We start from the raw sequence: 144179 nt of genomic DNA, 5'->3' as shown, positions 1-144179 counted from the left end.
CTGAAACTCTTTTTTGTTGGACTTTGTGAGCTTTTATTGCAAATTCTATACTAGGCAAATAAAAATTCCTCATTATATTGTTTTAAACCCTACCATTATGCCCAACAGTGAGCAAAACTTTGGTTCCTTTCAAATCATTTCATTTCAAAGACACTAGTAATTACAGTATCTAATCCTTAAAGCAGACTTTCTATCTACAAGGCAAAATTTATATATCTGATGTTGCAAAATAAGTTGCTCATTATTTTCGGGAGAAAAACCATGAAGCAGCAAAACAGAGAGTATCAGCTGCTAGATGCAAGGCATGCCATCTATGGCTCAGAGGATTGCTGGAACACAAGATTTACAAAGTTCCAAAGCTTCAGTCAGTCAACTAACTGCAATTTTATTTAATGAGGCAAAGTTCTAAAATCAGAATTTAAATGACCCGAGCTATGTTTGCTATGTGGAATTGGATTGTCTTTAAACAATAATGGCTGCTTTGAATAGGGGAAGATCTTCTGTTAAGAATGTGATAGCTACTCTATGAAGTCAACAACATCCTTCTGCACTAAATCACACTGGGAGGCTAGTATGACACCAAATAATGGATTTTCGGGACACAGCTTACCATTGGATCCCAATCTTTAGGATATAGAAGGTGGTAGGGAATATGGCCAGTATGTGAGAAGTAGTCATAGTCATAGAATTCTTAAAACTAGTGGCACTTTACTTAGCACAGAGAAGACAATGTGACATATCAATAACATACACCTGTCATGATACCGACAGCATTACTGATCATCTCTACCACTAGAATAGATTGTTCCCAGTCCTTTTATGAGTGCAGCAAAAGGCATTGCTAAGACTAGTTACTCAAGGTTTCTGCTCAGGTTTCAAGTCAAAACATCAGTATCCTGAGCTCATCCTGTAAAATGATTGGCAGCTTTGTTAGAATATAAAAGTAAATAGCTCATTGCACAACACTTAAATATCCTATGAAATTTATTGTAGGAATATTTTATGTAGCTACGAAACATCATGATCAACCATCACTTCCACCCGGGTACCCTAGCAAGATGCTTGGCCATTCCCTGAAATATGACTAGCTGGTTTGTAAACATTTGAAAGTGGATCTGGGAACCAAAGGACAGACAACAGACAGTAGCAACAGCAAAGATATTTTTCTTCTTCCTCCTCCTGTTACAATATGTCTAATGTCATCCACAATGTCATTCAGGACAATTTGCCAAAGGAACTCAACATTTAAATTTCATTGGAATGGAATATGTTAGGGTTCATGGAACTTTTTTAAAGCTATGCAAGAAAGGCATCTACCTCGTCTTTAAAGCACCAAGGAAAATATGACTATTCTTTTTCAAATATTATGTAAATGGCATGATCTATATTTGTTTATACGTCAAAAATGGGGAACTCATGGCCTCTGAGCCAGATGCTGTTCACAAGGTCTTTTCATCCAATCTATAGAGACCAAGTTTGACATTGCACCCCTGTGCAGAGAATGGAGTAAATTCTCTGAGGCTGGCTATGTCTTTCTTTCTACAGGAAGGCCTGGTGCAATGCAGAAAAGAGATTTCATCCTGACTGGTCGTGTTGTTAACACTGAACATTAAGGGGGTAGAGCTTTCATGTGGAGACAATATTGACAATAAGCAGCATCTACTTCCAGGATATAATCTAGTTTTCCTGCTGGAAATCATTATGTCTGATACTCCTAATCTTGCTTTAGGCTCCCTGGGTGCAAGCTGTTCAGCACATTTATTTCTGCCCAACACATAGATTCCTGGACAAACTAAACGACCAAATAGAAATCTCATTTGATAATCTGCTTCTGTATAAATTCTGGTTCTTGTTTTGGAGCTTCAATCCCATATGGTTCAGCTTGGATTTTCCCTAAGTCAAAGGGCTGTCTTTGGAAGCTTCTTGTTTTTTTTAATCACTTGGAAGCATTTGTTTCTTTGATGCCCTCAGACTGTTTTTTTTTTCTGAAGTTCCCATTGCAGCTAGTTGGTTGTTTTTTTTTAAAGGCTGGTCTGATACTGGTACTGGTAGATCAAAGAAAAAAAACGTAGTCTGAACATGATCCACACCTCTTGCATTGATAATTTAGAATTGACCCAGCCATAATCTTGACATTCATTATATCATTACAGATTAACTGTTGCTATTCACTTCACTTTTTCAACAACCATCACTATCATTACATAACCTTCCAGTTTAACTAAACAATATCATTCATGGAGCCAGTTCTCTACAAAGCAATGCCAGTGTATTCCCAGTCAGCTGAGATAAAACTCACACTGCAAACACTGATCCTTCAAGCAACTTGATACCACACTGTTCTGACCCCCTCCTCTTGTATACCAAGACACTCCGACACAAAGTCTCTTCAAAGATGTTTATTGACATACAGGTTCCACCTTGGCAGCAATCCAGACTGCCAAGGTCAAGATAGCACTCTGGGCAGCAATCCAGCTACAGCGACACCCCTTGGCAGCAATCCAGCTACCAAGCTCCAGATAATCACCTTAGCAGCCAAGGTCCAGGGAACAGATTGACAGTAATCCAGGTAAAATCTTTAGCAGCAATCCAGCCTGCCAAAGTACGACACAGATCTGAGCTTCTCCAACTCCAATGATCAGTTGATTCCTGCAAAGGGTGTGTCCACAAGCAGTCCCTTTATAGTCTGGAGAGGAGTCTAATGATCAGCAGCTGAGAGCCATTACCTCCGGTAATTGCTCAATTGCTCCTTACGCCGGGTAGCACGTCGGTAACGAGCATCTAATAGCTCACTGCTGTCTGACTCACTGTCCTGTGACTCCTCTCCACTGCTCCAAGGCATGACATCAGGAGCCCCCTTCCTTTGGCTTTCACCACTGCTCCATGCCTCAGGCGCCCCCTGGTGGCCAACCAGCCTCTCTACGCCCTGCTCAGCGTCGGAACCCTGTCCAGGGTCCCCCACCTCCTCTTGAGCCGACTCAGAGGACACCTCGCTGTCGGAGTCTGGTGGCAGCGGCACCGGCACCGGCTGGGCCACAACACTATCCCTCACCGCAGGGCCCTTCCCCCGGGCCTGACGCTCGGGATGCGGTCGGGAGGGAAAACGTCCATGATAGGCCCGCACCAAAGCTGGAGCATGCACAGCCGTCGCATCGGTCCAGGTCCCACCGTCCGAGTCCTCGTCCGCCCAGTCGACCAAATACTGGAACCGACCCTTGAGCCATCTCGAGTCACGGATCCGGGTCACTCTGTGCGATGGCCGTGCGTGCATGTCAGGCGACGACGGCAGGGGCGAAGAGGGACGTCGGAGAGGACAATCCGACCGCTCAGGGATCAGGAGCGAGCGATGGAACACCGGGTGTACTCGCATCGAGCGCGGGAGGGTCAGGCGATAGGCCACCGGATTGATAACGGCCTCCACAGGGAACGGCCCCAGATACCGGTGGTCCAACTTCCTCGTAGGCCGGTGGGACGGAAGATGCCGCGTGGACAACCACACGCGATCACCCACGGCCAATTCCGGCACAGCACGGCGAGACCTGTCCGCCACCCGCTTGTAATCCTCCTTCGCCTGATTCACGTAGCGGCGCACCATCTGGTGAACCGCCTGAAGCTCAGAGAGGAAATCCTGCGCTGCGGGGACCGGAGAGTCCACGGGGGTGAGAGGGAAAAAACGAGGGTGGTACCCGACGTTCGCCATGAAAGGCGTCGTCCGTGTGGAGGAGTGCTGCGAGTTGTTGAACGCAAACTCCGCCACGGCGAGGTACTCCGCCCAATTGTTCTGCTGCTGGTTCACGAAGCAGCGCAGATATTGTTCCAGAATCCCAATCACCTTCTCCGTCCCTCCATCGGTTTCGGGATGGTGCGCAGAGGACAGACAAACTTGAACGTCAAGAGCGGCCATCAGCCCTTTCCAGAACTGGGCCGTGAATTGTGTACCACGATCGGAGACGACCCGGTCAGGTAGGCCGTGCAGCCGGAACACGTGCTGGATGAACATGCGGGCGGTGGCGCGGGCTGTCGGCAATCTCCGGCAGGGGATGAAATGCGCCATCTTGGTGAGCATGTCCACCACCACTAGGACCGTAGTGAAACCGGACGACGGAGGCAGTTCCGTCAAGAAGTCCATGGACACGGCTCCCCAGGGTCTGTCCGGGGTCGGCAATGGCTGTAGCAAGCCTGGAGGAGCTCCCGTCGCTGATTTGGCCTGTCGACACTGCACACATGACGTGACGTACGTCTGCACGTCGTGTCGCAGGCGAGGCCACCAAAACGTACGGGAAACCAGGTGCAAAGTTTTGAACAGGCCAAAGTGTCCCGCTGCCGGAGTGTCATGACATTGGGAGAGAACCAATCCACGGAGCGGTCCTGCAGGCACGTAGAGCCGATCCCGATACCTCAAAAGGTCCTCGTCAAAGGTCCACGGGGATGTCGGCCCTACCTCTGCCCGCCGTTGTTCTACCCACTCGTCGTTTTGCTGCGCATTCCGTATCAACGACCGTAAATCCACGGGTTCCTGGATTGCAGCGAAGGACTCGACGGGTAGGACCGTCCGGGGGGGCAGGGAGTCAGCAGGGTCTGAGTACTCCGGCTTTCTAGATAGGGCATCCGCCCTCTGGTTGAAGGCACTGGGGATATACGTGACCTTGAAGTGGAACCGGGCAAAAAACAGAGACCACCGGATCTGGCGCTGATTGAGCTTCCGGGCTGTTGTCAAAAACTCCAGATTCCGATGGTCTGTCCGGACTTCGACCTGATGCCTGGCCCCCTCCAGGTGATGTCGCCAGGCTTCGAACGCCGCCTTGATAGCCAGCAACTCCTTCTCCCAGATGGTATAATTGCGCTCGGAAGGATTGAGTTTCCGAGAGTAATAGGCGCAAGGGAAAAGGGTGCCATCAGGGGCGTGAGCCTGCAATAACACCGCCCCCACCGCGATGTCAGACGCATCCGCCTCGACTACAAAGGGGCGATGGGGATCAGGGTGTTTCAAGATCGGCTCCTTTGTAAAAGCGTGCTTCAAGGCCACGAACGCTTGTTGTTCCGTGGACCCCCAGTGAAACGGCACTTTCTTTTGCAGGAGCCGAGTGAGGGGCGCGGTCAAGAAAGCAAAGCCGGGGATGAAGGACCGGTAGTAGTTGGCAAACCCGAGGAGTCTCTGAACGTCTTTCATCCGTCGAGGAGATTGCCAACTTCGTAATGCCTCCACCTTGCCTGGCTCCATCGCAATTCCTTCAGGGGATATACGGTGCCCCAGGAACTCGATGGTGGTCTGCCAGAACTGACACTTCTCCAGCTTGGCAAACAAGCGATGCTTTCGAAGGCGCTGCAAGACCTGACGCAAGTGCTGTTGGTGATCCTTCCGAGATGTAGAGTAGATCAAGATGTCGTCCAGGTAGATGACGACAAACTGATCCAAAAGGTCCCGAAAGATATCGTTCATAAAATGTTGGAAGACAGCTGGGGCATTGGTCAACCCGAACGGCATGACCGTATACTCAAAATGTCCATATCGGGTGCCAAAAGCTGTCTTCCATTCGTCCCCCGCCCTGACTCGAACCAGATTGTAAGCTCCACGTAAGTCCAGTTTTGTAAACACCACGGCCTCCCGGAGCCGCTCCAACAACTCGGGAATCAGAGGCAACGGGTAGCGATTACGGATCGTGATGGCGTTCAAGCGCCGGTAATCGCAACAAAGTCTTAGATCCCCGGTCTTCTTTTTGACGAACAAAACCGGGGCAGACAAGGGCGAAGACGAAGGCCGGATAAAACCCCGGGCCAGGTTCTTGTCAAGGAAGTCCCGCAATGCGGCCAACTCCGGTTCAGACATGGAGTATAGGCGGCCCGTCGGGAGTTTCGCATCAGGTACCAGGTCAATGGGACAGTCGTAAGGCCGGTGCGGTGGCAGTTGATCTGCCTCCTGCTCGCTAAACACGTCCGCGAACTCCGCTAAATCCGGCGGCACTGTCACCTCGGCCGAACTGGGCACCTGAGCCGCGCAAACATGACGGGTATGGTCCACGCATTGCAAGGACGGGAACGAGATGCGGTTCTGCGACCAGTAGATCTGGGGATCGTGCGCCCGCAGCCAAGCCAAGCCCAACACCACGGGGAAATGCAGACCCGAAGCCACGTAAAATTGAATGGCCTCCTCATGCTCCCCGAGGATCAGGCACAAAGGCTGCGTGGCATTCTTGATGGGTCCAGACAGAAGCACCCGGCCGTCAATGGTCTCCACTCGCATCGGAGGGTCTACCGGGCACAGAGGGACGTGATATTTCGTGACAAACGCTGCATCCATAAAATTCGTGGTAGCCCCGGAATCGACCAAGGCATGGGCTGGAATTCCCTGCAGACTACCCGATAAGAGAATGTGCGCTGCAAGAATCAGATGTCGTGGAGGCCCCTCCGCCTCTGTTCCGGCCTGTGCCCGACCCGAAGTCTCCCTCAGATTGGGCCCCGCCCGTTTCCCGACACGTTGCTGAGGGGAGGCCGCAGTCCGCACAGCCCCCCTACCCTTTTTGGGGCAAACCAAAGCCAAGTGTCCAAAATCCCCACAGTAGAAACACAACCCCCCTGCACGCCGTCTGTCCATCTCCGTGCGCAACAAGCGGGGTTTGGCGGCACCCAACTCCATGGGCTCCTCCCGTGCAACTGCAGTCTCGTGAGGGACCGGCACCCTACTGGTCTCCTGGGACACGCGGTGAGGCCTCCGCCTCTGCAGCCGGGCGTCTATCCGGAGGCACAAATGAACCAACGCGTCGAACGTTGGAGGCCTGTCCACCCTCACAAGCTCGTCCTGCAGGCCATCTGATAGGCCGTCCTGGAAAGTGTCCATAAGGGCTGGCTCATTCCAAGCAGAGTCCTGACTAAGCAGCCGGAATTCGCTGACATAATCCTGCAAAGAACCACGCCCCTGGTGCAACTCTTTCAGGAGTCTGGTGGCTGTTTCCCCCTTAATGGGATCTTCAAACATCAGCCGGAGATGGTTACAAAAACCCTGAAAATCATCCAGCAGGGGGCTCGGTTGGGAGAGCAATGGAGTGGCCCACCTCGCTGCTGTGCCTGAGAGCAAGCTGATGATAAATCCCACCTTCGTCCAGTCAGTGGGAAAGTCCTCCGCTCTCAAGCTGATAAACAGCTGGCATTGGCCCAGGAACGCTGCAAACATTGCTTGTTTGCCATCAAACTTGTCTGGTGTAGCCACTGGACATTTCCTCCTTGGCTGGAGGGGGTTTGCAAGCCCCTGGAGCTGAGAGACCTGACCAGCCAGCAAAGCAATCAGTTGAGCCAACTGGGCCATCTCAGCTTGTAGTTGCTCCATTGCAACTTAATGGAGTTTTGTTTGGGGCAGGAATCAATCTGTTCTGACCCCCTCCTCTTGTATACCAAGACACTCCGACACAAAGTCTCTTCAAAGATGTTTATTGACATACAGGTTCCACCTTGGCAGCAATCCAGACTGCCAAGGTCAAGATAGCACTCTGGGCAGCAATCCAGCTACAGCGACACCCCTTGGCAGCAATCCAGCTACCAAGCTCCAGATAATCACCTTAGCAGCCAAGGTCCAGGGAACAGATTGACAGTAATCCAGGTAAAATCTTTAGCAGCAATCCAGCCTGCCAAAGTACGACACAGATCTGAGCTTCTCCAACTCCAATGATCAGTTGATTCCTGCAAAGGGTGTGTCCACAAGCAGTCCCTTTATAGTCTGGAGAGGAGTCTAATGATCAGCAGCTGAGAGCCATTACCTCCGGTAATTGCTCAATTGCTCCTTACGCCGGGTAGCACGTCGGTAACGAGCATCTAATAGCTCACTGCTGTCTGACTCACTGTCCTGTGACTCCTCTCCACTGCTCCAAGGCATGACATCAGGAGCCCCCTTCCTTTGGCTTTCACCACTGCTCCATGCCTCAGGCGCCCCCTGGTGGCCAACCAGCCTCTCTACGCCCTGCTCAGCGTCGGAACCCTGTCCAGGGTCCCCCACCTCCTCTTGAGCCGACTCAGAGGACACCTCGCTGTCGGAGTCTGGTGGCAGCGGCACCGGCACCGGCTGGGCCACAACACCACACTATCCACTGCCTTATAGTCATTCTCTCTTCTCACACAAGGAGCTAGAAAGTGGCCATAGACTGAGTCACCCCATTAATCTACATTTGACTCAGGTAGCTCTTTCCCCCCCAGCATTCTGTCATAGATTTCTCCAGCCTTACTAGAGAGATCTGGGATCATTTCTATGCAAAGCATGTATTCTGTCACTGAGCGTATTGATTTGGAGAACAGTAAACCGTAACACCATGGGAGGAGAATTTGCAATTTGGAAACAATTTCTTCTCCTAATATTGTGGTTTATCTCTTGGGAACTTCTGTGTTTTCTCTATGTAACCTTGAAAATACATAAATGTATTAGGAGGGCAATGGTCAGTAGCCATAACACCCCAAAGCCATGTCCTTTGAGATGAGAAAAAAACCATTCCTGTTGAGGAATGTTCATTTGTTGTGTTTTATCCAGGGGGATAAATAAAAAAATAGGGAGCAGTTAAACATGCATTGCTAATTATGGGCGCTGGAACTAGAAATGAATTTGCACAAAGAAATTTCCTTCAGTTGGAGAATATATCGAGGACTGTCTCTTCCCTAGAAGTAAGGTATAAAAGGAACAGTTTGCCTTCCGAAGTTGTGGGAGCTTCATCACTGGAAGCTTTCAAGAAGAGATTGGACTGCCATTTGTCAGAAATGGGGTAGGGTTTCCTGCTTGGGTGGAAGGTTGGACTAGAAAACCTACAAGCTCCCTTCCAGAGTCCTTAACTCTGTTAATCTGTTAAGCACTTAATACAACTACAATAATACAATAGCAGAGTTGGAAGGGACCCTGGAGGTCTTCTAGTCCAACCCCCTGCCTAGGCAGGAAACCCTATACCATTTCAGACAAATGGCTATCCAATATCTTCTTAAAGACTTCCAGTGTTGGGGCATTCACAACTTCTGGAAAAAAGCTGTTCCACTGATTAATTGTTCTAACTGTCAGGAAATGTGTCCTCAATTCTAAGTTGCTTCTATCCTTCATTAGTTTCCCCCCATTGCATAAAGGGCACTTTTACCCAGAACTTTGACACCATTCAACACTCTATCCCACCATTGTGATTCCACCTGCCTTAAGTAGCTAAGTCAATTAATGTATGACTTGGCTATTGCTTAGAAGGAATGTTCAGAAACAGCAACAAGGCAGAAAGTCCAACTTTATCGAGTTCTTTGGTTGTCCTCCCATCTATCTCTTTTAAGCAATGGCATAAGCCATCCCATCAACACCCCAATACTATCCAACTTAAGATCTGCTAAGAAAGGGGGAGAGAGAGCCCGCACTAGGAATTTATTTATGTTGTTCATTTGACCTCCGAGCTTGGCAATTTGTTTGCAAACGATTTGTAGTGGTTGGTAGATTGGATAGATGTCAATGTGTCTGTTTATTGCTTTATTGGTGGAAAACCAGGCTTCCAGGAATTCCCTTTCTCTCCTTGACTTCACCTGGTTACAACTGTGGCCCAGTTAGATTGAATTTGTGTCATTTTGAGAATTCCTATGAATTTAGGAATTCATAGTTTGCTGATAGTTGCACATTACATTCATATACTAACAATGGAATCAGAGATTTGCTCTTGGGGAAAATATACACCATTCTAAATTAATGCACTCAGGATCGGGGTGATTATTTTTTTGGGTGCCATGAATGGATTAGTGGAATGAAGATTAGCTCATTTGGAGAAACAAGAATGAACGAGACTGGTGATTGGTGAATATTTGTTTAGCAAATGACTTTTATTTGGCATACTTGATTAAAGAATAAGTGTATTCATGAGTACACATGAAAAAGGAATATACTAAAAGATATGATTGATTTGATTATTTATGATGAAAGAAATGAGGAAAATGTGAGTACTGAGCAGTTCTAAATGTTGAACAGGTCATTATTTGGAAGTATTCTTGGTGAATCTTGGGAAAAATGAGATGGAAAAAAGGAAAGAATGAAAGAAAAGAAAGCAAAAATAGAATGCCCAAAAGATTACAAAGTAGGAATCTTGTATTAAAAGCATTAGAAGATAAATTAATCTCTACACAGAATGAATGGAAGTGGACATAAGGAAAGAGGTTGTGGAAGTTGCTTAGAACAGAATTAAATGAATTCTGTTACAATGTGGTAGAAGGGTGTGATGTTATTCTAATAAGGTGGATGAAAAAAGATGTTTGATCAAATTATTAAATGAAATAAAACTCTGGATAAGAAAAATACATGGCAGAGAATAATTGCTACAAAACAATGAATATGAGAGAAAAACATTGAATGATACATATGGTAAAAAAAAGTTGCAAAGAATATAATCAAAGATATTTAAAAAGGGTTAAAAGAGGTAAAGACAATACAGACTAATTTTTGGAGGAAATTAAACATTACTTTCAAATGGATCGAAAAGGCCAATTAAGGCACATCGAGCAGTGTGAATGGAGTTAAAAAATAAAAGTGATGAAATTATCACAAATGAAAATGAAATGAAGAAGGAGCTGTAAATGTTATTGTCCAAGGAAAAAAATGGCTGAAAGGTAAGTCCTAATTATTTCAGTATTGGAAGGTCCTGAAAAACAGTACGGCTGCAAATGTTGGTGCGTTAGCTGTGCTTCTTTGTGTTTGTGTTTGTGACAAATGATTCAACTGTAACTTTATCCCCCTGCAAGGAAAAGAGAACAAGTTTGAATGCCAAGCCCACCCGCGGATGATTTGGTGATGTGTGGCTGAGAAGGTGTTTGGCAGAAATCACACTGAAAGGCTACAAGAAGTGAAAATGAGCAAAGTCTGGGAAATGCGGTGTGGTGTTATGCCAGGCAGAGAATGTGCAAATTAGATATCTGTTCTTTAGCAGGTCATTCAGAAATTAGGAGAGTGAGAAAGAAAGTTTGTTATATGTTTGGCTGATAGAAGGGAAGTGGGTGGTATTTGGATAGTTGCTAGGGATGAATGTTTTAGCTAAAATGCTCACATGTGCTGTAAAATCATGATTCTGCCCATTTTGTTACATAAAAACGAGGGACTGATATCTCAGGAGAAATATAAAGGAGAGTTGAAGTTATGGAAATCGAATACTTAACAAAGGAGCCTCTGGTAAAGCTAGAAGAGATAAGGTCAGGAAAGAATGGGTCCTAGTAATACAGAAGCTGAAAGGTCTAATGGCAAAAATAATACTCAAAACATTCCCAATTGCACTGAAGAAAATATATTTAATAGCATTTTAATTTAATAAATAATAATAATGTAGAGTCAGTTTGGAAGAAGTGAAGGCAAGAACAAAAATGAGAGAGGAGAGAATGTTTGGGGAAAAAATTCCCAAAAGGGGAAAAAAAGGTTTAAGGTGAACTGTAGAGTGTTCCATAATAGCCTCTGAGTTCCCAGCTGGACAACTTGGGAAGAGGAGGGGAAAAGTCAAGAAAGGGGCCCAACCACATGCCTTTTCTAAATATCAGTCACCATCCTGACTTCTTCTTTTACCTCAGTGGATATCCTTGACCTATGAGGAGAAAGTGGAAGCAGTAAAAAGAAAGGGAGTGATCCTGCTACCATCATGACACTAACAGCTGTTTTACCCATCCTGACCCAAATGGCAGGGGAAAGGCCAAGTTTTAATCTCCTTTTGAAAAGCCTGAAAGATCAAGGCCAAGTATGTAGATAAGCCAACACAGTTCTAGGCTGCATCAACAGAGGGATAGAATCAAGATCATGTGAAGTGTTAATACCACTTTATAATGCCTTGGTAAGGCCACACTTGGAATAGTGCATTCAGTTTTGTCACCACGATGTAGAAAAGATGTGGAGAATCTAGAAAGGGTGCAGAGAAGAGCAACAAAGATGATTGGGGACTGGAGACTAAAACATATGAAGAACAGTTGCAGGAACTGGGTATATCTAGTTTAATTCAAAGAAGGACTAGGAGAAACATGATAGCAGTGTTCTAATATCTCAGGGGTTGCCACAAAGAAGAGGGAGTCAAACTATTATTCAAGGCACCTGAGGGTAGAACAAGAAGCAATGGGTGGAAACTAATGAAGGAGAGAAGCAACTTAGAACTAAGGAGAAATTTCATGACAGTTAGAACAATTAATCAGTGGGAAAGCTTGCCTCCAGAAGTTGTGAATGTCCCAACACTGGAAGTCTTTAAGAAGATGTTGGATAGCCATTTGTCTGAAACAGTATAGGGTTTCCTGCCTAGGCAGGGGGTTGGACTAGAAGACCTCCAAGGTTCCTTCCAACTCTGCTATTGTATTGCATTGCATTGCATTGCATTGTATTGCATTGTATAAATAGAGTTTATTCCCAAGGGTAGAGCTGCCCCCTACTAGCCACCTGGCATACCAGTGCGTGTTTTCAAAAATAATTTTGCCTGGAATTGTTATGCTCAAAGTTGTTATGATCACTTTGCTGTAGCTCAGTCAGAACTCTGCCCCTGTTGCTCCCATCAGACAGAAAACATGACATGTAGCTAATTGTGGAAGACTATTATCAGGTGGTAATCTTCTTTATAGGAATGCAGTGGCTCAGTGGCTAAGAAACTGAGCTTGTCGATCAGAAAGGTCAGCAGTTCAGTGGTTCAAATTCCTAGCACCATGTAACAGAGTGAGCTCCTGTTACTTGTCTGAGCTTCTGCCAACCTAGCAGCTGAAAGCATGTAAAATGCAAGAAGAAAAATAGAAACCATCTTTGGTGGGAAGGTAACAGCGTTCCGTGCGCCTTTGGCATTTAGTCATGCCGGCCACATGACCATGGATTGTCGTGGTCTGACAGTGCTGGCTCTTCGGCCTTGAAAGGGAGATGAGCACTGTCCCTAGAGTTGGGAACAACTAGCACATATGTATGAGGGGAACCTTTACCTTTAATCTTTGTTATATTACTTACCCTTCCCTCTTAAATAATGATCAACCACCTAGCTTTCTGGAACAGCACTTCAAAATGTTCCAGAAGTGCTATTTTAAAGTAAAGAATAACACCAATCAAATATCCCTTTCATTTGCAAACATTTTAATTGCAGTTTAGAAATAAAGGTGCTACAAACACAATGAAACTGAAAGTCACTTTATGCCAAGACTTGTTCCACTGTACATTCTTCTGAGAGTCAGGGTGGTGTAGTGGTTAAGACACCAGACTAGAAACGGGAAGATCTATGGTAGTATTACCTTAGCCCCAAAGTTAGCTGGGTGATCTTGGGCCAGTCACTTTCTCTCAGCCCTAGGAAAGAACAAAACCACTTCTAAAAAACCTTGCCAAGAAAACTGCAGAATTTGTCAAGAAGTTTCTGAGAACTGGACATGACTGAATGTAAGCAAAAAATAATAATCATATGAATATTGTCACATGTGTTAGAACAATGATGGCGAACCTATGGAGCCATTTGTCAGGGCAGGCGAGACGCTGCCCTGTCAGCTGGCCAGCGTGCATGCGCGCCCTGGCCAGGTTGAGTTCACCCTTTTTAAAAGCCATTTTTCACCCTCCCCAGGCTCCAGAGCCTTTATAGGAGCCTGGGGAGGGTGAAAACAGCCTCCCCCGCCCCCCCAGAAGCCCTCTGGAGGCGTCAGGGAAGCCTCCGGACAGTTCCTGAAGCCTTCGGAGTGCTCAAAACAATCCTCCGAGCAAACAGGAAGTGACTTCGGGTTTGCTTGGAGGGTCGTTTTGAGCGCTCCAAAGGCTTCAGGGACCATCCGGAGGCTTGCCTGAAGCCTTTGGAATGCTTAAAACGACCCTCCGAGCAAACCGGAAGTGACTTAGAAGCTTTCTTACACAAAGACCCATTTGGGGGCTCAGTTAAGGGTTATCTACAAGTTACAGATCACAGTGGCATCATCTCCTTCTGGAGTGATTGTACATTGGACATTGTACCTGGAAATGGAAAGACTCTATTTTAGAATTTTCTAGTATGCTGTAAATAAGGCTTTGCACCCGTAAATTTTGTTGAAAGCTAGTTACAAAAAAAGTGGCATTTGTTGAAAAGTTGTCACATTGCATCACCCATAATGTTCCTTTTTGCTTCACATTATCAGTTATATAACTGCCATTGTACTGTGACAGTAGTAACCCACTGTACTGATAATTGAGGAACAAACTCCGTATTCCAGTTGACACCCTTCCTAATTACATCTCACCTTCATTAGGCCATTAACGTGATAAATGCAAGCAATTACACTGAACCCCAGTGAAACACTTGGTCTGTGACAAGCACCGACTACAACATGAATTATATCCACAGGAGCCCTGCAGATCACTGGCGATGCAGGGACAAAAATTCACAAATGAAACAGACGCTCCATTGATGAGATAGTTGATGGCTTTACATTTCACTGCTACAGTAAAAACACAGTTATTTTTCTGGACTCATCATTCCCCCTAGTGCAAAGTCTTGGGGTCTTTTCCCTTTTTAATTAACTCTCCCTGAACAGAAAAATGCTTCTAAGTGTGTCTGGAAGGACTATCTGTCAAATAAAGTCTGCAGTTGAACGTCATTCAAAAAATATGGCAAATATATGCTCAATCTCTGAAATGAAAGGCTAACAAACAAGACAAGGGGAAGTAAGTATGCTACTGAGACCGGCGTGAGAGTAATGGTGTCATCAGAACAGGACTTTAAGCCAAACTCCTAAACCCCACTCAATAAAAAGGGTTTCTAACACAGCAAGAGAGTACTCAGTATTTTGAACCAAGAGTAACATGCAAATGTGTACATATCCCAATCAAAACAACTACTTGTAACATAAAAATTGTAAATTACCTAAGGACACAGATATTTTAGAATAAATATATCACTTGCTTCATTGTGCAAGCAGCATTGGCTCATTCTTAGCTAGCCATATGTATCTTAATTACTAGGAACACACATGACTACTAGGCTGTAAATGAATATGATTTGTCATTTCCATGCTCAGATGTCTTATTTGTGGGATTGTATTTAGTGTTCCCTATCGCCTGTTCCTCAGCAATTCATGTTTGTTTCTTCTGGATCTCCCACAGTATCTTTTTTTAGGTGCTGCTGCTGCATTTGAGAAGCACCCTAATTGATGCTGGAGTTCATGTGGATCTCTCTGAACTGACATTCCACGTTTATCTTTAGTTAGGCTAAGACGATGGAGGTCTGGAAACTATGGCTTGGTATTAGGAACAACATCAGATCCACATTAAAAAAAACAACATGCTGCAAAAGAACCTTGAAGCCAAGCAGAGGCACCTTGTTCCTGAAAAGACTATTTCATGTGGGATTACTTCATTAGGAGGGACTAGAGCACATGGTATCTCCTGTATTAACATAATAATGATGGAATGGAGCAGATGCTGAGAGATAGCTAATAGCTCAGCTGAGAATAAGTGGGTCCATAGTCTTCCAAACAAACACACTATTTCAGCTGCTTGTCTAATTCACAAACAACTGACAAATTGAGCTTAAAGGCCATAACTAAAGGCAATCAGCAGGAGCAAATCAGAAAAGAGCTTCTGCTTCAGTTTTCTCTTATTAAACAACATCAAGGCTTGGGTTCTGCAGAATTTTATTTATTTTTATTCCTGAGTTCAATCTTCTATTCCAGGGGTGTCAAACCTGCAGCCTGCAAGCTGGATGTGTCATGCACTGGCCACACCTAGTGAGAAGGGGGAGAAAGTCACGATATGTTAGGGGTGAAATTCAGCAGGTAGCGGAAATGTTGAGTAGTTCGGAAAACCGGCAAATACCACCTCTGGTTAGCCCCAGAGTGGGGTGGAAATGGAGATTTTGCAGTATCCTTCCCCTGCCACACCCACCAAGCCATGCCCATAGAACCAGTAGTAAAAAAAAAATTTCACCACTGTGATACGTCATGTGATGACAACATGGTGCCACAAGTTTGACACCCCTGTTCTATTTTATCACATTGAGATCAGGTGGTGGTGTAATGGATTGCTTCCAGTTAAACCAAGAAAAACAATAAACATGGAAGGAGTATTAGAGACCTGAGAAGGGTAAAATGAAATGGGGCACTGTAGTGTGTCTGGTTCAACCTGTTGTGGAATCCCAACCACGGTGCAGCATGATAAGGTTGATGGGCCATTCCAGGAGGCCATGATATATATTTTAATTTACACATCATAACATGCCATGTGAACAATTCTGGCAGGCAGCCAAGGTATAGAATTTAACATATTATGTAAAATCAATTACTCATAACTTACAAGGGGTTGCAGGGAAGCCAGACCAGCATCCATGCAATCAAAGCCCTTCCCCCCTTTTTTATCTGTGTTGTGATGCACATAGAAAGGGGCAGAGCTTTATAACTATGGTTACAGGAATCATCTTGACTTTTTTTTACTTCCTACTAAGATTTACATAGTTGAGCAAGAACAGCAAAACCACAGAAACCTGTTGTTGACCCCGAAGATGACATATGCGTAGCCATATTTTATTGTAGCCTTTGTATTCTTTTTTTTCTCTATTTTTCTCTTGGGGTTGTAGTAGCTGCTTTTAAAACTATCTCAGGGTCGCCAATTTCTAACTGCTGTAAAGGGGGTGAAAAGATAATGGGGTGGAATGTTGTTTCTAGGTGGCATTCCTTTACCGTGGGAAGAAAGAAGATGCCTGCAGCTGCCTGAATGTGGAGTTTGGAGTCACTGCAGTGTTGGACTGAGGATTGATTGGAGATTGTGACTCAGGGGGGAAGTTTCAAACGTTTGCTTTTTATTGGGTGCAATTCCGGATCCGGTTCAGAGTCGGAATTATACTGCATCCTTGCCAATTTAATGTGTGCCTAATAAAATGGATTTGAAAAGGAAGATGGATTTCTTGGACTTTATTTTTGGGGGATATGTTAGTTGGAGGCTTGATACCTGTATCAACAGTGCAGCAAGTGACCTCAAAGGACAGGTTAAGCTACCAGTTTACTGTATTTATTTATTCAATTTCTATACACACACACACACCCCGTTCACCTCAACCAAATAACTGTGAACAGGTTACAATTTTAAACCTATCAAACACTGAAAATAAATTTAAAGGAATTAAAAAATCAAAAGAACTCAAATTGCTTATCCACTGTTGCTTATCCATTCAAAATAAAAGGCTCAATTACGTATCTGAAAAAAGGATCAATTATATGACTGAACTTCTATTTCTTTTCTGAGAATATTGTGCTAAACCACTGTTTCTCAATCTTAGCAACGTTAAAACCAGTGGACCTCAACTCCCAGAATTTCTCAAACAATGTCACTGGCTAGGGAATTCTGGGAGATGAAGTCCACTTGTCTTAAAGTTGCCAAGGTTGAGAAAGATGATGCTAAATAAATAGAAAAATGAGTTTAATGGAACATGTCTCTTCCACACCAGAATATCCTCCCCTTCTTGTTTCGAATACTGAAGACTGCCTGCCAAGAAAGAGGGATGGGCCCATGGGAAAATTCATATACAGCAATAGTATCCATCGTCTTCATCAAAGAGATATGAAGGCCTAATAAGGTGGTTCAGTAATTACCATTGAAAAAGTTATAAATGGGTAAGATCAATGTTAACAGAGGTCAGCTTCCATCTTGTTTGCGTAATAATTCAAAAATCTGATGAACCTGATAATCCTGACTGTACTTGAGAAGAGGAGGGACAGTTTTAACCGCAAGATGTACAGGAGTGATTAAAAAAACGTTCCAGTTCCGGCGGCTGACAGCGATGGGCAGAGACTGCTTGCCCCGCGCATCCCCGGTGGGCTCCCCACCCCTTGGGGGGCACAGGACGCCCCGGAGAGGCGTTCTGCCAGAGGGGTGGCACAGCGGGAGGACCCCTGCATCGGCGGCGGCCGTCGGGGGGCTCTCGCTTCGCTCCAGGCACCGAGGAGCGCGAAGGCGAGACGCGCCAGCGTCTTCGCTGCGAGGCTGTCCGGAAGAAAAAAAGAAACTTGAAGGATGCGGCGGCGATGCGGTGAGGTGTAGGCTCCTTTCATACCTATCACCAAGTCTAAAATTCGTCAGTTGTGTCTAATCGGAACTTTTGGTTAATTCGGAGAGGTGCGGCTGGAGGGGAGGGGGATTTCCCCCCTCCCTCGGACAAGCGGCTAGAAACAAACGTGCTCGTAGCCCCAAGGGAAGGAGAAGTGGGAGAGCCAAACCAAAGAGGTCACACTCCAACTAAATGGATCTTCGGATTTAAACCTTTAGGTTTCAAGATAATGTGATCTGGAAGCCTTGGGAACTTTGAACTTTGAAAACTTTATTTGTTGCCTCAGTACCCGAAGTTGGCAGGGCAAGATGGCATACTTCCGTTGTCTTCATGAAAGGTGAACTTGACTCCACCTCTTAGCTTCAGGCTTCCGGTCTTTGTCTCCGTGTTATTTGGATAATTCTCTTGTGGATTGTTTGCTTTTGAACTTTCTGGAGTGAAAAACGTCTGTTCCTTGCCAGGGTGATTAGAGAGTTCCCTTGTGCCTGGTCTCTCTATCCCCCGAACTCCCTTGGCTGCTCTACCACTCTGATTGATTCTTCTCTATACTGACTGGACTCTTTATTACTAACAATGATATCTGAAAGACCACCTCCTGGAAAGTCCGGCTTTGCTGCCTCTGCCCCGACATCTGCAACCTCAAGTCTGAGCACGCAATCAACATTGACAGCTTTTAAACAAGTTAAAATTACGGACTTGGAGTTTCATCAAATGTTTCAGCAAATTCTACAGGGACAAGAGGAAATTAAGAAACAGCTGAAGGAGATGAAAGAAGAAATTAGAGGGAACCAGGAAAAAATTGATAAGAACTCACAGAGACTCTCTTGGAACAGGGGGCGGCTGAGATGGGGGGGGGTGGAGGGCGTGCAAAAGGGAAACAAAGAGCTTGACACCCAACAAATGAAAATAGAGTTTGAGAGAATGTCCTTTTATCTTAGGTTCCAGAATGTGATGGAGACAGATGATGAAAACATTAGGGACATCATGACAACTATCTTGGCTGAGTATACCCAGAAAGAAAAACAACAGATGGGGTGGGAAATAGACCTGGTCTATAGAGTGAACTCCGCATATGCTAGAACACACAATGTCCCCAGGGAGGTTCACATTAAATTACTTAGGAAAAGCACAAGAGATGAAATTCTGAATACACAAAGGGGACAAGCCCTGATATACAAAGATAAGGAGATAACCATACTGAAACAGATCCCCAAGAAAGTGAGGGAGAAAAGAAAATATTATTCACAATTGGCGAATAAATTATACCAGAAGGGGGTGTGGTTTCGTTGGTTGCTGCCTGAAGGTATGTTAATATTCTGGGAGGAGACAAGGGTCAGAATTAATACACCCATAGAGGCGCAGGCCTTTATGGAAAAAAATAAATTACTCCTAGAAAAACCAGAAGACATCCCAGTAGATGTACAAGACACGGGAGGGGCCGGAGCACTGCCAACAGGGGGAGATGGGGCGACATCAAGAAAGCTCAGATCACACAAATAAGTAAGAAAATCCACATGACACAAATTGATTGAAATTACTTATGAATTTACCACACTGACTATATGTTATTATGTAATATTTGAATGTTATGTAAATGTACACCATGAGTCTGGAGGGGGCGTATACCTACCGCAGCTTGCGACTGCCACAATTTGTAACCTTCCCCATACCTTTCCCTTTTGCAAAACACCAAAAAACCAATAAAACTTTGTTTAAAAAAAAGGAGTGATTAAAAAAACAAGTGCATTTTCCTTAGGCAAATATGATATATACTTCCTGCAAACCAGTCAAAGCATGCCAATCTTCCATCCACCTTCCAAGAGGTAACAATACAAAATAGAGAACAAGGAAATGAGATAAAAAATGCTGCCAGACCAGATAGTTTGTCAAATTGCTTCCTGCCAATGGGGATGGGGCTCTTGGCCTCATGCCAGCAAATGACAGCAGGACTGAAAGAAGTCAGAAACATGATTCCTGAAAAGGCAGCCCTTGTTCCAAATACCAAGACAGCAGGTTTCGAAGGTCACTGTTAAGGAAACTACAGCTAGGTTAACAATTTGAATGAGTTAAGTGAATAATGTCAATGCTGGTTAATGCAGGCAAGTGGGAATAACACAGAGACGGTTAAAAGTGAAGCTATGTTTATTGATCTCTATGCCACTAGATGAAATAACAATAGTGGTGTAACTGAACTGAAAGTAGATTGAGGAAATGACAGCATAGACAAGCGAAGGGATCTAGCCAATATCACATGGATCTTTGTGCTCTTCTCAGTGCCTGGGATGTTCACAATAACTTAGGTTGTTCAAACAGAGAGAGGGTAAGGGAAACTGACAGGGAATTGACTAGTCTGGTATTTTGCTGAGCAAGGGCATTCTTTGGTCCCTGCTGAAACACAGGGCACAGCATGGAGCAGACTGTTAATCAGGCAGTAGATTTGAACTTAAGCGCTTCTGTTTCTGCAAAGGCAAAGAAATCAACCATTGGTGTGAAAGCAATCTGGGCTGCCTGTCTCAAAGAAACATGCAATGGAATTTTAGGGGGCTGGGGGAAGTTACTTACAATTAAAGCCAATAATTCTGTGTTCAGGAAAGAATGTGATACATTCTAGGCTGCTGTATTTCCTTCTCAGTACTATTTTCTGCTGCTTTTATTAAACTACTGTAAGTGCGGTGGAAACACTTGGCAGCTTGATTTTCTGGTTAATGACTAGAAGAGTTTAGTTAATGGCTACGAATCAGTACAGAATGAGAAGCATAGAGATTGCATCCTGGGAGAGAAGCAAATAAAGATTTAAATACCTTTTTGACGGTGCCAAATAGCTACCTAAGACAACTGAGGGAATCTCTCCTTCACACTGTACTAAAGGATTCGACTCATAATTTGGTATAATAAAAAGCAGCGTTTCTCAATCTTGGCAACTTCAAGATGGACTTCAACTCTCAAAGTTCCCCAGCCAGCATGTTAGCTGGGAAACTCTGGGAGTTGAAGTCCGCCCGTCTTAAAATTGCCAAAGTTGAGAGACATTGATCTAGAGCAGTATATCCTGGTATTTTGATAAAGACATTTTTGCATGTTTGTTTTCTGTGGTTGTTTTTACTGTTTCAGTGCCTGACCTATGCAACATTATGATCTGTTAAGGTCCAGACATTCCTGGCCCTTCTGGCTGTTTCCAAGACCCTAAAACTTGTCCCTTTCCTTCAGCATTTGACCAGATTGCAGGATGTGACTGCATAGGAAGACAGTACCTAGGATGGAATATTTATTGCTTATCCCTGGTTACTTATTGTGGTTACGTTGTTATCTTGTTGTTGTTTTTAATGTTTATTTTACAATTATACATTGTATCTTCTATTCATTTTTAATTTCTTGTTGACATATTTCTTCAAATTGCAAATCGCCCAGGGTTGCTCTTGTGGACTGGGCAGCCATATAAGTCTAATAAACAAACTGTGCATATCACTTTGAGTTATTTTTGAATTGAAAAACCTTACAATTTCAAATTATCATTATCATCACCATGTCATACACAGCAAGAGATGATTGCATATGTTATTTCACAAGATTCTAGATAGAATAAGCCTAAGAGCATCATTGAGTGAACCAATGTTAATAATGCCTCAAAAAGTACAAAGTCCTGTATGTTCATTTAAGGCTTAAAACAACTGTTTAACCAACCAAAAAGTTAATCCAAAATTTTTCTGAAGGGATTAAGATCTTTAGATTTTGAGTAGATATCTCTCATGCCCACCAATCTAATGTCAAATTGAAATCTATGCAGTCAGGCACGACAAGAAATGTTTCTGTTTCTATAAACAATTGTTGGAAGAAATATCCATCTGGTTCAGTTCCAAGTGGGGAGAAAGACACTGGAAACATGGAGGCTGATTGGAAGGATGGCTTAATGAAACAGAACCATCAAGCACATGGTCCTGGTGCAGCTGACCACATGGAGTGGAGAGTGAAGGTTATTTATACTCTCTCTTCCACCTTGCCCTTGAGCTTCCTGTTCCTGTGCAAGAAATGTATTCTATTAGCTATAGTCATACTCCTATGGGGGCATGCAGGGGTCATAGCTGACCTTGTAGGTTTTCTGAGTCAAGCTTGGTCGAAGCTTGCTGGGTGATGCAATGAAGAGGCTTGTGTTGTGAAAGGGTGTTGGACAATTCTTGTTGTTTCTTAATGGCTTTGCCCTGGTTTGAATCTTGAGTGAGGGCTAATTCCATCACCCTGATGTTGAGTGCTTTTTGTCTTGTAGGTAGGTTGGCCCAGTTCTTCTCAGTGGGCACCAAATATCTGCTGGGGACAGGGAGCTGAGGCTCTGAGTTTCTGTCTCCCTTAAGATTTCCATTTCTCTTTTAGGGGAAATATAATATTCTGTCTTTTTAAATATTTCTCAAAATATTTCATTCTTCTAAAAGGGGTGGGTGCTAACTTTCTACATTATTATGTAGGGTATAAATGGTAAGATTTACAGTGCAGCAAATTCAGAAGAAGAAGCTTTTTGAACACAATGAATCTGTGCTCAGTGGCATTTTCTAAGCTAGGTAGCTACATTTAATTGATGGGAAATGGTAGCTATAAAGGAAAGACGCACTCAAACATTATATACAAACCTTTGTCCACTGAAAACCACTCCTGCTTCTTCTTTCACTATCAACAATGCTTTTTGTTGTTGCTACTCGTATTGTGCAGTTTTCAATGGGGATAAAAAATCTTTAGCCAAACAGAGAAGAGAAGAAGCAGACAAAGAGAACCCTAACCTCTCTAATTCTCTATAATACTTGGCTTATTTTCACCACCCTATTATTTTGTGCTCTTTTTTACTTCAGCCTCAAGCCTGTTTTCTCCTGGATTACATACATATTTGTCATTCCTCTTGAAACATAAGAAGAGCCTATGTACTTTATCCCAGATTACCTACAAAGCCAATCAGTTGAAAAAAGGCCCTGACTGACTTTTACTATTTTCTTAACTTGTTAAAACAATTTAACAAGGTCCTGCGTGACCCTGCATCTTTTAGTGAGCAGCATTTCCATATGCCAACAATTTCCTCCCTCCCCACACTGCATAAAGTGGCTTCTTCATTTTCTGACTGATGTGAAAAGTTTATTTGCAACCATAGGTTTGAGCAAAATTCATATAAATTGCAACAATCTATGTCAATGGAATACATCCCCTGTAATGTTAACAACATTATTTGTCGGCGTGTGCTTTCTCCTTTTCTCCTAAAGAATTTCCACAAGTCCCCATTGTCCTATGGTTTGTCAAAATTGATATACCTAAACTCAGTGACGTGCGGTGAGGTTTATGACTGGTGAGGCACTGACACAGTGCTGGGTTTCAAATATTTTTAGACTTGTGGACTTCAACTCCCAGAATTCCACAGCCAGGCATGCTCAGTTCCAATTTAAAGCGACAGCATTTGTTTTTCTCCTTTGCTCCTTCTTTCTTTTTCTTTTTCTTCTCCTTCCCCTCCTTCCTCCCTCTCTCCCTTCCTCCCCCCCTCTCTCTCTCTCTCACACACACACACACACACACACACACACACACAAGTTGGATTGGACTATCTCTCCTACCCCTTCCCTCTCTCACTCACTCTCAAACAAACCCCCACACACACAAAAGTTGGATTGGATATCTTTTCCAGTGGCTTGAAAGCAGCTCCTCTGCCACCACCACCACCCCCATTCCCCTGCTGCCTTTCCCAAACACCTCCACCATTGCAAATGCAGCCTGCTGTCTGGGTGGGAAATGCCTGGAACACAATAAAGTCCACCCACCACCTCCTGCTGGCAGGCTGGGGTGAGAGGAGAGGCAGAGAAGCCAGAGGGGAGCCGATCCGAGCCTTCCAAAAGAAAGAGGCTGGGGGGAAGTGTGTGTACTACAGCATGGCTCTTTGCCTGGCTTCCTGCCTCCTCCTGTGGTCTCCTCAGTGCTCACTTGTGCTCTCCCTCCCCAAGTGTAGTTTGATTGCAGGTGGAGCCACGTTGCCTTTTCAAACTTGTAATCAGTGAAGCTGGGCTAGATTTTTATATAGTTTTATCCAGCTGTGTGTGTGAGAGAGAGAAATGAATGGGGGCCTGGGGAGGAAGTCACTACACTTGGGGAGGGAGAGCACCAGTGAGGTTAAGCAGAGTCATCCACGGTGAGGCAGCAACTAGCTCAGCTTTTTCCTTTTACTTTTTTTTTCATGATGAGAATGGTGAGGCTGTGCCTCACTTGCCTCACCTGACTGCATGTCACTGCCTAAACTTCTATTTTGGATTGGCTTTCCTTACATTTCTTTCTTTGGCACATGCCTCAAGGCAGGCCACTTCTATGTGAATACTCTCTAAGGCAGTGTTTGTCAACCTCAGCAATTTTAAGATGTATGGATTTCAACTCCCAGAATTCCCCAGGCAGCATACTGACTGGGGGAGTTGAAGTCCACACAACGTAAACTTGTCAAGGCTGAAAAACAGTGCTGTGGGAATTCAAAGCAAGGAGCTTATGTCAACAAAATCTAGAACGGAATGGAAGATTTTATCCACACAAGGCACCATCATATATCCTGGAACGTTCTTCAAGAGCTAGAGCACTTCAATCCTTTAGCAAAAAGGCCTGCTTTTTGTGAAAACCTCTACCATGAATTTTGCTTCATGAATTTGTGTGTTCCATATCTCATGAACTTTGTAGCAGAATTTTAAAAAATGTTTTTTTTAAAAGAGAAAGTAACTAAAATTGGATATAAACACTGGTGGTTATAGTTCTGAGAGGTCCTGGGTGCTCTCTGAGCTTGCTTGTTTTCTTGCAGACATTTTATTACCCTAACTAAGTAACATCATCAGTGCTAGTGAGGAGTGCTGTTTGCTGTCAGTTTATATTCTGGTGACTTGCCTGTCTGTGTGGGTGAGGGTGGTCTTAGGTTGGATTGTTTACTGATGGCTCTTTGACAGTTTCTTGACTGGGGTATTGTTTACTGGATTGTTGGTCTGAAGTTAGTCTTGGAGTTAATCAATGTTGATCTGGGTGCCAATTATTGACAGAACAGAGGCAGAAGACTGGCAGAATGCATCCATGAACACCAACTGGCAGTCAGAAGACACAATGAAAGTTATTTAATTTCATAACATATAGTTTCAATTGGGAGAATGTTATAATCCTAGACCGGGCAAAGTCCAAAAATGCCAGGCAATTTCTAGAAGCCTGGCACTCTGACAAATCAGCATCAATAGACACATAGATATTAACAACATATATAGACTATGTAAAAGAGACAATCAACCAGCCCAAAAGAGAACAAAAAGACTCCAGCACCTCTCCACCAGTAATCAGCACCAAGGATCCCTCATTTCAATCCAGAGCTACAAACACTCTCCTTTATTAATTATAGTTCTTTTTAAAAGGAGCTTACATTGGGGAGTTTTGCACTTAAAAAGCCTGCACCATGAAGACTTCCATGTGAAAAAAATGAAAGCAGATTGATTTGCACTTATAAAAAGAATTCTTGGGCAATTTAACAGTTACATAAATTAAAGGAAGATGCAGCAAAAGTTACCATATGTTACATGACATTATGAATGTAAAGAGTTGTGGAATTTTCTACATTTTTAAGGCATAAAAGATAATGCCTAAGAATGCAGACAATGCAGGGGAAGAGGGGTCCGGGTGGGGGTTTTTTTTGCAGGTTTTTTTCTTGCACACATTCTTACTTGTACTTTGGATGCTGTTCCTCCCAACAGACCTCATCTGCATCTGGATCCAAACTACAGCTCAATATCTTTCAGCCTCTTCAAACAATCATAGACAAAGTGGGATGAATGAGGACCATATCGGTTCCCTGCTTCAGGTAAGTCATCCGGCTAGATTAGCCTCCACCATGAAGAAGGATGGTGCAATATTTGCATTGACAACAGTACAGAACACTGGACAGAATTCTAGATCAAACCAAGATGCAGTGGGCAGCATTCTCTGAAGCTTATGAGATCCTTTCATATAAAGCTTGTTGTGAACCCCTTCTCTTCATAAGACCTTCATGTTACAATAAGGACACTTTGCTGTTTAGCACTAGGTGCCCCTCCTTTAATTTTCCTATTATGACCATAGAGTGATGACATTCTGGCTCCTCTTAGATATGGTGGGTAGATCACAGCTTATTGCCACCAGTGCTAGTGGACACTGTTGGAAGATCACAGGGTCTGAGCTGCCAGATATTGAAGGCATTTTAAGAGCCATTGTTCGTTTCTCACAATGTCCTAGCAGTGGTTTGAGCATTCCGTTGCATACTGTTTGAGAAATGCTTTTATAGAAAGGCAGGCAATTAATGGATTAAAGCAGATGTTGTCCATATACTATTATAGGGCATAGAAAGTTACTGTCTCAGTGCTATCTTTTAATTTATGGCATGTATTCTGCATAATACTGTATGACACTTTTGAGACAGTTGAAACTATGCATTGAGTTATCTTAATGTTTGTTCATCAGTAGAATCTACCCACACAGTGGACCGTCTGAATAATAAAGTTTGAAATGTCATCTATTTATAAATTGAAAAAGAACAAATATTCTGTTAGAAACTGTTTGACCAAAAGTGAGCACACATTCAGATAGGCATATTTCAATATTCATAATCAAATGTCTAATGTGTTTGCAAAAAAAGAAAAAAAGTGGATAAGGTTGGAATTTGTATTTAAAATAACCTCCCAAAGCAGAACTGTGTACAGCATAAATTATCTACCACCAGTTAATCCAGCAATATCAGCATCAATGCCATCTGTTTTAGATTGGCTGCTCTGACTTAAGGTGCAGGTCTTTCTGTCAATGTGAATTGTTACTGAAAAATAAACAGTAACTTTTAATGGGTTTTTGATATTTTTTCACATAAATCCCTCCCCTTCCCCACACTCACAGATCTTTAATATGCAACAAAATGTATTTCTAGCTCTGAACGACACATGTGTGGTCCCATATATACATACACCGTTCAGTTGCTAAGAATCTTTTGATGAGGTTGAGACTCAAGGAAGGTCTGAAAGCAGATGATATGACAAATCCTCAAAGGATTCCACTTCACACACCAGATTGCTTGCAGAGATTCAAAGACATCCATTACTGGCTGCTCAAATGTGATGTGTGTCTTTCTGAGACACTATTAAACAGCTGTCACACTCTAACCCAGAGCTTGCTAAAGTTAATTGTGTGTGTAAATCATGTACGGTGTAGATCAGGTACCTGCAGCAAGTAGCTGTTCTAACTTGTTTATTTTTTTTCCAGTACATCTTGAACCTTCTACCACCATGCCAGTTTCTTCCAATTCACTGAGACCTGTTGTTTAAGGTAAGAAGCAGTGGCTTCTGTGTATGTCAAAAAAAGTCAAGCTGGCATCTGCACTGCACAGTGGGAACATGCAGTGTAGTAAGATATGGATACCATGTGAGAAGTGGTAGAATCTACACACGTAAAAAGAAATGGAGCTTTGATTGCAATTGCAGCTGCCATCTTGATTTCTTTTGACATTCATCTCCTGAAGATACCCCTGGAAAATACAAGAAAAAACAGAGAATGAAACAAAGTAGTTCATGACATCTACCTAATGTTGCAGCCAAAAACAGATAATTGCAGCATGGACTTCCCTGTCCAAGCTATTCAAACGGGTGTAAAACAAGTCATAATAAGTGTTCTGACCTCATTAGGGAGCCAGTGTCTGTGCTGTAGCTTGCTTATTATTTATTTAGTCTTTTACTATGCAATCCTTCAATACAAACTTACTTTCAATAGCATTAGTAGTAACCTTAGCTTATGCAATCAAGCTTTCATGAGACATTAAGTACACAGAAAGAGCATCAGAAAGTCACATTATACATGAAATAAAGCAATGCTAAGTTCAGTTATAAATTACTTGAGTTCATAATAACAATAGACGTTATCAAATGAGATTATAGAGGTGGGGCGGGGAGAGGGAAAGAGAGAGAAAGAAGGGTGGGGAAAATAATCAGGTTAATTCTTCTGGTAAGAAGAATTCTCCGTAACCAAGAAAGCCAGACCTCAGCTTTCTAACCTCAGACGAACCCTCCAAAGAAGAACAGAGGCTTGGAGTAAAAGCGGAGAAATTTTTACAGAAAATAACTGTATCTCCAAGCACTGAAAATAGTTGAAGACTGAAGAACTATACATCCTGCATCCCAATGGGAAGAAATGTATGCATTTCATCTTTTAACACAAACTTATATAATGTGTCAATATACAAAGTGAAATTTTGTTGTTCTTCAACATGGCAGCTATTCATGATATGCAATGCAGTATTCCAATTTGTATGTGTATACACAAAATGCACAAAGCTAACTTATGATTCAGAAGAGAGAAGAACTGAAGCTCTAATTCCCTATCATCAAAAATCTTTTTTTTGCACTCTATACAGTTTCCAAAAATTAACAGTTCTTTTTCTTGCCACATTGAGGCAGGAAAGTCACCAAGAAAGTCTCTGAAACTCTGAGACTACAGCTCCAAACCTTGAAAATCCCAAACCTGCTTTATATAGACTTGACCTTCTATTCTCACCATCACACTTACAGTACTCTGGTCTTCTCACTAGCAAAAATATTAAGTGAACTCTTGACTAACAAACAATTGGTCCATCCCAGTGGATTTAGTTTTATGAGATCAAGTGCCAGGAAATCTCAGACTTGGGTGTTTCCATATTGTTCATCTTCAGCTTCTTTCGGCAGCCATGAAATGTTTTAGAACAATCACAAATGCTGTCAAAAAACTAGACAATACTCAATGGAAAGAAACCAACTTGATAGAGCTCTGAATGAAGTTGATTTGTTCCACACATATTAATCTCAAAGCTACCACTTTGTTAGGTTTGAGCAACATAACCAATAATGCTTGCAAATATTCAAGGGAAATTATGAAGCTGATCTCTGTGAAGCCCTGGGGCAGACATATTCCTCAAGAGTTTTCCCAGGATGACTGCCCAAGTAACTGTCCAAAGCAAATGCCAGTGAAGTCAACCTGGGAAGATCATTGAAGCAGCTACACTGAAGGTTTTGGAGGCCAGAGCTTCCTCAGTGTTTTTGGAGTGCGTCTTTTTAAAGGTCTTGCCCAGCTCTAATAATAAAACTAGCTAATTTATGAGCTGCAGTGGCACAATGTTTAGAATGCAGTACTGCAGGCTACTTCTGCTGCCTGCAGGCTGCCTGCAATTTGGCAGATCGAATCTCACCAGACTCAAGGTTAACTTAGCTTCCATCCTTCCAAGGTGGGTAAAATGAGGACTCATATTGTTGGGGGCAATATGCTGACTCTGTAAACCACTTAGAGAGGGCTGTAAAAACATTGTGAAGTGGTGTATAAGACTAAGTGCTATTGCTAATTACAAATGGAAATAAAATCTTCTGAACACAAACTATACAGCTATGCCAGATGATGGGAAGACATTGGAAGGAAAAGGAAGCAGGAAACTGGAAGGTTATGGAAGTTAGGGCAACAGGAATTCTGGAGAGCATCAATTTGGCTCTGAAAAGTATGTTATTTATTGGTATTCCAATTCATGTTTTTCAGAGCAGTCCTTCTGAACTGAATCAGGTTTACCTGAAAGAGGCTAAATTATCTTCCCATCAAAGGTGAAGGCTTTGCCTGGCCTTTAGTCAGTCAACATATGCTGAACATTGATTGTCTTGTCATCTTCAGACTATGATCATGATGGCAGCATGTCATCAGGATTCAAATTCAGATATTCAATATTCATATAGAGAAAAAATAATCTAAACAAAATAACATTGAAGCAACAACAAGCAGGATTGTAAAGACTGTGGGTGAGCAAAGGCATCATTTTGCAATATAGGTGGGGAAGCAGATTCAGCAACTTAGCAAACTGAGATGTGGTAAAATGACAAACTGTGTATCGTCTATAGAAGGTCACTAATTTTACCAGATGCGACTGGCTGAGGAATGTTTGCAGTTGTGCGGAAGGAACACACATGACTCTATGATGCAATGTCATATGACATCCAATAAAAACTGAGACAAGGAGCCCTCCAAAACAGCAAACCTGTTCTTTCTGGGGGAATGTACCCAGAATCAAAACAGGTTTTTACCTATATCATTCAGTCCGAGTTTTCTGCCTACCAATAATTCTGCTATCTCATCTGGATTTAATTTGTTTCTTCACCCTTGCCTGGATCTTTATTGAGATTAATCAATCTTCAAGTCAATCTAGAAGCTAGATGGTAGGGAGCAGTAGATGTGGATGTCATCAGCATTCAATGACATCCTATTCTAAAGCTCTGAGTGATCTCCTTCAGACCTTTTATGTCGATGTTAAACAATAGAGGAAAGATTGGACCTGTGGGACACTATACTTTAATCACTATGAATGATACAATAATCTCCCAATATCACCTCTTGGGCATACCCCCAAGTGTACCATGAAATCAGTGATTTAGCTTCACTGAAAAACAGTGAACATATGGCCTTAAAAATACCAAACTATGGTACCAACCAGAATCACATTTTCTTCCATCTAGTTTCCAGTCATCTATTGAGGCAATCATATCTCAAACAAAGTTCTGGATCTTGAGCTGTGATATTATCACCTTCTAAGAGTTGCTACCATCTTCTTAGCATCTTGATCAGCAATAGAATGCCTGAGACTGACCTAGATTTACAGAGATCTTTCGGTTCAAAGCAGGTAATTTTATAATTACCAGTAAGAACAGAATGTACCCTCCAGAAGCATCAGTCTTCTTCCTTAACCATGGGAAGTCTCCTCTCCTAGCTTGAGTAAATGTGCCTTACCCATGCCTTCAAAACCTACTAGCTGGAAAGAATAAATATGAATAGGGCAAGTAGTTGAAAAGGTTACTAGCCTAAAACAAAATAAATCTGATCACTATTTTTTCTGTATCAACTGAGGTTAATTACTCAAAGAAATCTCCAACTGCCAGTTTCCCTACACAATATCTTGATAGATACATTATTATAAAGCATTGCCACCTTTTTCTTTGCAGAGAATTAAATCATTTTCCCTTCAAAGACTGCTAAGCGGAAGGATGTCAGATGAATCTTTAAAAAGGCTACACTCCATATCCATTCAAACCATCCTAGCTCTTCCGCTTGCACTCCAACTAAGCTGCTTCATTGCTCTCAGCATTCCCCTTGTTAAGCGAAGGAAATAAGGCAGCTGAGAAGTGGCAGATTACAAATGTAACAAAATAAATAGGAATAATAGGCTCAACTGTCCAGGGCATCTCAACACCCAAAGACTATGTACGGATTCAGAAATAACACTGACAAACAGGCAGAATTTTTTTCAATTGCATTTGGGAATACTCTAGAATTTATGTTAGTTTGCTGCCTCAGACTGGAAAGGAAAAAAAAAACCATCTAGAGTCAGAGGAGTTTCCAGAGATGATCAAAAAGTTTGCATGGTCCAATTTTCAATACAAGGATACATGCAATCTTCGGACTATAGCTTCCCAACTTTTTAATTAATAGAAAGACAGTAGTGAAATATAACAATGTTTCTGAATCCAATGTACAAACAACACATCTGTATTTTCACTTCCTATAAACAAAGGCTGACAATCACAAAATGGTGCCATGCCACCTTGTGCCTCTCCTGCCAAGCTGCTGATAGGAGTTCCTAATCAAGTTGGCAATGGATATTTTCTTAAATCACATTAAGCCAAGATACCAGTTCAGACAATGAATTATAGCACCTGGAGGGGGAGGTACCTGCTATTTCCCAAGATAACCAATGATTAATGGAGTGTACCTGTTATCAAGATAAGCCAAAATAAGGTATGTTTATAACATCTGAGCTTCTTGCTAAGAAAAAAACAGGAGGCCTTCTATATACGCCTAAGGTAATCAGCTTTTTATATATGTTGCATCAAAGCAGTGGGAAGAAACTCATCTAGTTTAATTTAACTTGCTTCTACATAGAGATTCCACTGAAAACAAGCAAAACACTACCCAGAAAATAGTATCTTGAGAGTGAATCCAGATCTTCGAAGTAGTTGTCTATGTAATGATTGCAGCCTAAGGGAAGATTGACTGGTTTATAATAAGCCACAGTTCCTCCCTTTAAATTAAACAAGGACTGTATCAGCATCCTTTCCTTTGCTTTTCTATTAACCCATAGCAGTTCTGTGAACACTAATGTCAGGTGTTCTAAATACCATGTATGAAATCATCAGAGACCAAGGCAGAATCATTCTTAAAGTTCCCTTTTAATCATACAGGCAAGTTAGCACGTTTATGGAATTCCAACTCTAATGTTCTTCCTGGAATTCCACCCAGTTGAAAGTTCATGATCTATCCCCACACCCCATAATCCATCACATGTATCCAATCATCATCTTCCACGCTGGCATCTACACCCCTCTGCTTCCGGTCAGGTGCCGAGGTGCGGAGACAAAAAGATGACCTTGAGCTTCTATAAAAGAATGACAACAATACATTCCACAAATCTACTCCTTTCTATTCCCAACTACTACACTAATGAAACAGCATAGGAAATTAATAAAAAGTGTGGCAGGCCAAAGATCCTAAAAAGAAACATAACTACAGGCCTGACAACTAATTTTACCTGGTTACTACATTTTTGAGAAGCACCTTAAAAGTAATCTCCCAAGTTTTTCCAAAGCAGTTCCCATCATATAGACATCTAGTTGAGCTGTGCAGATCTCTAGTCTTGCTTTGGTAGAGCGTTTTCTGTTCACAAATTGTTTCGAATGGATTTTTTTTTAATTTTTTGACCAAACAGAGATAGGAATCTTTTTCAGTTTTGTTTAAACTTTTCAAAGTCTGACATGCTCGGTCAGTTAGCAAGCAACGAGAAAATGAGACAGGCTTTGCAAACAGTTGTAAACACGGCACGGTCATTAATGCTTTAAAAAGTTGGGAGGAAGCAACTGACCACCTTTATATTTTAAAAAAAGCAGAAAGTGATCCCATAATGCTTCTTCATTATGTTTTTTGTTAATGAAAGGTAGAATGCTAGCCAACAGAATTATGACAACTAATGTGTGAAATGAAAAGTAAAGAAATGCAAAGCAACAAGACGGGAACTCTTATGTTGAGTGGGATAATATGGGAATTATCAAACAGTGGAACAGGCCCTCACTGGTACCTTGAGGGGGTTCCTCATAGCAGCCTAGCAGCCTTACATAGACAGAGTAGGACATTATCATGTGTTCCAGCTTTTCTTCTTCAAAACACAGTTGACAGCTAAGGTACTAGAACGTCTGAGAACCCCAATCATATGCTGATTAAAATGCAACTTCAAAGTAAGTGATTTATTTCTTGCCTAGCCCTAAATAAATCATAGCCTGTATTCATCAGTGGAGTTGCGTCCATTCATGTACCATTTTTGGATTGCCTTTTCATTTCCTTCATGAATTTCTCTTCATTTCCTGCAAGAGTTTAGAAAAAAAACAAAGACCAAATTAAAGTTGGTGGAAAATCCAGGACAAGAATTGAACAACACCCTGAAAGAAGAGGTTTAAAATTGAACAATATTATATTGTACTTGGGATTTTTATTTGTCTTGGCCTTTAATCCAGAGCTCATATTCACCCCAGCAGTATTTACTCAAGGTGGTGATAACACACTTTGCAAAGTTGAACTCTGTTTATTTACAGTATTATGTTGCTAGAGTTAGTAACTACACTCATCAGAGGAATTTTTTTTATAGGTAAAACATAACTTTTTATTTTCCTGCTTCTCAAGAGAGAAAAAGAAAACTGAAAACTCTGACACCGGAAAAGTGCCTTTTGCACAAACATTGGAAGACTTAAAAGCTAGAATCATCTACTGAGGCATACTGTCTTGATTGATATTCCTTGGAGACAGTGTGCATCTGAGGAGCCAGAAGGATCGTTCTCTTGTACAGAAGCTCAGACCAAAATGGTATGTTCTCAAAAATACTTCATTCAAATTCTTTTTGGAAAATGCCCAAAGGGAATAATCTTGGTATGCATGTGTGAGGGATAGAGGAATTGCTAAGATTTCTGCCTAATACCCATCATCTCAGCTTTCTCTTTAATTAGAAGTAACTTCTGGGAAAATTTACAGATGCACATTTAGGCATGGCACTAATTTTATGAGTTACAGCCGTGAAGAATTTGTGATCCTTCTGCTCTTGAAGAATGCATTACTTGCATATCTGCAGAATCCACAGGCTTTATAGATGGTGCTTTAGCAGGTAGAATAAATACTGCCTTGGTTTTTTTAAAGAATTTGCCATGTGCAAACATCTCAAGAAAGGGCTTTGGTCACCATTGTAAATCTGTTTGCCAATTATGGGGGGGGAGGGATAACACTCTTTTTCAAATCTGTGGCTCCTTGTGCCACCTTGATAAGATATTAGAAAAATAAATTGCAGATGTGGGCTGGCTATACTGTTGAGTGTATAGAACAACTTCTTTGAGGGAATTAACAACTCTCAGACGGGGGAGGTCATAAAATAAAAAGAATGAATGTTGTTCTAATGAAACTTTCTTTTAGTGATTATCTCAGAGATCTGAGCAAATAAATTTGCTGTTTCAGTCAAACAGAAGAGTCTTTTTTAAGACTTCTTTTTCTGTAACTTTCATAGATTCTAGAGTTTGAAGATAATATTTTCCTATGGGTAGGGTATTGGGGATTGAGGCTAAACTTTTTATTCTAAAGACAAAAGGATTTGTTCTGCCTTAAGGCTACAGAAAAACTTGCTAAATGTTACCCTCCCCAGGAAAAATAGTATTAGGCAATGGGGGGCAAAAAAAATCAGGACGTCCTGATAATCCTTTTTTTCAAATAAAACATTTTTATTATAAAGCATCCGATGAAGTGAACTGCAGCTCACAAAAGGTTATGCCTTCTAATAATAATTTGTTAGTTACAAACGGTGCAGCCAGAGCCCTCCTGATTTTTTGTCTTTCCAGAAGCAAGTTTATCATTTCTAGGTTACTACTTTGCGGAAGGGTGGCGGTGATTTAAAAGCTAAGAATTTGCATTTGGATTATCTCAGATAGAGTTTGTAGTAGACCTCATTGGTTTTTATAAGAAAATGTTGAGAGAGAAAGAGGGAGGGAGGGAGAGAGGTGGGGAGAGGGAGACTTGATTGCTGTCCATTTTATTGTATTTATTTATTTAGTTTGTCAAACATGTATGAGATAACAGGTATAAGTATAAATGTGGACATGAATACAGGAAATGAGGACAAATAAATGGGGACAGTAGGACAGGCATGGTAGGCACGGTGGTGCGCTTATGCACGCCCCCTTAGTAACCTCTTAGGAATGGGGTGAGGTCCACGGTAGACAGTTTAAGGCAGTGGTTCCCAAAGTGGGTGCTACTGCTCCCTAGGGGGCGGTGAGATGGCTTAGGGGGGCAGTAAGAGGCCAGGGGGCGGCAGGGGGGCGGTAAGAGGCAAGGGGGGCGGTAAGAGGCAAGGGGGGCGGCAAAGGAGTGCTGGAGGTGGCCTCCTCTAGCGAGCTATTCAGAACAAGTTTGCTCACTCACCCCCGCCCATCCAGAAGCTGCTTGATCGCTCGCTTCCCCCGCCCACCTGCACTATGCTAGCCCTGCCCACTCACTGATTGGCTGGCTCACCAATCACCCCGCCCGCCTCTAAGAGCCCTATCTAAACCCAGTTAACTTTTTTTCTGCTTGGCTTTCTATAGATAGGGCTCTTAGAGGTGGGTGGGACGATTGGTGAGCCAGCCCATCAGTGAGAGCAGGGCTAGAATAGTGCGGACAGGAGGGGAAAGCGAGTGATCAAAGGGAGGCCATTTTGCCTCCCTTCGCTCCCACTTTGTCTTGATGAGGTCTCTGCAGCTGCGGACGGACGGAGGTAGCCAGAGTGGTGGGGAAGCCCGGGGGTGGGCAAGCGAGCGAGCTGCCTGATCCTCCATTGCTCGCTTGCTCGCCCGCCCGGGCCGCTTTGGCTACCTCCGTCCGTCCGCACCCAGAAGTTGCAGCGACCTCATCAAGACAAAGTGGGAGGCGAAGGGGCCTCGGTGCCCTGCCTGATTCTCCTTTGCTCGCTCGCTATTTTGCCTGCAAGGGGTGCCTCGGCGGAAGCCCTTTGCTGGCGGCCAGACCTCACCTCCTCGGGGGACAGCACATCCATGATCACCGTCCCAGTAATGCTGTGGCCACTCGGCCTGCGAAGAGAGGGAGGGAGTAAGAGTGAAGGGTGAGGGAGAGCAGCAGGGGCTCTCTGCAAGGGCTCTGCATCCCCCCCCCACCGGAGCCTTCCCAGAGGAGGTGGGGCTAGGGAATGTGGGGTGGGGAGGCGCTGTCTGGGGTGGGACTAGATGACCTCTGGGGGTACCAACCAGCCCTTCTGACTCTGGAGACCAGAAGCAAGCAAACACACACACACACACAGCAAGTGTCTGGTTTTGAATATAATCCTCCCTAGTGCTTGGGGAAAAAATAAGAGGAACATTTGGATATACATTTTGAATTAACTTGGAAAGAAAATTGCTAAAATCACTTTTAGTTGTGTTCTGCATTAAGAATTCATGCAGTAGCATTTCTTGTTGAATTAGCAGAGTAATATTTACAACAGCCAGCTAAGATAGTTTTATCTGTTTTATAATGTGCGTGGGTAGAGGACTTAGGCATAAGTGCAATGTTTGCCTGTGATTATATAATAAATTCACAGCTTATACATTTGAATTAGATGTTTTTCAATTCATGTTTAACCTATACTTGATATATCTGTATTCAATACATAAGGTGTTAATTATGTTAATTGAAGAGATAGGAAACTGCATTAGTGATATATGTATGTCAATGCGTTGATTTGTACTAAAAATGTTTAGTTTAAAGAAGTTATAAGGAATCACAAATATGAGTGTGGAAAATGTAATGTAGTTGTGGATGACCCTTTGCATGAGTTGTATTGGGATAAATAATAATAATAATAATAATAATAATAATAATAATAATAATAATAATAATAATAATAATAATAATAATAATAATAATAATAATAATAATGATTCCCCAAAGAGGTAAAAGGCTCCATTTTGCTAGAGTTATTCTTCCAAACTGTTGAGGAGGGAGATTGGACTCCATTGCCTATATTTCCCTTTTCATCTCCATGGTTCTTTAGTGAAAATTATAACCCAAGAACATATAGATCTGTTAAAATGTTCCCATTCTCACTTTCCATATTGGCAATCCCTAGGTACCATGCAATAATCTCATCAAATAATTCAAGCAAATGTTGGCGACATTGAGCTGAAGCCAAAGTTCAAGAAATTGTACCAAGAGTTTTAGTTACAGAAAGAAATTTCTGATCGCTATCCTGCACTATGGACAGTGGTTAAGAAGCTCCTTGTTGCATTTCCAACATCATATTTGGTGGAACATGGCTTCAGTGTGGTCTCCAAGCAAAGAAAATGACTCCAGATTACTGAATGTGGTGATTTAAGACTCCTGCTAAGTGACTTAAAATCAGACATTGGGAAACTGGTATCACTGCATCAAGCCCATCCATCACATTAACAATTTACTGAACAGAGTTCAGTTTTAGTTTAGAACAGTGAAGTAGTTACTAAATTTTGCTAAGTTTACTAAGTTACTAGTTACTAAGGTTCTTGATAAATGACTATCAGACTTTGAAAACCTGGTATCACTGGATCATGTTCAACAATTTTGTTGAATTAACTAACTACAAAGGTTTTTAAATTGAATTTTGAATAAATGTGCAATTAATTGTTACAGTTTTGAATTTTACTGTTACTATCTTTATTCTTTCATGCAAATCACCCAGTCACATGACTCCCCAGCCACGCCCATCAAGCCACGCCCACAGAACCGGTCGTAAAAAAATTTGAATTCCACCACTGGGTGGGGGGCACTGAGGATCAGTTTGTAGCACTAAGGGGGCGGTGGACTGAAAAAGTTTGGGAACCACTGGTTTAAGGTTTTCTCCCAGCAATTTTCTTTACAAGAAGAAGAGGAAACAAAACTCATCTACCCATTCACCGCTTTCAAACTTTAGTGTGTGTTTGTGCCTTGAGTTAGAGGATTTCTTTCTTTCTTTCTTTCTTTCTTTCTTTCTTTCTTTCTTTCTTTCTTTCCTTCCTTCCTTCCTTCCTTCCTTCCTTCCTTCCTTCCTTCCTTCCTTCCTTCTGGCAACTAACACATCCATGAAGTTTTTCTGGCAAGGTTTTTCAGAAGTGCTTTGCAATTCCCTCCTTTGTGCTGGAGAAAATGACTGGCCAAGGTATTCAACTGGCTTTGGGCCTAAGGAGGGACCAAGACTTACTGTCTCCTGGTTTCTATGGCAGCTTGATACCTTCACTACACTACCAGACTGACTCTCTGTAGCTAACCCCAAGATTTAGCTGGAGTAGTCAGGGGCATATTTTTAATCAGTCTGGTTAAATGGTGTTGAAAAATGAAAAAAAAAGGGGGGGGTTAAATAAAAGTAGAAGAGTTCTTCCTTTAAGGGTATTTTCCTTAACCTTTTCAGAACTAGGGCCTGCTTACTTGAATATTACTGATTCCCTACGAGGAAGAATCACCAATTTTAAGCAAAGTGCCTGGGAAATGGGGAGAAATCTCATCAATCGTTGGAACTGCTGGACTGCACTAACCATTAGATACAGAAAAGCAGCCCTCTGTTCCTAGTACCATCTGATCAAAGTTACTGGTGGGAAAACAGCTGAAATTTTCCACTATGCTATTAGACTATATTTTCCAGGCTAAGCATTAATCCTTCCCAAGTTAGTTTGTGCTCATAATCCTACTAAAAAATTAGGTATAGAAATGAAAACAAGCATAATTATTATGTAAATTATGCCTTTTTGAATAAAATCTTGAATTTATGTAAGAATGGGCCCCCAGGTGCTGATATGCAAAACCAAAATTGTCGGATTTACTTAGTGAGATATCTATAAACCCAACTGTTATGGTTTATAAGCCTTGCTTTATGGATTAGTGTTATGTACAAACTAAACTACTATGGTGTGTTCTCTAACATACATTTAAAGAAAACCATAGCTTTGGCTGATAGATTAATCAGAAATACACTCTTTGAGGTTTTTAAATTAAATGAATTAGAGAGGAGGCCTGTGGAAGAGCAGGGAGCTTAGCAAAATTGCAGGCACCGGTGCTGCCTTCTTTCCCTTACTATTCGAGGTAAAAGAAGTATAGAAGCACAGGAAGACAAAACACAATGTGAAAAAGAGCTGGACATGTTGGCTATTAACAGAAAAAGAGGATGAAATAGATAGACAAAAGAGACTTAAGACAGAAATGTTCTTTCTGAAGATCTCACTGTACTATTAATGCATCAACGTTTGAAATGTTGAAATTTGAAATGTTGATGCATTGCTAGTATACAAGTAGTAGGTGATTAGGTAATAGAGTAATAAGTAATGGTAATTGAATAGTATTAGTATAGAATATAGTATATCTATTGGCAATGATTTAGAGCAGGGGTGTCCAAACTTGGCAACTTTAAGACTTGTGGACTTCAACTCCACAAGTTGAAGTCCACAAGTCTTAAAGTTGCCAAGTTTGGACACCCCTGATTTAGAGTATAAGCATTGTCATAATAGTAATTGAAGATGGTAGTAAAGATCATGGTAACAGTATAGAGATAGCAATAGAATAGAATAGAATAGAATAGAATAGAATAGAATATAGAAAGCATTTCATATCACTTTTATGTTTGTTTTCACAAATTAAAACCTCTACCCAATCCTTATGGGGAGGTATAAAGAACCTACCTGTCCAGGATCTGGTGGGCTTATGACTCTCCTGAGTCTGGATCAATCCAATTGAGCATGATTTAGAAAACAACAACCTGTCACAAAACTTCAGTGAAAGAAAGCTATGTGGCAGTGACTGCACATTTTCCACTTAAATTACATGGCAAAGTTTTTGAGTAGAGCCTGTTTTATATACAAAGTGTAATAGTCATCTTCTAATGAATACAAATAAGAAAATCCCCTTTAATAGGATTAAAGACCATGAAGTGCCAAAATAGTATGTATGACTGGGATTTGCATACAATATCTTTAGCTTAATGTTGATCTCCCAAGGCATTAACAAGCAGTAATTGTAGCAGGAGTGGCTTATTTACAGCTTTTTCTAAGTAATAGATAATTACAGAAAACAGCATCACTTTAACAAATAGAGGCTAAATTGCAAATTAGAAATAAAATTGTGGTGAACACAAATTATGCCACAAACCAAATGTGTAGATTTTTTTTTTGCCCAGGTTTAATGAACCAATCCAAAATAATTTTGATTAGACAATTAATTTATACAATGTGACTAGTCTAGCTATAACTATGGTTATTAGAGATTTGTCCAAGAGGTGTCAAACTCTTTATTTAAATCTGATGTTTTTTTCTGCCTATTTATTCGAAATATTTTGATAACTTTATTTAACAATAATTGTTTTCGTTTGTAATGCAATCTATAGAATTCTATATGCTCCCTCAGCTTGATTGCTTGCTTGCAGATGTTTCATTACCCAAATAGGGAATAGCATCAGTTCAAGTGAGCATGCAGTTTCCTTCCTGTTTGTATAACAACAGCTTGCCCTCTCAGGTTTTTTTGGAGGAAGAGGATTCCTCCTTGGTGATTCTTTGATTAGAATATTGCTTTCTGCTTGTTTGTCTGGTACTGATCCCTGCTTATTTGAATATTGGCTGATGGAAGGGATATATTCTACTCTTGTTTCCTTCCTAGGTTTTTTTATTTTCTCTTTTTTATTGTCTCTTTTGAATGTGTGTAAATGTGGTTTAGCTCAGTGGGTCTACTGATGGTTCATATAGCAGTGTCCAGCAATCAATATTCAACCAAGCTTAAAGGGCACCAAGAACTCCAAAGTTCAAGTATGAGCTACAGATATTCTATTAATACAACCTTTATCCAGATATTTTATTTTATATATTTCAATGCATATTCAATAATAAGGGTTTAAAGTTTTCATCAGACTCTCAAACGTGTCTATGGTATAAAAAGAACATCTGCATTAATTCTTCCTTTTTCTGGAGATGTAAAAATATATTGGCTTTCTACAAAGAGTGTTATGTCAACAGGTCTAATTTGATCATCCACCAGTTTCCTGATGATCTTTACAGAGCCTGTATAGGCAAATCTTTGCTGATGGGGGGATTCAGGCTACTCAAACTGAATGGTGTATACCTGTATGAGATCCTAGAAAGAGTGCAGAAAGAGCGCAGAGAAGAGCAACAAAGATGATTAGGGGACTGGAGACTAAAACATATGAGGAACGGTTGCAGGAACTGGGTATGTCTAGTTTAATAGAAAGAAGGACTAGGGGAGACATGATAGTAGTGTTCCAATATCTCAGGGGTTGCCACAAAGAAGAGGGAGTCAAACTATTCTCCAAGGCACCTGAGGGTAGAACAAGAAGCAATGTGTGGAAACTAATCAAGGAGAGAAGCAACTTAGAACTGAGGAGAAATTTCCTGACAGTTAGAACAATTAATCAGTGGAACAGCTTGCCTCCAGAAGTTGTGAATGCCCCAACACTGGAAGTCTTTAAGAAGTTGTTGGATAGCCATCTGTTTGAAACGGTATAGGGCAGCGATGGCGAACCTTTTTTGGCTCGCGTGCCACAAGTGGGGGGAGCACGGGGGGGTCATGTGCGGGCGTGCCACACCCATAATGCAACGCGCCCCCCAGTGCGCATGCGCGTACAACACGCCAATTTTTGCATGCTTTTTTCGCCCTCCCCAGGCTCCAGAGGCTTTATAGGAGCCTGGGGAGGGCAAAAAGAGCCTCCCCCGGCCCCGGAGGCCCTCCGGAGGCTTCAGGGAATGTCCGGAGGCTTCCCTGAAGCCTTCGGAACACTTAAAACCACCCTCCGAGCAATCCGGAACTGACTTCCGGGTTGCTCGGATGGTCGTTTTAAGCGCTCTGAAGGCTTCAGGGAAGCCTCGGGACGGTCCCTGAACAGGCACGAGACGTGCGTCTCCATTGCCCGGGCCCGGATCGCCTCCGCTGCACGGCGCCTCGGGCCCGGCGTCCTTGCGGTGCTCCACCCAGCCTCTGCGCACTCGCCAGGGCCCGGCCTTCACATCGCTGCCGCTGCTGCCGCTGCCGCCACCAGGACAGGCTTGGCCGAAGGGAAGTCCGTCAGGCCTCGGCCGCGCCGCCCTTGCCTCCTCCTCCTCCTCCTCCTCTAGCCGCGCCACGCCAGGCAGGCCGCGCAGCCGCCTCGATCCCGGCCTCAGGCGGCGCTGCGCCGTGCTCAATAGTCGCAACTCGGCTGCCTGCCGCCTTTCCCCTCCTTTGTCTCCCAGCCGGGCGGCCCGCCGCTGCTGCCGCCGTTCACAGGACCCGCCTCTCACCCTCTTCCTCCAGTCGGCAGGCTCCGACTCATTCGCTGCCTGCCGGGCCCCGGCGCCGCGTTCGAGCCGGAGGGGGAAAGGAGGAGAAGGAGAAGGAGGACAACAAAGCCCCCTTCACTTTCCCCGCCCCCCCACTTTTGGCTTAATCCTTGCGACGCCTGTGCAAAGCCCCAAGGGGATGGATTCCTGTGCGGGATGCATGGCAGGAAGGCTATAGAGTCCCCCCTCCCTCCGCCGTCCAGACGGTCCCTGAAGCCTTCGGAACGCTTAAAATGACGCTCCAAGCAACCCAGAAGTCACTTCCAGTTTGCTCGGAGCGTCGTTTTAAGCATTCTGAAGGCTTCAGGGACAGTCCCTGAAGCCTCTGGGGGGGGGGGCGGGGGAGGCTCTTTTCGCCCTCCCCAGGCTCCTATAAAGCCTCTGGAGCCTGGGGAAGGTGAAAAATAGCTTTTAAAAAGGTGAACTCAGCTGGCCAGCGCGCGCCTGCGTGCCGGCCAGCTGACAGGGCAGCGCCTTGCGTGTCCTGACAAATGGCTCCGCGTGCCACTCCGGTTCGCCATCACAGGTATAGGGTTTCCTGCTTAGGCAGGGGGTTGGACTAGAAGGCCTCCAAGGTCCCTTCCAACTCTACTATTGTATTGTATTGTATCCTCCAGTAAGAGGTACGTGTACAAAAGGGAATGGGAAAGCACTCAGTTTGCCTAGCCTGGTGTCCTGCAGTTGTTTGGTTTCAGCCTCCTTGCATTTCTGATACAAATGGCCATTGGGTAGAAATGCTGGGAGATGAGTGAACACTTCTGGGTGGCACCACATTAGAAGGTTGAACTAATCCAATAAAGTTCTTTGTGCCTGGCTATGGATACTGAGGCCAGAACCTGGGACATTTCACAGTTAAAACATGTGTCTTGGTGATATCTTTTCCCAGTAGAAGTAGTCATCTATAACTCTAAATAATAGTTTCACCCAATCAATCCCCAGAATAAATTCTATCACCTAAGAACTTTGAAAACTTCCATACCAGAGGTGGTATTCAGCCAGTTTGGGGGATTTTGCAGTAATCTTCCCTTGCCACACCCACAAAGCCACACCACGCCCACCAAGCTACGCCCACGGTAGTAAAAAAAAAAAAGAATTCTACCACTGTTCCATAAGTATACTACATTCTTCTTTTGGTCATGTTTATCTGGCCGAAATTATGTCATTACCAAATTTCAGCTAAAACCAAATCAGTTCTCATACCATTCTTCTTTTAGCTTCTCCAGATCATCACTTCTTTGCACAAAAGGGGACAGTGATTGCTATCATTTCCCCCCAGAAGCTGCTTCTGTTTTAAAGAAAATATCTTTGCTTCCTAGCATCTAAACCATTCTAAGCACTTGCTGAAAATGCAATGGCTGATCTTGTCCCTGTCTTCAGCTGATGCTTTGTGACAATAAAAAAAAACAACCAAAACAAAAGCAGAATTTATTTTATTTTAAATATTTATGATGCTTTTCAGATACTTAACAGCTTAAAGCAGTTCAGAGAAATATTAAACTGATGAAACTTCAATGAAAATAATGCAGTAAATCAGAGGAAGACAGCAAGTTCAACAACAAAACACTTGAAAAAGCTTGAGAAATATGCTCGGTGGCACCTTGAGACATACTTCTTAGAAATTATTTAATGACATCCTTCTTTATCAGATGCCAACTTAGAATAAAGGAACAATAAAGCAAAAAAGTCAGCTGAAGGCTGATCAAAAGAAACCATTGTAAAATTGTTGAAGGGACAGTAATGCATGCATAAAATGAGTGTGTGTGTGTATAAATAGGCTATGCATACTTCAAAAATGATTCCGAAGAAGTGGTTTAGACTTTGTGAAAGCAAACCTGAAAAAAAGCTGCTGCTGCTTTATGAATAAAGAACTCCATCATCTATAATGAATGAACCTCTTAAAGCAGCAGCAGCAGCAGCTGTAGCAGCAGCTTTTTTCAGGCCTGTGTAGGAAGTTGAAAAAAGTTGAATTGCTTTAATGTATAGAAGAATGGTGCTATACATACCTTTATAATGTAAAAATGAAGAGTAATTTCTGTTAAGTCTACAAAACAAACCAAGTCTACAAACCAACCAAAGTCAAGGAAGTGATTGGTTCATTAGTTGGAGGAAAATAATGACAGTCAATAGGGTGAAAGCTGAGCTCTTTAATTATCATTTATCATCTATCTTGTCACAAAAGGAAAAAGTGCTCCAACTTGTCAGACGTCACACCAGAAGTGGTATTCATCAGGTTCTGACCAGTTCTGGAGAATCAGTAGTGGAAATTTTGAGTAGTTCAGAGAACCAGTAAATACCACCTCTGACTGGCCCAGACCCCATCTATTCTCTGCCTTCCGAGTCCCAGCTGATTGGGAGGGAATGGTGATTTTGCAGTAACCTTCCCCTGAAAGTTCCTCTGTATTTAATAATTTTTGCAATTCTGCAAATATTCCTTACAAGTTTAAAGCTTCTACATTCTCCTAAGATGCCATATTATCATACACAGCTACTCTTGCTTGGAAGGTCAACAAGATCAAAGCATACATTCACAAAGACCATTGTTTTCACTTTGAGTGCACTTAAAAGGGACATCTGTCCCCCCTCCCAAGTCTAGCCAAGCCGCAAGTCTAAACAAAGAAAGTTCCCCCTGAATACACAAACTCCATTCAAGAAAACCTCCCAGCATTCGATCAGTGCAGCGCTGTTAAAAAGTTTCTTTTTTGTAACTATTTTTTATTTCAGATTGAAAAAAGTAATCCGATCTTTAAATGAGTTTTTCTAATGAATTAGGAAAGTATCCACAATAATGAAAGGAGAAAACTTCGTTCTATCGATCACGGAGAGTCACAAAGAAAAGGTAGAAGAAGCAGACTTGATCCATCCATTTTAAAAAGCTTGTAGAGATTCCGTCCATGTAAAAAGCATTTTAAAAAAAGAGATAACCACTGTCCAAAACCATTCCAAATTTAATTTCGCTGCTTAAATCTTCTATTCTTCAATTTAAATTAATTTTTAAGTTTTTATAGGCAGACTCTTTTTTTAAACAATAAAAATTTCTCACCAGCTGGGAACACTTTCTCTTTCCATATCCTCAGTTTTGGAGCTGACCCAACTTCATCAGTCTTGGCTGGAATTTTTGTTGCCGGCTTGAAGAACTTCTCTTGCTTCTTTCAGGGATTTTGCGATATCCCCAAAACCAGCAAGGCATATTCTTCCTGTTCACCGTCTCTTCGGGACGGTTAAGGTCCATTGGACCACCCAGTGACAAAACTATTGGCTGTGGTCTCAGAGCATTGAGACCACACAACCATATCATCGCGATGCTGGCCCCCACCGCTGGCCCCTTTCAAAGGCCTTACTAGTAATCTAGTAATCTAATCTTCTTCAACATCATCACAGCTGGTTAAATAGAAGGAACTTTATCTAGAATCAGAAAGATTAGAGAATCAAAGCTAAATGCCATGAGCCACAGAGGCGCTGGACTCAAAGAACAGTGAAGTCTAGTCAAGTGTACAAATGGAGGAGTATGGAAATAAATAGGGAAAACTTAAAACTTTTTGGTAAAAAGAAGGGGGCAGATATCACATTGTTAGTATTTCTGAAACCTGATGGAATCTATGACTGAAATATGGTATAAATATACTGTATTTTTCAGAGTTTAAGATGCACTGGAGTATAAGACGCACCAAGGTTTTGAAGAGGCAAATTAAAAAAAGTAGGTAGATAGATAGAGGGATAGAGAGGGATAGAAAGAGAGAGAAATATACTGGGTAGGTAGGGAGAGTAGGTAGGTAGGTAGGTAGGTAGGTAGGTAGATAAAGGGGAGAGAGAGAGAGAGATACAGTAGGTAGGTAGGGAGAGAGAGAATGTGTATAGGTAGGTAGGTAGGTAGAGGGAGAGAGAGAGAGAGGGAGGGAGAAATACAGTAGGTAGGTAGGGAGAAAGAGAGTGTGTGTGTAGGTAGGTAGTAGGTAGAGGGATAGAGAGAGAGAAATAGAAAGAGAGAGAGAGAAATACAGTAGATAGATAGGGAGGGAGAGAGAGTAGGTAGGTAGGTAGATGTTTCCAGGTGTATTTATCCATGTTCTGGAGAAGAAAATCACTGACAATCTGCAGCACCTAAGACTTTGTTTCTGCTGGCACAGCACTTGATCAATGTAATTCTCATCAATCAGTTAAAGAGCTTTCCAAAAGGGGGCAAAAAATTTTGCACTCTGCAAACCTCCCAAAAATGGCCCATTTTTTGCGAAACTGGGCCCGTTTTTTTTAAAGGCATGAATAGCCTTGGGGGGCTTGCAGAGTGCTCCTGGGAGGGGCAAAAACAAAAACATTACATGCATAGCCTTATGGAGGCTTATAGAATGCTGCTGGCGGCTTGGGGGGGGGGGAGAAACAGCCCGTTTTTTGCTTCTTTCTGCCCTTCCCAAGAGCTCTCTGAAATCTTCCTTAAGGGTATGCACAGCCATTTTGATGAAGGAACGGTGCTTCGGGAGGCAAAAAATGCTGTATTTGATGTATAAGTCCCACACAAATTTTCAGCCTCTTTTTTGAGGAAAAAAGGTGCGCCTTATACTCCAAAAAATATAGCAATTTGTTCCAAAGAACAAATTGGCATTACAAAGAGAGAGAGAGAGATGGTATTGCATTATATGTAAATAATAACTAAACATATATACAGCTATGGTAAAAACCTTGCTGAAAATGTCAGGGCAAAATTTAAAAAGAAATAAAAATGAAAATCTTGATGGTTTGGTCTATGAATTTATGCCAAAAGCACCCAACTGTGCTGAAGATATAGATGAAATTATATTTTCACAAATCAGATGACTGAACTATGCAGGAAACATGTTATTTTGATAATGGGGAATTTCAACTACCCCCACATCAGCTGGAAATCAAAATCTGCAGCAGGTGGAAAGCCAACAGGTTCTTGATGTGCTTTGCAGGAAATGTCAAGGTCCCCAAAAAATGTAATAGGGATGTAGGAGATCAGATATACTGGTGTTAGTATTTATTAATAAGAAATAATGCATTGAGAAAGTAGAAATTGTAGAAACATTGTGAGAGTGACTATGTGATTCTAGAATACTGTATTCTACGGGAAGAAAGACCAGAAAACAGATTTCTGTTCTAGATTTCAAGAAAATTTATTTGAATAGTCTAAGGGGGAAACTAGGAATGATATTTAAAAAATTGTGAAAGGAAAACATCTTCAGAAGGGTTGTAAAATTCTGAAAAATTAAGGTCCAAAAGCAGTAGCAAGGAAAAAAACAAAAGGAAACACCTAAAAAATAATTAAGGTTGCATAAATAGCTCTCCGATAAACTGAAAAACAATACAAATAAACTTTAAAAAGGTAAGAGAAGCACATATGAAAAACAGAATATTAGGAAACAGCTTTAAATTATAACAATGGGGTTAGAAAAACTGAAGTTCATCTTGTAATCAAAATCAAAAATAGCAAAACATGTTTTTTCATAGTCATGGAACAAGAAGAAAGCCAAGGAAGTGGTTGATTGGTTCATTTGTTGGAGAAAATAATGACAGCATCATTTATCATCTACCTTGTCACAAAAGGAAAAAGTGGTCCAAATTGTCAGAAGCCACACTGATGTGCGTAAAAAAGAAATGTAGATCCAAGGCATCTTGATAGATTTGAACGTAGGGCCCTCCCTAATAAAATGCAATCAGTGGTGAAAAATATAGAGTTTTCCACTCAAGTAGGTAGGAAAAGCCAGATGCACGGGGATAAGGTAAGTGGTGCCTGAGCTGCATCACGAGAGAAATAATGTCAAGTTCACATGAAGTGATAATTCCATTCTGCATCACACTGGGCAGACCTCACTGAATCCATTTTTGCTTACCACAGTTTAAGAAGGGTGCTGAGGAATTGAAAGAGGGCAGAGAAGAGTGACAAAAATGGCGAGGCGCTTGCAGGGTAAATCCAATGAAGAATATTAAAGGAATTAAAGGAATTGTGCACATTTAAAGTAGAAAGGCTAAAGGAGATTTTATAGCATTCTTGAAGGGCTAACACAGGGGAAAGGATGTGGGTTTATTTCCTGAGGGAACAACAAGAACCCATGGGTAGAAATTTTTACAGAGAGGGACAAACCCAAACAAAAAATAATAATTCTGATAGTAACAATTATTAAACAGTGGAATACCCTGCCTTCTGGAATCTTGGGTATTCTATCATGTGGAGTTTCAAGCCAAGGTTGAATATAGATAAGAGAATGCAAACAGCAATCCTTGTAATGTTTACGCTATTTTCCCAGTAAATAAATGAATCTATCTTCAATAGAAAACTTTGCATAGGAAATTTTGTGGAAAATTCCACAGAGTTAGGGAAATGACATTTGATGCACGTTTTAAGTAAGCATCTATGGAGATTGTCACTCATCCAGGTCATGGTTGTCCCAAAGGTGCTTTTTCAAGAGGCAACTGGACTTTCTGGTTTTTCTCTTCACATCCAAGAAGTATCTTCAGCTGAGAGCTGAAGAAGCTTCTTGGATGTGAAGTGAAACATCTTCAAAGAAAAATCAGAAAGTCCTGTTTTAAGTAAGGATCAATCCTGTTTCATGACTGCCTTTCTTTTCACAATCCCATGTATATAATCCCATGCATAATATGTAAACAAGCATAGTAACATAGGCTCTTAGTATTCTTAGGAGCAAAAACTGTAGCAGCAAATACTTTCCAAATGAAAATGATGATGATAACAATAACAATGGCAGCTTTAAAGAAAGAAGGTGTTTGTGGTTTAGCTACATATTCATTATAGAAGCAGCAGAAACAGTAATAAGTATTCTCAGGATAGCAATTGAATAAATTCAGTCTGAAACCATGCAAGCCTTCTTTTTCTTTTTCTTTTTCTTTTAATAAAAAGAATGATCAAAGAAAGCAATTTGTTTTCTTTTTCTTTTTTGTAAAAAGTTTTTATTGGTTTTAAAACATTTATAGGGAAAAGGTAATAGGGGACATAGAAAATTTTAGTAGCTCCCATGTTAGCAGTAGAAATGCCCCCAAATCTCACACTTCTACAATTTTGGAAATAACATGTAAGGGGTAGCATAAACAGAATTCTAACTTTATATCAACAATGTGTTCAATCATCTCTTTCTTTGTCACTTTCTAGTATATCAACAATTACAATAATATTTCAGATATATTTATTTTTGTGACCTGAGCCTTTTCGATATTGCTCCCTTCTCCCTGCTCCCAGGTGGAGCCATGCCCCCCCCCCCTTCTCCATATCTTGTACGTTGCTGCCTTTCCCCCCACTTCCGCTATCTTTGTCCTCTGGGAGGGAAAAATGTTTTTTAATAAAGGCATCTGCCTCGTCCAATGTCTTAATTCTAATTCGGCTTCACTCCCAGAAAATCAGCATTCCTTCTGGCAATAACCATCTGAACCAAATTCCTCTATTGTATAATTTCTTTGATAAGGAAGAGTACTTCCTCCTTTTTTCTCTAATCTTTTTTGGAATTTGTTTGAGAATGGTAATTTCTTTATCTTGGTATTTTAGAGGTCCCTCCCTTTGGGCCCCTAGCACCTCGTCTCTCGTGGTCCTCCTGAGAAATTTAACATGTACCTCTCTTGGAACATTATGAGTTCTGGCATATGCTAAATTAATTCTATAGACCAGGTTCATATCCCACCACATCTGCTCTTTGTTTCTCTTAAGGTATTCTGTTAAAATTGTGCTCATAATATCTTTAAGATCTTTACTTTCTGTCTCTGATAGATTCTGGAACCTAAGAAAAAAAGACATTCTTTCCAATTCTATTTTGGCATAAAGTTTTCCTGTTCTAAATTTCCCTTACGGACCTCCTTAACCCTTTCCTCCATCCCAGCTGCCCCTTCCTCCAGTACCGCAATCCTCTGTTTATTTTCTCTTGTGTTTTGTTGTACCCCTCTGAGTTCATTTTTGAGGTCTGGCACTTCCTTCCTCAGTTCTTTTTGGCCTCTCATAATTTCCTGAAACATTTGGTTGACAGATAATTCTTTTGAACTTTCTCCAACCGCTTCTTTTTGTAGCAATGAAGTAATTTTCGGCTGCTGGGTACTTGGGCTGGAAGTCGCTGACGCAGGAGCTGAAAGTGACTTGCCCGTTGGTGGTTTCTTAGGTCCCATTGTCTAAGTTCAGAGATGGTAAATCTTTTTCAAAGAAAATGGCGTTGCTGGAGCGCGCAGCCGGGTTGGTCCAGGGTAGCAGGCAAATCTGAAAGTAAAAAGTTAGTTTTCCTTCACTGTTCCAATACACAGAGGTACACCAGGAAGGGAAAAACCAAATAATCAAATCCAGAAAGTCCACGAAGCAGAAGAGATCCAGAGCACCCTCAAGGGAGATATTAAAAGATGCCAGAAATTATCATTTTTTTCCCAGGGTGGTTTCAAAAGGCAGACTTCATTTATAAGTACAGAAACGAGAACGGAGGGGAGCCATCTTGACTCCTCCTTTCTGCAGGGAGAAGAGCAAAAGTTTTAATTTTTAAAAACAGCTCAGCAAGCATTCTTGCAACTGTGATTTCAGTCTTTCTCACATAGTTAATTCGAGTGGCAAGTCAGCCTTTGTTCTCTCTCCATTCCAAAGTGGAGAGAGAGAGTTTAAATGCCGCTTTGTCCGAGGGAGGGTTAGAAAAGAAAAAGTCCCCCCTCCAATCTTCGGTTTAAAATAGATTGAACAGAAACTTACAATAGCCTGCTGCTTGTCCGTTACCAATAGTTGAAGAGATTAGGAAGGATCCTCCACAACCAACATTTCAGCCACGCTTCCTTTGATTAGCTTATTTCCTCCGGAGCCCATTTGGCGAAGGGGCAAGCATGCCCCCCCTTCTGCTCCCCGGCTCCTGGGGTGAAGCTGGAAAAACCCCCACCGGCTGCCGCCGAGTCTGAGGGGTTCCAGCAAGCCGCACTATGGCAGGGGTCCCCTCCAAGGTCCCCTGTGCTCCAAACGGAGCCCACTGAGAAGACAAGCGGCAGATGAAACGTCCGTCGCCTGCAGGGACTGGAAGTCGACCACAATTTGTTTTCTATAATAACACAAAAGAAAACCTCTGGGCCAAAATGATGGGATATGAGTCTTTTATAGCAGTAATACTGGCACAAATCACTAAGTGGTCACTTTTACAGGTTACAGAGTGCAGTGATTAGAAAGGCTTCTGTTTGTGTGGCTGCAGAGAAGGACCCAGATGAAATCAAGGCCTGGTGCTGTTCAACAATTGGCAGAAGTCTCTAGCATCCCCAGGGAGGAGGCCAAGGGTAGAAAGCAAAGCTCCATACTGTACTGCCTCCTGCTGAATGGTCTGGTGTATCATATTTTATTTTTTGTCTTAATCCTCAACAAGTTCCAGACTTCATACCTAATTTTCCTAAAATGGGTACAAAGCAGAACCTTAGATGAAAAATTATTTTAGACCTGTGATGGTAAGTAAAATTGTGGTGGTCCTTCCAAGCATTTTTTACACCTGGCCAGGAAAATGCACAACTAGTCCAGATCTGTGGATGTGGGTCCCTTGGTGGGATGGCTTGAGCTTCAGTCATCAATCTGAATATTCTTAGGATTCAACTGCTCTTCCTACTTGTTCTTTTTATTTTATAAATTGTTTCTGGATTGGTTAAGTTAATTAAATTTTCCTCACCACGGTGGATAAATCACAATGACACATGGACAATCCCAGTTTATTCTGTAGTGGAAAATAAATAGCCAGCTGCAGGCAAATCCTATATAGTATGTAATCTTTTACATCACTAAAGAAATTAAAATGTATCACCATCAAAGAAGAGAGAAAGAAACTAGGGTTGCTTGAAATGGACATATACTCATTTATGGGTATGGATATAGTTTTTATATGTAACAATATTTCTGTGTAAATAGAAATGTAAAACATGCTTGCACAATGGGGAAGACTGAATAAGTGACCTATGTGCAGCATCAGTTTTCTTCCCAAGTTTAGATTCAAAAGCAGGCATACTTTAAAGTATTGGGTTCCGGATCCCATTGCAAATGGTACAGTGCAATGGGGCCCAGCGTCTCCTAAATGCATGCTTGCAGCATGCACTCACACTCGCGCAGCGCATGCATGCGTCCTCACCTCTGTGATGCCTCCATGACACTCCAGCTGCTTGGTGGAGCATCTTACAGGCGCCATACACTCTGTGTGCATGCACAGAAGCACCAAAGAGCTCAAATACAGGTAAGGAACTTGGGTGGACAGGTGGGCCCTCCAGAGCACTGTACTGGAATGGTACCCGGTGCTCCCGGCAGGCACCAGTACGTGTACCGGGGCTTACCACCTGCAACCCACCACTGATACTTTATCAGAAAAATAATTGTAATAAGCCTCTGCCTAGGCTTAAGGTACTCAATATAGTAACCCCACTGAAACTCCAAATAGCATGCTTCATCATCATGTTCTATGCAGTTTTAGTGGCCAAAACAATCACCCATTTTAAAAATCATATCTTTATTAATAGAATAACCCATTTAGTTAATTAGAGGAAGTGTTGAATGAGATCCTATTAAAGATGGGAAAATGTAGACTACACTCTCATTAGATGGCTACGGAACTGGTTGAACAATCTAACCAGTTCATCTGTTCCTTCAATTCATCCAAAATTATTTATCAGATTTGTTTTTAATTCACAATTTTCACAACTACTATCAAATATCCCAAAAGGTTCTTTTGTCCCACTTAACTCAAATGGTTGCTTTAGATTTAAAGCATTTATTTCATGTTGGTCCCTTAGTTGTATCTTATTTCTTTTTGGCAAGCACCGATCTTATATTTGTGTTTTCCCACTGTAGTTGAAATTTCCAGATGTATCGCTTGTAATTTATTTACTATTCTGCACATGGCTTCCCAATTGTAAAGGCTTGTTCCTTAGTATTGTGGTTGGTAATCTCCAAATGAACATATACAACAAGGCATCTTTTATATTTAATTTGTTTTGTTCATATAATACAAGAAAAAGCATCTACATAGAAAATGGAAGTATGTATGTGGGTGTGTGGGAGTCTTCAAAATAATCTTGTGCAGGTAATTAAAAAAGAGAGAGATTAACTTGTATTACTTAATTACTGAAGCAAATTTTCAGTCATTTGCTGAGATACTTCTATCTAAAAATCCTCACTATAGAACAGATGGCACTCCAGCAGGAGACAACTATATGTGAGCAAAGAGATGAGGTAGGAGTAATTATGGCATTTAGAGATGATATGTGTAGATGTATACAAGCATAATTGGAATGCAATGCTACATACTCACACTTTCCCCTGTCAAGAAACTTGCCAGGTTACCTCATTGGATATTTTCTCCCATTATTCTAATTTTTTGCATTCTTGCCTGATGATTTTTTTAAAAAAATGAACCAAGGAAACAGATGAGGTGGGCAAATCTCAGAGATGGACTCATGGGATCAGTGAGATAAAGAGCTGCTTATAAACATTAAAATATCACTCCAAAAAGATACCAGATGTTCACATGACTCACAATTTTGTTACACCTTCAACAAAAAAAATCTGATGTCCATCTTTTCAATAAAGCCACTTCATTCAGATCGCCAGCAAATCAACATATCCTCAAAGATTCACCCAGGCTTAGTAACTACTATTATAGAGGAATTGAACAAAGATACCTCTTCTCTTTGCTTTAGTTCTACACTTCAGTATTATGATGTGAATCATGTATGTTAACCTGCCAATACCATAATTAGCACTGCTTCTAATTTGTTGAAACCATTTTGCTAAATTTAGTACGCATTAGATCCTTTCGGGCAGCCAAGAGCCATTTATTTTCTAAACTCATTGGTGAAATCTGAGGGGAATATTAGAAAAATCTCCAGGGTGCAATTAAGTATTGGCAGTCTTAAGTGACTTCTAATAATCATTCTAAAGTCATCAATGCAAGATAGAGTTTTTAAAAAAGTATCTGGCACAGAATATTTTTTAACATGGGATTTGTTTTATCAATTGTTAGATAATAAAGGTAGAAATTAGAAGTTGGAAGAATACTATTATGTACAAATAAAGAATATTATTACTACTTTTACTATGTATATGTAAAATGTCCCATTCTAGGCACAATACACTGTTTACTAAATACTTACATATGTTAAAGAAAAATGTGTAAATAAAAATTAAAAAATATGTATCCAAGCTTGTTGGTTGGTGTGGGAATTGCAGGCTTAACTTGATAGATTTATATAATCTGAGCCACTGTGACTCTTCTTATGTTCTTAGAGTGGACAGTACTATTTTTATTTATTTAGTTAGTTTGTTTGTCCAACATGTATGAGATAACAGATATAAGTATAAACATGTACATGAGCACAGGAAATGGGTACAAATAAATGGGGACAATAGACAGGGATGGTAGGCACCCTGGTGCTCTTATGCACGCCCCCTTACAGACCTCTTAGGAATGGGGTGAGGTCCATGGTAGACAGTTTGCAGTTGAAGATGTGGGGGTTTGAGGATGTAACAAGGAGTCGGGTAGAACAGTCTAGGCATTGACCACTCTATTGCTGAAGTCGTATTTTCTGCAATCGAGTTTGGAGCGGTTTACCTTGAGTTTGTATCTATTGTTTGCCCATGAATTATTGCAGTTGAAACTGAAGTTGTCATTGACAAGTAGGATGTTGTAGCAGACAATTTTGTTAATTACTAGGCTTAGTAATTACTAATTAATATTTAATTAATATTTAATTTATTTATTTAATGAACTAATTAATGTTTTAATCAATAATTAACTAGTTAATTAGTAGTTACTAATCCAGCTAAACTAACAAAAAGCAGCTTCCTAACTCTAAATACTATCTATATTTGGCTAGTGTTCAGCCTTTTTTTCTCTAATAGGAAATTTTAAATTCTGCCTCTGACATTTGTTCGTATGTCTCCCAACACCCTTTCTTATGAAGTTGACAAAGTTCTTCTGCAGCATAGAGGAGAGCGACATGCCTTCTTTTTTTCACTTCACTTACTAAATTATTCCCAGTGTGTTAAACAATGTAATTAAGCATACATGCTCACATGCTAAAAGTTCTTTCTGTTCTTCATCAAGAGGGAGTGAAAAGAAAGATTGAGCATGTGTCAGCCCCTGTCTTCAAGCTCTGTTAGTTTTAATTTGGGCTGTGGAATTAGTCATCAGTTTTGCTGGGACTGCATTAGGAGAAATAGATCTTTGCATGCAGGGACTTGAGCTCTGTTGCAAATGAGTATTTGTTAAGGGGAAACCATTCTCTTGTCGTGTTATGCTACATTACATAAGATTTATATCTGTTGTAGGAGAAAAGGGACCAGGAAAAGAATATTAATTCTTGGTGTCAGTGGAAGCTTAGTTTGGAATGTCATCCAATTTCATCTTTAAAAAGGAGCTGCTTTCCTTATTTAAGTCAATGTAGAAAGTAATTAATCAATTCATGGAAAATGTACATTTGTGGCAGAGAGCTAGTGCAAGATGCAAAATCAGTCTGCAAAGAAGCCAGGTCTAAATGTATTCTTTAAGGTGTGCAACAGGAGTGGTTTCCTGCCAGTTCTAACCTCTTCTATAGAAGAGGTTCCACAAATCTACAGTGCCGTTTAGAACCGATTCCAGCTCCCTCCCCCTGCCCGTCCACACATCATCAAGATGAAGAGCGAGAGGAGGAATTCTGGGAGTTGAAGTCCACAAGTCTTAAAGCTGTCAAGTTTGAACACTCCCAGGGTTTTTTTTCTAAAGGGTTAGGGGCGCAAGGGTCTTGTAACTTGACAGCTTTAAGACTTGCGTGCTTCAAATACCAGAGTTTCTGAGCCAACATTTTGGTTGCTAAGCAAGAGCATTGTTAAGTGAGTTTCACCACATTTTACAAGTTGGCCACGCCCACCCAGTCACATGGCTGGCAAGCCACTCCCACCCAGTCACATGGCTGGCAAGCCACTCCCACAAAATAGGCCACACCTACAGAACAGGTTCTAAAAAAATTTGAAACCCACCACTGGTGTGCAACGACCTGGTTCATGGGATGAGGGCTTAAAGAAGGCCTTAAAGAAGTTCTCGGGGAAGCTTTGAAGTTGATGTGAATGCTCAGCTACATAAAGCAATCTTATATAGACTCATTATTTTAGTTAGTTCAGAATTCATTTTCATCCAATCAGATTGTGCCCAGTTAATTATCCCAGTGGTTTTACTTTTATTGGGCCAAGCATTTGTAGGCAGAAGCGGGTGGCTTGAAAATCCAGATTTTATTTTCACGTGCATGAAGCCCTGCTTGTAACAGGTTCAATTTGGCATGCACATCATTCAATCATGGACTGCACACTTTCATAGTCAAGCTGCTCCTATCAGATCATGATCTTTAGCAGGGTATTTAATCAACTTGATCTGCTGACAGGAAGAAGAAGGATCCTCTGAATTGTACATGCACTTTACCTGTTAAAGTTGACAGGAGACTGGGAAAATAATAAGAGTTTAGACAGAAACAATCAAAGATAACAATAAGATTTAATCATAGCTTATCTCATAAATGGCAGTTCAGTTCTGCTGAAAAAAAGACAGGAAGAGCTTGCCTTCAGAAGTTGATGGGTGCTCCATCACTGAACAGCCATTTCTCGGGAAAAATATAGGGTCTCCTGCTTGAGCAGAGGATTGGACTAGATACCTCCAAGGTCCCTTCCAATTCTGTTCTTCTATGTTCTAGATTAAAAGTGTTCCAACAGACTCTGCTTGAATTAATTCACTAATAAATTAGAGATGGATATCCTTATCATTTCCAAAAAAGTATGTACCTTAATCCTGATGTGAGTATTAACTTGCCTTATGGAATCTGGACAATTTTGTTTCTTTGACTGTGTGAAGGACTTGACACCACCCTCCAAAATTGTGAAATGCAACACTGAGGTCCCCCAATGTCACCAATCCTTGAGTTAAATTCCTAATCAATCAAAGGAAACTAAATTCTAGAAAAAGTGCCCATTATTGATTTTTCCTGATTTGAATGTTAAGGTTTTTTTTTTTTACATTTTTCTGCATAAGATTACTGCATATTTCAGACAAACTTAGGTCCTCTTGATTTGATGATATAGGAGTGATCTTTTTTCTCTCCAGTGAATTCCAGTTCTTAGATTTGTCAACTAATGAAATTCTTCTCTATTCCCCTCTTCTCATTAAAGGAAATAGACAAGAACCTGCTTCTCAAGCAAAATCAAGCAACTGAAGGAAGCCCAGCTTTCCCTTTGCAGTTTAACAACCAGGACTTTGTTAAACTGCAAAACTACTGCCTGCATCAGGGCCTACTTTTTGAAGATGACACATTCCCAGCAAATAGTTATTCCATTGGATTTAATTTGTTTTCACAAGAGAAACTGAGAAAAGTACAGTGGTTGAGACCAAAAGTGAGTAATGATACAACTTGTGCGCCTTGGGGTATCTGTATATGTTTATAGTATATATGAGAATTATCTGCTTGGCGTAACATCCACTTCTAGGTTCTTGTTGTACAGAAAATACAGATGATAAGTACCTTCCCAACCCATACTAATTCCAATCTACCTCTGCTCTACCTTAAAATATGTTTTCTTGCCGTCCCTCTTATAACAAGTGCAAATTCTGCTGTCTTCTTCCTGTCAGTTGCTCATTGAATTAAGGCCAAAGTGCTTTATTTGATGTCAGCTTTCCAAGGGAAGAGTTGAGTTCCCCACTTTTTTAGCCCATGGAACAGAATTAGAAAGATGAATCAAATTCTAAAGAGTTTTTCTCTAATCCAGCAATTAGCGGTTTGATACCTACCAAATATTTTGGATTAACTCATCATTGGCTACATAGCCTGGGACTCTTAGGAACAGCATTCCTTACTTTCTGAGCAATCTAACCCATTCTAACATTTTTTTCAATAGCCAAACTAGTTTCACTTAAATCCATCTTTATCTCAGTAATAAATTGCCCAGCTAAATATGCAAGTCCAAACTGCTTCTATGACCTACTCTGAATAGCCTATAGGTCATCTACATGTATCTCAACTGTTGTCTTCAGTTCTCCATCCAGGCATGCATCCATCCATTCACATTCCTAAGCATAATGGAATTTAAAATGATTATAAAGTCAGCTGACCTGAAGGATCAGGTTGAGGACAGATCTTCTGAAGATCTTTTTGGTCATTAAACGTTAATACCACCTTAATGACACAACCACCATCATAAAGTCAGCCAATATATTTCAAATGGGCAATGTTAGTATAAATAAAGCTTTGTAATATTGTCTGGACCACAAACATTTTGGTTGGAGTAGCAGCAGGTATTAAATGGTAATATTTAAAAATATCCTGGAAAAAAGTTAGTTAAAAAACAATCTTAATTTGGAAAATTCAAAGAATTTGGAATGTACGATAACTAGATTACTTTTGTGCTAGACATCTCCAGAAGATTCTTGATTTTTGCCTACATGGGGTCAAAATTCTGCAAAGGCATTTTCTAGCTTGACTCTGCTACCAACAGCTATATTACTGCAGTTAAAATAACTTGACATAGCATTAGAAATTTCTGGAAGTTGAAAGGTACGATAACTATTTTCAAATAATTAATAGTCAATTTTTTTAAAAAAAAGTAACATTAAGTTGTCCAAGTGGAGCCTGTGCTCTGAGAGTTAGGCTGCCTCTGTGCACACATCTAATTGGGAGAAAGTCACATTGAACTTATGTCCGAGTATAAGTGGTGTGGATAAGGAAGTGTAACAGGATACAACTATCTGGTTACACTTCCTTATTAGTATGGAATATCTCATTCATCTCTCATCACAGCATCTCCTTTTTCTTCTTTCTTAAAATTAATTAATAAAGTTTGTAAGAGTCACTTTCCTGGCTGTTTTATAAAGTGAAGACAAACAGCGAAGCTCAGCTGCAGAGCAGAAGGTGTTTTCCATTTAAAAGGCTACATATGGGACTCCATACAAGGTAGTAGAATCTCAATGTTAATTTTAATTGAAAGCTTCAATGAGCAATTACCTCAACCCACATTCATTGAAATATCCATTTTGCACAACAGTCATGTTGTTACTCAGATGTTTTTTCTCGGTTTCCCCACCTGAAGATTGGTTTTAGAAACGTGACAGTAAAGAAAGAAGAACACCTTACTCTTCTAAGAAGTCTTTGCTTGTTTTGCATTTTCTGAGTCATGCCATATCTGGTTATTTAAGTGACAGATAACATTTTTTTTAGTACTGTCACCCTTCCAGATCCAGTGTGGCAGCTGAGAAGCAAAGCAGGTTTTAGTTTTATCTCATGCATTCACAAGAGAATTGCCAATTACATTCAGAGCCTGGACTCTTTGGAGCACAAAGCAGAAAGAACACAGCTTGATTTGCAGATGCCAGGCAATGCTGACAGCTTGGAGCAGCTTGTTTTGATTTGTAAAGCGAGCCAATTTAACAACAGGAATCCCCAAAGGGAGCAGGATTGGAACACAGAACAATCATTCCTGACACAGCCTGAGTTCCCCACCTTTTAGTCATAGATGTAGAGCGTTGAGCTTTATTATATTTAAAAAGGTAACATTCACAAATTGAGCCCATGACTGTATTCCAGACAGTTTTCTTGAAATAGGTGTGGCACAGCTTTCTCCCAGGATTTTTTTCAATGTTGCCAACTAGCCAAATGCCTTGGAATTTCTTGATGGTTCTCAGCCAAATATTGACCAAGGCCAAATCTGCTTTAATTATGAGCTCAGTCATATGTCTATGGAGATTCTCAGTTATCCAGGTCATGGTTGTCCCAAAAGTGCTTTTTCAAAAGGCAACTGGACTTTGTTTTTCCTTGAAGATATTTCACTTCTCACCCAAGAAGCTTCTTGAATGAGAAGTGACATGTCTTCAAGGAAAAACAAACAAAGTCATTGCCTTTCGAAACAGCTCAGCCATTGTTTGCAGGGGTTGTCACTTGCCAAAGTAAATTGGTTTAAAATTAAATTTCTTACAAAAACTATAATCATTCATTCCAATTCTTCCAAAAGGCAACACATTCAGAAATGCATTGGGATGTACTCATAGTAAACATGTATTGTGAGGTTCTTGGAGTTCTCCGAGTTGAATCGGAATATGATGGAAGAAATATGCCTTATTGCAGTTTGTGGGGGAAGATAGGAAATGTGGTCCGTGGGTGAAGAGCCCACCTATGGTTGAATTCATTGGAATTGAATAGACTAGAACCCCCACGAGTGGGCCATGAACTGGCCATAAAATTTGGTTCTGGGGCATGCATGGATATGCACAAAACCAAAAGAAAATGCAGATAACTGTTCTTGCTTACCAAATCATTCATTCACTGATCGGTCATTGAAGTTGAACAAGGAGAGATTCAACCTAGAAATAAGGAGAAATTTTCTGACAGTGAGAACAATCAACCAATGGAACAGTTTGCCTTCAGAAGTTGTGGGAGCTTCATCACTGGAAGCTTTCAAGAAGAGACTGGACTGGTATCCTTCAGAAATGGTGTAGTGTCTCCTGCTTGGGAGGGGATTGGAATAGATGATTTACAAGGTCCCTTCTAACTCTGTTAATCTGAATCCTACAGAAAAGAAGCATGGAAAAGTAGAGCTGGGGTGTGCATTAGCTTGTTTTAGCAGCCTTGATTTGAATTTCTGGTTATCTTTGTATTAGTTAATAAGTGTGGGACGAGAAAGAGGTGTTTGGGTCTTTTGTTTCTTTCCTTGAACTTTGGTTGCTTTCTTTCCATTAGAAACTGAAACCACAAAAGTGCAAGATAACTCCTAGAGGCATAGCCATGGCACTCTGCATTCTGATGAATCAGGCATAAACAGTCACAATGAGATAACAACCTTGCATAAACTATTCAAGAAAGGAAGCAATCTAAAGTGGGGAAAAAGCAAATAATTTAAACAGATCCCCCCCCCCCATTGCACTAGACTAGAGAAACAAGAATAAAAAATAGACAATGTTCTACCCCAAAAGCAAAGAAGGAGGAAACAATGCCCTGGCCATGGCTGATAAGACAAGCTGCTAAACTAAACAGCCAGAAAACTCCATTCCTTCACACACTGATGATGTTACATGGCTGTTGTGGCCCAGCAGGAGCCATTGCAGCTGCCACCAGACTCCGAGAGTGAGGGTCCCTATGAGTTGGCTCAGGAGGATGTGGAGGACCCTAGACAGGGTTCCAACTCTGAGCAGGGATCGGAGAGTCTGGTCGGCCACCAGGAGGCGCCTGAGGCATGGAGCAGCGGTGAGAGCCAGAGGAGGAGGGCTCCTGATGTCATGCCTTGGAGCAGTGGGGAGGAGTCACGAGACAGTGAATCAGAGATCAGCAGGGAGTTCTTGGACGCCCGTTATCGCCGCGCCCATAGACGCAAGGAGCGTGGGCGCAATTATTGGCGGTAAGGGCTCTCAGCTGCTGATCAGTAGACTCCTCTTCAGGCTATAAAAGGGTTGACTGAGCATACGCCCTTTGCAGCAGTCAACAAAGAACTCCTGCAAGAAGTTTTGGTCTGGAAAACGTAGCAAGCTAGATAGCTGCTTTCGTGTCTTGTCGTTGTGAGCTTTGTTGTGGTGGTTTACTGCCACGGAACGTTCTGTCTGTCTGTGAAATAAACCTTGTTCATTTGTATTGTTCCGGAGCGGGTTCTGTGTGGGCGAAGGAGGAAGGGGGGGTCAGAACACATGGCCTACTAATGAAATGTTTCCAGGAAGAGACACAAGCTCAAAGAACACTGAGAACTGAACAACTCAGCCTTGAGCTACATCAGTTCTCCACAATGGCAGACACATATAACGTCACCCATTTGCCCATAATCAAAACCACACAATCCTGTATGTTATGCTTAAAATTTGAAATACTATCTTTTAAAAATCTAGAACACCTTGATGTAGAAATTTGATACTAGTTACTTCCATCCAATAGGAAAAAAATCTGGTGATTTGATATTTTTACTTTAATAATAATGGATAGGAATTAACACTGATCAAATAGCTAATTTACTGATGAGAATAAAAAAAAAGATGCCTTTGAATCAAACTGAATTCCTGATAACCATATCTTGCTCAGCTTTCTTACAAGATCACCCAGCTGTTCCACCCTGCTGACACATCTTGGCTATGCATGCCCAATCCATTTCACTTTTTAAACCTCATGGCATGGTTAAGTACATTCCAATCCATGCAGTGATTGCTACTGGTTTAAGACCAGTGTTAGTGCCTCCTGGGGGAGTTGGATTATAACTCCTAGAAATCACCAAGCAGAGTGGCCAAAGGCTAGAGAGAATTAGACTGCTTCCTTTTTAGTATCAGTGGATGCTTAAGAACTCTTTCCTTTCATTTTAGTCTCTTCTGGGCCTTTGGCCATTTGAAGAATTTGGAAACATCGAAGTGAAAGAGAGACAGGGGTTGCTAATCTTTTTGCCAACTATGGCAGCTTGATTGGCAGACGTTAGCAGTAAACTAGCTGGATTTTATGCCAGCTAAATTAACTCTTAATTTATTTTAAATCTGAAAATCACCTAAAATGCTGGATGGGGATTACTATAAATGTGTGTTAAAATATAATAGACTTCGAGCTAAATTAAGCTAAATGGTATTATTGATTTTTATTTCATCTATTTTTAGAAACATTTTAAGTGACCCAGCTCCTTAATGAGGGTAACCCCTTATGGTGTATTGTATCTGCCATCAAAATCTTCCATCAATTAGCTTCCCTGTTTGAACCTCAGCTATTCATATGTTTCATTCATCTGTTCTGAACTTTCATGACTGGGCTTCAGTCTGAAGACCAGAAGTTTAGATAAGTTGATAAGCTTCTATTAAGTGTTTGATTTGGATTGATCTTTCATGACCATTGCTGTTTTTTAAAAGTGTCCATTAATATTGGGGTTTTAAAAGTGTTTTAACATGTTGTAAGCTGACCTGAGTTGCATTGTTGAAATGAGTGGCCACAGAAACAAGAAGAATGAATAAATGAATGAATAATAAAGTAGGTGGGATTTGTCTCCTTTTGCAATAGTTTATGGCTGATAGATTAGCAGAGAAAGGAAAGAAGGAATATGTTTTAATGTCTCTATCATAATATCTTATACAAAAGTATCCTTCATAAACACTATCCATAGCAACTTACTTCAGGTTTCTCAAATGTCTAAATCGCTCGCCCTCTCTCTTTCTCCTCCTTTTACAGTCCACTAGAGTAGCACAATCTAGGAAAATAAAGCTTAATGTACTACCCACCATAGAAAAGGTTAATAAAATCGCAAGGGATTTTCTGACAAGTTTTCTAAAGAAGACTGAATTCTGCCCTGAGAAAATAAAACTGACCTCAGGGTAATGAGTCATGCCCTTTTTGAAAAGGTCTCCTGCTGGAGAAACTGAATTGGTGCAAATGCTAACATCACAGGCTGTTGCTTCTTTTTCTCAGCCATCAATTACAATTCAAAATCCACACCAAATTTATTCAGATAAATAAGTAGTGGCATGACTTTAATGAAGGAGTCACAGTCAGGAAATGTTACTCCACGTCTTCTTGAGCTGAGGGAATGCAAGTTTTACTTTGGGATATTGAGTATGTAGCCAAAAAAGCTCAGTAATGCTCATTTTAAAAACACATCAAATTTTATTACTTAGAGTGAAAGAGAAATAGAATTAAATAGTTAGGAGTCCAGCTTCCTAATTCTATTGATTGATAGTGATGGAGATGATGAATTGATGCTTGGAGGTAAATAGCTTTATGTGCTGAGGGATATGCTTTTCTGGATTGCACTCCAGAAAAGAAGTAGGATCAGGACAAACATTGGATAGAACAAGGGGAAAATGTTTTTAAACGTGCATATTTATATTTCTACTTCATTAATTAAACATAGTTATTATGAGTATTTTCCATGTGTTTAAAATTATTCCCATATCAAAAATTAAAGCCAAAAAAATAATAACCTGAAATAGAGGATTCTTGAATGAATATCCCAAAGATATTTTTTTCAAAAGGCAACTGGACTTTCTGTTTTTTTCTTTGAAGATGTTTCGCTTCTCATCAATTCATTCTCGTTTCACATTCATTCTTGGATAAGAAGCAAAACGTCTTTAAAGAAAAACCAGAAAATCCAGTTGCCTCTTGAAAAAACACCTTTGGGACAAACATGACCCGGATGACTGAGAATCTCCATAGACATTGAATTGATACTCAGTCTTACTAGGGTAGAATCTAAACCTGTTCGTTCTCATGCAAACTTTACCTAACTTCAGACAATGAGACAGAAGCTCAATCACTCAGTTGGACTGGGATTGAGATATGCCATTATGTATATTGTGCATATTGATGATACCTGACTCCATGCTGTCAGAGTCTCTTATTCAATGACCTAATTTAGAGGCTAAACAGAAGAAATAAAAGTGTTGACCATTGAAGAACCCCATAAAGCAAGATCCTAAGGTACATTTTCTCCTTTTTATTAATACTAACTAAAACTGACTACAGAGAATGGTGTAGAACCATACTAGCATTCAAACACAGTTCAAAAATTACAATGCCAAATGGCATTGATAGTTACTAAGGGATAAAGAAGGATCAGGAGAATCAGGTCACAAGCCAGATATTCACTAGCATAATCAATGACATCCTCAGTACTACATGCAGGATTGAAACCTGACTGAAAGGGTCCAGATAAGCTACTCCCACCAGGCACTACCATCAGCTCCACAAACTTACCTGAAAAGGGAAGGTTGGGGACTAATTGTAAATTATCTAACGCTATTGGGTACAGTAATGTTTATTGATAAGGAGTCATACCACCATTTTTTTTCCAGAACAGACGGAGCCTCATTAAAGAATGAATTTATCATTGTTTGGCCCCAATCACATGTTGCCTTCCCCAAAACACCCCCCAAAAAGGGAGTATGGGTCTAATATGCAAACACCCACACTGGCTGCCTATAGTATTGTTCTCATGTGATTCACAGGCTCAAGTACTTTCCAGGTGGCCAAGCAGGACCTCACCTCAGACATCGAAGCAGGACCGACTGGGTGGTGTACAACTCAGAATCTTTCCTTTAAGTTAGAGCAATATAAACCTGTGTGGCTTTCCAAGGAGGGTGGGGGTTGGGGGAGAATACTACTCTCGAGGAGTCCCTGACAGTTAATTAAATTGACTAGGAAAGATGTGAAAGAGTAATCACTGAGGTTTTTTTTTGCAGATATCTGGGTTTTTTTAAGAAATAAAAAGCAGTGAGACCAACAGCGGATGTCTAGATAAATAATTTCTTGCCGTAGGTAACAAGGCTCAGCTGGATAACTCCAGCAGTTTCTTTCAAGTCCAGTAAACAAAGTTGCTAAAACACACTGAGCGCTCCATTTTTTTATGTAATGCAATAACTTCAAATGGAATGAAGTGCATTCTAAATCTCTTTCTTCTAGTATAAGTCATTAAACTGGATTACACATTGGTAAAAGAAGTTGGAAGTTTTTGTAACAAGAAACACACCTCTTCAAAAGTATTTCTTTGGTGTATACATCTCAGTGGCAGCCATAGTTTCCAAATGCATGTCTAGTTTCAAAGCAGTCTGCAGAGATGATGAGAGTATGTATATACCGTTTTAGATCTTCAGGTCTTCGGATTTTCAAGATGAACATGTAGGTACAATATGAAAATCACTTCCAATTGAATATATGTCTTCTACTTCTCTGAGTCTCTTAACCAGGGCCCACAGGACTTCTCTTTTTTGATTTAAATTGAAGTCCTGGCAGTAGCTAGGATAAATAATTATTTAAATTACTGGTAATAATAATTCATTAAATAATTCATTAATCAAGAATAAATGAATATTGTTTTTCACTTTCCATCGAAGGAACGGGTCAGAAATCCATGTTTATTCGTGGATGGAATAAGCCGATTTGATATTCTTCAAGGACAAAAAATAGGTAAGGCATTGAATATTTAAGTAATAACAGTATGAGTTTGGAAATATCCCTGGTTGCCTGGTTCTACTCTTTCTTCATTAAAAGGTTTTCAGAGGATCTTATGTATTCATGAAATGTTCTCATAATGGTCAAAGCTATTCCTAGGAGAAATAGGACATAAAACAATAGCCCCATAGAAGAATCTGTGTTGGGAAATTATCAGCTAGGCAAGGAGGAGGGATCAAATGGGGAGTTAGCCTTGAGTTATTGTGCAGTTGCAAGAGACCTAGGATTGATCCTACCCCCCTCCCCATCCCCGTTCCATGAAACTTTATCTGTTTCTTCCCAAGGGAAGGCGAACTGTCTGAGTAGAGTCTTGTACTATAGGTATAATACAATAAAGTGGCCAAGTTCAACCTTTCACACGTTCATCTGATTGCTTACAACAGGCAATTTGTGGCTTCCATCAATTTGTATTAAGAGGTATGATATCTTTGATAATGGACATCAGATGTAACCATTATGAATAGAAGACATTGATAAACTTCTCTGTTAATTTGTATAATCCAGACTGAGAATCATATGGGGGTAGCGGATAGGGGAAGCAGCACTTTCTACAATGCATTTTGAGATAAGGGGGAAAACCTCTATTCATTGTCTACTTTCCCTATTCTTTTATTTTATTTTATGGTTCTCTTTGAGCCTACCTTACTTGTGTTTTGATACCCACCCTGTCTTTTGAACAGGGCTGTATTGACATGGTGTTAAGTGGAAGAGAACAGAACAATCTCACCAAAGTGAAGCTGTCTGAAGCCCACTGATTTCAGAGGGAGATTTAAGCATACATTTAATTTTATGCCCTGAATTTCATCCATCAGCTTTGTAATAAATACCAAACAACAGAAAACAGGTGCTAGAGTTTGATAAGTGAAAAGAAAAGCTGATGGAGAAAGCATAGTTCCAAATAGGAAACCGATGATGTGTGACGGATGTGTTTTGGAAAGAAAAGAAAATTAAGGTTTGATTAGGAGAGGTTTAAAGAGAAGAAAGATGGTTTGGCTGATAAAGCAAGACAGTGCAAAGAAGCAAGGCAAATGACAAGGGAAGAAAAAAAATGAATAGGATATGGATGAAAGAAAATGTGTTAAGAACAGGCTTGTGGGGAGATGACGGCAGTGGGTTGAAATAAGGGAATAAAGTTACCACAATATAGTAACGAACCTGAGAGAGCGAACACATAGAAATACAACATATGTGCACACTTCAAACCCAAGAATACATTAAGGCAGAAGCTTGTTTGCCCCAAGGATAAAACAAACACAAACTGAGCAATGTGGTATGCGCAGTACAATGCAGTGAGCCATGTGTAGATCTGTACATTGGGGAAACAAAACAACCACTTTATAAAAGTCTGGCACAACATAAGACCCCTCAGGACAAGATTCAGCAATCCATCTGTGTTTAAAGGACAAAGGCCACTCTTTTGAAGAGAGCAAAGTCCACATTTTGGACAGAGAAGACTGCTGGTTTGAAAGAGGGATCAAAGAGGCCATCTATGTGAAAATTGAACAACCCTCTCTCAACAGATGGCGACATCATATGACATCATCTATAGCCAGTCTACAACACAGTCATTTCAATAGTTCCAAGAAGGCTCCATATTCATTTGCACTACTCAGATGACCCTGTCAACACAGATAAACCTCAAGATGACCTCAATGACCCTCTAAAAGAATGCAAATGACTAGTTGTCTGCAAGGAATATAAATCCTTCCATTCCCTACCATCTTGTCAGAGTTGAAGAAGTGAAATGTCTTCAAAGGAGTACCAGAAAATCCAGTTGCCTCTTGGAAAAGCACCTTTGGGATGATAGAAACCAGTGGCGAATCTGTGCAGAAATGGGAAAAGTGATGCAAAAAACTCCCAAAAAACTTATCCTAAATAACTGGAGAGAATCCTAATTATTGTTTTATTTGCTGGACCCAATGCCTTGAGGGGAGGAGATGGCAAAGAGACCTGATGTAAAATTACTATATATTGTTTATACACATGCAGTATAGTTACACATATACTATACATATGTGCAATAAAATGCAACAGGGAGTGACATAGATCAATGACAAGATTTCTCAACCTTGGCAACTTTTAGATATATGGACCTCAGTTCCCAGAGGTTAGCCCTCAGAGGTGGTCCAGACAAGAAACATCAATCATAAATATTGACACTATCTTTATTGCAAGATTATTGTAACAGAATCTTACAGGTCTAAACATGCATCTCCTCCCCATCCTTCACCTCAATTTTCAGTCCAAGATAGCTGGCTTGTTGGGCGATTCTTGGAATTGAAGTCCACATATTTTAAATTTGCTAAACCTTAAAGTTGGTAAGTTTGTTCATTAGTAAGGAAAGTCAGATAACAATTTCCGGTAAGGTAAAGGTAAAGTTTCCCTTCGCACATATGTGCTAGTCATTCCTGACTCAAAGGGGCAGTGCCCATCTCTATTTCAAAGCCAAAGACCCAGTTCTGTCTGAAGACGTCTCCATGGCTGGCATGACTAGACAGTGAAGGCTCCCGAAACACTGTTCCCTTCCCACCAAAGGTGGTTCCTATTTTTTCTACTTGCATGTTTACATACTTTTGAACTGTTAGACTGGAGAAGCTGGGACAGGTAATGGGAGCTCACTCCATTACATGGCACTAGGGTTTCAAACTGCCGAACTTTCTGCTTGACAAACTCAGCGTCTTAGCCACTGGAAGCATCCCTTCCAAACAATTTTCTGAGGACTCCATAAATTCAGAATATGAAGACCCTTCAAAAGGTGATTTGGTATGCATTTTTTATAGTTTAATGGAGAATATACATGCTAAGGATACACCAGACATTTAGTTATTCTTGGGGACTAAGAATAACTAAAGACATGAGCCTTTCTCTCCAATCAAGGAAGGAAACCCTGGAACCGTCAGTAATCTCTAGTTATACAATTAGGTTTACTTTAGTTTACTTTATTGTCATTGTACCTTGTACAACAAAATTAAATGTGATTTTCAGCGTACAATGACAGTTCAGGTTGGAGTTGTTAAAGAATCATATACAGTCATTAAGCACATCATCAGGTCCTCACATTAGAAAGCTAACTGGTATCTTAACATTATTATCTCATATATAATTATATATAATATATATGTAGCACATTATGCATCTAAATATATTTGAGAAACTAAATATACAGCATATCTGTTTCAAACTAAAAGCATTTCAAATGGCAAACAGCATGCTAAAGCAATAATGCCTTCGACAAAAATGAAGAGTAGGTTCTTCATGCCCAAGATGGTGTCCTGTCGCATTTGAGGGGAACTTCGGGGAGATGATTTTCCTTCTCGGGGTGTGCAGGGGGTACCCTGTCCCATCATCGGTTCTAGGTCCAGCTATGGGAACTTCCTGGGACCTCGGGGGGGCACACTCGGGCTGCGATTTCCTGCCCTGTAGCCAGAACGTTGTGAATGAAACGGGGCGGTTGGTAGTGAATGGAGAATGGAGAGCATTTTTCTGCTGCCGGCATGGGTGTGGTCGGTGACGGCAGGGCTCCCTATCTGGAGTTTCTGCTGCTGTCACTGCTGCTGCCCATGCCATTGTCCTGGTTGTTCCCCCCTGCTTGTGGACGTGATGGACTGAATTAGTGGGGGAGTGGCTGATGCGGCTGGCATGGGCATTGATGCCAGCGGAAGATGGCTTAAGTAGTTGGCGTGGGAGCGGTTGTAGTGGGGGGGGTCTCCTGTGTTGTGCCCCCCCACTGTCACTGCCATTGCCTGGGCCTGGGCCACCATACTGTGCCATTTGGCCATTTGGCCCCTCCCCTTGTGACCCTATGGATTGGGTTAATGGAGTGTGGCCCCGGCGATGGATATGAGTGTGGCTGGCATGGACGGAGCTCAGTTGTTGGAGTTGTTGGAGCAGCCACTGCTGCCACTGCTGTCCTCGCCACTGCCATCATTGGCCACTTCACCAACCCGCAATTTATCATCTGCTGTGATTTTGATATCTGACCGTTACCCTTACATATTGTCTTCAACATCGACCATGGCTATGATGGACATAAACCTCCCACTACCCCCTTGAACACTGTTGGCTGCCTCCCTGTGGATATGTCATCTCCCCATTCCATCTCCCAGTGATATCACTCCGTTTTGGTTGATGCCACACTCTCCTCTATATTATACTGCGACAGAACTTTACTCCATTCGGGAACTCCCCCTTTCCCGGGGATGGCCTTCTTGCTTATCAAGACACTTCCTTAATGACGGATCTTGGGATCCCGAGAGGTGGCATGTGAAGAAGAGGCTTCTTAGGGGTTTTTTACAGTGTTTTTAAAATCAAATTTTAAGGGATCAAATTTTAAGTTGATTCAGATGGCTCAGACAGACTTGTGGGGAGTCTGCCAGGACACAGGCCAGAGCTAACTAATGGGCGCAGGTCAGGAGTGCTGGAAAGGGTTGGGATTCCGGGGGAGACATTAAACCATTCCATTGGGGGGTTTGCCATCTCTACTGTATGTGGCAGGGGAAGATACGGTGGGGGCCTAGGGCCAAATTATGTCCAGGTTTCATGGGTTTGCTGTTTAAGAGCAATCGCGCACTCCAACCCTCATTGCCCCTCTCGCACCCCTGGATGCTTGGGATTACAGGACCCGGGTCTCTGGCTGGTATCGCTTAACACCAGGTCTGTGGTACATAAAGCTCCCCTCATTTACGACCTCATACAAGAGGGGAGAGTGGACCTGGCGTGCATTACGGAGACCTAGTTGGGCCATGAGGGGGGTGTTCCCCTCATTGATTATGCCCACCAGGCTTCTGGGCATTTCACCAGCAAGAGCTCAGGGCAGGGGCGGGGTCGGTGGCAATGGTTATTAGGGAAAGTCTTGGACCTCAGGAGGTCACTGTGACTCAGATAGGTGGGTGTGAATCCCTTTTTGTGAAGTGGGGCCTTGGAGTCCAGGTGGGCCTTTTCATTACGTACCTGTCTCTCTGCTACATTTCATCGATTAGATGGTTCCGCCCCAGGCGCCTGATGGACCCTGAAAGGTTCCTGATGGAACTTGGGACTTTTCATGAATCCTTTGCTCACAGTTCGATCAAAGCATTAGCGGAAGCCTGCGATAGGGCAGCCACTGCTTTGGACCTCGTTGTGCCTTCGCGGCTTCTGATCCAGTGCTGATCCCGGGTAGCTCTCTGGTTTACTGAGGAGCTCTGGGAGATGAAACACCAGAATAGACATCTAGAGAGTAATTGGAGGGCCAGCCAGTCCGAATCTGACCGAACACTAGTAAGAATTCATATTAAATCCTACTAAAAAGTGGCAAAACTGCAACATTTTTCCGCTCTTATCACATCCGCAGATAACTGCCCAGCTGCCCTGTTTAGGGTGACCTGCTCCTTACTTAATCAAGGAACTGGGGAAGACCCCTTGCAGGGTAGGGCTGAGGAATTTGTTCAATATCTGCAGGATAAAATCGCTCAGTTTCGGACACGCTTGGACTCTGACTGGGTAGATTCGGGCAAGTCGACGGGGATGAATCTTGTGGAAACTATCTGGGATGAGTTTGACCCTGTGACTCCTGAGGGCATGGACAGGATTATGGGGAGACTCATTGCTACCATTGTGTGCTGGATCCGTGTCCCTCTTGGTTAGTTTCGGCTTCCCTGGAGGTGACACGAGGCTGGCTTCAGGTGATTACCAACGTTTCATTGAGAGGGGTTCTTTCCCAGCGCCTTGAAGGAGACGGTGGTCAGGCCCCTCCTTAGAAGCCTTCCCTGGACCCAGCCTCTTTAGCCAACTATCGTTCGGTCTCCAACCTTCGCTTTGTAGCGAAGGTTGTTGAGAGCATGGTAGCACGTCAGCTTCCCCAGTACCTGGACGAAGCTGCCTATCTGGATCCGTTTCAGTTGGGTTTCAAGCCCAGGTACAGCATGGAGATGACATTGGTCGCATTGGTTGATGATCTCTGGCGGGCCCAGGACAGGGGTTGTTCCTCTGTCCTGGTCCTATTAGACCTCTCTGCGGCTTTCGATACCATCGACCATGGTATCCTACTGCGACAACTCGGGGGGTTGGGAGTGGGGGGCACCGTTTTGCAGTGGTTCGCCTCCTACCTGTCAGAGTTCATGTTGACTGGAGGGCAGAGATCGACCCCGAGGTGCCTCACTTGTGGGGTGCCCCAGGGGTTGGTTCTCTCACCCCTCCTGTTCAACATATACATGAAATTGATGGCCGAGATCATACATGGTTTTGGGGTATGGTATCATCAATACGCTGATGATACCCAATTTTTCATCTCTACCCCAAACCACCCAAACAATGCCCTTGACGTGATGTTCCGATGCCTGGAGGCTGTACGGATCTGGGTGGGGATGAAGAGGCTCAAGCTCAATTCCTTCAAGACTGAGTGGCTGTGGTTCCTGTCATCCTGATTTGTGCATCTTGTACCATCGTTGATGATAGGGGGAGAAATTTTAGCCCCCTCAGAGAGGGCCCTCAATCTGGGAGTCCTCCTGGATATGCGGCTTAGTTTAGAAGAACACCTGACAGCCGTGACCAGGAGGGCCTTTTACCAAGTTTGCCTGGTATGCCAGTTGCGCCCCTTCCTGGATCGGGATGCCCTGTGCACAGTCACTCATGCCCTCGTCCTTTCTCGCCTAGACTACTGTAACACTATCAACATGGGGCTGCCCTTGAAGAGCACCCAGAGGCTTCAGCTGGTCCAGAATGTGGCCGCGCGGGTTGTCATGGGGGTACCTAGGTGCTCCTATGTTACACCCCTTTTAGGCGGCCTGCACTGGTTGACAGTTGTTTTCCGGGTGCGATTCAAGGTGTTAATTATGATCTTTAAAGCACTCTATGGCTTAGGCCTAGAGTACTTGCGAGACCACCTACTGCCACCGGTAGCGTCCCACCGTCCAGTATGATCCCACAGAATTGGCCTCTTCAGGGTGCCGTCAGCCAGGCAGTGTCGGCTGGTGACCCCCAGAGGGAGATCCTTCTCTGTGAGAGCGCCTTCCCTTCACATAATTCCCAACCTCCGGTCTTTCCGGCGTGCCCTAAAAAGTTGGCTTTTCCAGCAAGCCGGCCTGGCCTGAATAAAATAATTAATTTTAATTGTTAATTTTAATTTAATTTTTAAATCTCATTGTAAATGTCTATTGGGTTTTTTGGATATTCTATTTAATCTTTCTTTTAACTTTTGTAATATGTGTTTTTATGTTGTACGTCGCCCTGAGTCCTTTGGTAGAAGGGCGGCATATAAGTCCAATAAGCCTTAAACCTCAAGAGATCATGTACTCAGAGTGATAAATGACACCCTTCTTCCAGCAGACCAAGGATAGAGTAAATGAAAAGCAAACAACAGCAAGGGAAACAAGAAAATTGTCTTCATGAAAGATGACCTGGATATGCAAGGCATATTAGCAGCTGAAGTGGAAAAGAAAAAAGTATGTGTGGCAAATAAAAAAATGGAAGGAACAACAGCTTGGATCCTGGAAGTAAATGAAATGAGAATTCAAAGTGTCTCCTTACACACACACACACACACACACACACACCTTCAAGAAAGTTAGGAAGCTAATTGAATTCCAAATATTGATAGCTCCCCTCAAACTCTCTTGTGACAGGTGCACATTCTGAGAATTTCCCTAAGTGTTCCAGACAGAAATGTCAGCCGGGCAGCTAGCATTACTGTGTGTGTGTGTGTGTGTGTGTAAAATGGGTGTGTGTATATATTCCACCCATGTTATCCTTGTTCTTCTGGTTTACACAGATGGATGGATCAGCTCAGGCTCTTTTCTAAGAGCCAAACTAGAAAATAAGCAGAATACAGTGGAATCTCTGGTCATGACCATAATCGGTTCCAGGACTTCAGTTGCAACCCTATTTGGTGGTGACCGGAAGCAAGACTGACTGCGCATGCGTATACCAGAAAAATTCATGCGAAAGGGGAAATTGCCAAGCCAGGGAAAATTGCTGTGGCTGTGTTTGATTGCCACCCAAGGATGTGTTCGCGACCAGAATGAAACATTTAGTAGATTTTTTGGTTGGCACCTGATTTGCTCATAGTCAGAAGCATTCGTGACCCGAGATTCTACTGTATACCAGATTTTTTTTTATGTCAACATCATTAGGACCTAAATTTTAAGCAAAAGCGAAGACTAGCAGAGGCGGTTTCATTCATTTTGTGAATTATTTTCAAAAACAGATATCTCTCCCTCTCCCCCTTCTTCCCTCTGTTTCTCTCTCCCTGTGTGTGTGTGTCTCTGTGTGTAAGTTCTAATTTGTAACATTGAAAATTATAATTTTTCTGTCTCCTAAAAACACATATCTGGGAAAAGTATTTGAATATACAATCATGTGATATGATATTGGAAAAAAAATAATTTGAAAGGTTGACTCAGATATGACATTCATCAGATAAGATACTGCATAAAATAATTGCGGAGTAACCGAGAGTCGTTTCAGTAAGAATAAAAGGAATAACTTCCAAGAAATATTTTATTCAAGGGCCTACAGAATAACTGGGGTTGGAGTCATGGTCTCACCACACCAATACTTCCAAACCAGAGATAAACTTTTTGGAAAAATTCCATTCGGTAAATAATACCTAATTGTTAGAACTGGGCAAATATAGAAATGGGCAAATATAGAAACAGGCATTTTTATGAGCTATAGAAAAGAGCCATATCACACTGGAGAACACATGCTTTGTAAGGAAATAATGAATGAATCTCTTGCTGATTTCCCAGCATGTTCCAGACATGTTGGAAAAATCAACATTCTACAAACCTGAGGACCGAAGGACTATCAGTTGAACTAATAATGAATTTTGGAGAGGAAGTTGTGTATGAGAACTTTTGTAATTTATCATTCATTTCTTTAAGGTGACTGTTGGGTTTTAGCAGCTCTGGGTGCTTTGACCCAACAACAGCAGTTCCTGAAAAATGTGATTCCTAAAAACCAAGGATTTAATCACACTTATGCAGGCATCTTTCATTTTCAGGTATGTGATGCAAAATGCTGCAGTTTCTTTTTCAACTTTTCTAAAACCTAGAGCTTGGATGATTTCTTATTAAAGAATTATTAAAGATCAAAATATATTTCAATGCAAGTATTGCAATAAAATAAGCACTATTATCAGTATATCAATTAAGATGTGCAAAAAAGATGCATACAGAAAAATGTTAAGTTGCATATTTATATCAAATGAGGTTTTTTTTTTCAGAATAGTAAAGTATTCACTACAACCGTTTTTAGCCACTGAAGTGTATAAATACTATTCGGTGTGCAATAGAACAAGTCATGTCAGATTCTCCACGATAATCAATTCCACGTATTATATTTAGTTCTGAGTATTATATAAGGCTTGCTTTGTAATGCTGATTCCAATATAGATACAAAATACTCTGCTAGGAAGTGTTTCATGACCGGCACTTGGTTGGAAGCAAACTATTCTTATTAAGAAGCAGAATCTATAAATGCTATTTGAAACCATTTTTCACTGCCTCCTTATCAGCAGCTCAATACACCTGGATCTATTGTAGGTCTCAGAAATCCATCACAGCAGTGGTGTCCAAACTGTCTGTCTGTCTTAGGCAGAGCTTATTTGGCTTTTATACATTTTTAACAAGCAAAGCAAAAGCAGGGGTAGCAACAGCATCTTATTGGTACATTTTACTTGTCAATATCTAAGTCCATCCCAGCCAGAGTAGAGGCTTCACATATCCTGGTACTACCTGGTTCTAATAAACGGTTGAGGTCATCGGTCACTGAGATCATGGAGGCTTGCTGCGCATGCCTGTATGTAACTTTTCCTCTCTACTTACATCTGGTTCTACTAATTAGGTGAGCTCATAGGTATTCAAGGTAACCAGCTACTGAGATCATGGCATTTTATTGTGCATGTCTTTACGTAATGTTTCCTCTATTCCTACAATCTATATTTCTTCCTGCAAGATCAAACTGAAGCAAAGAAAAACAACCCCTGACCTTACTCCTCTAAATCAAAAGGTCTTTTTTATATTATCTCTTCAAAGCTGCAGGTAACAACCAGTAACTGCTAATTAGTTTTTGTGCAACTTTGTGAAGAATGTTCTTATTTTAAACAAATAAAATAAAAAATAAAGAAATCTACTTACTTATCTACCTTTGCTACATGCATCCCCAGGACACTATTTTCTTTCAGGGTAAGCAGTGTTATGCTGAGTGCACAGAAGATACAAGAAACACTAAACCAAAGGAATTAAAAAGCATGAGATAAGATAAAAGAAGAAAAATATAGTAGCTAAAACTATGCCAACCCTATTTATTATACCTTGATACTTTTTTATCCTTTTCAACTATCCTTACTTCCACTGTTTCCATACACAATTTATATTTTGCATTTTATTTTCTAAGCTTCTCACAATTCTCTTTTTCAGGATCTTATCAGTTCCCTCCCACCCACAACTTTCTAGGTATTCGTCTTCTCTCACTCTTCATTTATTTGTTTTACAATTCACTCCTCATTCATTCTCTCTCTCTCTCTCTGCCTCTCTAAGGCATCTTAACACATTTCTTACATAGTGATAATTCACTTGCCTGTTTGTCCACATTCATTTAGCACCCATCTATTCTTGAACCCATCTCTTCTTTTATCACACACTACTTAAGTACTCCATTCCCACTGCATTCAACTTCATAATTCAAAACAAATTATGTTTTATTTTTCCACTTAAACTTGAATTCTCATAAAACAAATTGGGCAGAAGCACATCACTACATGTAAGTATTTTAGATTCTGTCAACAGAAACAACAAAAAGTGTTCCTTGCTATCTCAGCACATAACTATATTACTTTTCTACAAACATTTGTATTCTTAAAAAGTTCTCCACCATTTCCTAATCTTTATTAAACATTGTATTCAGGTGTATAAAATCTACTTTCACTAGTCTTTATCATTTATGTATAACTTGCAGCAATTTGCTCCATTTCCCCATCAAAGGGGCAACTACCTTGTTTTTCGATAAACTAATTTTCAGACCATTATGCAAGCTAAAGTTTGTTACAGATAATTTGTATTCTCTATCAACAACACACATCATCTGTACACAAAAGTACACATGTATTCACACCCCCAACTTAAAGTCCTCTAATAGCTTTCCCCATACATTGATTCATAAAAACATCCCCCTTCCTTGACTTATTCAATGTTGAACCATGCACTAAACATTATTTGCTTTCATCCATAGTGCTTTTAATTTCATATTCACATAAAACCTTCAGGCCTATTTTTACTTCATTATTACTTATTAAATGACAGTATGACAAGATCATCCCCCTCATGTTTCTTTGTGACTTCCAAAGACATGACTTTCCAAGGCTTTCATTCTGTTCTGCCCTGGATCTTTCAAAGCCCCCCATCTAAGCAACCATTCAATGCCAACATTGATCCCTCATACTTTAGTTTATGTCTTTGTTTTACAGCTATGGAGATTTGTCCCATAAAGCAAGCAAAGTCACACTTCATTAGGCTGCTAATGATGGCAGAAATGGATTCTTTAGTTTGTCCATAGTGAAGGCTTCCTTTACTCCTTTCTTGAAACAATTCCTCAGCTGTACTTGATAAATGAACACCTGTGCCCTCAAGTGGCCAGTAAAATCCCTTTCTTTCATAGGTAAAATAATAGCTTTTAACTATTGAATTTCATTGTAGACACAGTCCACTTTATAATTTGGCAAAAGGAACCAAGCAACTCATGCTTAATCAATAGCTCTTGAGAATATAATGCTTGTGGATAATGAAGGTTTTTCTTTTTTAAAAAATAAGCAATTAATTTCACATACTATCTTTGTTATCTAGGCTGTTTGAAAAGCAGTTTATCTCTTAGACTGTTTTAATCAATGAGTCACACAATAATTCTATAATAAATACACAGATGCATCATTCTATTATACAATATCCTTCCATTTTTATATTTAAATAAGTGATTTACTGCTTTCTGAAAGGAAGTTGTTTGAGAAGGAGTGTGTGCCCTTCTGACAAGACCATCCTTAGATGCAGAAGTTTTAGATAACTATCCTCCAGTATTCAATCTCCCTATTTTCTATTACATATAATGCCTACATTGTGAGATTATGGTATAATCTCTTATAAATATGGTTATTGAAAAATGATAGAGATGCAGCAGAAAAATGCAAAATTTCACTCTGTAAAAAGAAGAAAAAGTTCTTTTGTTGTTGTTAATGATGATTTAGAGAAAAGACAAAGTTAGTTCAAAGTTGGGATTTTTTTTTCTTTTTGTAAGAAAAAAAGGGAATACTTTAACTAGAGTAAATTTCTAGAGTCTGGAAAACTCTAGAAAAGTGAAACCAATTCTATTTGATTCAAGATTAAAACACCCAATTCATTTGTCATAGTGTAATTACCTTATAGAATGGGCTGTCATAAATGTGGAGTTAAGTATAGGAACTTTAAAGTGGGACTAGATGGATTCAGTTATGATCATAAGTATAGATTCAGATGCAATATATCTTTGAGTATTTCTTGCTGGAACATGTAAAAACAGAATCAACGTAGAAGGATTTTATGTTGTCATTGTTAGTGTCCTTAAGACACCCAGATGTTTGTTGGTAAAAACAGGAGACTAATTTGTAGTCTAATACTGCAAGGCTCATTATAATATTTGTTAATCTATGAAATTATTCAGGGCCAAGGCTAATATTTCCTACCTGGCTGTAAGAAATTGCTCTAGACCCTTCCTTAAGCCAGACTCCTGGTTAAGATGTTAGATTGGGGAAATCCAGATAAAAGCCTTGATTCACTGACAACATTAATTTTGTTTTGGAAAATTCATTGGTTGTAGGTGCTCATTAGTATTTTCCAGTAATTTGGAAATTAACATGAAGACAGTTGCAATGAATGCCGTGTTCTTGTACAGTTTAACATTAAATGATACAAATTTGAAAGGTAATTATTCTCAAAATGCTATGTAATGGTCTGAAGAACGTAATTCCCTGTATTCCAGCAATTTCCTTCTAAATATATTTTACCAACTATAAGGTAAGAAAAGTATGTACATAAAGTAGTTTATATGTTTAATTCACCACTTGTTTCTAAATTAGACAGACTTAAATGTTATTAATTCAATTGTATAACTAGATATGGATATACATGTAAAATTAACTTTGTTTCATTAAGAGAAATGCATAAATTTAGAGGAGGGCACTTCTCTCTCTCTCTCTCTCTCTCTCTCTCTCTCTCTCTCTCTCTCTCTCTCTCTGTTTATGCTCTTTCTTTCATTTTGCATATACACTTTTTTTTAAAAATAGTCTCCACTCAATCATGAAACTTCCTGTTAATTTCCAAACATGCATTTTCTCTCAATTGGGTCTAACTCAAAAGGTTCTTGTGGATTTATAATGAAAGGATTCTTCCATAAGCATCTCCTTGACTTCCAAAGGATAGGAAAGAACTATAAAAACAATTATTTTAAAAAATCATTTTATGATGTGCTATCAAAAAAAAAAAAACTGTTTACCCAAAATTACATTTCTTTCTTTTGTTTTGTAGTTCTGGTATTTTGGAAGCTGGGTTGATGTGGTGATAGATGACCGACTGCCTTTCATTGATGGAAATTACTTATCAGTTCATCCCAGGAGCCAGAATGAATTCTGGCCACCTCTGCTTGAGAAAGCTTATGCCAAGTAAATATTTCCAAACGCTGCTTCTATTTCAGGTTTTGCTTAAGCTTATGTCTCACCACTGTAGTCTGTTTAGCCAGGGTTGCAGAAAATAATTCCATATTTAAACATAACAAGCATACTGCCAAAAGATAATTCTTATTCAAAAGATAGATAGATACAGTATGTCTTTGGTCACAGTCATTTATTAGTACAATCGCCTTCCCAGGTTTCAATATATTGATATCTTTAACAGATTCAGCATGAAAAAAATTGTGGGGCCACCAATGGGAAAAAAAGAAATCTTCCTGTTTCATTTAAAACTCATATGTTTACTGGTAGTCCTTGACTTAAGACCACAGTTGAGCCCAAAATTTATGTTGCTAAGCAAGACAGGTGTTAAATGAATTTTGCACCATTTTGCCACAGTTGTTAGGTGAACTACTACTTAGTTGTTAAGTTAATAAAACAATTGTTAATTGAATCTGGCTTCCCCATTGCTTTCCCCTGGAAATATCCCCAGCCCTGTTAGTCTCTCACAAGGTTAGTGAGTTCTGTTATTGTTGACATGATTGACCAATCTTTAAGAACAATTCAAAGTCAGGTCACTTAGCTATAAAGATAGGAGCCCAACCAACCCCTGCCTTTCAAGATGCCAGCCATGGTTGCCAACAAAATATGAGGAAATCTGTTGTGTAAACAATGGTGAATATGCTTTGAAGCTTAACACAGCCCAAAGACGTCAGAATTGGAAATACTGATAAAGAATTAAGATAATGTTATAGCATATTTAAAATTGTTATTGAAAATATGACACAGAGGTAGAGCAAAATAAAAAATTTATGATCAAATGAATGAAAAACTTTTAAAGAAGTAATAACAATGGAACACTAGGAAAAACTAGGGAGGAGGAATCATGAAGTTTATTCCAAGCTACAAACTGGAACAGAATCTATAATGAATGATTACCAAAGTGGAAAAATCATTCAACAATAAATATTGGAAATGCTACAATAAGAAAGGAATATTTTGTCACATCATTGGAAGAACTGGAAAAGGTACACCAAAACATTCAAAAAATTCTAAAAATAAAATTAGAATTTAGACCATAGATATTTTTATTAGGTATGTTCCCCAAAAGACATAAATGGAAAGCATAATAATTTAATAAGTATTGCATACATGCCTAACAGCAGCAAGAAGTGGTCTGGCACAATACTGGGGGGCAGGGGGGCGGACAGGGGCGGACACTTACCAAGAAACTTTGTAGCATTTGTTAATATTTGTATGCCTTGCAGAATCATTTTTGTGAAATGGGCAACCAAATAAATAGCTAACTAAGGCAATTTATGCAAATTTACTGCCATAACTAATAACTTTTCTGGCAATCAAGCAAAACAATAGTGATAGACTTTTCTTATTGTTTCTTTTCATGCATTTTTAATGCCAGAGGCTGGGAAACAACTTCCTTAAATTGCAATGCAGCCCTGTGTAGATTTATATAGAGTACAATGTAAATCAGTCACAAAGTTGGTGGGGTCATGGTTGTGATCAATACCAAAAATACACACACACACACACACACACACACGCACACAATTTTTATTAAAGCTTTTTAAAAAGAAGATAAAAACTAATATAAACAAAAGAAAAGAAGAAAAGAAAGAAAGCACAAGGAAGCAAAAAGTACAAGCAAGACAAGAAAAGATTAACAAAGAAATAAAAAGGAAAATGCTAGATTGAGGACATTAGTTTTGAATAAAATAAACCACGGATTTCCATTTTTTTAAAATACAGGATAAAGCTCAGATTGAGTACAGTACTTACTTTTATTAAATGGCATATGTTACTATTGTAATGAACTCTGATTCTTCTTTTTTTTCTTTTGCATTAATAAATGCAAACTCAAAATAAAATAAAACAAAAACTTGAAACATGGATTTTGGTATTTGGTATGCCACTATCTGATGAATATTTGATGATGTGAACTAAATAAAATGGAGCAAAGAACAAATGCTTAGGCTGTGCTTAATTTTATTTTAATTGTCCTGTTTACTTATCTGTGGCAGATTTCCTTCCAACAGAGAAAATGTTTTTAACTTCAGGTTCTAACCAAGGGTGTTGTTTTATCTTTCAGTATGTGATGTATTAGGCAGTTGTTGCATGCAGCATTAAACAATGTATAAAGGCTTATCTGGGGACAAAGATTTGTAAGAAAAGAAAAGAAAAGGGAAGTTTTTAGAAGTTATTTGGAGAGTCTGGCAAATGCAGAGAAGAAGCAAATCTTTCTACAACTTTTTCTTGTAGAAGATTTTCTGCTTGAGGAAGCTTATGCCAAGTAAATATTTCCAAAAGCTGCTTCTATTTCAGTTTTTTTTTTACTACTGGTTCACTGGTGTTCATTGTTATGTGCGTGTGATGCTTCTGTGAATGCGCAGAAGCATCCAGGCAGGTGGACAGAGCCTTCCGCTGCTGCTACTACCGGTTCACCCAATCTGGGTTGAACCAGGAACAACCCACCTCTGATTTATATGATGAAAGGAAGGAAGGTAGGAAAAGAAAAAGAAAAAGGGATGAATTAGAATCAAAGAAAGGCTTACTGTTTGTGTTGAATTGAGAAATGAAATAAATCTTGAACTATTAACGAATATATAGTATAATGGATTTACTGACTTTTAATTGACAAAGAGAAAAAAGATTTTTTTGAAAATGTAATATAAATATTCTCTCAATTTAAAGCTGTGTTTCTATTGCTAGTCTGACTTAACAAAGCACATTAGTGGTGCTAGAAAGAACATTCACCATTAACTTGCCTGAACTTCTCTAAAACCATCAATTTTCTTTTATATTTTCATACATATAAACATTCTGTGTTGTTTCATGTTTGCTACCTTGAATGTCTTCCCTTTGCTTCTAGATTCCGTGGTTCTTATGAGAAGTTGCACTATGGTTTTATCTCAGAAGCTTTTGTGGATCTCACAGGTGGGGTCCAGTTGACATACAATCTTGGAAGGACTACTGATCCTTTGTTTGAAATAATGAAAACTGCTGCTTTATCAGGCTGCCTCATGGCATGCAGTACTCCTCAAATGGTAAGTTAGAAGTTAGCTTTACAGAGATTGGTAGCTTGCTTTTCAGAAGAGATTCTCAGAATAGTTTCTCTAAAATTACTAGAACAAATCCTTTAGATATCAAAACAACAACTGCACATTACAATGTACAGTTTTGATGGAAGGTTCTTGGAAATTTTTTTTTAAATGGTGCCTGTGGGACACAAATGATTCTTTCATGGTAGAAAACAGTTCACATTTTGGATATTGCTAAGAAGAATGCCAGAAAGCAAGAAAATGAATTAATACTTCTGTTGATCCACCAAACATATATGATCACACGATAATATTAGAAAGTTGGGAGATCCAAGCCATAGAAAATTTTGATTTGACTAAAGGAACCAAGTGGAGTTAGGACTTTAGAGTCAACAACTGTCTGTGAAAGATTAAATTTGTTTGGCACTGCTCCTTGTTACATGTGCAGATCATATATAAAATTGAGATGTGCTTATTTTCTGGGTTCTGTTGACTTTCTGACAAAAACAGGAGAGAGGGAGGTTTTCCAGTGCTCCTTGCCAGCTTTCCACAAGGAAAATCAATGGGGCAGCCAGCAGGAAGTTGAAAGTTACTGTTGTGCCCACTCCTTTTTTTGCCCACCTGTCGTCATTCTGTTACTGTTTTTAGGTAAGAAAGTAATTCAGTAACACTGATGCACAGGTTGCCTTGGAATCTCAATTGACATTCTCCCAAATTTAAAATCCTAAAGAGTTGGTCAGAATGCTTTTCTTCTTTCAATACTGCTTCCAATAGTGTAAGCAGGATATAGTAATACAGATGGGCAGGTATAAGTGGAGTGGCTTGGATAAGAACATTCAAACATGTTCTGCCCTTAGGACTTTATTTGATCTCAATAATGTCCTTGCAGCCTGTCAGATCATATAGGATCCTTTACATTCCTTGTTCATTTACTTACTTCCTATATTTGATTTTGTTCTTTGATTAACTATTGTTTCCCAAAGCAGCTCATTTCAATTTAAAAAGAACACTAAATTCAAAAGCTAGTTCACAACCACCAATAAAAAGACGTAAAAGGATAGGGAATAGAGGGGAAAGGAAGAATAGGAAGTTCAATTATTCAAGTTGGCATTTATAAGATGGCATTTATTAGCAAGTTTTGGGATGGAGGATTTTTACTGAAATAGGAATTGGTGGAATTGGATTCCTTATCCATTACTAAATCCAGAATGATGTCCTCCTCCTCCTTCTTCTTCTTCTCTTCTTCTTCTTCTTCTTCTTCTTCTTCTTCTTCTTCTTCTTCTTCTTCTTCTTCTTCTTCTTCTTCTTCTTCTTCTTCTTTTTCTTCCTCCTCCTCCTCCTCTTCCTCCTCCTCCTCCTCCTCTTCTTCCTCTTCCTCTTCCTCTTCTTCTTCTTCTTCTTCATATAGATTAACCACCCATAATAGAGATAAATTAAGCTAACTCAAAATTTCATAAGGAAGTATTTGGAATGTTCAGTTCCAACAAAATATATTATGGAATTGGAAATACTGAGAGTCAGTTTGGTCTAGTAGGTAAGAGACTAGGCTAGAAATTGGAAGATTGTGATACCTTAACCATGAAAGCCATCATCACTGGAGGTTTTTAAGAAGAGACTGAATATTCACTTGTCTGAAATGGGGTCTCCAGTTTGAGTAGGGAGTTGGAGTAGAAGACCTCAAAGGTCCCTTTCAGCTCTATTCTAACTGATTGATCGATCGACTGGTCTGAGTCACTGACTGACTGACTTTGGGCCAGTCATTCATTCTTAGCTCAACTCATCTCACAGGATTGTTGTGGGGAAAACAGGAGGAGGAGGAAGTATTGTGGGTGTTTGCCACCTTAGTGATTTGTAAAAATAATAAAGACTGGAAACAAGCAAACAAAGAAACCACCACGGCTAGCATTTATCATCCCACCCCACCAAAAAAGTGGAAAAAACCCTGATGCATAAGGTTGTTAAGAAATGTTTTTCTAGCTTTCTTTAAAACTTCAAAAAGTATTGGCATACAGCAGGGGTGTCCAAACTTGGGAACTTTAAGACAATTGGCTGGCTGGGGAATTCTGGGAGTTGAAGTCCACAAGTCTTAAAGTTCCCAAGTTTGGGCACCCCTGGCATACAGTCACAGCACGCTTTCTGCAGAAAGATTTCTACATTCTCCTCTATTTCTACATTCTCCTCTATTTGTACATTCTACAGATTTCTACATCTTATCCTCTATTTCTCGGTCATTTCATGGAGCGCCAGAGAAAATCCAATGCCTATGTATACAGAGCCCAGTGCTCTATAAACCCCACCACACTTATTAAAGGTTAAACAAAGCTGGAAGGATCTTTGATCAGGTTATATATTTTCTGAAATACAATTCCCATTTGCCTCTGCTAACTCTCAGTAATAGTGTACTATTTGGGCTTAAGCAGACTTTCTTAAGAACAAAAATGAGACCCAGAAATTTACTCTCTTAGAGGGGAAGTAGATCATCCTTTCTCAAAAGCAGAAGAGGCAAATTAAAATGCATATGCCTTGTAGTGCTCTTAAGTAAACCCCTTCTTTTCACTGCTTATGTTGCTTTAAAAATAGGGAGCCTATCAAACACAGCAGGTGGCAAGTCAAAGCTATTCAGCTGATTTAGCTCAATTATGCTTATGCCATAAGTAGTACATATCCCAAGGGTAAGCACCCATAATTTTAGTGGTGACTGTGTCTCTCCCATGAAAAAAGATCCAGATTTTTATTCCCATTTTTTAAAAAAAGGTAAATGAAAACCTGTGGGTTTTGCTCCATTAGTTGTTGCCATTATAGGGAGCAGTGCTCATCTCCATTTCAAGGTAATTGAGCCAGTGTTGTCTGAAGACATTGCTATGGTCAGGTGGCTGTTACCTTTTCACAGAAGTGGGACCTATTTGTCTACTTTCATGTTTTTAAACTGCTAAGTGGGCAGAGTCCCTTCGGGCTAAGTGGGCAGAGTCCCTAAGTGGGCTAAGTGGGCAGAATCCCTTCGGGGAGAGGGGGCGGTCTATAAATTTTATAAATATAAATATATATATATATATAGAAGCTGGGATGAACACAGGAACTCACCCTGTTGTGTAGCACTGGGGCTTGAACCTGGGCTTTCCAGCCAACAAGCCCAGCGTTTTAACCACTGAGCCATTGCGCCATCAAAATGAAACTGTTGGACCAAATGTAAATGTTTTACAGAGAGTAAAACTGTTTTGTACTCTTTCAGGAAAAGCCGGGTAGCCAAGTATTGGAGAATGGAATTGTGCAGAAACACGTCTATGCTGTTATAGATGCCAGAGAGGTAAAATGAATAAATCTCTCCTTTCACTATTGTCTTACCTTCTAACTGGCAACTGTCCTACTGTTTTTCCCCTTTATTTTTGTCGATATATTGCTTTATGAACCAGAAGACAATATTCCTTTCCTCGTAGTGATTCCATCACTTCAGTCCTGCTTTCCAAAAGTACTCCAAACAACTTTTGGTTGGAGTAAAAAAAAAAAGATTAATTTAGTCAAGTCCATAGTCTGCCAATGCCCTGTTTTCAAGTAAAGGATTAAGAACTCTAAGCTCATAGTTAATATTTATTGTCTAAGCCAATGGTACTAAAAGATAACTTGCTACTGAAAAAGAAACCCCAGCAAATGTTAAGAGGCTAACAGAATGTAAATGAATGAAGACATAAGTAGGCTCATTCCGTGGAGATAATTTAATTTGAAACTATCATAAGCAAATTGATTGTGTTCAATGCAGTGAGAACTAGTAAGCAGCTTAGGGTTCATTCTTAATGTCAGAAGATTTCAAGGGTTGGAAACCACGTAATAGAAATAAAACATTCTACAACCTAAGTAGATATTTTAAGGGTGCTAGTGTGACCTCACAGGACAGATGATTGATCTGATACAAGGCAGAGCCACCTTGCTCAAGGACAAGCTGCCAAAAGAATGGAGTTGCCACAGCAACAGTCAAATCTATAGCTGCAGGTGATTTTGATGAGGACTCACAAGATTTCCTGAAAAGAGCATGACAGATGCTCCTTTAAGGTATTAATTTAATGAGTCATTGGCCAACTGCCAGCTTCTGCAGTTTCATTTAAATGCCTGCAAAACAGCTCAAGAAGGATTCTTCATTCTGTTTGTTGAGAAGGCATCAATATTCATGTAATTCAACTGCCAGGAATCGAGCGGTTGCATCAGACAATAACCAAAAATCTCCCACCACATCCCCTTTTTTTCCATGTGAAGAAAGGGTGGGCTGCATTCTTATTTCCATTATCATCATTGTTATCACCATCATCATCTAACCCTGTGGTATAAGTCAGAGCAATTTCTGTTGGCTTTCTAGGCACCGAGAAAACTATTCCACATCAGAAGCCAATGTAAAATGCATCCTGCAATTCAACTGCAAGGAAAAGAAAAAGCTCTGAAGTTTATTTCAGTTACAACACAAAAAGTGGGAGAATCAGGTTGTAGGACCCAGAGTTACTTAGGAGGGACAGAAAATGGGGTTCTTTGTTATTTTCTGCAGGAGGTGCAGTAGTATAGCATCACTGCACCGTTCCTGAAATCTTCCCTGTTAAACTTGTTCATAATGTCCACATATGTAGTAGGTAAAGTTTGTTGAGATACAGCAAAAGAGGGGCAGGGGGAACTGTTTGTTCTGAGTCTTGGAATGACATCACCCCTACAACAATATCTGAATAACAGGCTGTTTCTCATTGCCCTCTATAGATAAGAACATTGAGTAGTGTTGATTGATTTGATAGCACATGATAGTTCATGCATGATGTTGAAGTTAAGCATGGCTAAATCTAGATAATGCCTATGCAAGAAACCACTTAGATATTCCATGGCCTTGATTTCCATTCCATTCCAGAATTTAAAAAAATGAGAGTAGCACTAAAAATGTTGGCTGCTTTGAATAGCATGCTATTTTCATGCTTTCAACTTTCATGCAAACAGCCTATGTTTGGTTTGATAGGTGTATAATCTCATAGTAAATACACACGCACACACACATATTCAATAGAAAATTCATCTGCATTGAAAATATCTCTCTTTCATTTTCTGGGAACAAGGATCATACTTTTGTGTAATAAAAGACAGAGGGACAGCAAGACAGATTGAATGTAATTTCAGTTTCCCAGAAAGTCTGCTGCTGAAGCCTTAAAGGTACTTTTCTATTTGATAGAAAACTTAATAGAATTATACATCCCTTAAAGGATAATAAAACCACATCCATTGACAGCTACCCTAGAAATGTGCATTATGCTACATAGCCCAAGCCCAAGCCCAAGCTCAGCTTTGCTGTTTGCATTGAAACAGAGGGTCAGAAATTTGGAATAGGGTGAAGAAGTCATTAACTCAGGCTTATTCCTCCAAAGCACAAGCCTTTGCCATCCCCAAATATTAATATCATCTTCTCCAGAGTAGATCAATTTAGCCAGAAAAAATAATCCAACAATTGTGAAAGAAAGCAAAGACGTTATTGCAGCTAAGAGGATCAGGATGGGGTTAGTTTTCATCCCACCGGAGACATAATTTCTGAGGCTAATATCCACAATGACAAGAGAAAAGGTCTTGAAAGACAGCGACTTTGTCTAATCCACTGGTTTTCCTCACAGCAAGCCTACCCCTTAGTATGAGATACAGAATTGATCTGGCTTTCTGCAGAGGGAGAGAAGGGTGCAGTGGTGACAACAGATGTCGACATCCATTGTCTTGCAAATCTCTTGATCTAGAGTTAAACAGCCAAATATATCATGAAGATATTTCCCTTTCAAGACCAACTCCATTTCTGAAGAAGACGTTTACAACGTAACTTCTAATGGGTTTCCTCCTAGACCTGTAGATAATGGGTCATGGAAAAAAGAGTACTACATTAGATAACTGTGAGAAATATTTCATGAGTCTTATGGAAAATTGAAATAGCAAATCCAATTGGCTAGTTTAATTATCAGTCTTCACAGATGTTGCTACAACACAGAGACCTCTTTCAGATACCTTTCCCACCCACACTGCACACAAAAAAATGCTATTTTTTCTCATAGGGGATTGGACTCTCAGTACAGTAACAGATTTCATATGTGAAATCTGTTACTGTAGTGACAGTCCAATCCCCTGTGAGAAAAAAAATAGTTTTTTTTTTTTGCATTTGCATAGAGCACTTTGGAAGCCAAGAATGATACCACTGTTGTACAGAATATATGATTAAACAGATAATGATATTCATTCAGTATTATGATTTAATATATTCCCTTTAAGCATAAAGACTTTAATTATTATAATGACTTTGCTTAAGCCATAAACTTTTATGATTAAGGTGATGCATTAACCACTGGCTCCATACCAGGAACTACACTAGATAATACTGTACTTATCTACCAATGATTTCTCTGTAGAGAGGTGAAATTCTCACGATATTCTCAGGTTATTCTAATCAACCCCCAAACAAAAAGATAGAAAGATTTGGTTTATATGCAGAAGTTCATTTTCCCCACTTTATGGTACGGATTATACTGAGAAAACTAACCCGAATTACCCTGTGCGTGGATATGATGTGTAGCAATTTCTGAGATATAAAATGATGGCATTGCAGTTATATAAGTTGTTGGCTCATGCCAGTCACTCTCCATGTAGTGTCATCACAGGCTGAAACAGTGCTGAGTTAGGAGTGGAAGTCAAAGCAGCTGGGTGACATGGCTGAATTAGTTGTAAGAACAAGGGAGAAATGTTGGTTATTTCTAAGAGAATGAATTGCCTGAAAACTGAGCTTGTTCTCTCCACCTCTCCAGAATTTATTAGTGATATTCTATCATATATTTCTTAAGCAAAACATTTCAAGTCTTATATGAAAAGGGATCCTAAAATGACCTTGAGGGAGACCTTTTTGGCAATAAGTATAGTTAGAAAAAAAAATGCATTCGAAGTGTGAACATATAGCACTTAGATACTGAGATAGAGAGGTTAATCTCCAAATGAGAGTCAAATTCAGAATTCAGTGAATATATTCCAAGATGACAGATTTTTTAGATGTATTATGTATCTCCTTGGAAGCTTTTTATGTTTCTTATTTATTCATAAGTAGAAATGCATAAAGCAATGCCTCCTAAAAGAAACTTTGGTTGTTGTTTTTCTAGAGATCTGCATATCACCCAAAACCCAAATTGAAATTTTCATAAATAGGCAGGTTGCTTTTAATAAATGTTGATTGACTGATTAGCATTGATAGATTCAGTGTTGACTCTTAGAGACCATAGAGATAGATATTTTCCAGGATGATCTCTTCTTAACTTGGCCTTTCAGATCTTCCAATATTGATCCCATCACCACTGTAATTGACCCAGTCTATTTTACTGCTGGCCATCTTCAATTTCTTTTCAATAATAAATGTTAATATGAAGAAAAATGACTCATATCTATAAATTTGGTCTAGCAATATCTTTGGGATCAGGATTAATTCTGATAGGATTTGATATTCTGAATAAGGTGGTATAATGGTCTGACCTCTAAACTATCCCTGTTCAAAAAAGGATTTCCATAACAGGATCACATCTATCTTTATCTAAAGATACTTCAAGAGATATCCACCAAAATATAAAAGGAAATATATCTGTGTGCCTCTTCCCTCATGCCAAATATACAAAGTTAGGATGTTTTCCCTTCCTTTCTTTTTAATAGGTTCCTTACATGTACAGGAAAGAACCTCTAATCAAACTATGGAATCCGTGGGGCACTGTGGAATGGAATGGAGCTTGGAGTGATCAGTATGATTTTGCAACCTTTTATCTCTTGAGAAAGATGACTCCCTTGAGTTCATGGAATGAGAACACTCTTTTAAGACTTAGCATGAAGAGGCCTGGAATAATAATACTTTAGCAAGAACTAATCTTGCAACCCAAGGGTCGGCATTGCATGCTCTATATTAAAATTCAAGGCATCACTAGGCATTTCTATTTCATTTATCTTCATTTGGATAATGCCAGATCTTACCATTTTTGACTAATTGTTTCCTCCCCCACCCCAAATTGAATTGTTACTGCAATTTGCACTTAGAGGCAAATTTAAATTGGATGAATGATAACTTTTATGTGCTATATCTATACAAACCCTCAGCCAATATGTCTGTGGCAAGGATACAGAAATCATGAAGCCAAATAATCCAGAACAGGGATGTCTAACCTTGGCAATATCAACACCTGTGGATTTCAACTCCCAGAATTCCCTATTCCTGTTCTGGGAACTGAAGGTCACAAGTCTTAAAGTTGCCAACGTTAGACACTCCTGATCTAAAAGATTCTGAGCTGGAAACTGATCTTTTAGCTGCCCTAAAATGCCTGAAAAGTAGTTGTAGAAGCAGAGACCCTCTGTTGTTGCCACTACCGCCATCACCATCTCTGGCAAGGGAACAGTAGGAGGTGCCAAGAAAAGCATTGTGACAGCTGTTTATTGCTGCCAGCAAGACCACAGACAGTAGGAGATCTATTATTTATAAATATAAGTTAAAAATATGGGAGGGAAGGAAACCAACATTGCAACCTGCCACAGTAGTAAATAGTCCATCTCGGCTGCTAAAATCATTTGCAAAATTATAGCTTGTAGAAACTGAAATAGCTCCCTTTAGCCTTGCCAGCTATTCAATTTTGGCAGGTTATCATCTGGTTCCTAATTTCAGACATTGTATAGTATTTTCCTTCATCACATTTAGAAACAATTTGCTAGAATTACCCTGGGTTCAATTAAAAAAAAAGTCTTATTAAGCTTCATTGCTTTCCATGGGAATAATTTAGCAGTTTTATTGACATCAATGAAAAAAATAACATCTTGTGATTTTTCCCTAGTATTCTATGCCGAAAACAGAGAATGATCATGCTAAATAACATGGACCATTCTCTGGTTTTAAGATTGGGAGCAATGCTATAGAGTCAAAGCTTCTTTTCCATTGGTGCTGTTAATAGGACTCTTGCTGAAAAGCATCAAGAAATAAAATTTCCTTGAAAAGGTTGTTGGAATACAACTAACGTCTACAGCTTTTCTATGTTCAAAAAATTAATGTCTAATTTGGATTCAGTTGAAATTTTGGTGAAGCAGCCTTAAGTTGTTTAAATCAATACGGTTATTGATTCACGCCTAGCTCATGCTAAGCAGACAATACAATTATCACTTAATTATAAAATTGCAGCCTGGGAATTAACACAGTTAGATAGCTAATTCCCTGTAATGAGTTTGCTGAGAGGTAATATCAGAAGTCAGAGTTGGAAAGAATTATTTTCTTAATAAAGAGGCCATCCAAGACTATACTTTAACCAATGAGAACATTGAGCTTGACCTTAATTGAACCTGACCTGCATTCCAAGCATATCCTCAGTTCATGATGATGGTAAACTTTTATTCCCAGCAATTCCAGTTCAGTGACCAGCCGATGACTGATCTGCATAAGTAAATGTTAGGTTTTAAAAAATCACTCCCTCTGAATTTCTGTCTGGAATTTGAGTTTCTTAATTAAATAGCAAGAGTCTTAAACTATGTTTGAAACTTACTAGTTTGTTTTTCAATTCCAAAATTCTATATTGAGAATTGCACAGCTATATTGTATCTTTGGGTCCTGTCATTTTTTATTGACTTTCATCCACGGATACATGTAAAACACATGTAAATCAGTAGTAGGTTTCTTCAATCCTCTCCACCTATTGATTATCATAGATTCAACATACTAGCATAGGAATTTGTGTCGTTTCTTTTTCAGTGGTATTTTTCCTGTTCAGTTGCACACTAGTCTTTTTTTTTTCAAAAAAAAAATATTGGTTTTTATACATATATGGGAAAAGGTAAGGGGATACAAAAATTTTTGGCAGCTCCCACACTAGTGATAGAAACCCATCCAAAACTCACAATTTTTACAATCTTAAAAACAAATTATAAAAGATAAGCAGAAAACAAGGTCTTATTCTATATTGTCAACCAATGTGTTCATTCATTTTCCTTTGTCACTTTCTAGAGTATCACCAATTGTTATTATTTCAAATACTTTTATTTTTGTGAACTGAGCCTTTTCGATATTGCTCCTCCGTCCCTGAGGAAGCCTCAGCCCCACCTCCTTCTTATCTTGCACCTTAGTGTACCTTCCACTACCTTCACTATGTTCGTCCTCTAGGAGGGGGAAATTCTTTTTAATGAAGGCTTCTGCCTCCTGCACTGTATTAATTCTTATCTTGTTTCCCTCTCAAAAGATCAACATTCCTTCTGGCAATAACCATCTAAACCAAATTCCTTTATTGTATAGTTTCTTTGATAAGGAGGAATACTTCCTCCTTTTCTCTCTTATCTTTTTTGGAATCTGCTTAAGGATGGTGATTTCTTCATCTTTATATTTCAATGGCCTCTCCCTTTGGGTCCCAGGCACCTCATCCCTTGTGGTCCTCCTGAGAAATTTAACATGTACCTCCCTTGGAACATTATGACTTCTAGCATATGCTGAATTTATCCTATAGACTAGGTCCATATCCCACCACAGCTGTTTTTTATCTCTCTTAATATAATCTGCTAAGATTGTACTCATGATATCCTTAAGGTCTTCATTTTCTGTCTCTGGTAGGTTCTGGAATCTAAGAAAAAAGGACATTCTTTCAAATTCTATTTTTGCCAAAAAGTTTTCCGAATCTGCATTTCCCTTCCGGATTGTTTTAATCTCTTCCCCCAATGCAGCTGCACCCTCCTCCAACACCACAATCCTTTGTTTATTTTCTGCAATATGATGTTTAACATCTCTGAGTTCTTCTTTGAGCTCTGTCATTTCTTTTTTCAATTCATTTTGAGCCCTCATAAGTTCTTGAAACATTTGAGAAACAGATAGTTCTTTTGGTCCCTCTCCAGTCCCTTCTTGCTGTAACAGTGAGGTAATTTTCGTTTGTTGCATACTGGGACTGGAGGAGGCAGATGAGGGGGCCGAAAGTGACTTGCCTGTCGGTGGTTTCTTAGGCCCCATTTGTTTAAAATTCAGAGATGTAAGTCTTTTCCCAAAAAGATGGCTTCTGAGGATTGCGCATCTGTGCTGATCCCAAGAGGCAAACAGAGCCGAAAGCGCCAGTTCACTGTTCCAGGGCACCGAGTCAAACCAAAAGAAGGGGATCAAATAGTCAAAGTTCAGAAGAGCCACATATCAGGGAGGGGTCTCGGTTTCCCTCAGAGAGAGTAATAAGGCTGAAGGTAGTTTCAAAGGGCAGACTTCATTTATAAGTAGACAAACAAAGAAGGGTGGGCACCATCTTGGCTCCTCTTTCCACAGGGAGAAAGAAAGCAGAAGTCTCTATCAAAGCTTTTAAAAGAAAAAACGGCTCCACAGTCATTTCTAGCAGTTGTGAAACGATCTTTCTCAGTTAGCTAGCTCAAGTGACAGGTCAGCCTTTGTTCTCTCTCTTCTAAGAGAGATCATTCAAATGCCGCTTAATCCAAGGGGGGGGGAGAAGAAAGAAAACCATCCCGCTAATCTCCATTCAAATAGGTTGAACACAGAATTTACAGAAGTCTGCTGCTTTTCTTTTAAATGATCAGAGAGTTCAGGATGGATTCCCCACCACCAGGCTCCAGCCGTGCTTCTCCAAGTACACTCTCTCCTCTGGATCCATTCAGCAAAAGGGCAGACAGAGCACCGCCCCCCCCCCTCCGCTCCCCGGCTCCTAGGCGAAGCTGAAAAGCACCCTCGCCAGCTGCTGCTGATTCCGGGGGGCTTCAGCAAGCTGCCCTTTGGCAGGGGCCCCCTCCAGACCCCCCTCTGCTCCTTATGGAGCCCACCGGGGAGACGAGCAGTGGACAACATGTCCGTCGCCAGCAGGAACCGGAAGTCATCCAGCAGTTGCACACTAGTCTTCAGTACCTAAATCAGAATCTTGTTATAAACATACAGTGCAGTCACATCACTCTTTCTGCTTAACAACTCGCACAATCCTGTTACAATGGCAACTGGGATTTCCAAGACTTCCACTGCTAAGTGGTGCATTCATGTCACATTGCACTTTACTTTATTTACATGTCTCTTAACAATTGAAGCTAAATAGTTCTCAAAGCAGTAGGTATGAGCTTAAATGGACTCCAGAGGATGGTAGAGGACAGGAAGGCCTGGAGGAATGTTGTCCACCGGGTCCCGATAAGTCGGACATGACTTCACAACAACAACAACAACATAGCAATTGAAATTCTGGTCTCAATTGCCATTGTAACTTGAGGACTATCTGTAACAATAAATGACAGGAGAGGTCCATGCATTCTTTCAAGAAATAGGAGGCAACTGCTATAAAGAGCACTACCTACCTATATTTGTTTTCATGATAAAATGATTCTTTGCAACTTCACTACATGATTTGCAGAAATCATCACAATGGGGAACTGAACAGGGTCACTGTTTTCAATTCTATTGCTTGGAACAATTGGTTAGGATTTAGTATTTGTATCAGTCCTATTTTCCAGGAACTATTTTATTCACTTCCTGGGTTTTGTTGTGGAAAGCTGACTATCTCATTAGAGAAGAACTCTCTTCCCCTGTAATTATCCTTGCAATTTTGTTGTAAAGGTCACACTAGCATTAGAAGCAGCCGAATGAAGCAAACTGAATCCAGTAATGAGAAGAATTCCACGAACTCTGTAGTAAAACAGGCCAAGCTCACGTGCAGATGAAAAGTTTACTACAAAATATATCGAACAAATTAATCTTTCTGCATAAAAGAAATGCAAAATGAAATGCACCCTTGGGGGAGGGTGGCATTTTCTTGGGCGCGATTCTCCACCATTTGGACTTCAAGTTTTAAATGTGACTCCTCAAAGTGGAGATTCATGCATGAAAAGGTCTATAAACTAGCATTACAATGGCAAGGCTATTGGTATCTTTCAAGTGATACATTATTTTGATCTGTTTTACAGTTCCGTGGAATGGGATCACGTCCCTCGATCATTCAAGGACAAATTCTATGTGAACAGGGCTGATGGCGAATTCTGGTATTATCACATTCATGAAATAGGCTTTGGGAGATTTCTCCATGTTAAATTGCATATCTCTCTACAGTATGTCCAACTCCATCTCCAAATCCAAATCCAAATCCAAATCTAAATCTAAATCATCTCTATCTTTATCTACCTGTATCCACACACATACCTACCTACTTAGATACTTGCATACTAGGAATTTTTTAGGCTTCTAAAAATTGCAAATGCACACTAGAAATGATAACTAACATTTGTCTGCAGCCCAAATCCACATTCTCTTTTCTCAGGATATCATTTGAAGATTTGAAAGAGAATTTTTCATTCCTGTCAGTTTGTAATAACTTGCCCACATTCCTGGATTTCGGTAAGAAGAGCAATACGTCTTGGTCTTTGGTTTCATATTTCAACCAATTATCTCCAGAAGGAAGCAACTTTCGAAGTAAGTAGCCTGAGGTAATAAGTTGATATCCTAAACCATTTTCACAGGAGTATCATGTTTAACAATATTCTAGTTACATTGCAAATCTGGAGATGGGTAACTTTATGCCCTGTATGTAATATAAATGATAGTCTGTGTAGTACCTCTTGAATTTTTATTCAGATTACAAGTAATCCAGTTTTGCTGACAGTAACTGGAAATGGAAACTCTAATACTAAGCAATGTGATTGTAAAACGCGGCATCTATGACCATGCCAACTTATGATGTCAGTTGCGACAGTCCCAGCTGCCAATATTAGATGATTCCCATATGGTCACAGTGTCCCACAATCATGTGATTGCCATTTGCAATCTCCTGCCAACTTCCCCATTGACTTTGCTTCTTGGAGGCCACGTGAATGTTACAAATAGTGATCACATGACTGCAGAATTCTGCAATGTTGTGATTGCAAACTGGTTGCTGAATGCCCAAATCATAATCATGTGATCACTGGGACCTTGCAACTTCTACAATTACGAGGGCCCGTAGTAAAATATCCCTCGTTCAATGCTGTTGTAATTTTGAACAATCACTGAATGAAAGGACGTTCAATGAAGAATTTAAAACAATATTTAAAACAGACAACAATAGGGCAAATTAGAATTAGCTTGGATTTCTAAATACACTTATTTGTGGAAAAAATGATGGTGACAATAATAATCATTTTTGACTCATTATGTGCCCAAATTGCTGTTGATTGTTAGTAATCACATCACTATCGGAGACCCAAAATGTAAAGCCAGGATTACTTAAATAATACTTCAGCATTTTGCAATGCAATCACACACAAGTTTATGTAGAGATAAGTCCCAAAAGGGCTTACTCTTAGACAAATGAGAATTGCAATCTTAGTTATTTTTACATTATTTCCAAGTGTCTGTCATTTGTATTTTAGATTTGTTATTTACACATGCATTTATTTAAAATGTTGATATATTGCATTCAACATGAAACAGTATCTAGAGTATTGCTATTCTTTAACAAAGATCAGCTTACACAAGGTTAATGAATGGCCTTCTATTTCATGAAGCTTATGACATTTACAACATATGAATGTATAATCTGTGTGCATCCATCTTGACATTCATTTCATTGAATTTAACGGAGCCAGAGCTCCCTGTTTCAATTTCTGAAATTTCCAGAAAACTGGAATTGTGAAGCTGTTTCCAGTCAATGGAGAAAATATTTAGCTTGATGGATCAGTGGTCTATCAATACCTGGCAGTTTTCTGTGTCACTATTCCTTGGCAAAGGTTACTGAGATGCCGATGATACTCAGCTATACATCTCTACCCCGAACCACCCCAACGAAGCCGTCGAGGTGATGTCCCGGTGTCTGGAAGCCGTCCGGGTCTGGATGGGAGACAACAGACTCAAGCTCAACCCCTCCAAGACGGAGTGGCTGTGGCTACCGGCGCCCCGCTTTAGCCAGTAGGTTCCATCTCTGGCCATTGGGGGTGAACAACTGCCCCCAGTGGATAGGGCGCGCAATTGGGCGTCCTCCTAGATACCCGGCTGTCGCTGGATGACCATGTGACGGCCGTGGCTAGGGGGGTGTTCCACCAGGTTCGCCTGGTGCGCCAATTGCGCCCCCTACTGGAGCGGGACGCCCTTCGCACAGTCACTCATGCCCTGGTGACGTCCCGCCTTGATTACTGCAATGCTCTCTACATGGGGCTCCCCTTGAGATGCACCCGAAGGCTGCAGCTGGTCCAGAATGCAGCCGCGCGGACAATTATGGGGAGTACTAGGTACTCCCATGTAACACCGCTCCTGCGCGAGCTGCACTGGCTGCCTGTTGCTTTTCGGGTGCGTTTCAAGGTGTTGATTATCACCTTTAAAGCGCTCCATGGCTCAGGACCCAGTTATCTACGGGATCGCATCCTACCCCACACATCCCTGCGACCAATTCGCTGTCACAGAGAGGGACTCCTCCGGGTACCATCCGCTAAGCAATGTGGGCGGGCGGTGCCCAGGAGTAGGGCCTTCTCTGTGATGGGCCCAACCCTCTGGAACGACCTCCCCCCCGATATTAGAATTACTGCTGACCTCCGCTCCTTCCGCAAGAAACTCAAGACCCACTTGTTCCAATTAGCTGGCCTGGCCCAATCGCAATTATAAGTATAATCTAATCCTGACCTTCCTGGATGGCATTTTAAATTTTTTAATTCTGGGGAATTTTAATTGTTTTAATTGGTTTTAATTATCAGTTAGTTTATGCTTATTGTACAGACTGTGTGCTTAAGTTGTTTTGTCTGGGGTTTTGTATTTTGTTGTCTATTGTATATTTATTGTCTGTACACCGCCCCGAGTCCCTTTGGGGAGAGGGGACGGTTTATAAATTTAATAAACTAAACTAAACTAAACTAAAACTAAACTGAGAGGTTGCATGCTTTAGTTCAGGAATGTTAAGTGTTCAAAACATATTGTGGCTGCAGTATATCAGAATAAATTACAATGATGCTCAATAATCAAAGCTCCTTCTAACAAGGAATTGTCCAAGATAAAATGGCATTATTCTTTTGTAAATAGGTCTGAGAACTTCTCAGAATTGTAACTACTAATGGAATTCCTTATCTTCTCTGATAGCATTGGGTAGTGACCTTCTAGAGTTAAATAACAATTGGAAGATATTAGATCCGCTTGCCTGTATTTAAAGATTGTGTGTTTGTGTGTGTGTGTGTTTGTGTGATGAGAAAGAGAGTGAAAGAAGGTATTAATCAAGTCTGATTTGTGTTATCATGTCTGTTAATCCACAATAGATTCTCTTTCAAGAAATCAATATTTCATCAAAGTTCCAGACTTTATGACTAAAGACAATGTTGTAGTAGCATTGATGCAAAGACCTGCAAATACCTCACGGATGCTGGTACCTATAGGTTTCCAGCTAAAAACGGTGAGTAAGAGCTATTAGAAGTGGGAAACACTGTCCCCATGACACATTTGGGCCATGAAAGTGACACGATTCACCTGGCTGAATTAGGAGGAGACATTTTGCCATTTTTGAGGCCTCATCGATTACTTATTATTTATGCCAGAAAAAAAAACTTCTGTACATACACACTTATGCAAAACCCTCTTCTGGCTTCTTGCCAGCTAAAGACTCAAAGCTGTGCAATATTATGGAGATAGAAAGAAAAAATACCTGCTCCTTCTTTCAATGGGGAAAGTGGGAAGAGTGATGAAGCAATTAATTGGGTTTGTTTTTTTGGATATTTATCTAATTTCTTTTTAACTTTTGTGATATGTGTTTTTTAATGTTGTATGCCACCCTGAGTCCTTTGGGAGAAGGGCGGCATATAAATCCAATAAAACAAACAAACAAACAAGAATTCCCATCAATGAGAAACTAGCCTGTCTTGCTGTTTCAGAGACAGCATGGCAAAACTGTTTAGATGTTTTGTCTAAAGGGAAATTGGGTAATGCAAAGTTTTGGATTCAGCTTCCTTCAAGCAGTCAAATCCCGACAAGGTTAGGAGGTGAGGTAAGTAAAGGTGTCAAATATGGATTCGTGCTGTGATTACTAGTTACTCCTTGCTTACTAACCACAATCAGGATCAGCAACTCGATCATTAAGCGAAGTAGTTGCTAAGTGAAATTGTGATTGTGCTTATGAGCTTGCTTCAGCTTTATTTTGTCTTATAGACCTTCAAAGGTCATAAATGGAAGGATTCATCACAAAACTCCTTTTTCATCACCATTGTGACTACGAATGGAGGTTATCCGAGGAAATCACTGAACAAAAACCTGTGTAGATTCTGGTCTTTTGTCTGTTTGGTCTAAATCGATATACCACTTTTCTCATGCAGAGAACATTTAAATTTAATTGCAATAACTTTCTAATAAATATATCCACTTCCAGCATCACTGAAAAAAAATTATGTTCTGAAATTTTGAGCTGCCCTTATAGTTTCCTGTTTGTCTTCGCTTTCCAGCTGCTTGGTTTTCATTGTTTTTCCTCTGTCAGGAGGAAGGGGGTTATATATCTTCCCCAAATGGATAGCAAACATTGTTGAGAAGGAGAGAGAAACTTTTTAGCTACTGCCCATCCTAAAGCAAGTTTTAACAGTCTTCTTCCCAACACCACCTACGCACTGAAGTAGCCTCTGAAGAGATTTATAATGAAGGAGGCAATGCTCTATTCTCTAAAAATATTCTCTGCCTTAGTCTTTTAATCTACTTCCACAGACTTTAGGATGCTCCTCTGTGTGCTTTATACTTCCTCTTATTTCTGAGCAGCCCTGTCTGATTTTGCAAACCCAGTAAAAACTCAGCTACTGTTCATTTTGACAGCATCAGTTGTTTAAACTCATTTATAGCAACTCCTGTAGAGAGTCAGATCGGAATTAAATCTTTATAGCCTAGCCCGTGAGGCTGGCTGCAAATTTGTAGTTATTTCAGCTTCGTATGATTCTCAGAAAGATAAATTGCCCTTTTCTTGGAGGTTGAACTGTTCTACATGTGCATGCGGATATTTCTAGGAATAGGAATCTGACTTCAGCAAGGATTAGTGAAGCAGGTGGTACAAGTATTACAGAAAGGGCATTTATTTACAAAAATACATTAGAGAGATAGGCAAAGCACTTAGCTAGCTACAGCCTACCCAGGAGAAGCTAAGAACATGCACGCTTTGTGCATACCAAAATAAATGACTTCAGATTAAAAATCTTTTGGATAAACTGCCTGCAGAATAGTAGACAAAGAGGGGAATAAATCTTTAAGTCTTTAATTCTTAACATATCTGAAGCGACATCTTGGCCCAATAGGATTTGCCCATCCTTTCTAGCAGAAGGGGCTTGATGAAAACCCTGTCTGTCAAGGAATTTTGCCTGGGGAGGGGGTCTAGGAGAAGAGTCTTGGTCCCCACCCTTTTGAACATCCTGCTGCCACAGGTGAGATCTGTCCCCACTAGGGTGAAATGGTAAGATTCGCCTGAACCGGTAGTAAAAAAAAAAACCTTTAAAAAGTGGGGGGAAAAGGTTCCATGACAATCAGCTGTGGCACGTGATCATTTGGAACCTTTTTTTAATTTTTAAAGCACTTTTTTTACTAGTGGTTCTGGTAAATAGGTAGTAAAAATGCTTTAAAAAGTGAAAAAAAAGGTTCCGAGGATTGCGCAGCACAACGTATTGTCAAGGAACTTTTTTTTTCACTTTTTAAAGCTTTTTTTTACTACATATTCACTGGAACCAGTAGTAAAAAATTGTCATTAAAAGTGAAAAAATGATTCTGACAATCATGCAGATCAGCTGTGATCCACGCAATCATTGGAATCACTTTTTTTCACTTTTTAAAGCATTTTTCCTACCTATTTGCCTAAACAGGCAGGAAAAAATGCTTTAAAAAGTGAAAAAAAAGTTGGCCATGTCCACACAATCACATGAACCACACACACACCAAGCCACGCCCACAGAACCATTGGCAAAAAAAAAAGATTTTGCCACTGGACCCCACCCTTCTGACCTTCCAGAAGAACCTTAAAACTTGGAGACCCCACTTCTGTACTATTGGTGCTCATGGTTCTTAATCTCTATTTAATTCACATAAATTTTACTTGGTTTTATATTTATTCTTTTATCGTTTTGTAGGCGGCCCAGAGTCGTTTCAACATTGAAATAGGTGGCATATAAACTTAACAAATAAATAAAGATAAATTTAAAAACTCTGTATCTATTGTACATTACACTGCCCCCTTGTGGTTAGTAGTCAATATAGGCCAGGGTTTCTAATTTACACCTCCAAAACTTCACCAAACATACAAAAATTAAAGTCCTTAATATAAGATTATAAAACTTGTCATTCATAAAAGAGAAAAAGCCCAATTTTTTTACCTGAAGGGAAGGTTTATATAATTTTGGCTGCATTGTTTTGGTTTTTATTCTAAATAGATCAAATGACAAACATTTTAACTGGCAGTTAACAATGGATTATTTATATCCATTCATCTGAATAGAATTTCATTGTGTTTGCAAATGCAGTTTTCATTACTGCTTACCTACATGATTAATTTCTTTATATATTTGATAAGGATTTATTTTAATTTCGCAAACACTGATCTTTTTCTTCAAATTTCAATCATAAGTTGATATGAAAGTGTTTTTAAAAATAAGCTGCATAAATCATACAGATATTTTTAAACAGCTGCTATAAAACTAATCGAGGAGGACTTCGTTTAAAACCAGTTAGATTTTGAGGAGGCAAACAACACCCTTAATAAGGAAATTAAACAACAAAAGAACCAGTAGAAATGAAACCTTGCATATGAAATGAAGTAAGGGAAATATTAAAGTTTCATATTGTTCTGTGTGCTTATATATTACAATATAACAATGATTCTAGATACAAAGGAAAGTTTGCAACAAAGAGAAAGAACCTGCAGAGAATAAGAAATGTGTTCTGATCCAAGAAGCTGTAATTAGCATTAAATTATTAATTGGACAATAAATATAGTTAATTTAGTCATTAAGAACAAATTTTAATTGTGTGATTTTAATTAGATTTTTACTGAACTATCTTTTACAAGCATCTTCACTACTGATAGCATTCTTATAATATGCCGCAACTGTGGTTTACAGACCAATTCAGTCTTTTCCCCAAAACCATTGTAACAAGCCTATACTAAATTACAATTTTTATTAGTTGGAAGATTACTACAATAAAATATCAGGAATGCTATTTGAAAGTCCTGTGACATAAGACAATTATTATAAACAATAACTTGTGTGTAGAGATCCAGTACACATAAAAGCAAGGTTTGTCCATGCAGAACAAAAATATCACAAAAATCAAGTTCCCCATCACTTATAAAGAGCTTTCACAGAGATTACTTCCGGTCCCCGGAGGCGATGGACGTTGCCATCCGCTGCTCGTCTCTCCGGTGGGCTCCTTTCAGGAGCACAGGGGGTCTTGGAGGGACCACCTGCTGTAGGGCAGCTTGCTGGAGCCCCCAGAAGCGGTGGCAGCCATTGGGGGGGTCTCCAGTCTCGCCCCAGGAGCCAGGGAGCGAAGGGGGGGCGCATAGCGCAGCTGTCGGCTGCCTGCGCCTTCACCGAATGGATTCCGGAAGGAAATAATCAATCAGAAGTTGCAGTAGAAGTGTTGGAGGTGAGAAGTTTGCTGTAATCTCTTTTAACACCATTTAATTGATGAACAACAGCTTTTTGCAAGTTGTGGATTCAATCTATTTGAAGTTGCAAGATTGGAGGGTTCTTTTTTTTACCCCCCTCAGTTAAAGCAGCATTTGGACTATCTCTCAATCTCCAAAGTCCCTTCAAGCCCTATTATTCTAAGAATAATCTCACATTGCATTGTTCTTTGAGCTTCACATACTTTTTCTTATGCACCTTCATCAACCCATTTGTAATTCCCAACTTCTTCAGGATTACAGAGACAAATATAATAGAAAATCACTCACTTTTATGACATATTAAATTTGCAAGACTGAACATAGCTATTTTGCATTTAAAGAGCCGTGGCGCGGTCAAGACAAGGCGGAGGTCGCAGCGCATGGAGCCCACGGGGAAGCGGCACTGGTGGCCCCCATCCATCAGTCCCCCCACCCTGGCAGGCTGGGGAGCAGGGCTTCCCTGGGGGCCCCGATCCCGCCGGGCACTCAAACGGCCCTTCCCCCATGGCTCCAGCCAGGATCGGCGTGCATGCAGAGACAAGCAGGAAGAGCCTCAGCCGGCTAGGCTGGACTGGTTCGCCTTACCTGGTGCACCGCAGAATGGGTGAGCTGGTGATGCGCGGCCCACCTCCCCACCCTGGTTGCGGGCTGTCCGCGATGCTGCTCCACTCGCTCAGCCGCCCGGAGAGGCAGGAGCCCGGCACTGGCCTGCCTTTTGTCCCCGACCGCCTCTGCCTGCTGGCTGTGAGCGCTCTGCCAGGCAGGTCCCCCCACTCCGTGCCTCCTTTCTGTTTGTTTTGCCTCTGAGTCTGCGGAGGGAGGGAGGGAGAGTGGAGCAGAGCAGCTTGGCGCCAAGCACAGCGGGGAGAGAAAGCGCCAGGCAGGCAGCAGCCGCAGTGGAGACCGAGTCTCGCTCTTGGCTGTGCCCCCTCTGAGCGTCCTCCCTCCCTCCCGGTCAATGGTGTCCTGCTTTACCAATGTTAAAATCTGGTCACCTTGAATTAGGTTCAACTTTTTCATCAGTTCAGTAACTATTCAAGGGGTATTTCAGATACTCCTGATTGATGGCTGTGCTGTGATGAACTAAACCATGATGATATTTTTATGCTGCTTTCTATACTCATTCTATAATCATGTTACAGCTGTTTACAAAACACTTCACACACAACAAATCAATTAAAAACAGTATAAAGTGTATATAATATAAAGGCCGCAGAAGGAGGAGGAAAACAGAAATGAAAGAAAAACCATTCATCCAATATTTATATACAGAAAATCTGGAGTTTCCTTTTCCATTGTTAGAATAGCTTGCTTACATCAAGACAGTTTTAAGGATAAGTTGCTTGGTTAAAAAACATCCAAATCCATAAAAGCTTCTCGGTATCTTGAACAAAAGAAATGATTATACATAAGAAAAATTCAATTTCCTTGAAAAGAGTTGTCCCTGTTTAGGTTTATTGAAGTTTTAATTCATCACGTTCTAAGTTCAACATTTCCTTTGCCCCCCTTTGAAAATGTTTTTCCCTTTCTCTTCTTTCTTTTTTCTTTTTTTTTTCAAGATAGCAGTGTGTCGTCACCCCCTCCCCCCCCCCAGACAAAGGCATGGCTCATAAATTATTGTGCCATTCTGAGTAACCATTCTAAATGGGATTTGTACACTTCGGTGTTTTTGTAAGCATTTGTTTAGTCGGGTTTTTTTATTATGTTGTCTTTATATGTCATCACAATAATAATGGTTGCGTTTTATTTATTGTGCCATCTTGTTGAAAATATTGGAGCCACAAGAAATATGGCAGGATCTATTATTTTCTTATAGGAATGGATTCGATACAAAGTTCAGAATGCTCATGACAAGCCTAAAGATGCAGATAAAATCTCCTCTCCCTAAATATTTCTCACTCATTGATCCTGCTATATCTTCCATAAATTACAGATAGTATAGTCTCAGGCATAGATATCTGGAGGTTAGCCCATTTATAACAAATGAATCTCAGTTCTTTTTTTAAAAGTGCATGCACGTCAGTGGTACCGTGTTTCCCTGAAATTGACCCCCGAAATAAGCACTTGGCCTTATTTTTGGGGAGGTCTTATTATTTTTGAAGTCCAGGAGGCCCCTTAACAGCCTATGGCCCACCCTAGGGGCGTTGGGCCTGCCACTCATTTGGTGGCTGCCACTAAGAAAAGAGGCATGGTAGCTAGAGTTTGCGGTAATGGCCTCCGCGAGGCCGTTCCGCATGGATGGCAGGTGCATGCGAGGCACGTGGGGCATATTCCCCCCTTCCCCTCAGGTAATGGCATTTAAATATTTTAGGGGATGGGTTATTTTTTTGGGGGGGGCTTATTTTAGTGCATGCACTCAGAAGCCCAATTGGGCTTCTTATCAGGGGAGGTCTTATTTTCAGGGAAACAGGGTAGGACTCTTTTTTTTTCACTATCGGTTCTGTGGGCATGGCTTTGTGGGCATGGTGTGGCTTTGTAGGCGTGGCTTTGTGGGCATGGTAGGGGAAGGTTACTGCAAAATCTCCATTCCCTCCCCACCCCACTAACCTGCTTTCCAGCTCTGAACTCCTGTTCAGGGCAACAAAAGAAGATCAGCTGAGAGGGTGGGAGGCAGCGGGAGAGGCGGCAGCCTATTTGCTATTCTCCAAACTACTCAGAGTTTCCATACAGGTTCTCCAGAACCTGTCAGAACTGGCTGAATACCACCTCTGATGCATGTGCTTGTGCTTTAGCTATGGGTATCCATGAACCCTTGACCCGACAACTAATCTAGCATTATTACCATCAATTGGTAAATATGTATGCAAGTCTGTGTGTCTGTGTGAAAGGGTGTGTGTGTGTGTGGCAAAAAAGGGCTGCAAGTTAATATTCATTTCAAAGTAACTAATAACTTCTTTCCATAATATTTTGTTTAAGGGTAGAACCATAATTCATGACACACAGCTTAACGTAACACGAGATATCACCGTTCCCTATCAACTGAAACCCGGAGATTACATAATCATTCCAATGACATCAACACAAAACAAAGAATTAAAGTTTCTTCTACGAATCTTTCTAAGAAGTCAAGGCGATATAAGGTAAAGCAATCACAATTCGAACATGAATAGTGTGAGGCAAAGAAAATCCACCTTTTCCTTTGTCATTTAAAAAAGCTTGCTGCTGTTTTTCTAAAAAAAAGTTGCTGAACATTTGATGGGATTAGTTGAACTATTTAGTAGACAATGATATTTTGTTGTTAGGTTTGATGGTTGATTTTTGACAATACTTAATTCTTGTTACGGAGCAGTGTTTTACATTTGATAATATCTGATGATCAATATGGAGAAATTGAATATGCTTGAAAGTTTGTATGCAATATAGTAGTATGCAACATTTAACTGAAGAAGATTTTTTATTGTTGATGAAATTAAATCATCTGAGAAGCACCATTGGGAAAACCAAATATAAATCTCCATCTTACATGATATTTCAGTCTAATATAAGTGGTATTGAGTATCAAATATTGGACAAGATAATTTGATCTAAGGCAAAGTTGTATTATCCTGGATCACTTCACATTCACTTAAATGTGCAGAGGGCTGTTACTAGAATGTAATAAATAAAATCCATTGTCTTGATTTATCAGACAATAAAACATAATTTTCATTCTCGATTTTCTTTTTGGAAAGTCATACTGCTTATGTGAACCTTGGTTCCCCTGAGGACAAAAAAAAAACATTCTTGTCAAAAAGAATTGTGGAAATAACCATAATTTAGTACTTGGGCACAGATAATGATTTGCACACTATTGCTTGATAAACACATATCAAGGTTGAATATGATAACACACTGTCTTCTCTGGATCTTGTAAGCAATAAATAAAAACAGTCTGCCCTGACACAGTTCTCATTTTTGTGTGTGTGATTTTTCCCCCTCCTTTTAGGGAGTCAAAAAATGAATTCAGTTCAGAGACAACAAAGGTATGTGGATATAAAGAAGAAATGGGTAACCTGGGGGTGTACAATGTGTGCGATCTCCAATTCTCAATATTGGAGTGCTTTTTTGAGGCAGCAAGTACATAAGACCTGTCAAGCCGGCCTCCCTCAGCAACCAAGAAAGAAACCACTTAACTCCATTTTGCAGAATTAAAAGTACTTTTACTGGTTATGAAAAGATAGCAGCTAAGCAAAGTAAGATCTGAGACAAAAACGCACGAAATCATACATGTCAATATGTGACCAAACCCCCTCCCCCTGGTAACCCTCATCCCAGTGTCCAATCTGCAAATCCCTTAGGAGACTAAAACTCCCTTTGTACAATCTCTCCTGTACTTAAACTTCCCCTCCCAAATACCAGCCCCCCCCTCTCCATTTCAATGGCAGCCGAAAGCAAATAGCGAAACAGAGGCTGACATACCCGAGGAACAATTTAAGCTCTTAGATGAATTTAAGTTAGATGATAAAGAAATAAGAAATCTTAAACTCCACCCAAACTTGCAGAGTAAAAAAAAAACTAAGAAATCATTGGCCGTTGGACACCAAAATGTTGCCGCACTCCAATAGAAATAGTTGTACTGCCTTTGTACACTAATTGATCTCTAAAGTCTGGAGATAACTATCTTCCTTTTGGGCCATTTCCTAGAAGTGAAGAATTTTTCACTTTAAATGAAAGCCATCTATTATTGATGTTCTATGATTCAGACAGAATTGAAAAGCAGCTCCTGGCCTGAACTGTCTTGCAAGCCATAGCAGTCACCCTGTATTTAGAAATGTAGAGGCAAGGCTAGCATTGGATTTTATATTGGGGCAGTGCTAAAGTCATGATTTTATTTATTAACTATTGAAGCAACCAATGTTCATTATGAACCTTAAAAAGGCCTTTGGGAGTATGGCACATAAAGAATTTCTGCCTTCCGTAGGCCTGCATGGATGCCTCTGTTTTCAGTCTAAGTGCCATTGTTATCAGAAGTAAAGTTAGTTGTCACTAGTGAAAAGGTCTTTTAAGTGGTGGCATCCCAATTAAAGCAATGTTCGATCATAGAGGCTCATCTAGTGCCTATTTTGATGTTATCTCAGTGCTACCTTAATCTTTCCTGGGATGCTAAAGCTTTATTCCGAGGTGGATCTTGATTATGCTGAGCTTGTATATTAGACATTGTAATTATATCATGTTTTAAATTATTATTATTATTATTATTATTATTATTATTATTATTATTATTATTATTATTATTATTATTAGTAGTAGTAGTAGTAGTAGTAGTAGTAGTAGTAGTAGTAGTATTGTTATCATTATTTATCAGAGGGAATTAAGCAAAGATGATGCAGTATATTTCTCCATTATCAGTAAAATGAAATATAATGTTGAAAGTTTGCCTCTTTGGCAGTATTGAAAAACGGGACTAGCATTGCTATCCTTTCTTCTGTTTGAAATCTCATCTTCCTATTCTCTTGCGAGGAACAGGTCAGACAATTTGTTTTGCATTTAATGCCACCACTGTAACACTCAGGATCAATGAAAAAGGAGCTGTAGCGCTTCACTATTTTATTCTCTTAAATCTTAGGCTGCCCTGAAAAATAGATTGCCTAATTGTCCTTGTGACACCATGCTATTTAACACTGAAGTCAAAAGGCTGCTCCAAATTTATACCAAGTAAAGTTCAACCATTTTTTTATTAACAGTGGAAGTATTGCAGCCTCCTGAGACAGAGAGGTTAAATAACTTGTTTAAGACCAACTAGACGCAGGGGTCTCCAACCTTGGTAACTTTATGCCTGGAGGCCTTCAACTCCCAGAATTCCCCAGCCAACATTCAAACCATGGTTTTATAGCTTTTAAACTTGCTTAAACTCTTCCCTAAGGTAGGTTCTTCTGAAAATCTTATTGATGCTGGGGGGTAGTCATTCCCCGCCCCCATTGTGAGTGGCCCTCATCAATCATCATCAATCATCATTATCATCATCATCATCATCATCATCATCATCATCATCATCATCCACTATGGCTAAGGGCTATGGGTGACTGGGTTTAATTTTGAGTATGCCCATGTAATTTAGTTTTTATTTATTAATTAAATTTATATATCATCCATCTCACTATTGAGTAACTCTGGTTAGCTTAGAGTGTCATCATTTTTATTACAGACACTTCAAACCACCATGGCACTGATTTTTTTAGGGGAGGGGGGGTCTTGTAAATTCCGTATTTGCCCTGAAACTATTGCTTGGGCAATAAATCAGTAGTTCAGAGAAGTTAGATACAGCCACAGTGATGGCTAGTAGTGGTATACATTGGTAGTTCAGAAAAGCTTGAAGTACAATAATTGCCAAAGATTATTGTTTAAGGAAGCTTTCACTATATAGCATACTCCAGGATTGCTGTCTGCGTCTCTCTCATCACTAACCAGCAATGGGCAAAGGGAGGTGTAGTCTAAACCAGGGGTCACCAACCTTTCGGACCTCAGGGATTACTAAATTCATAATTTTAAATCCCGCTGGCCACTAATATGATCTGCCTAATGACAGGATGGGTCGGCGTGGTCAGGTGGTCAGGTGACTGGGTGGGCATAGCCAACTCAATGTCACTCACATGAAGGGGCACCTCACCAGCCTCTACTCGCCCCTCCCCTTCCAACCATTCCTTGCCTGCCTGCCCAGGCTCCTTAGGGCCCCAACAGGAAGCAGTTGTTGGAGCTAAGCAGCCACCATGAGAAAGAGTTGGCAAAACAGCTGGTTCAGTTCAAATTGGATCTGACCAAGAAGGAGGCTCAGCAGAAGCACCTCACTGAACAATATGAGCATAGGCTTTCCAAGCAGAGGGAAGACCTGCGGGAGTGCAAGGCCAGGTACTGGTACCTGTGGGTTCAGCAGGCCAAGATGGTCAGCCAGTTACAGGCCAGGATGCAGTCCCACCAGAACAAGGCCCTCCAGTTCTTTGCCACTAGCAGCATTTCCCTCCAGCCTTCGCCCAAAGCCCTGTACCAGGAGGCTGAAGCAGAACCCATCGGAATTTCTTCCCCCCTCCAACTCACACAAAAAGACTCCAAAGGGGGAGACGCTCTGCAGCAAAACAAATGTTCATTGCATGTATCCATCCCAGGGGCCATAGTTTGAGGACCCCTGATTTAGTGCAATATAAAAAATGCAAATAATTTTTCTGCGGACCACTAAAACGTTTTTGCGGACCATCAGTGATCCATGGACCACCAGTTGGTGACCGATGGTCTAAATAGAACTGGAGAACACCAGGTTGCAGAAGCCTGGCTTCAACTGATTCGAATCTGTACTGTATCAGAGAGATTGTGCCAATTTCCTTTTTATCAGATAGTGGTGAGCTCTTTGGTCTTTAACCAGCATTGAAGGGCTTGTCAGCTGCAAATTTCAAAGACAGTATTATACTCAAGAGCATTCCAGGTTTATGGATGCTCTTCTGTCTCATTCCAATTTCCTTACTCCCTAAATCTGGCATTTCCCCCCCACTGTTCACTGCGACCTGCCCTCATCCTTGAGACATCATTGAAAACTCGCCATTTCACAAAGCTCTCATAAAATAACATCCTTCCTTTTGGGGGGGGGGGGGGTTCTTTAGCTGATTGCTGGTGTCATGCAGTCTTTTTTTTCCCTAGATCATGCACTGACAAATGGCTTGGGGCAATTTGAAGTTTAGACACGGGATGCCACGGGATGGAATTTAATTAGATAAATAGAAAGACATGAAGGATCGGATAATAGGGCTGTTTTTGTCACTGTCAGGCTTTTGAGGTTGGCTGCGCAATGTTGCCTGTTGTAAATGGCTAGAAACATAATGAATGAATAATAATGAAGTGTCTCATATGAACTGATTTCTTGTGGCTGATTCTTATACATTTTTTTTCCTTTTTCTTTTTGATACAGGATATGCTCATCTTGGATCCAGACAACTATGAAAGCGTCTTCTTAAGATATGCTGCTCAGGTTTGTTGAATGGAAATAAAAGTGTGATTCAGCAAGGCTTGTAGAATTGAGAAAGGGAACTTTCCCATCTCACTTTTAATCCATGCTTCAGCCATGCAGATCTCCAGGGTATCTCTCAAAATGCTATTGATTTGCTAGTTGTTATGACAAATCAGACAAGGGACCTGGCTACACAATAGATGGTTTGGAGTTGATTGCTTGTGGGGAGAAAGATGTTCCTCAAACAAGCAATTAACCGTAACCCTTGGCTACAAATAGATGTGGCTTCCTGGATCATATTTTAGTCTATCAGAATTACTTCCAGTTTGCACTTTCCACATTTGGAAAGCAGGCATCAGTCAATGTTTGGGTAATTGATTTGCATTCTTTCTGAGCCAAGCTGCATGTGTTCACAGGAGATGCTGTTAATGGCTTAATAAACTGTTATAAAAGACTCCTTGACTTAGTCGAGAGAAAAATTGCTGCCAAAAGCTTCTGCACAATAGACCTCTCACAGCTAATAGTTGTATCAGCACATAAAAGGTGAAAACAGCGGCGCTGACTGTGAAAGGTGCACACAGTTTGTCTTTAGGAGCAGTCGGGGCAAGGAAAAAAAACGATAGCAGTCTCCTGAGCCAAGCAGGTCCTTACTGGAAGACTTCTATGCATCTTCTAGGGCTCCTATTAAATCTCTTTGAACATGCCAAAACAAACCATCCCCCTTTCTTTCTAATGATCGCTCAGAAGCTATAGTTGAGACCTAACTTGAAAAAAAAAAGGAAGATTACAAATGGCTAATATAATGGATAATATAAAAACCCAGTGGCTCCAGGGGTGGACTTCAAAAATGTCAGCAATGGGTTCTCCGCCCAGTTGCTGGGTAGGTGTGATCATGGTGGGCGTGGCCTAGTTGGCCTCCTGCCCCACATCGTGGGGGCCGTTTTCACCTTCCCTGGGCTCTGGAGGCTTTCTTCGAGCCTCTGGGAGGGTGAAAACTGCCTCACCCGGGCTCTGAGTGCCTTCCAGGAGGCCCATTTTCCCCCCTCGCCGAAACTCCACACAGGCCCTGCACTTACCTCACATCCAAAACAGGCCAAGTGGAGACCCCTGGCAGTGGCGGGCAGGGGCGGGGCCAGCCAGTGGTGGGATTTGGAGGTTCTCTGAACTAGCCATAATGTTAGCTATGGGTTCTCCCAAATCCAGGTGAACCCGTAGCAGCCTACCCTGAGTGACTCTATATATAGCCACTGAGCTTTTATATTATCTATACCCAAATCCATATTTATATGGTCTCTCTCTCTCTCTGTGTGTGTGTCTGTCTCTCTCTTTCTGTCAAGGTTCTATACATTCTGCTTTAGTTTTCTATTTTGCTTTCCATTCCTACTGAGCTTGTAAATTGAGCATAATTCTTTGTTTTTGTTTGTAATTTTTATTTGCAAACTTCTGTGATTCTTTGAATCCCCCAAGTCACTGTTACTTTTACCTTGATTTTAGCTTAATGGAGGAGATGGGGTCACCATCTAAATCACTGTGGAATGAAACACTCATCTGTTGTTTTTTTCCTCTGTGTTTCAGTTTTATTTGTTTTTGTTTTTTAAATTATCTTCTTTATGTGGAAATTGGAAGCTCATTCAAACAGTCAGCACATAAGCTGCTGCTTTTCCTGTTTGGTCATTTTCTAAGGCAACTGAATATTATGAGAAATCCACTTCTGAAACATTTGTTACTAAAATTGGCTGATTATTTGCCTATAGAACATGATAAAGAAAGCATCCCTGTCTCTCTGAATTTGTATTTGTACTTCCCAATAATAAATGAATCAAGGAACTTTAGAGAAGAAACAATATCTTCAAATTAGCACATAAATAAATGATGAAATCTAGATTTTGATTCTTCTTCTGACATCTGTCAGGTGCAATTCTTTCTTGCATTTTTAAAAATGTGCTATCTGGAACACTGCAGAAAAAAACCACCAAATGACAAATGAAGCCTAGAAAAAAAAAGGGGGGGTGGGATAGAAAGAGGGGTAAAGAAAATGAGCTAGTGGAGAAGGCTACAAATTACCCCAAATAAATAAAAATTATTTCCATAGATGTAAAATTCAGAACTACTGTGAGAAATAAGACAAAAGGATTCCTATGCTTCAACTGCTATCTGAGATTGAACCTGGGATGTTCCGCCGGGAATGGACAGGGACCTTAGACCAGTGTTTCCCAACCTTGGCAACTTGAAGAGGTCTGGACTTCAACTCCCAGAATTCCCCAGCCAGCGAATGAAGTCCGGACATCTTCAAGTTGCTAAGGTTTGGAAACACTGCCGTAGACCATGAGTCCTTCAATTAAGTGGATATAGTAACAAGACAAGTTTCCAAGGAACCGTAGCGCTCATAAGCATGTTTTGTTTGTGTGTATGTTTGTTTTACATTAGAACTCCTACTTAGATGCCTCACAGTTACAAAGGATTCTGAATGGTGTTCTCCTCAAAGGTAAAGTTCATAGTTTATGTCAGTGGTGAAATTCAAATTCTTTTACTACTGGTTCTGTGGGTTTGACTTGGTGGGTGTAGCAGAGAAGGATACTGCAAAATTCCCATTCCCTCCCTACTCCTGGGGGAAGGATATTGCAAAATTTCCATTTCCACCCCACTCTGGGCCCAGCCAGAGGTGGTATTTGCCAGTTCTCTGAACTACTCAAAATTTCCGCTATCGGTTCTCCAGAACCTGTTAGAACCTGCTGAATTTTACCCCTGGTTTATGTCCAGTTTTAACTGTAATCTACATTTGATTCTGTCCCCTTATTTTTCTTTTGCGTTGGTTCTATTCAGTTGCTGTAAGAGGCATAATTGGTATTGGGCCACATTAACTCTGTTTACTCACTACTGTGGGATCTAAGAGTGCAAACCATCAGCTAAGTGAGAATAACTGAGCTCTTGTTAAACTGAGCTCCTGTCTCAGTAGGACTGAGGCTCCAATTTGCTTAGCAAAAGGAATTTCTGATTATTAGAACTCAAAAGTCAGAATAACAGAGTTAGAAGGAACCTTGGAGGTCTTCTAGTCCAACCCCCCGGCTCAAGCAAGAGACCCTATACCATTTCAGACAAATGGTTGTCCAATCTCTTCCTAAAAACTTCTAGTGTTGAAGCATTCACAACTTCTGGAGGCAAGTTGTTCCCCTGGTTAATTGTTCTCACTGTTAGGAAATTTCTCCTTAGGTCTAGGTTCCTTTTCTTCTTAGTTAGTTTCCATCCATTGCTTCTTATCTTGTCTTCTGGTGCTTTGTAAAATAGGTTGACCACCCTCTTCTTTCTGGTAGCCCCTCAAATATTAGAACACTGTTATCATGTCACCCCTAATTCTTCTTTTCACTAGACTAGACATACCCAGTTCCTGCAACCTTTCTTCATATGCTTTAGCCTCCAGCCCCCTAACCATCTTCGTTGCTCTTTTCTTCACTCTTTTCAGAGTCTCTACGTCTTTTTTATAATATGGTCACCAAAACTCAATGCAATACTCCAAGTTTGGTCATAATAAAGTTTATTGATTAGCATTAATACTTTCCAGCTTCCCATATTCTTCTAGTCAATCCTTTCCAGATTCCCTTACTTCCAGTATATGATACAGGTGAAAAGAAAAATAAATACATCTTCTTTGGAAGTCTAACAATAATATCCCTTCTTTTGGCTTTATATGTTGTATATATTGATTGCAACTGGTTCACCTGAATGAGGTGCTTTGCCTCATCCAGGTACATCAGCCAATAAGGCATCAAAGCAGAGCTGGTCTGTCACTTGACTTTGCTGAAAGTGGCTTCTGTTAATGTTCAGAAAGCACTTTTGAAAAGCATATCAAACTTCAGGAACTGTTCTGCAAGTAAGAACTGGGGCATTGTGACATCTCACGTAAGCACATTGAAGAAGTCCTCCACTTGAAACTTCACCACAAGAAAATGCCTCTTGAAAGGTCTGCACAACCCTAATTGGAAATGAAGATACTTCTGCAATTACATAGATATTTGGAAGTCCCTGGACTTCTGGAAGATCTGAAAGATTTATTTGCTCTGATCTGATTCTAGCTGGCCCCAAAATTGTCTAGCAATCCTAAAGCACTGGCTCACCCAGGATTTTGCTGGTTAACTATTTTTCCCGGTCCAGAGTCCCTTGCAAAATAACATTGCTATAACACTTATACATTTCTATTTACTTTTAATCCTTTTTATTGTCTTGCTTGTTTGATGTCAGATTATTTTATTGAAATGTGTATTGTTTTTTTCTGTGCATAGCTTAAAGATCCTGTAGAAAGAATAGAATAACAAAAATAACAATAGGAAGAATTTAGTATTCTGCATTTTAACTTAAGGGGTTACCAGATGCTACTTTCCAATTTCTTCTAACTCCCTAATTAAGATTTACTCAGTGAATATTGACTTTAGATTTGATTGTGAATGTTACATTATTGAGTCATAATCTTTTTAACCCTGAAAAAATGGGCTAGAAATGTATTCAATATTAAACAAACATGCCCACAACATTACTATAAAAATGATATTTCAGACAGTCATAGAAATGGATAGAGATTGATAGATGATAGACAGACAGACAGATTTATACTAGGCAGACAGCTTTCATACAAAAATCTTTCTTTTTCTGTCTGTCTATGGAGATTCTCAGTCATCCAGTTTATGGTTGTCCCAAAGGTGGGCTGTTGTTTTTTCTCAAGAGGCAACTGGACTTTCTGGTTTTTCTTTGAAGATGTTTTGCTTCTCATCCAAGAAGCTTCTTTAGCTCCGACTGGATGGTGGGGAGTGGAAGGATTTCTACTCTTTGCAGACAGCTGGTCATTTGCATTCTTTTAGCAGATTGTTAAGGTCACCTGGAAGTTGATTTGTGTCATTAGGGTCAGCTGAGTGGTGGAAATGGGTGTAGAGCTTTCTTGGGATTGTTGAAAGGACTGTGTTGTAGATTGGAAATAGATGATGTTTAACTCTTTAACCCCTCTTTCAAACCAGCGATCCTCTCTGTCCAAAATATGGACTTTGTAGTCTTCAAAAGAGTGGTCTGTGTCTTTTAAATGCCCATGAACTGCTGAATCTCGTCCTGATGTGTTTGTTCTCCTATGTTGTGTCATACGTTTATGAAGTGGTTGTTTCATTTCCCCAATGTACAGATCTGCACATGGCCCACTGCATTGTACTGCATGTACCACATTGATCAAGTTCTATCTGGGTGTTTCATCCTTGGGATGGACAATTCACACTATTGAACTTTGGTGGCAAACCAGCTTAAAAGTATTGCCTCTTTATGTATAATATTTAGATGTAGGGGGTAGAAAAGTGAAGCTAACAAATGAAAAATGTCCCAAATAATAATATTCCAACTTATGGATGACTTTACATTAAGTTCATTTTTTAAAAAATGTTTTACAATTGTTCTATTTTAAATTGCATTTTCATTGTCTCGTCTGATTACAAAATAATTGAGAGTGTTAGATCTGGGCAACGAGAGAACAGACTGCGGACACGAAGTGACTTAACAGCTCTTTATTAGTAGTAGTAGTGATCCAGCTTGCTCTGTGATCGGAGGGTTCCCCTTTTATAGGAATCGGGTACGCCTCTCGACCAATCAGAGCGATACTTGTTTCCCGCCGTAGCGGCGGACCAGAGAGGAGACTTGCTCCGATATATGTTAATATCTAACACCCCTCTCCTCTTAGACGGCACATTGCGGTTTGTTACATAGTCTCTAAGGTACGTTGGTGTTTGCCTTATGCGTGTGGAACGTCGCAGTTCGGGTTGATCGGAAGTAGTTGCAGGATCGGTTGCTTTCTCTGTTTCGTGCTCGGGAGTCTGTAGGCTTTCGTTGCTTTGGCGTTCGGGGATCTGCTGGCTTTTGTTGCGTTGGCGTTGTTCCGTTTCGCATTCGACCTCTTGTTCTGACCTGGCCTGCAACTCGGTCTGATTTTGTGGTGTGGGGGCGTCCTGGATCGCCTTAATTTTCTTTGAAGTGGGGTGTATTCCCTGACCATCGATTCTATATCCCAGGAATTCTACGCTAGGTACGTTAATTTGGCATTTCTCCTTTTTGAGGCGGAGGCCCTTTTCTCTGATTCTGGCCAAAACAGTTCTGACTCTTTTTAATAGTTGCTCCTCGTTTGCAGCGGACACCAAGATGTCGTCGAAATAGGGGACGACTCCCGGTATCCCTTGCAAAAGCCGTTCCATGACGCTCTGGAACAGACCTGGAGCAATACTCACACCGAATTGTAGGCGGTTGCATTTGAATGCTCCTCTATGCGTCACTATAGTTTGGGCCTCCGCTGTGGCGCTATCCATGGGCAACTGCTGGTAAGCTTGTGCCATGTCTAATTTAGCAAATATTTTTCCTGGCCCCAACGAGTGCAATAAGTGTTGTACTACTGGCACAGGATATGCGCTTTGTTGTAGCGCGACATTAATTGTGCATTTATAGTCCGCGCAGATGCGGACTGACCGGTCTGGCTTGACTGGGGTCACAATGGGAGTTTCCCAGCACGCGTGATCCACCGGCTCAAGGATTCCTTGCTCCACTAACTTATCTATTTCCTTGTCTATTTTTGGGTGGAGTGCAAAAGGCACTCGTCTCGGTTTAAGTTGGATTGGCACCACTTTGGGGTCTAAATTGAATGAGATTGGTTTACCCACATACTTACCAAGACCGGGGCTGAACACATCCTCGAACTCCTTAAAAATCTGCTCAGCGCTGCTGTTCTCCACGGCGTTGATTCCGGTGACTTCTAGCCCCAAGGCTTCGAACCAATCCAGTCCTAGAAGGTTCTGTAACGGTGCGCTGGTGATGGTCACGGGCAGCTGGGCTATGATGTCCTTAAAACGGATCTGAAACGTGCCTTGGCCCACGATGGGGACTCGGTTCCCCTGGTAGTCTCGTAGCAGGATGTCTGGAGCGCGTAGTTGGCTCTTTCTGAGGCTAGGGATAGCCTGTTTCATGGATGCGCATGAAATGATCGTCAGGGACGATCCTGTGTCAACTTCCAGCTCACAAGGTGAGCCCTCCAAGAGGACTGTGACTTTCAGCTTTTTAGGCCGCTTGGTGCGGACCTGACTTATTGTGGTGAGATACGTTCGCAATTCCTCTCTCTGGGTCAACTCTATCTCAGCATCTGTATCCTGAAAATACTCTCGTTGAGCGTCTTGATAGAACGCTCTCTCAGCTCTTTGTGTATAATCTCTCTGGGAATACACTCGCTCAGCTCTTTGGGGATTTCCTCTCTGGATAAACACTTGTGGATTTCTCTCTGGGCGCCCTTTTTGATTTCGCCAAGCCCCTGGGTTGGACTTCTGTTGGCGGTATGTAGGTGGCTGCCGTGAGCCAGGGACTTCGCTCCGGCACACTCGTGCGATGTGCCCAAATTTGTTGCAGTGTGAACAAACAACGTTCCTGAACCGACAGGTAGACCGGGGGTGATTCCCTCCGCAGCTTGCGCAGGGTGGCAAATGGAATCCGGGTTTCCCCCCAGGCCTCATGTGACTGCTCCGCATCAGGTGACTGTCCTCGAACTCGGGATCCTCATAGTCGGGGTTGGTGTCCTCGTAGTGGACACTGGTTTGTCTGGGTGCTGGCTGGCTTATGTTGAATCCGCGTTGTATGCTTTCCGATGATCTTTCCGCTGACTCGGATGCCCTTGCTTCGTTTAGCGCTATTTGTAGGGTTAAATTTGGATTTGCCAACAGCCTTTTTGTAGCGAAATGTCCCTTAACCCACAAACAAATTGCGCCAGGATATGCTCGTCCAGATCCCTGAACTCGCAGTTAGTTGATGCCTTACGTAGGGCTGCAACATATTGGTTGATTGACTCTCCCGCCTTCTGGTTCCGCGTGTTGAATTCCTGGCGGCAAACGTGGCGGGAAGGTTTTGGCGCGTAATGAGTCTGTAGGGTCTGTTGCAACGCCGTCCATGATACTGCTTGTATCGGAGTAGGCGCGGTGAGGTCTCTGGCCATGTTGAAGACTTCTTTTCCACAGTAGCCGAGGAAGATGTTTTTCTTTCGGGCGTCGGTTATCCCCGTGTATTCGTTCGCTTCGAGAAAACACTCGAAACGAATCATGAATGCCTCCCATTCGTCGTTCACTGGGTCAAATGGAGCGGGGGGAGTGTGCATCGCCATCTTCCCTCGTTTGAATTTGCCGCGCTGCGGTGCCCTGAGATGGCTGCCGGAATTTCTGCCGAATTCCTGGGCTGGATCGAATCCGGAGATTCTGAAGTAGCGTTCTTCGTCCTATCTGTCTCTCGATCCCACCTTCATCGCCAATGTTAGATCTGGGCAACGAGAGAACAGACTGCGGACACGAAGTGACTTAACAGCTCTTTATTAGTAGTAGTAGTGATCTAGCTTGCTCTGTGATCGGAGGGTTCCCCTTTTATAGGAATCGGGTACGCTTCTCGACCAATCAGAGCGATACTTGTTTCCCGCGGTAGCGGCGGACCAGAGAGGAGACTTGCTCCGATATATGTTAATATCTAACAGAGCGGATAAGAGAGAAATGTTTCAAATGTTTGTCTTCAGTTTTATCTTTAAAATATTGGTTAAGGTTGGCCAATGTAGGGGGAGGTTGTGCTATATGGAAGGCTGTGAAACACCTGTGAATCCATGCCTGGACCTTTATATCTTGTTATTTTAGAGCTTGCACCACTCTTTTCTATTATGATCTCATCCACCTTTTGTATCACACCAAAGATAGAATATGACTATTGTGCCCATTCTCTCCACACCCCAATCTATTCCTGCTGTCAGGAAAGCTGTTTTATATGCATTAAAATCATATTCTTTGTCAATCTCTCTGTGATACACAAGACATGACCTAGCTCTTTCCCAGATGCTCATGTATTTCACAGAATGCTGTGAGCAACAATCACGCTGGACTCCAATTTTCCTGGTTTCAAGGTAAGCCATTTCAGTGTGGTATGGCTTCTAACCTCTCATTCTTGATGTATGTTGCTTTTTTTTATTTCTCTGCTTATAGATCTAATGGCTGGCCTGGGAACTGGAGATGGATTCAGCTTTGATTCATGCAAAAGCCTTTTAGCCCTGATGGATGTATCTTTTCAACAAATGCAATAAACTTTCCCTATGCTTCTCCTTCCTTGCTTTGAGTTATAGCTGTACTGAGTTTCCCATTGCACAAGTCCTGCGAATAACTTCTTATCACAAGATCTGCCAAATGTTTATGAAGAAATGCTATGAATTCCTATAATCTTCATCTTTGGACTTTTCTCTCTGCCACAGATTTTTACATGGAAGGAGAAGATGTACATAACAATAATCCTCCCCGAATGTCACTTTCAGAAAGCCCCCCAAAATCCAAAACAGAAAGCCCCCCAAAATCCAAAACAAACAAACAATTGTATTTGTACTAATAAATTATTGGGGAAAGATCTTAGTATTTAATCTTCCACCCTATAATAAAGCTTTCATTAGGGACTAACCACAGATGGATGGGTTCTATATTAATAAAAACATCAGTCTAAATGGGGATCCAAATTCACTAATGACACTTTGGCATTTAATCAATCCAATTGTCCTTTCAACATTTCTGTGATTCTGTCTCATAGAAGGACCATGTACCCTACCTAGCCCAACTCCCTGCTCCACAAAGAAATCCTACTTAAAGTTCCTGTAACAGATGGCCTCTGCTTGAACCTGCAGTCAAGGGAAGCCCCCAAAAGTTAGGGTGTTCAGACTGGATGATGGGGGGATGGTCAGAGCAGAAGAAAATTCTTGGGTGAAAAGCAAAATGCCTTCAAAGAAAAAGTAAGAAAGTCTCGTTGCCTCTTGAAAAAGCTTTTTTGGGATACTCATGACCTGGATGATTGAGAACCTCCATAGACATTCAGTCAAGGGAATATTCTCTCACCATTTAAAAAATAGTTTTATTTGGTAATTTCCTCATTTTCAATTTGAAATTCTTTTCCTCTGCCACATATTCTTGTTTTGTCCTGGGATGATATAAAAGAGGCCTTGGAAGTCTTGTGTGTTATCCAATTTCCAGGTCAGTCTGTCCAGAAAATGTCTATCCTTGCCTCAATCAGATGTCTTCAGTCTTCTCTTCGTGGGACTCAGTTTGTAGTTTTGTGATCATTGTTCCAATTTATCTGAATGCTTCTTAGTATTTAGTGAGCTAGATTGGATACAATGTAAAAAAAAAAAGAATATGACCAATAGAGGAATGCAGGAAATCACAGAAAGAAAACCAAGTATACTTCTGGGGCTAAATCTTAAACCTGCATTTAATCTCCTTTGGAACTATATCATTCCAATGACTAATACATGGTTTGTAGCCATCTACATTTTCTGTCACCTTTTTCACAAATACTAAACCAGATATCCTCTGTTTTACACCTGTGTTTGATTTCTTTTTCCCAAGGAAAGAACACATTTCTGATAACTTTCATTCTGTTATTGTCAGCTTGTTCTGTTAATTTAGAAAGTCTGTTTTGAAGTAGGTTCCCATTTTCTAACGTATTAGCTATCCCATCCAAATGTGTGTTGTCTACAAAAGTGATAAGCATCCCTTTCAGTTCTTAATCAAAGTGATGTTGAAGAGAACAGGAACCTGTATTGACCCTTGTGGCACTTCACTCATTCTTGTTTGATGAGGAACCATTGATGAGCACTTCCTATTTGAACTAATGCATCTTCAACCAATTATCATCAAGCCAAACATAATGGGCTTCCTAATCAGAATGACATGAAGTACTTTGTGATGCCTTTCTGAAGTAAAGATACAGTACATTTATAGCATTCCTACAATGAAAGTGCCAGATTTTTTTTTAAATAGATAAACTTAGTCTGGCAGGATTGTTTCTCACAAATCCAAACTAGATTGTTTCAAGATATTTATACAGAAATCTCATCATTAAGAATCTTTAAAAGAATATTATTATTATTATTATTATTATTATTATTATTATTATTATTATTATTATTATTAGTTCCCTAGATCTGTCTTTTCTGAATAAATGAGCATCATTTCTCTCCTTCAATTGGCCTGAGATTTGTGATTTCCAAAAGATAGAAAAATAATAACAATGATCACACCTTTCATTCATGTAGTGACATTGACAGGCTCTACTTACTGGGTAGTATAGGTGGGTGTGGAAGGTTGCAAGTACATCAGAAGAAAATAAAAGGGCATTGGAAAACTATTTGAAGGATAATGAAGAAGATGCCCTGAAGCTAGTGCATCAGGTATTCTTACTGAATACTGAAGAGATCAAACTGGCCGACAAGAAAGACCAAATAAATATAGAAAAGAGATGTGGCAAGGCAAAGCATTATATGATCCGGACATATAACCTTTAGTATAAACTGTTCAACAATTATGTAAAAGTCTAGGTTGGAAAGGCAAATTTAGAAGGCTTCTGTGATCAGACCACCATTAATTACCTCAGTCACATGCTGGAAAGTAAAGAGATGCTCAAGCATTGGCTCCAAAATTTGGTCCTGTGCTTCATTTACTACCTAATGTGTTGTTCTCAATGGTTGAGTAATGGTCTTTTCTACCTACAGGTATTTCTCTCTTTCTTTTATTTCCTTCTGAATTGCTTCTCTGTCTCTGTCTGTCTGTCTGCCCCCCCCCTCTCTCTCCATCAAATTTATAAATACTTCAAACAGTATTTGCTGTTAGAACAAGAAAAAAATAGAAGTCTCTGGAGACACTGTACCGAATCCTTTACTCTGCACTGTGGATTAGGGAGTTGTGTAGGCTTTTTTCTGCTGTTGAAAATCCTGCTAAATTAGACAGCAGACAGATAGATGGGTAGTGATCTCTGGCCAGTGAGAAAAGCCAGAGGCATTCTGGGAGGGAGCTCAACAGATCAGATATATGAGCTACCACACATCCAGGGCTGCTGTTTGAGGCACATGGTATTTTGCATAAGGCATAAGCAGTGTGATCCATCTCCTATTTAAAAACACACATAGAGAAGCATTACCTGCTGGATGGAAACCAGGTATCTCATATAGATTATCATCAGGTTTTTGCTCTGTACCTGGAGAGGCATTAGCGTTGAGGTGTTTTACTTTGTTTTGGTTAGAGAGGCATTAAAACCTGTAGTTATTCTCAGTTATTTTCAGTTTAGAAAGAATTGTGTCACAATATAGTAGTCAATAAGGCAAAAATCCAGATTCTGATACTGCTCCAAGGTGAGCTGCAGTTTATATCTATTCCTCATTTATATCTACTGTATGGCTTCATTTATATCACACCTGATTTAAAACTTGATTACAAATACAGATAAATGCTAATGGAAAACTTTCACTCCAAGAATTTAAAAGACTGTGGAGAGCTTTCAAGAAATATGAGGTATGTATGCAATTTATTCACTTACTTTCTTAACTGTTGCCCTGACTATCTTTTTGTCCTATTATTTGTTAAACTCTTAATAATATTATATTATTAAACTACGTATATTTCAGTTCCCAGCCTTTGTGTCATTAGAAAAGTGTGATCTTCCATAGTAACTACAAATATATTTTTTCCTGTTTTAATATATTATCTTAAATAGAAATATTTTTCAGGCTATATTTGGAAGAGAAGATGAAAATAATTCTGGATTCCTAACTGTTTCAAATTTGCGAAGAAGTGTGCAAGAAACAGGTAGTTGATAAATTGATGTTCCTTGAAAATATATTCAAAGTTATTTTTGAAGTCTGATACATTTTAAAAAATAAGGTAGACATCAACAGTGTAGCCTTTTCCTCTGTTTCAGTTTTTTTTTAATGGAAACTCATTGATTTCAATTTTAGTTTCATTTTCACTCATTCCCATGGAACGCAACTTCAAAATTCTTTGTCTTAACACTGCCATCTGCCGCATAATGAAGGAAGTTTTTAAAAAACCTTCCCTTTGCAGTTCACTTCCTCAGTTTCTGAATTGTAAGTGAATTTTTTGATGGATATACTTATATATGGAATCCATCATATTGTACAGAAGATGCTACTATCCACTAATGTACTTTTAAGTCATTTGCATTATTACATTTGCAAGTCTAGATGGTAGTGCAAGTTACAGTATTGGTTTCCCATGTGAGGAAGTAGAAAAGGAAGAGGCAAATGCCAGAGAGGATGAGGAGAAGGAAGGTGACAAGGAAGAAGGGAGGAGGAAATCTTTAGCTCTCTGAGAATACTATGATTCGTATCACTAACATACTGCATCAATAGAAATAAAAGGAGGGTATTGTAATAATCAAGGCAATACAGTATAATCCTGAATGGTAAACTCCATGCTGTGCAGTCCTTAAAGGCAAGCAGCAAACAGTATAGTTAATGAACTGAAGAAAAGTTTCTATTTGCCTGAAAAAAATACTAATATGTATGTAGCAAAGTCTGTTTCTTTTTCTGAAACAGTGAAAAGTATAAGCCCAAATAAAATTATTTTCCTGTTCTCAATTTAGCAAATATTCTAGGCTTCTTAGAACTGTATTCATCAATCTGGTTAATACTGTACCTCAAGGCTATCTATCTGAGTACAACCATTTAAAGGCAATACTTGTTTGGCTTTGATTGTGGATTACATGTCAAATACTCCCAGCCCTACTGCTTTCTTATAAAAAGAAGCAGAATTATAGTTCCAAGTTTCATAACACATCAGATTTTCTACAAAGGGACACCAACATCTGATTCCCCTACTAGATTCTGAGCTCAGGTCTTCTTGTTATGGAAACTTTGACATTGGGAACTGTTGGGGCAGGGTGATGCTGGAGCTGAAGTATGAAGAAGCGTTTGGTTTTGGGACATTGGCAGTTTTATTAGTGATTTGTATTCTTTTATGTTTTATTGTGATTGTTAGGGTTATGATATGTATACCATTTGTCTAGAAGATTAGAAGACCTCTAAGGTCCCTTCCAACTCTGTTATTCTGTTATATATAGGATGGGTGTTCTATAGACACAAACAAAGATTGGAAAAAGATACATGGGGTGTTATCTACAAAGCTAAAGGATCTTAAATCTATCCTCACCCCCCACTTTCCTACTGCCATATCTGCGCATGTGCAGAACAAAAAATTAAGATGGCGCTGCCGTAGGAGAACTGGTTCGCGGTTCCAGCGACCCAGGCCACCATGTTACTACTTATTTGGCTGAACCAGTCTGAACTAGTAAGAACCCACTTCTGTCTCATATGCAGGAAGTATTAGACAAACCCTAGAATTCATACCCTCCCAAGCTTGCAATGGGAAAGGACTTATAGAAAGCATCAATAACAACAGAAAGTGCCCTGAGCAGCAAATTGTATTTTATTGTCATCTCTTCTATGTTAGGGTACTGAATAACTTGAAATCTCTTCTATATCAGAGCACGTGGAATTTCCAAACTGATTATTAGGATATGCTCTACCACGAAGTTTTTAGTTAACAAGATCTACACATATTCATTCATAAAACAGATCCATTGAAATCATTGGAATTAAGTATAGTATTAACAGGGGATCCTAATGTGTTTGATAAATTGTTATTCTAAGTATCATCAAGTCAAATCCTTTATTTCTACATTCAATGACCACATTGTATTCATTACTGGTATTCATATTTTATGCAAAGGAAATCGTGGAACACAAGAGCCCAGTAATGTTGCAAAGATTCCTCAAAAATCCTCTTTGCAATGATGAGCCCAAACATACTGCAGCAACTCGGAACAGCAGAAAAGGGAAATAGAGCATTTATATTGTACAACATATTCCAACAAAATGGATATCTTCGCAACTTTATCAAAAAGTCACACAACCCAATACAGCACAAATGACGCAAACCCTTAAAAGAATTGCAGTACCATAAATCAAGAATATATTAGAACCAAACAGACCACTACAACCACATGGAATCAGCATAGCACACAAGGCAACTAAAGCCTTCAAAACATCCTAAGCAGACCAAAAGATCCAACAACCCCAGAAGGAAAAAAAAAACAGGAGTTATCTACAAAATACAATGTAAGGACTGCAACAGACACTATGTAGGACAAAAAGGCTAAACATTGGCAGAACACATCCAAGAACACCAACTAGCAGTCAGAAGACATGATGAAAATCCTTTAATTTCACAACATATAGGCAGATTTAAGCATAGTTTCAATTGAGAAAATGCGACCATCCTAAACCAAGCCAAGTACAAAAATGCCAGGGAATTTCTAGAAACCTGGCACTCCGACAAATCAGCCATCAATAGACAAATAAACATTAGCAACATATTTAGGCTATGTAAAAGAGAGCCCAAAAAGGAACAGAAAGACCTCTCCACCAGCAATCAGCACCAGATCAGCATAGATTAACTCCAAGGTTAACATCAGACCAATAATCAAATAAACAATATTCCAATCAAGAAACTGCCAAAGAAGCCAACAGCAAACACCCTAATCAAAGAATCTCTAAACCACCCTCATCAAAACTGACAGGCAAGCCACCAGAATATGAACTGACAGCAAACTGCACTCCTTAGTAGCACTGATGTTTGGGTAATGAAACATCTGCAAGAAAACAAACCATCTCCGAGAGCACCCAGGACCCTTCATGTCAATCCTGAGCACCAAATATTCTCTTTTATTAGTATCCTCCTGGTTGCCTGAAATTTTACTAGTAACCCCAAAATTCAGGTTACTTGCATAATTGCCCTGTATCCCATCTTTAGCTTTCACTATAACTTGTTTCACTAATGTTAAAATCTATTACTGGACTAGAACAGTAATGTTGCAGTGAGATGATTTAAAGAAACTCATTTAGAACTAAAGTTAGTAGTATTACTTCCTGCATTGGGACTTAGATGGGAAAGAGCCCTTTAAGATAAGATTGTTTTTAAAACGTAAGAATCTCTGTTCTTCAAGAGGTCATTTAATTATTTCTCAAAGAAAAGGAAAAAAATAATAATGGAGGAGTTCATTGCACCTTAAAAACATTTGTTTCATTTCTGTAGGAGTAAAAGAGTTTATGGATGAATTGTTCAAGATTAAAAAATCCATCCATTACAATTGGAGTTGCTTTTTTTTGTCTTTGTGTCAAGGGTAGCTTGAGTAGCTGCAAGTGAAGAGAAATCTATTCAATGAAGTAGCTCCCATGCCTGCTTCTCCACTTTCTAAAACCCTATGCTTTTTATTTTTGGGAATTATGTTTAGTTATCCACAGGGTAAGGTAAAGGTCAAGTTTCAACCTGAGTCTAGTTCTTAATATTATTTTGATTTCAAGCATGTCAATTACCCTCGAGATGTAAATAAATTCACCATACATTAATCTTGGGCCAGATTTAGGTTTTTCTCCTCAGAGGAATTTAGGATCAAGCAAACAACAGCACACCAACATTCACAAAGAATGGAGTAGTGTGTGTTTGCTTTTTAAAAATCTATTTTAAAAAGTATTTTTAAAGAAGACTGTCTCTTTCAATTTGTTTTAACTTTTTTTAAGCCCCTGGGTTGCTTTAAGGAGGTAGGCTGCCTATAGCTTTATTCCATTCTTCGTTTTTCTGAGGCTTTTTGGAAGTAGCATGTTTTTTTTTTAAGTGTTATCCTAATCTGAACTAATGCAGCCTGGCATGTGTGCATGCTTGAGCCCACACACACACGAAGATCTGCAGATTCCTGATTTGTACAAAAATCAAAATTGCTTTCATTAGTGAATTTTAACTTGGGATTTTAAATATACATGGGCATAGGAGTAATTTCGTGAAATCATCCAACATCAGTAGTTTATGTTGTAATTTGGTGCAATTCCCAATCACACATACAGATTTATTTCCAATTTGTTAGCTGTTTCAAACAATATTGTTGTAATAAGTTGCTCAGTGTGAAATGACGGGAGTAGCAGATCCTTACAGCTGCTGAGCATTTTTATGCTGTGTCAATTTGAGAACATATGGTTTTCTGGTTGCTTGTAGGCCTGTATGTCACTGACAAAGTCCTCCGGCTCCTGGTTTTACGTTATGGAGACTCAACCCAGAGAATAAACTTTCCTGATTTTGTGTGCTGTATGTTTCGTCTTGAGACAATGTCAAGTAAGTGGTACACTCCGCAGGTATTTTGCTGAGCAGCAGCAAAATAAAGTGGTCCCGCAACAAAGTGTGTATAAAAGATTTCATCTTGAATGGGAATCTGTTTTCTGATTGTTCACTCTGTACCTATCCTGTGTGCTGCAAGAAACAATACCCTTTGTATTCTAAACTATGTAAAGGGCATCGATACCCTATATCAGTTATGGTGATGATTTTCGGCACCAAGTGCCCAAACTGGAATACACATGCATATATGTGCATCAGAGCACAGGAAATCTGAAGACCAGCTGGCTGTTTTTCATCTGTTTTTAGGACAAAAATGGTCTGAAAATGACCCAAAACCAGCCTGAAAAATGGCCTGGGTTTTTTGGCTGGTTTTGCCTATTTTTTGGGCCATTTTCCAGTGCTTTGGCGCCCATGAAGAGCAGCTGGCCAGTGTACATGTGCGCACTGGAAACCAAAAGAGCAGCTGGTGACAGTGCTCGTGCCTACAGAGAGGGCTCTGCATGCCACATCTGGCACGCATGCCATAGGTTTGCCATCACGGTCCTTTAGGAAGGGCAGAGATGATAGGTTACATGGAGGGGAGCTGAAGTGATGAGTGCAGAAGAGTTGTGTAGCATCATCTGCCAAAGGGAGCTTCCAAGCCCAGCTTAGGAAGAGGTAGCAATATGGAGCCAACAGTTCATGCAGGACAGGTGTCAGCTACCCCTGGTAAACCAGACAGGAGACATTATTAGATGAATGAATTCTACTTTATTATGAGGCTACATTAAGAGAATCTTGCATGTCTGACAGTACAAGCTTTCCATCTCTGCTTTTAACTGCTTGATCCATTAGAGCAGGTCATTCCTAAGTTTCTTTGTCTGACATACTAAGCCACTGGGGGCTCTTTTATCCCATTGTTTTCTAGACAGCATCTCTTCCCCTCATTCCCTAAGGTCTTCTACACATTCTATCACACCAGGAGATGTGTGAATCCTTGCCTAACAACCACAACCAGGACTACTGGAAGTGTTGTTGCTAAGCGGTGCGGTCACATGACATTTTCCCCAATGACCTCTTTGCTTCAATATGAAAGTTTCAGTCCCAATTAGTGCTGTTAAGCAAGGACTAGCTGTAGTATCAAATTCACCAAAGATTTTCAGGATTGGAAAGTGTATTTTTCTTGGGTTCACTTGAAGGAACCTGAAAACAGAATGCAAAGGAATGAAATGTAATGTCTCCAATTATATAATTTGCCAACAGATGGCAATACTTATGTGCTATAACCTTATATGTGTTTTAAACATATGTTCTTTCACTGCAGTTGGTGGAAAGTTACAATTGTGAGAAAATGTATATTTAGAAAGTTGGACTCCTTCCCAAACTGAATTTGAACAGTATTACCATGATGCTTATTTAGGTGAAAGATCAATATTATCTGTTAACGTCACTTTTTCACTATTCTTACCGTATTTTAAATTTTTATATCCAGTTTTTATGATGTTAACATTTTACATGTTTGTAACATTTTATTTGTACATTGTCCGGGGTCTCTGTGTGAGGGAGATGGGTGATTTCTAAATATGATAAACAAATAAAGTTTGTATTGCTACTGTTTGTGAACTCAGAGGTGCTTTTTCAAAAGGCAACTGGGCTGTTTTTTTCCTTGAGGAAGAAGAAGGCAGCCAGTTGCCTTTTTAAAAAGCACCTTTGAGACAACTACGACCAGAGGTGGTATTCAGCCCGTTCTCTCTGGTTCGGGCAAACTGGTAGCAGTGGCTGTGAAAGGCTCCACCCTCCCACCCCGACATAATGCACAAGCACTGTGCATGCGCAGAAGGCAGTGCTCATGCGCAGACGAGACACGTGTGAGCATGTGCAAGTGCATGTGCAAATGCACTCACATTTGTACATCACACGATGTAAAAAAGATGTGGAGACTCTAGAAAGAGTGCAGAGAAGAGCAACAAAGATGATTAGGGGACTGGAGACTAAAACATATGAAGAACGGTTGCAGGAACTGGGTATGTCTAGTTTAATAGAAAGAAGGACTAGGGGAGACATGATAGCAGTGTTCCAATATCTCAGGGGTTGCCACAAAGAAGAGGGAGTCTAGCTATTCTCCAAGGCACCTGAGGCAAGGCACCTGAGGGTAGAACAAGAAGCAATGGGTGGAAACTAATCAAGGAGAGAAGCAACTTAGAACTGAGGAGAAACTTCCTGACAGTTAGAACAATTAATCAGTGGAACAGCTTGCCTCCAGAAGTTGTGAATGCCCCAACACTGGAAGTCTTTAAGAAGATGTTGGATAGCTATATGTCTGAAATGGTATAGGGTTTCCTGCCTAGGAAGGGGGTTGGACTAGAAGACCTCCAAGATTCCTTCCAACTCTACTATTGTATTGTATTGTATTGTGAACTGGAAGGGGAGGTAAGTGAATCCCACCTCTGACTATGACCTGGATGACTGAGAATGTCCACAGACATTTACTGTTTGTGAAATAAAAGCATGAAGTCAGTCCACTTTAAGCAATATGTTTGTATTTGTATTTATTGGTTTGTCAAACATGTACAAGATAGGTATAAATATAAACATGGATCTGAAAGAAAGAAATGAATACAAATAAATGGGGACAGTAGGACAGGGATAGTAGACACGGTGGTGCGCTTATGCATGCCCCCTTTACGGACCTCTTAGTAATGGGGTGAGGTCCACGGTGGACAGTTTAAGGTTGGAGCTGTGAGAGTTAGAGAATGTAACAATGAGTAGAATGGAATACTGCTGAAGTATGATTAGTAGTTGCTGATCATAACTATGTTGATATGAGTACTGGGAACCGCTGGGCCAAAAAAATGTAAACATGAATTAAAAAGAGATGTTTTATGCTGCTGAGAATGAAGTGGACAGATTGTGACAGCAACTGATAAGTTTTACCTGAGAAAAGTTGAACTGATTAAAGACAATCAGTAAAGAAATTGCTGTCAAGCTTGGCATTTCACAGGAAAATATGAGTTACATTATTGATGTTCTTCAGCATTGGATTTTATGTGCAAAATGAGTTCTTCACATACTGATGGAACAAATGAAAGCTTCAGGAATTGAATAGGCAGTCACTGTCATACTACAAAAATGAAGGTGAGGGAGCTGGCTGACAAAACGTTATAATCTAGAAATAAAGCATTAGTCCATGAAATATGGTTATAGCATTTTATTTTTAAAACAATTAAAAAAAACAGATTTCAGCAAGAAAATCTATAGTTGCAGTTTATGGGGATGCAGATGGTGTTAGTCATGTGAATTTTCTTGAAAGTGGCACGCTGTGAATTCAGAGAGCCCCCTTTTAACACTCAAAACTCTGAATCAGCGATTAAGCAGAGCTCAAAGCTCAAGAAGAAAACATTGCTCCAACGTGACAGTCCATAGCCTCACACCTGAAAAGCCACCCCAAAAATGTAAATCATCATAGCAGCCCATCTATAATACAGTCTTAGAATGTGATTTCCATCTTTTCCTACTTTACTTTTACTTTTACTTTTATTTAGACTTTTATACCGCCCCCTCTCCCCAAAGGGACTCGGGGCGGTGTACAGTCAGATAAAAACACATCAAGATAGAAAATACAAACATAAAAGAGGAGGCAATAAGAAACTGTACAAAAAGCAAAGCAGTTAAAAACAATATTTAAATAACCCTAAAAATACCCAATTAAAATATCTGCCAGGAGGTAGAATAAGACTATAAATGGGCCAGGCCGGCTAAACGGAACAGGTGAGTCTTCAGTTTTTGTCGGAAGGAGCGGAAGTCGGTGGTGGTTCTGATATCGGGGGGGAGGTCATTCCAGAGGGTTGGGCCCATCACAGAGAAGGCTCTACTCCTAGGCGCCGCCCGTTGGCATTGCTTAGTGGACGGCACCCGGAGGAGTCCTTCCCTGTGAGAGCGAATCGGTCGCAGGGAAGTGTGTGGTAGGATGCGATCCCGCAAGTACCTAGGTCCTGAGCCATGGAGTGCTTTAAAGATGGTAATTACCTTGAAACGCACCCAAAAGACCACAGGCAGCCAGTGCAGCTTCCGCAGGAGCGGTGTTACGTGGGAGTACCTAGTACTCCCCATAATAGCCCGCGTGGCTGCGTTCTGGACTAGCTGCAGTCTTCGAGCGCGTCCCAAGGGAAGCCCCATGTAGAGGGCAAAAAAACTCCAAAACTGAAGGACAATCATTGTGGATATCTGACTGATTCAAATGAAATATTTCTATTTGAACTAAGTTATGGGTACCACCATTCAACCAACCTTCATAGAATAACAAGTATATGAGACAATGCAGTTCCACAAGCCATAATTTAGTAGCCTAGAAATGTTTGTTTTGTGAAAGAAGCTTCAGTTTTTCTCCTTCATTTGGAAGTATTTTCCAGTTGTTTTAGAAGGTTTTTTTTTTAATTGAAGCTCATGGGCTTATTTACTGTTGCAAAGTAATAGTGCTGGTGATATTTATTTTGCAATATCTTTTTCCATCATTCAGAAGCCTGCATTGACTAATATATACAAACCAGCATGGGAATTAGTCCCTCATGACGGCTTCCCAATTGAAGCCTGGGAAAGAGCTGGAGAGACAAATGTAAACTGAGCATGTATGTGTGCATGCAGATGGACTCACAGTCACGCGCTGTGTACATTGCCACTAAATAAATGCAAGAACACCACGCTCCTCTCATAGGAATTTCACCAAAGTTAATCTTTTTCCCTACAGGAAGAAAAGAAGAAAGTAACTTTTCCCCCCTTAAGTTTAAATGATCAACAGTAAAAAAAAATATGCAGAATATTTTTGGCACAATAATTATACTGTTCTTTTCAAATAAAGAGTAATGAAATACATCCTTGTAACATTTTGATTTCCTTTAAAACAGATTGTGTAGTAAGAGTACCGAGCCTTTATTTTTGGTCTAAAACTGCCTCCTAATTGTTTCCTTCCTTTCAAATTTGTACTTACATGGTCCCAACAGATATTAAGGTGTTCTCTTGGAGTTCTGATCTGTACACTGCAATAATGTGTAGATTCTTAATCTGTATTTAGCCCTATGAAATGAAACTGGCTAGCAGTGTTTCTTTGGTAGGTTTCTTCCTCAAGATATCAAGGTGGTAAACACAATACCTTCCCCTCCAGTTTCAAGAGGTAGCCTGGGCTGAGTGAAAATGACCAAGATCAATTTGTGAGCATCTATGTTGAAGGTGGACTTCACCTTGAGTCTCCCCAGTCCTCATCAACTATACCACATTAGCTCTCATCTTCTTCTTGTGTCATATCCGTCATCTGGTGTCATATCCGTCATCTGACATTGGCGATCATGTTGACAATCCTATTTTTGTCAACAGCCACATGAAAAAGTGCTGAGTTTTGACCAAACCAGTCCCTTAGGTTTTGAAGCCATGATGTTCTTCTTCTGCCTGGACCTCGTTTGCCTTCAATTTTTCCCTGGATATTTAAGTGAAGGATGGCATATTTTTTCTGGATGTTGCATCGCATGTCCAAAATATTCTAACTTTCACTTTTTAATGAGCTCTCATACATAAAATGATTTTCGTATGCTTTTCCTATTTTCTCTTGAATTAAGTTTTGATGGCTATAGAATCATAAGCAGCAAGCCTTTAAATGCCAGCAGTTGAAGTACAAGTGATCACTTGCATATCCAATTTATAAGCTTCTGTCTGGTTGGCTACTGGGTCACAGAATGATGAGACAGATAAGCTTTTGTCCTGATTATCAAAAGTTTTGTTATGTTCTGATGAACTGGAAAATCAGGGCAAAAGGAGAGCTGATGTTGCATCTGTGCTATTTCATTATCCTATCTTTGATCTTTTCCTTAGACTGGATTTTTACCAGGTACAAATGCTAAAAAACATTCAGGGGAAAAAAAACCTTTCCTTTTATTAAATCATAGACTACAAAGTACATTATAGGACATTTTCTTAATTTCTTGATCTCACAGATGCTAAAACACTCTCAACTTGAAAGGATATGTATTTAAATGAAAGTACCTTTGATTGCCAGATTGTGATGGTGGGAGTCTTTCAAAAACTACTGAAAAATATTCACACTTCCAAGCAAAGCACCTAACATTTACTAATTCTTTTCAGTTACTATTTTACTGAAAGTTTAAAGGGCATTGTGCACTTTAAATTTTCAGTAAAATAGTAACCGAAAAGCCTGTGAGGCTTTCTCAGGAAAAGATCATTGAGCTAATTGGGGGTGGGTGGGTAGTATACCAGTAACCTAAATTGAGGATAGATAGATGATAGATAGATAGATAGATAGATAGATAGATAGATAGATAGATGATAGATAGATAGATAGATAGATAGATAGATAGATAGATAGATAGATAGATAGATATAGACAGATGATAGATAGATAGATAGATAGATAGATAGATAGATAGATAGATAGATAGATGATAGATAGATAGATAGATAGACAGACAGACAGATAGATGATAGATAGATAGATAGATAGATAGATAAATAAATAAATAAATAAATAAATAAATAAATAAATAAATAAATAGGCTTTTCTTCCTTGTATAATCATGCTAATAATATCTAAATCAAAATAATCTCTTTTTATCATTTGTAGTAAACGGAGAAAGCACCATTAAGACTACAGCAATTTTGTTCTGATAATTCTTGCCTAAGCTTTCTAAGCCTGCAGCTTAACCGAAGCCAGTTTAGAGCAGTTTAATTAGAACCAAGAAAAAAGATATACATAATATGATTGAAATATATAATGTACCTTTTAAAGTTCAGTGTATGTTCAGATTGATGCTAAAAGCTGTAAACAACCAAGTCAGCCTTTTATGCATGAGATTTCCCTCTTCCCTTGGAGTATGGCATTACTTCGGGAATTTGCTTTGATGTTGAGAATTATGTCTTGGTTTTGCATATATAAATTGGTTCTGATGTTACACACATCAGAGAGAAGGATAACATCTCAAACACAAAGAAACCACATTCTCAAACTTAATGCTTGATATAAGTATCTTGTTCTCCATACCTGATTGTAACTTAACTCATTATTTATTGTCATCATTTGATTTTTGATTAAGAAAAAAATTATGAAGAATTTTAATTACTATAATTTTAATTACAATAGTAAAAACTAACACAAACTATACTTACAGAAAGAGAAAAGAATGAAAAAAGGAAAGAAGAAAAATAATAATATAATAAAAATAAATAAATATTGATTTCCAACTTTCATCACAAGAAGTATAAACAATAACTCCCGCCTCCATAAAGTTATTTATTTATTTATTTATTTATTTATTTATTTATTTATTTATTTATTTATTTATTTATTTTATTAGATTTCTAGACCGCCCCTCTCCCCGAAGGGACTCGGGGCGGTGTACAGGTATAAATTTAAAAACCATACAAACAATAGTATACATAGCTAAAATTAGATTAAATAGCCCCCTGTACGAATTTATAAAAATTAAAAACTTAGACCATATAACCAATCATAAAAATTTAAAAATAAAACTGAGGTGGGAAAGCTGGAATTAGGCCAGGTCGGCTAGCTGAAACAGGTAGGTTTTGAGTTTCTGACGGAAGGAGCGGAGGTCCTTAGTCATTCTAATATCAGGGGGAAGGTCATTCCAGAGGGTCGGGCCCATCACAAAGAAGGCCCTTCCCCTAGGCGTCGCCCGCTGGCACAGCCTAGTGGATGGCACCCGGAGGAGTCCCTCTCTGTGTGAGCGAATCGGCCGAAGGGATGTATGGGGCAGGATACGATCCCGATTACATATAGATATGTAGTTACATATAGATATCTTTTTCCAGAACTAATCTATAAACAAATCCATAAAACATCAACTTTTCAATCCTGGGATAACCAGAGAGTCCATAAAGAGCTGCCAGAACTTTTTAAAAAATCTTATTTTAACTTTCATCAAATAGAGCAAATTTACGTTGCTTCCTTTTACTTTTAACAGTCTTGATCTTTAATTTGATCAATCCTTGATCACAGAATTTTATTTCAATTCTTCTTTATCCCAAGGCACAGGTTTCCTCAGTGTTCTCACAAGCCTCTTTTTTAGTTGCAATAGGAAAATATTTTCCAGATTATTCTCTTAGTTTATATCTCTTTAATTTTATAAAATTACAGCCAGTTCCTTTTGTAAAGTGTCCTTTTTCAAACCAATTTCTTGGACTTTGTAGTTCCATTTTAGTACTTTCCCTGTCTTATCAAGTAATATTTGTTCCACATCTTCATTAACATCTTTTAGACATAGTTGATCCATAGAAGCAGACATCATTATTGACAGTGTTGATTTATCTATGATTTATCTTAGTAACAATAATATGTTCTTGTTGTTGTTGTTACTAAGACCTGATTCCATTCTTCAAAAATCTACTTTAACATTTCTGGTATTATAATATTTTGTGCCATTTTGTAAGTATTACTGTCAATATTAACTGACATTAAAACCAGTCTTTAAAAATGATTTAGAATCTTTGGTACTCTCTAGTATCCTGTTTCTCAAGCCATCACTTATCTTTATGACTTATGATAGCCAGGGTAGATAAATTTCTATTTTTAGCAGAACTACCAGATTCTGTTACAGCTTTGTTCCCTATGCCTTCTGTCTGATAAAATTACAAGATTTGTTTTTCTCACATCCAAACATACATCTGAAATAGACTGTGTTGTTTCTCTGTGATATAATATATGTGGGTATATGCATAAATTTGTATTTATTTATTTATTCATGTTTATGTAGTGTATGTTAGAGGTGGTGACCATTTGAGAGCTGTATGCAATGAAATTTCATTTTGATGTATGCTGATTAGTGTATATTCAAAGTGACAATAAATTTATTCTAAATTTAAGTCTAATTTAAATCTATTTTCCAAGAGAAGCTGTTTATTTTGTTCATAATTAATTCCAAAATCTTATAGTAAATCAATATTCCAAATTTATTTGGACCATTGATCCATTTATAATTTTCTTAGGTGAAAAGCTTATTCACCTTTGGCTGTTGATTTCAACTTTTTAAAGTTCTTCAACTTATAATTAGTTTTTGTTTTGTTCAGAGTTGAAGATAAACTTACTCAATGAAGATTTTTCAAACTTGTCATTCCAAAGATCTCTACTAACTTTAAGATGGTTAATAGGCAGTTTCCAAAAGTGATTAGAAAGTGAGATTTACAAAGTTATTGTCCTTGAAAAGGCTTTGCCAGTTTTACAAACAAGATGGCTAGTCTGTTCATTGTTCAATGCGGAAACCTATTACTAGTATTAGTACTTACTAATGTTCTTGTATCTTAGCTATGATACTATAGAAAATATTTGAACGAGGGAAATCCATTGTGTCTTTGACTTATTGAGGCATGTCAGCCCAAAGTCCCTTGTTGAAGTAAATGCTTTCTTGCACAGACCTAATAAAAGGTGTTTTCTTGAACTCATAATCAAGATATTGATTATTTCCCCCCTTATGATACTCCATAGCTAATGTTAAAAGGTTTCTTAAGATTATTTGGTAGTTTTACACCTAATAACTCAAAAGGTCTCTGTATAAATATGCTAGATAATGTTCTTTGGCATGGAATCTGAGGTAGCTTAGGAGTCCATGGCCCCCATGGCAACCTTCAAACATGTCAAGTGATGCAAGGCCCAAACTCACATGGGGAATTCACATATTGGATCACATAACATAGTGGTGTCATGATTTAGAGTTAGAGGATATTAACTTCAGCCTCTTGACATGAACAGATCAATACCCTTGGCCCAAGAGTTCTCCTCAGCCACCCTTACTGCAGAGAGATGGGGGCTATTTGCTGAGCCCACTCTAGGCAACTAATGGACCCAAAGCAATTTCAGAGGAAGTTTGGGGGATGGTTTTCCTCAAAGATTATCACAGGCTTCAGTGGACGACCATGTCATGACTTGGAATAAACATATGTCAGGGCTGGATCACATTGTGTGGGACTACTCTACAGTTTCCCAATTATTTTTTCTTATAAAAATAGTTTTGAAGTTTTATACTTGCATACTTGTTTTTAATCTTTGGTTCTTTTTTTTCAAATGTTGACTGAGTGTACAGTAAATAAAAACTGTATTGTCTTCTTTACCATCCTCAAAATAATTTTGTTTTCTATCAAACAGAGGCATTCCTTAATTTATCAAAAAATAGGGGAAGTGTCTGCTTTACTGAAGATGAGGTGAGTAGAACTCCTCCCACCACCACCCGCCCCCTGTGTCTTTTTTTAATCTTTGGGAATAAATGGCTTTTCTCCTCAAATGAAACTATTTTCTAAAGAGCAAAAATTGGAAAAACTCAACAGAATTTAATGTTCACAGTAAAATGTGTGTGTGTGTGTGTGTGTCTGTGAGTGAGTGATAGGATATTGGTATTTTGTTAATTGGGAAAATGAAATATTCATATATATAAGAGTGTAATCCTATAACAGACATTTTACCGGTTGAGAATAGCAGTAGGAAATGGTATCTTTTTGTGTTGACAGGGGAAAAGTCCTGTTGTTAAAATGTCTTTGTTTCTTGTTACTTCCATGGAAAGCTGATAACATTAGGCATAGGAAATAGGGTATCCCGGATGCAGTCAGGGACATACCATCTTCTAAACTTTTAGCTGACTTTGAAACAACTGCAGAGAACACTCAAAATTGGTGAAGCAGTTAATCCACCCGTCTCCTGCCATGTTTGTAATAAATCAGTGGAGTTTAGAAGAAAAATTCCTCTATTGCCACCATGAAATTGCTGGGCTTTATGAGGGAGTCAGAAACTTTTTCCCTTCTTCAATTCTTATTACTTTAATATTAAGGCTTATTTGATTAATAAAGTAGTTCTGGATGTGAACTAGATATCCAAACTTCCACTAGATATGATAACATCAATTGACAGGATTCTTTCCACTTATTTATTTATAACGTTTATGAAATATATGCTGCTTGATTCCCAATAACTCTAGGGAGTTGGCTGTCAGACTCCTGAATGCAATGTAACATCATAAGTATGTAGCATGATAGACTTGTAGGGCCAGTGCAACATGTACATATTGGTGCAATATATTATAATGTAATGTTTCACACATATATGTGTAGAAGATTCTGTGTTGTTAGTATGATTTATTGGGTTAGGGATTTTCTTCCTTTCACTGTGATATGTATTTATGTTGTGGGGAGGTGCACCAAGGGAGGCTCAGCCAATCTCATTGTACACATGTTGTGCACTGACAATAATGGTTGAATAGATAAGCTTTTGCTGAATATTCTGGAAATTGAAGTCCACAAAACAGACATCCTAAGTTGTGGAAGTTTCCTTGATATAATTAATATTTAGAGCTTAGACTGGAATATCCCAAATTATTTCAACAGGCAAAAATACTCCTAGATACACACACTGATGCTCTACCAATAATATTAATTATGTGGTGCTACTAACAGAACCAGATAATTCATTAAGGTGAGAGAATTAAAACCAAAAAATATCCCGATTCAGCCAATTCAACACATGGGATAAATAACCTATTCATCTATCAACATTTTGCAGACTACTCAAGGTGTTCTAAAAAGACATTTCAGCACATGGTTTGCTTTTCACTCTCTGTTTTGTTATCATTTTAAAATGTTGATTCAGCAATATTTTTCTTCAGTGTTTTCAGGGAATTCAATGATAGATAGATGTAGAAAGTCACAGATTCTGACATTTAAAGTTGGTGGCTCAGACAGCACTTTTGCCTTCCAATTAAAACAAGCTGTATACCTTTAATAGAGCAATTCAGCCTTCAGTACAAATAAATGTTCTAAATACCTGTGATAATCTAGGATGATTGTTTAACATGTAATTGTTTCGATCACATATTTGAAAAATGTACCTCAAGCAGTTGGGATTGCAGTCATATGTAACAGAAGTTACATATGCAGTAAGTGAAGAAAGGAGAAGAAAATCTTTCCCCAAAAGAAGATACCCTTTAGGGGAACATAAAAGCACTAAACAGAAAAAAAAATGTGAAAGTTTTCACAATCTAAAGGAAGTAATTTCTACCAACATTCATGAAATAAATCTCAGCTCCAAATTGAAAATAGGATTGCATGTTCTTGCTGTTTTATTGCCTACATATACTTTGCAAAAAAAAATATTGGAAATGTTAATTAGTGTGTTCTTTTTTTTCTTATCCTTCTTTTGCCTTAGTGGATGACCATGATCATGTATTGCTAATCTAATTATACCACTTTTGAATACAGGTAAGACTTGGCCCAGATATTCCTAGAACATATTCCTATTTCTTGCTTGTACGGAAATTGTTAATTATTTGTTTAAAAATATAGCAAGGGAAGGCTGATGCATGTAGGACAAAACTGGACTTTTATCTTTATATACTATATACTTCTGATCATTGGTGTATTTAATAAAATACTGCAAATAAAAAGAGCTTGGATTTAATTCTCATTTCCTGTTTTAGGCTGCTCATTTCTCTGACTTTCAAAAGAAAGTTATGGATTGTGAAGGCCTGTTTAATTGAAGATGGAATAGAACCAGTCAAAGGCATCAAGCAATCTAGACATAATCAGAAGAATGAAAAAGATGGAAAGAATGGCATTCACAGAAGATAATGGCAGAAATGTGCAGGGAAAAAATGTTTACTACCCTATGAATGCCTTGGGATGACTTTTTAAAAGTAATCCACACCAAGCGGTCCATAAAGGGGGCAAACATAAGCGCACCAGCATGCCTACCGTCCCTGTCCTACTGTCTCCATTGATTTGTACCCATTTTCCCTGTTCATGTTTATACTTATACCTGTTATCCTGTACATATTTGACAAACTAAATAAAATAAATAAAAAGGACCTTCAAGGTCCTTTCCAACTCTGTTATTTTGTTGCATGACATAATCTTCCAAGTTGCAGCCACTCAGGTTTGTTGAACTAAGCTCCCATCAACCACAGTGCAACCAATAAATTTACATTCCTAATCTTATATTGGTTTGATTGTGTTTTAGCACTTGGTTTCCTGAGACTTAATTGCTTATCAAAACTGCATCATCTTAGCTCAGTGATGGTTAATCTTTTTCTAAAGGTATGCCAAAACAGTGTGTGTGCCCTATCGCACGTACATGCCACCCATCTGCACATGCGCGAGCGACACCCCTCCTTCTTCTTCCTAGCGTATTCCCGCAGGTGGATCCCCTTTTCCTATCATTGAATGCCACTTTGCACAGTCAGCTGCATCTCCAGGGTGCAGGCCAATGGCTTGCATATCTTTGTTGATGGAATCTTGCCATCTCTGCTTTGGATGTCTGCAAGGTCACTGGCCACTGACTTCTAATTGGTAGGCAGTCTTGGCAACAGTGGAAGGTGCCGCTCTCTGGACATGTCCATACCAGCAGAGCCAGCCTTCTCTAATCTTCTCTATAATTGGTGCCACACCAAAATGCTTTCAAATGGTGTCATTTCTGATGTCAAGCAGGGAGATGCCCGATATCCAAGCAAGTGATCTCTTCTTCTCATATTCCATCTTTTATCTATAAACAATCTATTAAGTATCATCATTTAAGTCCTGTATCAGCAAAGATCCATTATGGACTATCCAAGATACAATATGTATATTTTAACCCTGATGAAATAAACCAATCTTATATTTCTTCCTTTTACTTCCAACAATCTTAATCTTTAGTTTATTCGAATACTGCAGTGGAACTTGATTCCTTTTCCTTTTTTTAGTTGTTTCCTTTGCATGATAGTCTTCAAAATTTCAAAAAATCTCTTATGTAAATAGAACAGGGGAAGGAATCATCCAGGTCCTTCTGTTGGTTTATTGTATGTACGTGCTTTTTAATTATTAAGATATCAATTAGTTTCTTTTGTAGTTTCAGTGTAACAGCTTTTTCTATGTCATTGTTATAGTTAATCATTTATAAGTCCACTTTCAGCTTAGTCTTTATCTTGTAAGGTAGAAATTGTTCCTCTTCCATTTTTGGACATAGTCTCTCCTTATAGGAGATGTCTCTGTCAGCACTACTAAAATAAACGGTCCTTCAATGAATCCATTGTTAAAATATTTTGGTTTATTTTGCATTTGTAAGTCAAGTTTGTGACCTTTAATTCCCTTTAGCTCCCCCAAGTGTCCATTTCTTAAAATTTTGAGAATGCTAAACAAGGATGTTCAAAAACCAATAGAAAAATTCTCTATGTATCTTGGACAATGGGAAGGTTGGAGACAGTATGTTTCATGTTTAAAATGGGGCTGTGCAACTAAAACTGATCATCACATTCGCCTTGAAAGACCAATCAAAACAGCAGGCAAAACTTGGAAATTTACAAAATTTTAATACTTAAAAGCCAATTGTTTTCTTCAAAAATCTATTTAAAGTATGATAAGTAAAATCAAACTTATTTTAATGAATTTATACAAGTTATGATCTGGACCTGGAGGAAGAGTTATGCAGCACTTATAACCCTAACCTTTGAAACTCTTGAGCTTTTGCAGACAATACAGAAATGGACAGATAAAAATGTAGAAAGGTATAACATAAATAAGAGATTTTTATAAGAATGCCTTACCTCGTCATAAAGAGGAAAGAGAACAACAGTTAGGATATAAAACACTATTTTTATGGCTGCTAATAAAATCGTTTTCATATACTAGGCAGGTAATGAAATTTTCAAATTGCCTGTTAACAAACTTTGAGAAATTAATAGACAGAAATTACAATTGATGATTTTGCAGTGGGGTCATTTAATCCCCATAAATAATAGCACAGGTGTGCCATAAAGAACCAGATAATATTAGAAGGATTGTTAATAGGAGGGAACATTTTGATCGAACTATGAAAACTGTATTTAAGTTTTTGATGATTTGAATATTTTGACTAAGGAAATAATATGTCCACCAAAATTAGGGTTATTGGATATATTTGACTGAAATGAAATGATATGAAGCCTATTCTATTTTTCTCACTGTTGGCAGCTATCATGTTAATCATTACTTGGATATTTAAAGTACTTGGATACATTGAAAAATGGCATACTAAAATCTTGTCTATAATGTGCTTTAAACAAAGTTGAGCTGGTACCACTTTTCCTAGGATTAGGAATTTCCAATGTGAATTTTTATTTGGTTTTTCTAAAATCACTGCATCTTCTGTAAGATGTAGATCAAGTGGAAAAACTCACAAGAACATGAATTAAGACAGATTACAGATACAAGTAACTTGATGTCTTATAACTCCCATAATCGTTTTCCAGGTGTAACTCAACAATTAGAATAGTATCAAATTGCCTATTCTTGGATTAGGATATAGAGGTGTCAAATCTGTATTAATTCATGTAATTCATGAAGTGATTTAGGCCCTGAATACAAAAGAGGGGGGGGGGAATAGAAGCATATAAACATCTTGAAAGCATGGATAAATATGTGATAGTAAATATGCAATGATAAATATATAATAAATATTAGATAAGCAAATCAAAGATATGACTATTGAATGGCATTGACTGTAAGATGATGAAAAACACAAATTTAACTTATAGAAATGAAGTATGAAAGTGTTTCCAATGTACACATGGTATAAACAAATGTTTATCTTTCTCTAAGCCTTTGACTGTAAAGTAGTTTATTGTAGCAACTTAAGGTTGAGAAGTTTACTATGGTATGTGCTTCATGAGCTATAATAGTATATGAAAACTTGTACTATAATAGTTTTAAGGAGA

The 144179-nt window shown here is 39.9% G+C and overlaps 1 protein-coding gene across 1 annotated transcript; it reads left to right on the top strand.

Annotated features, from left to right (window-relative positions):
- Positions 1 to 25751: 25751 nt before the first annotated feature.
- CAPN13 (calpain 13) lies at positions 25752 to 141323 on the top strand. Its single transcript, XM_081945249.1, has 24 exons — positions 25752 to 25803; positions 27228 to 27290; positions 33690 to 33869; positions 57468 to 57689; positions 66121 to 66193; positions 75097 to 75215; positions 79765 to 79898; positions 82792 to 82966; positions 86190 to 86264; positions 90641 to 90726; positions 95873 to 95947; positions 96223 to 96374; positions 99176 to 99309; positions 106456 to 106619; positions 107465 to 107501; positions 111413 to 111472; positions 113879 to 113936; positions 120463 to 120536; positions 123736 to 123804; positions 124020 to 124098; positions 128359 to 128475; positions 138614 to 138669; positions 140660 to 140712; positions 140931 to 141323. Exons 3-23 carry the CDS (start codon positions 33867 to 33869, stop codon positions 140684 to 140686), a joined length of 1989 nt encoding a protein of 662 aa, XP_081801375.1. The 5' UTR covers positions 25752 to 25803; positions 27228 to 27290; positions 33690 to 33866; the 3' UTR covers positions 140687 to 140712; positions 140931 to 141323.
- The last annotated feature ends 2856 nt before the right edge of the window (positions 141324 to 144179 follow it).

The sequence above is a fragment of the Natrix helvetica genome, assembly GCF_964273705.1.
Source record: "Natrix helvetica genome assembly, chromosome: 2".
Classification (NCBI taxonomy): Eukaryota; Metazoa; Chordata; class Lepidosauria; order Squamata; family Natricidae; genus Natrix; species Natrix helvetica.
Note: the sequence above shows the minus strand (reverse complement) of the source record. Positions and strands in the feature narration are given on the sequence as shown.

Coding starts and splice junctions, on each gene's coding strand:
- CAPN13 (XM_081945249.1), top strand. Junction 86,265..90,640: donor CTGTTATAGATGCCAGAGAG/GTAAAATGAATA, acceptor TCTTTTTAATAG/GTTCCTTACATGTACAGGAA. Junction 106,620..107,464: donor AGAAGTCAAGGCGATATAAG/GTAAAGCAATCA, acceptor CCCTCCTTTTAG/GGAGTCAAAAAATGAATTCA.